The sequence below is a fragment of the Coloeus monedula genome, assembly GCF_965178545.1.
Source record: "Coloeus monedula genome assembly, chromosome: 3".
In the NCBI taxonomy this organism is placed as follows: Eukaryota; Metazoa; Chordata; class Aves; order Passeriformes; family Corvidae; genus Coloeus; species Coloeus monedula.
The window spans coordinates 104,335,281-104,438,866 of NC_138783.1; the positions used below are offsets into that span (position 1 = coordinate 104,335,281).

The following is a 103,586-nucleotide window of genomic DNA, read 5'->3' on the forward strand; positions in this document are numbered from 1 at the left end:
CATTAAACACTCAAACCTGAGTCACAGTATCAAGGAGGTTGGAAAGGACCTCTGATATCATCGAGCCCAACCCATGACCCGGCACCACTGTGTCAGCTGGACCACGGCAGTGAGTGCCATGTCCAGTCTTTCCTTAAACACCTCCAGGTACGGTGACTCCACCAGACCCCTGGGCAGCCCATTTCAGTGCCTAATCGCCCCTTCTGTGAAGAAATTCCTTCTAATGTCCAAAATTCTTCCTAATGTCTAGACTGCACAAGACACGCAGGAAGCCCTGCGCGCATGCCGCACTCCGAGGTTTTGTGAGGAAATTCGATCTTTCCCATATTTAATGACCTTTAATGACATTATGGCTCTGGCGCCCAGCAGGGGGCGCTGCCCAAGGGCGCGCCGCAGCGCAGGCCCGCGCATGCGCGCAGGGCGCGGGGACGCAGGACGCGCGGCGGTCGCGGCCGAGGCGGCGGCGGCTGAAGGAGAGCCGAGGACGGGGACCCTGCGCCAGGCGCTGCCGACTCTTCCCGCTCCATGCGCAAGATGCTGCTGGCCGCGCTCTCCCGGTTGCTGCAGGGCCCAGCGGCCGCCGGCAGGACGGTGAGTACGGCCGGGGAGTGCGGCCGGTGCCGGTGTCTGCGCGGCCGGGGCGCGGGGCTGGCCGGGGGTGGCGCGCGCCCCGCCGTGTGCGGTGTGGGAGGAGCGCGCGGGGCACGGGCGGAGCTCCGGGAACAGCCCGGGACAGAGGGCGGGAACTGCCCGGGAACTTGGCACCGGCGGCAAAAGAGAAAAACTGAAGAAAAATTAAAGAAAAACACCCAAACTTAGGGGGTTTCCCCCCCCCCTCCCCCCGCCCATTCTGCGTGGCGATCCCGAGCGACAGTGAAATGGTCGCCGTGTGCGGGAGTTCGTTTTATAAAGCCGTAATGGCGCAGGGCTTTGATCGATGTCGGGTCAGGTCCCTCAGAGGGATCTGCTCGGCCCGGTTGGAGTTCAGCGTCTGACTGAGCTGCTTGACCTCCCTTTGCTCAGCCAACAGCCCCTTTCCATCTCTGCATGAGTTTTCTTTCAAAGCTTGTTATTTTTTTGTCATTAGTTTGTGTCATTTGTCGTATTTTATCTCTCTTGTGTGAAAAATCGTACTATTACCACTTCATTCTGCTTATTCCACTGTAATGGACTGTGGCCATGAGGAAAAATTAACCCTGCTGAAAAAACCTCTTGGCAAGACCAGAGTTAAAGGTACTTTTGGTAACTGGAAATCAGCTGCCTTTTTGCCATAGAGAGCAGATGTGTTGCTGTACCCCCGTTTCTGAGGCAGCTCTCACCCTGGCGTTCACTGCTTGTGGATGTCTGGATCCATAGGAGCAACACAAGGGAGAACATTTACTGGAAGCTCTTCTTGGGGCTGCATATCTAGGAGTATTTCCTAATTCACAAATAAAATATCTAGATTAAATTTTGCAAATATGGGTGCCTAAAATTCGTCCAGAACTTGGCCTGCTTGGAGATACTGCATTTTCCTGGAATGCCAAACTAGATCTAGTTTGGATATCTCAATGAAGATTTTGGGATCCTCTACTGCTTACCAAATATGTAAATATTTGTCTTGAATTGTTCCTGTGCCTCTGTAGTGAAGGCATAAATTACCAAACTAATAAAAGTAGACTTAAGCCATAAAGCAGTATCCCATATATGCTTTGAGCATTTTCCAGAGTGTATTTCCATGTATGGAAACTACCACTTGTAGTGTTCTGTTCTAGCTGAATAATAATTTGCTGAACTCTCCTCTCCTAATTGTTTGGTACAGCTACTTACTCTTTTTTTCTTCTTTTTTTTTCCTTCCAAATGCTGCTAACCTAGGGAGCCATTAGTGAGGTAAGGCCTCAACCAGTCTTGTCAGGGTTTACTTTTGATAGGTGTACTGCCCATGTATCAGGACTTTTGTTCATACTCCTCAGTGTTGCTTTTATGGCCTATTCAGGGCAGGGGATTTAACCAGGTGGCCTAAAGAGATCCCTCCCAACCCTGGCCATTCCATGATACTGTGAATCCAAACTGTGGATTTATTTCCAGCTCTAGAAGTAAAACAGCTTTTCTTCACCAATAATGCTGATGCATTGTGGTAAATAGTGTAGAAACCTGGTTTAAATTAAAATCTAAATATTTAATATGATAACAGGGCAGGATGAATGGGGGCATTGTTACTAGTAAGTCAGATGTGCAACAGAGGAGGTAACCAGGATGGGTTGAGAATTTTCTCCCAAGCTTCACATGTGTCAGACCTTTTTTGGAGATGGTGGCCTGGACATACTCAAAATTCTGATGGAATGTACCTTCAGCTAAATGTATGAGAATTCCCTGGCTGAAGGAGCTGCTGGAGTTTTGTGTAACTTAATTAGCAGTACAGTCTTGCCACTAAAGATGTAGTGTGTTCCTTATGCTGTGGCCACAGCGCATGCATGGAGACGGGCCCATCCTGTCTGGTGCTGCAGTGGAACTTGCTAAAGTCATCTAAAGTCACCACCATTCATTAGTCAATAGCCTGTGTTCATTCTTTAAGAGGGACCAGCAATGTATTTTTAAACATCCTTCTTATCTCTCCCCTACCATGCCACCCTTTCTGTTCTGTGTTTCATGTATCCTCAGGTACTTTCTGTGTTTCCACATCATTTTTAAGTAGTGGCCATGCTGTTACTGAAATGATGCTCTCTCTCTTCACTGTTATGGCTTTGAATCTCCCTAACTTGCCTTCCTAGCGAAAAGAAAGAGTGAGAGTAGTTCATATTTCAGATATCTGCTGGATTCTTTTTGGTTGATTGGTTTTAGGGGTTTTCTTTGTTCTATCAAGGCAAAATTCCAGTCAGCACAAAGAATCAGCAATCAAAGTCTGCATTGGCTGTCTCTCCTCATATTGTCAGCCTGGTGTGTGAAGGGATAAACAATTATTTTTTGTGGTTTTGACGCTCTTCAGTGTCAAAAGTTTTGAAACTTACTGGATTTATTTTAGATAATCAAGGATATTACAAATTTTAATTCTCTTTTTCTAATCTTAATTTTAAATGCTGGGTTTTAAGAGACTTTAACATTGACATACAGAATAAAAGTTCCCTAGTCTTACGGGATATGCCACTGGTGATTCTAATTCGTAAGTTATTTCAGTTTGGGAGTACTTTTAGGAATTACTTGAAAATTCACATACTTTTACTTGTTAATTACATTTAAGTATTGCTCATGCTTTGATTTTGTCTTTTTTTAAAGGCCTCTCGAGTGATGGTAGCATCACGTAACTATGGAGACTTTGCAAGTGAAGCTACGTTTGAGGTTAAGGTAAAGAAGAACACTTAATACTGGCATTCTGTGTAAGCATTTGTCACAGATCTTAACCTGATGGACTGGTCCCCATATCTCTTTCAGTTAGAAAATATGGTTTGAATTTCCAGAACCAAACCCTCACTATCTGACCTGATTACTAAGTGCAGCTGGAAGTACTGTGTTTGGCAGTGTGTAGTAACGTTACTTGTTTCTTAAGAATGTGAAGTTAGATTTTTTGCAGCTGTGATACTGCAATGCAGCTGTGAGAACAGAGTCAGGAGCTAAAGAACCTTTTCTGTTCTGTTCTGATGTTTCCTTACTGCTTTTAAAACAATTAGGTGTTTGCAGCCTATCCCAAACATGCAGCTGATTGAGATCCGTGTGGGTTTTTGAGGAAAAAATACGGCATCCTTTCAATGTTTGACTTGGTGCTGCTCAGAAAATGTGTGTTACATTCTGTCAGCTTTCCACTGTGGCTGGGTCTTAGGAAGAAGTGATGTTTCTATTGGCAATAGCCTTTGTGCTGGTGTTTCATTCAGGAACTAATGAAAGAAAATCTGAATGAAGTAATTTGGGTTGTTTTCCACCCTCTCAGTTTGTCTGTGCCTGTAATGTACAAAAATTGTTTCACAGATGGAAGGGAAGGAATGTGTCTTTATATGAAAAGTCTTTTTTTGAGTAGATACAAGGTTTAATGTTTGGTCCTGTGTTGATGACAAGACTCAAGAGTTTCTGTTGTTCTGTGAACTTTGAAGCAGAGTGGTCTTGGGTAGTGTGCCCAGGTGTTATATCCAGTTCATGTAGGTGTCAGTGGATTTGCTTTGGAGAGACTTTTGCTTTGATATAAACTGTCGTTAACCTATATAGAAGTATTTTGGCCATTTAATCTGCACTGACAGTAATTTGTTTGGTCTCTTCCACTGAACTTACTGTTTGTTCATTATTATTTTATTTTAAATTTTGTTTATTAATTTATTTATTTAGTATGAGTGCCTAAAATCAGCCCTCCCCCAGTAGGGTCCATGGTTTGGGGAGGGAATTGTGCTGCACACATCTGACTGGCAGCGTGGCTGGTGGAGCAGTGGTTTGTTACTGCTTGTTAGAAGTGGGTGTAGCAGAGGTGAGGGCCAGTTTTAGGGCCAAATCGTACAAACCATTTTACAGAGGAAACTGAATCTTTCTTATCTCTTCAGTAAGCCTCTGTAGTCCTTACCAAGTATTTGCCATGCAACAACCATGGAAGTTGCTTTTTTCTGTATTTTCTGAGGACTTTAGTTCATCTTCTGCTTGTAGGAATAACTAGGCTTTATTTTGTGAGTGGAAATCCGTCTTTATTAAAAGCAAGGGTTTTATTTCCCTGACTTTTGAAAGAGTGCACAAACCTTGCAGTTGTTCTGACCTCTGAATTTAGCTTTTGCTGGCTTTCTTTTTTAAAAGGAGTTACACTGTGAATTTGAAAATGGCAGATAAAAAAAAATTAAGTAATATTCTTAAATAGGATGAATAATTTTCAGGAGATAATGACTTGTTTAACGTTGCAGAAATGTGATCTCCATCGGCTGGAGGAAGGGCCGAGCACCACGGCAGTGTTGACTCGAGAGGAGGGGCTCCACTACTACAAGACCATGCAGACCATCCGGCGCATGGAGCTCAAGTCTGACCAGCTCTACAAGCAGAAGATTATTCGTGGCTTCTGCCACTTATATGATGGTCAGGTAAGAATTTGTGGCCAGGAGGTTTCATATTGTCTTACCTTATTTAATGTAGGGATTTTATTAGAGTGGAGAATGTAAAACGGAGTATCTGTGTACATTGTGAGAGAAGGAAAGGGATGGAGAGGAGGCAGGAGGAGGGACACAAAGACAGGGAAGGGCACAGTGCAGCTGAAGATCAGCTGAATGTGAGGAATGAACCACATTTGAAGGCCTGCATTTTCCTCTTCAGGTTTCACTGATGGTTTTTTTTTCTGTATCTCATGGATCATGTGCCCACTATGAAGCAACAGCCAGGAGAAGAAACTTCGTGAACGTACTGAGACTTGGCTGTCTGACCATTATCCCCTGATGGTTTTGGATTGTGATTGTTGAGATACTTCACTGGGGGTGGGGGGGGGAGGGAAATTCTTCAGATTTTTGCAGATTCTGGTCCCCTCCCATGTGCCTTTGCTGGTCAGTCAGGTTGGAATTTAGAGCCCAAGGCTGTTGTATCTCCAGACCTGTCACCAACCCTTAGGATACATCCTGTATGTGTGCTCTTCCTGTTACCTGCTGGTATTTGTTACATGTCGGATCAGCAGTGTCCACGCTGCTGACTGAGGGAATTGTGTGTTTTTCTTCATGGCTAAGCTTCCTTGTCCTTTGTAACAGGAGGCTTGCTGTGTGGGGATTGAGGCTGCCATAAAGCCCACAGACCATGTGATAACAGCGTACAGAGCCCACGGCTTTACCTACACCCGAGGAGTGCCTGTCCGGGAGATTCTCGCAGAACTCACAGGTTTGTGCTCTGTGGAGTCAGGATTCACTTGCTGCTGTGCTTGTGGCAGAATTCTTTGCTCAAATTCAAGGTGATGTTGATGCACAAAGTACAGTGGGCCTTCAGAAGCACTTTAGTGACATAGCCAAATAAATCAGAGTTTTAATTTTATGATGCAGCCAATTTTACTTAGAAAAATAACAAATAAGGAGTATTTAAGTGCTGGTCCTTCTAAAGCACAAATTCATAAGATTTTTCTTGATACCATATGCTGTATTTGTTGTGCTGCAGCAATTTTGAACTTGCTGATGGTAGGCATTTGATCTCAGTGGGACAGGGCATTACCTTTCCTAGGAGACAAGCCTGGATTTTCAGAATTACACTGGTGAAGTCTTAGGAAAACTGGTAAACATTGCCTATAATAATAAACTGAATGGTTTGGGAAAATTTGACTGTAACAAGAATATTTAATGATAATTGAGACAGAGATTTTGCAGAAAGGAGAGATGGCTGTGCACAATAGGGTTGAGGATGGAGCAGGGAAGAGAAGATCAGCCTGATGAACTCTTATGAGATCTATGAACAGATGCCAGAAGTGAAAAATGAGCGAGGAGCTTGAAGGCCTTTATGAATCACTGGTATAATAAAGACTTGATCTGAGAATCTGCATGCTTGCAATGTTAATATAGGAAAGCATGTTTTGGAGTTAGAGAAGAGGTATTGTAAAGGTTTCGTAAACTAAGAATTGTGTGTCCTAAGAGTGCATATCAATAACGTGCACAAAAGCCCAGAATCTAGTGGATGACTGGTTTGCCAAGTGTCACTGGATACTGGTAAGTCAGAAAGTAAATGCAGAGATTGCCATAACTGAAGCCGACTATTGGCCCTGAAGCTACAAATGAGTGATAATGTGGTGGGGGTTTTTTTCTTTATTTCATTTCATGACACGCATAATTTTCTATAACATGGTGCTTGACTTTTTTGGGGCTCTTTCAATTGGGAATGAGTGACTGCAGTAGAGAGGCTGTTGTTACAGAAAATGACACTTGGGGAAAGTTCCTAGAGAGAAGTGCTGCTAGAGCCCATTCTTGCAAAGAAAGATCTTGACTACAAATGCCAAACTGAAGGACAGCTTGAGTTAAAATGACCAGGAAATGACAGAATTAAAAAACCTTTGAATGAGAAGGAAGCAGAGTCACCCAGAATAAGACCAGTAGATAAGATCCTATAGGAAACAAGCTATAAAAAAGGACTTTTCAGGATGTAGCGGGTTCAGTTCGTAAACCAGGCAGAAACGCCAATTTAGTGTAGTGGTTTGGTTCAAAATATCCATCCATTACTTACTTATTCTCTTTCTGTGAGATAAGAATTAGGAGAAAACAAAGCAGGCACAAAACTTAAAAGAATATAAAAAAGTTTATTAACAGACCTAAAAGAAAGGGGAAAAAGGTCAGACTAAACCCTCAGAACACTTCTCCTCCCCCCACCTTCCTCCCTTCTCCCACTGACCATGTAAAAAGACAACCCTTGAGATTTTCAGTCAGTTTACCACCTCTATAATAATCTTTTCCAGTTCACTTAGGGAGAGGAGTCTCTCTTGCTCATGCTACAGAGACATCTCCACAAGAAGCAGTTCTCTCATGGCTTCAGTGTCACAGCAAGACAGGCGCCCGGGTTGGTTCTCTGCTCACATGTGAGAGTCCCTTCCCTCGACTTACAGCTTTCCCCACAACTGCTTTTGAGGGTTCAATCTTGAGCTACTGGGGTACCATTTTAAGGTTGAGCTGCTCAGAAACAAAGGTTCTCTTCACCTGTCTCTGGGAGCATCTTCATCTCTAGGAATAGAGGCCCTCCCCCTCCTCCTGAGAGCAAGGGTCCTCATCAAATTACAGCTACTGTCATTTGCTTACTCCAGCACAGGTGCTTTTGCTCACAAACACAGTTTGAACGATTCAACCCACCATGCTTTCATGAAATTACAATGAGTACTCTGATATATCATAGTCCATCACCACCATAGCTTTACAACAGAATTTCAACTTCTAAGCTCGAAGCATCTCCTCTTTCTCCTCCCTCAGGGTTTCAGCTCTTCCTTCTTCATTGACTTGGGTGTCTTTATGGCATTGACTCGGGAGAGGATTGATGTCTGCAGGCTTCATCTGTTCTGGAGAAAACTTACAGCACTAAAAGGGTTAATCTCACCCGGGCCTTGCAGCTGGAATTCGCTTATCGCTGTTGGTCACATGAGCTTTGCCGGGCATTGCCTGCACGGAGCAGGGCTGTGGGGGGGCCGACGATGGAACAGGGCCGTGCCACGGCCAAGCAAGGCCCGGCCCAGCCCCACTGGGTCGCCTCCAGGCCCCCCCCACCGCTACCTGTCCAAAAGCTGGAAGGCAAGAGAGCTTTCCCGGGGTTTGTTCATTCTTAAATGTGGATCACAGAGGCGTGTCAAGCTCCTTAAGCAGCTTAAAAAGTTGCCAGTATTCTAACTAGCTAGTTGATAGGTTCTGTCAGGTCATAGAGGAAGCTGTAAGCACCTCTTTGCAAGAGAATCACTTCTGTAGCTATGCTAACCTATGACGATTACATGAGAAATGGGTTTGTGTTCTAGAAAAGTAGAAAGTGTAGCAAAAAGTAACGCTGGTTAATCAGGAGTTCTTAAATACATTCTAAAATACAAGAAATGATTGTATAAAAAGTGGAGAGAGTGTACTAGAGGTAAATTACACTTACTCATAACATTATTTTTCTTAAAATTAGACTTTTTTTTTCTTTGGCCCCATCTGGCAGAATCTGTAACAGTTCCCACAAAACTAAGTCACAAACATAGGAAAGGTATGAGAAATATCAATAATAAAAATGATCTACTATAAATTAAGAAAGAGGAGTACAAATTTCAGAAGGAGACCCACTTCTAAAATAAACACCAAGGCTAATGCAAAGAAACCAACCAGAGAAGCTGTGCTTGTTAGAAATAAAATACAGTCCTCTATGAATAGTAACATGACAGATGAGAATAGGAAATGGAATGGGCTGATGAGAAATTGTGTTCTTAGATGGGCTCATTTAAATAGGGTTTGTTGTAATGCTTCATGGATCACTGGTTGTCTTCAAACTACACCTTGAATAAAGCTGGGCTGGGTCACTTAAGTTTCTACTAGGGTGGAATGGGGAGCTAGTAGTTGTTGGGTTTTTTTCAGTGTCCTGTTGGTAATTTTTACTTGTGATTATTGTCAAAGGGAAGACAAATCTAAATTATTGCAACTAACTTGGAACATTATTACCTTTCTTGCAGAAGCCAAAACTAATAGTATGCTTCTTGCAGATTACGTATATGAGACCGTGTTGTCTGTAAAAAAATTACCATATTTATCTGAAAGTGCTCTTGTATAGTAGGACACTGAAACTTTTGATTGGTTTTAAAATTTCTTCTTAATCTCATCTGTACTTCTGGAATTATGCTTTCATTATTGTTCTCTCTTTTCCCCCCTTATTTCTTTTCTGAGATATTTAACTGTAAGCTTGTATGAGAGGGGCCATCATGTCCTAACTCCACACAGATCTAATGACAAAGACATGGTCTTAATGTTATGACCTTTAGGAACTGAATAAGATGTTTCCATTTGTATAGTATTTTTCCTCCAAAAAAAATAAATTGCTTGTTATTCATGTTTCAGGTCGAAAAGGAGGCTGTGCAAAGGGAAAAGGAGGATCAATGCATATGTATACCAAAAACTTTTATGGTGGCAATGGTATTGTTGGTGCTCAGGTATATACATCTGTTTTAAAGCACAAGCTGAATTTAGCTCATGTCCTGTTGCCAGTGTCTCCTCTCAGTTTTTATGGTGTGAATGTGAACTTGTATGCAGATACCATTGCTCTGTGGCTGTTACGTCTTATTCTGGTATGCTCACCAATTTGTAAACTGTAGCAAAAATGAATCTCATTGAGAATACAGTTAATGTTTATATTTTGACTGTAATACCATTTGTAACAAAGGGAAGTGGGTGGGTTAATAACTTGTTTGTTGGGCAGGTCTCTTAACAGCCTAAATGTCTCCTTAAAGTTCACAGGCTGCCTATCTTCAACTCCTTTAAATGTTGTTCTAAAATGTTGTTTTGTCCTGTACTCTGTGGCAGGTTCCTCTTGGAGCCGGGATTGCACTGGCCTGTAAATACTTTGAGAAAAACGAAGTCTGTCTGGCCTTGTATGGGGATGGTGCAGCCAATCAGGTAAAGGATGGCTGGGGGGAATCGATTTTCCTGCTGTGCTCTGTGAGCTCTGCCTTTACTCCTAGGAATGGGAGAGCACATTTTGCCCTCCCCATGTACCTGCAACCCAGGCAACATTGATGAACTCCATGGAGGTGGCCAGGCAGATTTGGACACTGCCACCTCTTATTTGAGTTGTCTTAGGTGTTTGAGTAGGGATGTGTTCCAAGAACTCTGTAGTCCTCAGACAGGTGATTCAGATGAACATTTAAAGTAATTGCTAGGTGCTCTTTATATATCAGGAATGTAGCACGTGCTTGCAATTTTTTATCATATTTTGCACCAGTGTAAACATCTGTCCTTCCCCACCCCTGTTTTGAACTTGGGCCATGTCAGTGTAGTGGAGGGAAAGCTTATAGGCTCCTTCTGGTCTGGAACACTCTGGATACTCAGGGACTGAGTGAGGCTAATGGTTAATTATGTGAATGGTACACAAGTCTTGGGAGGAGGGGTTTCCACTTACTCTTTACCCTCTTTCCAGTTATGCACAGCTCACCTAAGTGGGACACTGAAGTGTCTGTGCTGTAAGGAGGGCTATGAATGGTGGCAGTGAAGATGACAGTGCTGCTGGATAGGGAGAAATGTGTAAATCAGGTTTCTGAAGACAGAGAAGAGGACAGAGCATTCTGGCAGAGGCACTTACTATTGACATTCCAGCCAGTCTCTTCATGTTATCAGCTGAGACAGTAAGCCAGATAAGCAGTTGGTTGTTTAGAGTGTACCATTGATGGTTCCACACTTCCGAAGCACAGGTCGAGATCTCAGTTCATGGTTTTCCTTAAATTTGACTCAGAGCAACAAGGCTGATGCAGTCACTGCAGTCAAACTTTGCTGTAGCAGCATCCTGTCAGATTAATCAATTGTCAAGTTTTTTACGACTGTTGCTGAAATACTTGAGTGGAAGGTTTTGTGCTACCCTAACACAGATACTGATCCAGGCTTAAAAATTAAGTTCTGTAAACTTCAGTTGTGATGAAACTTAAGTTGCATCTACTAGTTGCAATGAAAGTTACTTTATATAGTGCAGCTTCTTTTATTTCTTTGGAGCAGTAGCAAATGGCTAATTTCAGATCACTTTTAGTATTAAAATTTCTAGACATCTGCAACTGAAGGATTTTTAGTAGAGCCTAATGTTTGAAGGCTGAGCTCCCTGATGAGATGTAACTTAACTCTTTTTCTTTCAGGGCCAGATATTTGAAACATACAACATGGCTGCCTTATGGAAGTTGCCCTGTATTTTTATCTGTGAGAACAATCGGTATGGAATGGGAACATCAGTTGAAAGAGCTGCAGCCAGTACTGACTACTACAAAAGAGGATACTTCATTCCAGGGCTCAGGGTGAGTACAGCTTTTTTTTGAGGGGGAATGTGTGTGCACACACCTACACAGTGCATAGATATGTATCTCTTTTATTTTTACATATATGTACTTGAAGCTGAATTCTATTCCACTTGTGGAAATACTGAGAGTGGAAGTTTGGAGGCTGGCATTTTTTTGCCTTAACATGTCTTTTCTCATTACCAGGTGGATGGCATGGATATTCTCTGTGTCCGAGAAGCAGTAAAGTTTGCAGCTGAGTACTGTAGAGCTGGAAAGGTAAGCCTGTAACTGGCATTCCTTCTCCATGGGTGGAATTCTTAAAAGCTATTGCTGCATAAGTAGTTCCTCAATTTGTTTTAACCAAACACTTAATATATTATTTATACTGGCATTTTTTCCCATTTCTACCATTCTGTTGTGAAGGGTGTTCCGACTGTCAGGCAGTTGTGTTCTTTGTGATTAGTTAGGGGAGGCATCAAGGAAAGTAATAATCATTCTATGTTTACAAGGAACGAAAAGTGAATTAAAAGTTTAGTGAGTCAGTGTTAGTGTTTTTCACCTAAATATAATAACACTAGCTTTGAAGATTTTTAATACTTGAGTAATGAAGGTTCTGTGAGAAACAACAGGTAATTTCAAATACTCTGAATAAGGGTGGAATGACATTGGAAGGGAGGAAAATGTTTAATGCTGCTCAGTAAGAATCTGATAATAAATGCTTACAATATCAGCACATGCTTTCATTTAAAAAGAATTAGGTTTCATTTTACTGAATGAAATTGTATGTGCTAATGTTATATAAATTAAACTGCGAAAAAAACATTAAAATAATTGATCACTGGTGCAATTAACCTCTAGCAAATAGTTGCTGCTGTAGCAAGCTGGTCACTTGTGGTGGTAACACTGCCTGTATTGCTTTCCATTTTAAGGGCCCTCTTGTGATGGAGTTACAGACATATCGTTACCATGGCCACAGTATGAGTGACCCTGGAATAAGGTACTGTCACGTTCATTCTTCTTTCTTTTTTCACTGAAAAGAAGTAAGTATTGATGGTCAGATTCTAAGAGATTAAACTGTGAAATTCAGTGTTGAAATCAGTTGTCAGATGCATTTGAAGGTTTCAGTGAAATCGCTATGAGCAGCCTGGTCACTCATCATCTGTGGCCATGTAACACACTTGGTTTTACTTGCAGAATTAAAAGATGTGGGTTTAGAAAAAGCACAAAATCAGTTAAACTTCTGTGCTCTCTGTTAATGAGTTCTGCTTTCAGTGTGACCTTCTGGTGTGTCCTAATGAAGGTTTGGCTGAAAAGCATCATGCTTCTCTGGGGTTTTTAAAAGAGGATTAAAATCCTGTTAGGTAAAATTACAGGAACACCACTTCCTAAAAATACAAACATCCAGGTGCCAGAGAGACTCAGGCGTTGCATCAAGTGATGAAGCTGAATTTGTCTGCAGGAAGTAAAGGTGTATCCGAGCTCTTCATTGGAAACTTGCAGTGAATTGGAAGCATGTGCAAGTCATGTAGCTCCCTCCCTGGGTGGGATGGGGAAGGAGGAAATACGGGCACTCAGAGTAACTGTCTCAGGCTGGGTTTGCTCCCCTTTCCCTTGAGTCTGGAGCTACTTCTGCTCACTTGGCAGATCTCCGAAGGACTCTGCTTGTTGCTGTGCTATCCTTTGGGTGATGAATGTTCTGTTTTCATTGTATCCCTGACAACTCTTTGGACACACCTTTTTCTAAAAGTGAGCTCTGTCCAGAACCTCACCTCTGCTCCAGGGTTCATGTCTTTGCCTATCTTGTTCCTAGCTATCGTACTAGAGAAGAAATTCAGGAAGTGAGAAGCAAAAGTGATCCCATTACTTTGCTGAAGGACAGAATGGTCAACAACAACCTTGCTAGCGTTGAAGAACTAAAGGTATGGTTTTAGTTGCTTAGGAAGCTCTTGAGCAGTCACACCCTGATGATCTCCAGAAAGCACATTGCAGGCCGTGCTCTGTCTTTAAAGTTCTTAAAAGGATTGCTTTAACATCACTTTTATAGGTGAAGTTTTGTTGCAGACCAACTGCTGAAGTTGTGTTCTGCTGGATAGGCCTTTTGCTTTTGGGTGCTGAGTAAGGCTGGGGATGGCATTTGCTAACAGGTAGAAATCAGAATTACCTGGGCTTTCTTGACTCCCTAGGAAGGGGGTGAGTCTTGGAAAGGGAAGTTACCAATAGTGAACAATCTCAGTGAAGGAGTCAGGAACCCTCTAAGCAAATGTTGTAATGAGTCAACTGTGTAAAAAATAAAAAAAAAGGCACTGACACAGTATTTCACATAACCAGAATAGAAAATACAAAGGCTCAGTGGGGTCATGCTCATCTGTCAGTAAGGTACTGGTACTACCCAAAATACTGTAGTTTAGTAGGGAAGGAGTTTTATAGGTTTTTAATTTTATATTTCTAGTCAGTATTAACTAATTCTGACTGATACCTAATCATAGCATTTAAATTCAAAATTATGATGGTTTTTCTGTCTTCTAATAAGCATCCATTTCTGGCTTAGGAAATTGATGTGGCAGTAAGGAAGGAGATCGAGGAAGCTGCTCAGTTTGCTACCACTGACCCAGAGCCCCCACTGGAAGAACTGGGTCACCACATCTACTTCAATGAGCCACCCTTTGAAGTGCGTGGCCCAAACCAGTGGATAAAGTACAAGTCTGTCAGCTAAAGCCCTTTTTATTGGTGTAACTTATTCTTAAGAATAAGTGAATGCATTTACAGGAACTATAATAAAGAACTCAAGCTTATTTAAAAGCTCTTTCAAAAGAGGAAACTTGTAAGGAAATCCATCTGAGTATGGAATTTCTTAAACATGCTGAATGTTGTTTCAGAAGAAGCTAAGTCAAGAGAAAGTGGTTTATTTAAAGTGCTATATATTTGCTTTACTGACTTTCTTTGAATTGCTGTATGTGTTATGTACAGTGTAAAAAGAAAAAAAAATTAAACTTTACCAACCTTTCTCTAATGGTCTGTTTGCTTTGTTTCGTTGTGAATGCTTTCCCAGAAAACCCACCAAAAATGCCATTTATATGCTCTGGTTTTGCTGCAAAGAAGTCACTAATTGAAAACATCACACCAGGCTTTTCTCAGTAGTTCAGCGAGAGTAGCTTTAATACAAAAAGCTGTATAAATCCATCTACAACAAGGTGACATGCTCTAGCATATCCCCTCCCTGGTCAAACCATCAGCCAGCAGAACTGTAACACATTTTAAGTTCACAGTTTTCACAATGCTGAAGCCAATTCAGGTGGGTTTTTTCTCAGCTAATGTTTTGTATTACAGTGACAGGCATTGTATGCATTAGTCATGTCATAAATAAATGCATTGACACTGACTTAAAAGCTGTTGCTATTCACTGGTCACACAAGCTACGTAACTGTGCAAAACCTGCAAGGCCACTGTACATACCAATATATACATCTAATAATTTAACTGCTGGGAATGTATTTCATTTGCTTATTCCCACTCCGTGTTCTTCCAAAGCGTTGACCTGTGCTGAGGTCCTGCCAGACGTTTGTCGGTGGTTTAAGATTGCATTCCAGATTCTGCAGCGAAGGCCACCCCTGCATGAAGGGAAATGGAGAACAGTTAGGGAAAACTCCCTCGTGTCCATTGCCTTAACGTGAGCAAAACCTAGAAATCCCAAGGCTAGACCAGTTATGACATTACATAGCAAACTGCACTGTTTTATGGTTATAGCTGAAACTTCTTCCAGGTCAGCCAGGGCTTAACAGAGTGATGATAAAGGACTCAATCAATGGGTAGGAAAAATTAGTTCTTTACGCCTGTTTTCCATGTGATTACTTCATCATGAAGCGTGCAGAAATAGGTCTCAACCTTGATAAATGCCAAAACAGATGGCTCAAAGCATCCTCAGTGTAGTTTTATCAGTTAAGATGTGAAAACCATTATCAGAAAATCTGGGATGAAACTGACAGCAGTTGCCTCTGAACTATCACTGACCTATTTGAATAGCCAAACTTTAAAAGGTTTTTAACAAAATATGTTTAATTAAGCTCTTAACAATGAACTTAAAAGTACTTTCTTACCGCAGCTGAAGATACCACAAGTCGTCTTTGGTGATATCATTAAGGACAGCACTTAGTGTATAATCTTCTTCAGCAAACTAAAAGGCAAATTTATTCATAAATAAATATTCATTGATTTCAATCTGCTAATTATGACCAAAATAATGGGGTTTTTTTAAATCCAATTCTATTTTTTACCCTCCTAATGGTATCCAAGTCTGCACCTTGTTGTTTCAGCCAGTTCATGAGCTCAGGGTCTGCATTACCTCTAAAAGTTGCTGGAGACCACTGGGAATCTTTAACAGAAAACAAAGGTTAATACACCTCAAAACCAAGGCAAAAGGGGTTGTTTTCAGGTAATTGAAGCTTAAGCAGTATGGTTTTGCATCCTTTCAACAAACACATGATCCCTTATATTCTTGTGTAACTGCAGTTTCTTAATTCTGCAGTATCTCCTCATACCTTTGGGTTTAAGTTTTAATTGAAGCAAGTGTAGTTCCTGAGTCTTCTCCTCCAGAGATTGTCGTAAGAGGGTCTGATACTCTTTCTCCTTCTGAATGAGGTTTTCCAAAAGGCTTGTAGCATGTAAGAGAGATCAAACACAACCACACTGAGAATAAATCTAACCGAAAAAAATACCATTTTTAATGAGTACCACAGGACAGAGGCATTTGTGAGGTACTGTCATAAGTAACATCTCTAATGGCTTAGAGTTTTCATTTTGGCTGTCAGAGACTCAGGGGTGCCACTTGAAAGCTTTCACCTGCAGAATTTAGTAAATAGCTCATAAATTCTGTTCCTACTGTTTTGCAGCCTCCCTGGGCAGAGTTGCTGCCTTTATACTGTAATTTATTACTGAACAATGTAACACTGATGTTTTACCAGGGGCTTTCTGATCCCGGATTTACATCACATCCATAAAGAAGAATGGGAACTTCAGCTGTTAACACCCTGGCAGCAGCCTACACATGTAACCCATGAGAAACAGGGTAGGACTGCTGAGCTCTTCTGGTGCTCATTTGTGAGCAGCCTGTCCCATAACCACAACAGAGCTGCCCTGGCCTTTCCTTGCAGGAACAGCTTTGAGGCACTGACACTGAGTCAGGAGGCATCCAAGGAGTAGGAAGGAAACTGGCACAGTTGCACAAACCTAATTACTTTACAGTAGAAATCCAATGTGACATTCTGAAATTAAAAGATTAATTACACAGAAACAAAAGCTGTACTGAAGGATGTTCAGTTGCCAGACTGTACTCTACCAGTGTGTTCCAAATCCATTTGTGTTCCTGGAAGACTTCATTACAAGGCAATAGGTGAGCAATACTATGAGTAAGTATGTACCCATCAGTGTAGAAAGCAAGGTCTGAGAGCTTTTCAAAGACTGCCTGAACATACATCCAGAGTCTTTACAGGAGGGTTACCTTAAGGTGTTGTGTTTAAGTCTGCCCAGCTCCTGGCTGAGCTGCTGCTGAGGCTCATGTGACACCACAGAACTGAGGGTGCTGACCCCTGAGGTGATGGCAGCATCCTCAGCCCCATTTTGTTCCGAGGGCTGGAAACTCTCCTCCACTTCATCAGTGTCCTTGTCCCCACCTTCAGTTTCTGATGCTGGCTCAAAGTGAGTGCGAAGCTCTGGTAAAAGGAAAGAGGGGAAGAACAAGATTTTTTTGATAATTCTGTCTTTAGAGGTCATGCAGTTTGTTCATCATTACTGTGGGTGGGGGAGGCTGTTTGCATAATGTGCTTTATTGCAGCACTGAGCAGTGGGGTAGTGAAGCCTTGTGTGACCTGGAGCACAGATTCTCTGGCATTGATTCTAGAATGAGCAGTGCACCAGCAGAGGTAGAGCTGTAGGTCACAGCTGTGGCAGGGACAAATACCATGAGATGAGTAGTAAGACAGTTAATAAAATATTTTAAGGAGAAACTCCTGAAAGCTTGCATTTTTCCTAAATAGTAAAAAATAAAAATAAAAATGGGTGGTTTTCCCTAATGCCCTGGGCCAAAGAGTGTACAAAGCATCCCTCTTCTCCAGGGAGTATTTCTAGCCACAGTTCTCAGAACTTGCTGCAGGTGGCCACCCTTATTACCAAAGAACAGTTTCTATTTCTCTCATAAAAGGTCCTAAAAAAATTGGCCAATTTGGCTTTAAATGCTGTGGCAACTTTGGACTGAAAAGGCTTACTGTCACTAAGACTCTCAGAACATTCCTGTTCTGGAAGGGGGGTTCAGCATTTTAAAGAGTTACAAAACTACTTGCACATTTCCAGCTTAACTCATTCTTAGACAGTTCGTAAACATTTATCTTCCTCCTCCTGGTATTTTTTTCTATTGTCCATCTGTGGGCCAGAATCATCCTCTCCTCATATTAATGCATTCCCTTCTACACATCTGTTCCACAGCTCAATAATTTTTCAGAATGCATAACCAGACCTCTGCAGTGTTACCCACCCTGGATCTCATTGATATGCACAGATTAAATTTTTTTCTTACCAGAAAATCTCCACCTTGGACTGAATTTAATTTGCCTTTTTTTGTCATGGTTCAACCACACTGGGGGTGCAGAACCACTGGTTATCTCCTCATTATGTGCTTTTGTACTGCAAGTACAGCATTAATCCTCCAGAGCAACACTTCTTTCTCTTCAACACTCTGACCCCATGCCTTTGATGAGTGGCACATGGGGTGCAGTTAATGGCATGCTGACAGATTAAACATCTGAACTGTTACATTTGCTACAACTCTTTGATATGTGAAAAACCTTTTTTTTAAAAAAGGATTATTTTCAGCTGCTTTGATTTACCTGGAATAAGAATAGTGACTGCTGCTTGGACTGCACGGCGGATGATGTTATCCATTGCAAACATCCAATGGGGTCTTATTAAGTGATTTCTTAATACTTTGTTCACCTGTAAAAGTAGCAGCAAACACCATTTGCTCACATCTTAAGAAGGAGAATCTTGTTTTCCAATAGCCATAGTAAGCTTTATAAGATAAAAACTGCTTGTAGCACTAAAACCCTCCCACCTTTCAAAGTCTAAACAACAGATTTGATGGTTTTAGGCTACAGCTTTCAAACCATTTCAAACCAGACTGTGACATTCCAACCCTTCTAACAGTACAAAAAGGGAGAGGAATGAGTAACAGTGGGGAAGCTGTGAATCCCGGGGGTGAGCTTTGTCCAGGAGCAACCGGATGTAGTGGAAGGTGTCCCTACCCATGGCAGAGGGGTTGGAAATAGGTGACCTTTAAGGTCTCTTCCAACCTAAACCATTCTGTGATGCTTCGAAGAACTCCTCTGCCCTGCACCAGGAAAGGAACTCACCGCATCCTGGAATCCAAACAGCACCAGGTGAATCTGATTGATGGAAGTGCTGTCGAAGTCCAAATCCATTTTCAACTTGGATATAGTGGAAGCCATCACTCTCTGCTCAGGAGAGTGTATGAAGTCCCTTAAAATCCCAATAATCTGCTTGATGTGGTCCACTGAAAGCTGCAGCTCTTCAGAGCTCTGGAGAAAAGATAGAGAATGTATATCAAACGAATCGCAGAGTCATTAAACATCTATTTAGTAGCATCAATATTCTTAGGGTTACATAGCTTTGCTTATGCGTATTTCACATTGATGCACAGAATCACAGAACTTTTGTTTCTGCAAAGTCTCTAGTTTTTATCTTTTCCTTAAAAAAAAAAAGGAAATTTAAAGAGTAACTTCTATTTTCAAAAAAATACTGCTACTATGGCGGTCACAAAGGGAAGAGGTTCCAGATTATATCTACACATTCCTGCAGTGTACTGCAGAGGGCAGCTCTTCTCCATAAAAACAGCAAAATGAGTTGCTAAGAGATCCACTTTTTTAGATGCTATCCTTTCAATAAGCTGAATCTGGATTTACATCTAATCATGCAGATGTTTGATTTCCTTAGGAAAAAAAAAAGTATGTTTATATATGCATTTATCCCAAGTCAGAAAAAGGCCTAAAATGACACCATGATTCACCAGTGTTCATTCTATGATTTGCAGTCCATAACCCCCACAGTTAAAGCCATCCAAGTGTCTCTAAGAACAACCTGTGTAATTGAAAGGTAAAGGGACTATTACATAAATTATGGAAGAGAGATGATTACAGCACTGCTACAAAACAGCTAGAGACTGAACCTGGACTTGCTGCTACTAAATAATCCTTCATTGCGGAAAATATTTGGAGCTCTGATTATTTCTGAGTCTGAATTTTAATTGTTTGTAAGGCTATCAGCTGTTCTGCAGTTTAAGCTCAGAGCAGAAATTTACCCCAGTTGCTTCCCCAGCCTGAGTTTGGGGTCTGTAGAGCCCTACAGGAGCCCCTACGGTGCAGTTTCCAGGGGAAGGGAGCATGGGGAGCAGCAAACCCCAGGCTGGGCAGAGCTGACCACGGAGCAGCAGGACCTGACAGCTGAGCCACAAGTGTCAGCAGCTGGCTGGGGACACCACACCAGGAGTCAGCTGGCTCCCTGTTATGAGAGCACAGCCAGCTGAAAAACCACAGCTTTAATAAGAATAAATGATGGGATAAGCACATCAGAAGCAGACATTAAGAAGAAAAGGCTGTTACAGGTGTGTGGCAATGTTTGGCTGTGCATTGACTTGCTCCTCTTTACAGTCCCTAAACCTTCACATTCAACCTTCCCCTCTCCAGAAAATCTACTTTAGCTTTTTTTAAGATTCATGTACTGTGATCTTGGCACCTAGTTAACAAGTTTTAATAAAAATTATTAATCAGTTCTCTACTTTTAAAGCAGAACATACTTATTACTATGTGTTGTTCTAGCTCCATAACCTTAAGAGACAAAAGAGAAGACATCAAAACCACCCAACCTACCAACCTCAGCCCCCCACAACCCCACATCAAACGCCCAAAACTCTCCCTCATATAAAACCAAGAGCCCATTAACAGCAGAAGTGTTGATTGCTACCCATTCACACAACAGCGAACAGCTCACACAGTTACAGGTCTCAGAGATTAAAGACAGTCAGAAGGAACAATCCAAGCATCTTCATTTATTTGTTTTCAGACAAGAAATAATACTACTTGGCTCATTATTTTCCTTTGACATGGGAAAAGGCAAGCTGAAGTGAAATTACCTGTGCAAGACACTCCTGCAAATTGGAAGCAACTTTATCCTGTTCTTCCTTAAGGATTTTGTACAGGATTGCTCGGCGTTCACTGTCCTTGCGCAGAAGGAACAGCCCAGAATCCTTATCCTCCACGGAAGGTGAGGCACTCCTGTCCTCCGAGGCCGAGCCCTCATCAGGGACGCTGTGGCCACCACCCGGCACAGGCACAAGAGAGACCTCAGCATTAGCAAGGCACCAGTACAGCCAGAAGGGAGCAAGGACACTTCTGGGCTTAAAAACTCAGTTCAAACTACAGCAGCTCCGATCCTCTGCTGGCTCAAAATCCACACGGCTGATTTTCCCCTGATAAGGAACTGGCATTAATGTCAGTTTTGGGGAGGAAAGCTGAAACTACTAATTTTTTTCTGTATCCACACTGTAACATACTCATTTGAAAGTATTGCTTTGTAGTTTGGGAGAAGCAGAATTGTATTCCTGCTTCCCCTTTCCCCCATTTTGTCATGAGTACATGGAAGGGTCAACTCTTCACTTAACTCCTAAATCCATATCCACTCAATAAGACCACTGACATTTACTCACTGGAGGAAAGAAAGTATCTAAGTGCATGGAAACCTTAAGGGAGAGGAATCATTGCTTATTATTAAATATAGACAATATTTACATTAACTGGTAATCTGTCTATGCAACTTACTGATTAACACACCTGCTTACCTAACCATTACGTGAAAAAATTGCCCTCAGATAAAATAAAATGTGAATTAAATCCACACAATTCCTCAAGCGTGTCAAGTGAGAAGCAAGTATTTTACCTTAGTAAATGAGAAATGGGATGCTTTGTCTGAATCTCTGAAATGGATCTCTTTGGCCTTTCAAAAAACACATCATGCTGCACATCAGAGTCTGGTGAAACAGAGCCGTGCTCACTGCTGCTACTGCCAGCCTGTTCCCCATGGATTGGCAGCGGGAGGGATGTGTTACGATTATAATCTAGGAACAGACATGGTAAAATGTGTGACAGAACTAGGCCAAAAAGGGCAACATGCTTTGAACAGCTGTGATCCTCTTCACTGATATCAAGACCTCATTTTGCAAACTGGCTGAAGGAGAAGTAACCTTGTTGATAAAAAGCAGTAACAGAACTCAAAATCATTGTATGCATAAGCAATAAAAGGTTTAACAAGTTAACTGCTAAACCCAAAGACAGCAGATACTCACAGGAAATGCCATTTTGTTACCCTCTCGCACACATACCCACAATCCCCCTTGGTGCTGGTCCCACAAAGTGGCTCAAATGGATATAAACAGTTTAAAGAGCCTGAATCCAACCAAGAGATTTATTTTCTGCTCCACCACAGCCATCTCTAAGAGAGCACTCTACCACCTGCCCTCCTCACCTCTGTGTTAATGGGCATCAAATTGCCCTCTCCACACCTAAGATATCTGCCTCACTCCCATGTGCTCCTGCCCTCAGCAAGGACTCTCCCTCTCAGCACCGGCCTCAAGGAAATCTCTTGTCCCTTTCCAACTCATCTCGACAGTAAGAAAAATAAATTAAAAATTAAAAAACCCCAGATGTTCAGAGCTTGCTGTAATCCTGATTGCCAGTTTGCAGTATGGCAGGAAAGGTAAAGAAGGTCTCTCAACCCAGGGTGAACATACCCATGGAGCTAAAATATGACAAAAGTTTTTGATGCTTGTCACTACAAATTCTTGGAGTTGAGGAAGAGAGCTAGAAGTTAGAAGCTGTTCAGAAAGCTCTGACACTCCATGACACGACTGATGTCCAAATGGCTGAGGTTAAACAGTCACAGAAATGAAACAATGTATGTCACCTTGTGAAACCTGGCGCAAAGCATCTCAGTAGGACAGAAAATTGAGAGCTGCTGTCCCAAGAGTAAGGGCTGAGATTTGTTCTGGGCTGCCTTTATTACTGGAAAGAAAAAAGGGATAGGGATGGGATGGAAAGAGGGGACAAAGCTGAAGAAATTTGAGGTGAGGGAAACAATAGAGGAAGAAGATGGTGAACTGCTGCAGCTGGGACTGTGGTAAGTGCTGGGCTAGGACCTGCCTTGGGCCACCAAACTCCCCCTGGGGACGGCTGCACAGCCAGCACAGCTGTCCCCAGCTCTGGCATGGAGAAGCACACACTCAGTTGCAGCCAGGTGCCATTCCCTCTCTTCATCCAACGCACAGTTCTCACAGCATTTTCCCACTCTGCTCGTGTCCATGGCCAGCACTAAGCTCACTCCCTGCAGCACCAGAGATCCTCGGGCCACGTGAAGGAGCTCCATAACCTCATCAGTGAGTGGGGGAAGAGAAGGAGGAAGGCAGGAGGAGGGAGGGATGCACCTCCCCTGATGTTTGACAAAGAGCCTGTTGCTCCCGAGGCTGCTAACAAGGCAAGCTCCAGGCTTTCTAACGCCATGCAATTTTTCCAGGAAGACATCCTCAAGAGCGAGCTGAAAGGCCAGAAGAGAGTATGATTGCTGTGGGGCAGAAGGCTACAGCATGCCAACAGCTCCTGAATGCCACCACCTTGGCTGAGCAGGAGGAGCTCTCCTGTTATCCCAGTGTCACTGCAGGGACTGGAGTTCAGTTCTCAGTGCCCCTCAGGACAATGGGTGATGCCCATTTCCTTGATGAAACCAATTCAGCCAGATGGTATAAATTCCCTGCTACTTTTTCCCCTTAGAATTCCATTCTTTCAAAAGTTAGTTGTTGAGAGGCGAAAAGCTCAAATAGGAAGCACTTTAATTTGCATTGGGAGTGTGTGTGTGTGTGCAGACAGGGGAAAGAAGCACAAAGACCACTGGCCTTCCCTGTTTTGAAACAGACAGTTCCTTCATATGATTCATTTGGCAGGTCTATATTAAGGTTCATTATCTTATCACTGAGCAAGTGGCTGATACATTTGGGGGAGAAGGAAGAAGAAACAGGCTATGCAGATAAAACAAAACAACCCACTAGACAGGTACTTCAGCACCTTTGTGCCAAATTTCCATGTTAATCAAGTTTGAAAATGCTGACCCAAACACCTAATAGATGCACATTTTCAGGTGCCAAACACCTACTCCATGAAACCTCTGAAGCCCATATAATTGCGAATCTAAAATGCAGAACTGCTTTGGCAAGTCTTCATCAAATGTCACTTTTCTAATTTTAATTCACTACAAATGAGGCATTTATTTCTGGGGAGAGGAAAAATGGCCTTGTTTCAGCAAGCAAAATACAAAATAAGCAAGGCACTGTATTTTCTGGGAATTATTAAATTTAAATATGTGTAATTACAAATCACAGACATTTTCAATAGCTGAGTTCCTGCTGTTTTCCTGGCACAAATGTCCTTTGTAAAAGAAAGTGCTTAATGATTCCAATCTTTTATATAACAGTTAATGATGATGTTGACTTGGATTTGGCTGATGATTCCTTACCTGAAGGCTTGAATGCAATCTTGCTTTTCTTGCCCTTGTTCACTTGCTTCAGGAAAGAATCTCTTAGCAAATCAGATGCTGTAACACGTTTACTAGGATCAGGTTCAAAACAGAGCAAAATAAAGGCCTTTGTTTCAGCAGACGCTGACTCTGGAATCTCAGGATGAATCTTAAACATCCCAACCTGCAAGTAAAACACAACTACTAATTATTTTTATGAAATAACCGCAAGGAGACCATGGGCCAAAGCTCTTAGAATACGATTGCTCACACTTCTCCTGACTCTTGTGGAACAGGAGAGATACAGATACCACATAAAGCAGTGAGTGACAACAAGGTTCTAATCCTGTTTTATTTCATTGCAAACATGGTGTGAATACCCATGTGACATTACACAAATGTCAAGGTATAGATGTATCTAATCATCTGCTTTCAGGCAATCTTGGGATCTGGGCATTATCAACACCAAGTGCTTCAAACACTCCTTCTCTTACCAGCCACAAGCTATTGCACAGGTTTCTCATCACCCTTGCTCAGAACTGTGTCTCTCAGCTGCTGCCTCCTCCAGCACATTTGTGCCCAAGAACAGCAATAATTTCCTCCTCTAGCACTGGCAGCCTAGGGCTGCACCTGTTCTGCTCCTGCCACTGCCAAATTTCCTTGCACCAATATGCACAGTGACCTTGCCAGACCTTGTCACCAGCCCTGCTCTCAGGCCAGAGGTCTTCTCTAGCCTTTCAGTGTTAGTTAATTGAAAATCACATGATGCCCAAAGGTCGAGTAAGACCCTTGCTAAACCATTCTTTAGGTAATGACTCTTAAGTCACTACTTAAAAGAGTCTCTTTTAAGACTCTGTCTTTAAGTAATGAAAAATGTGCCTCTACAGGTTGCTCCCCAGTCATTTTTCCAGCTCCTCACTGCCTTCTTACTCTCTAATGTCAGTCTGGCAGAACTGTTTGGAAGCCAGAGCTGTATAACCTGTGTGCACTGTATGCACATGTCTGGAGAGATTATGGCTTGTAGTCTCAGCATCTTTACACAAAACACATCCTGGAGAACAAGCACAAAGATAGTGTCCACAAGGGAGACAGTAGCCCAGCAGTTAAACAAGTACCAGCTGCTTTCAAACAATCTCATTACAGAGCTGCATTAACACATTCTGGCACCATTAGGCACTCACAATACTGGTTCAGCTTCAATGCAAGATGAAGCAAAAAATGCTGAGCAGTCCTGCTTTGGTTTGAATGACAGTACAGTAATAAAATGCTAATAGGGCTTTAAGGCCTTCCAAACCATGACTCTAAGCACATTCAAGACTCAGTGTCAAAAACTGGCAGCACTCTGGTGCCAGGTTTCATTCTTATGCACTAAAAAATTTAGGAAAATTCCAAACCAGGACCAGGGAGTTTCAAAGATTGTCTCTGATCTTATTTTAATCCCTGTTGCTCAAGGGGAATAAGTTTTGTCACAATCACCTGCAAATCCTGTGGCAACATAAGTGTATTTTGTCTCCACTGAATGTCATTTGTTTGCGCTCTTTTGACACAGACACAGATGCACACCTTCTATGCTCATAGAATAAATACCATACAATGCACACCCAGCCAGGACCTATCCACTTCTTGGTTTATTATAGACCCTTTTCTCTCCTTGGCCCAATTCTTTGGTCATTTGCAATTTCTAAAGAGACTGCACAGGGAGACTTAGACCTTTCCTCACCTGCCCTATGCACAACAGAGCATTCATGTGTGGAGGTGGGGACCTCAAAAGTTCAATATTCCAAGTTTGCCAGACTTCTTTTTACATGCTCATCCAGCCAGCCTGCTTCAAAACCAGCTTCCAGCTTGCTCACTTTTCATTGCACAGAAAAAGAAAACATGGTTTGTAACCTATGGTGCCTAGCAAGATGCAGCTCCAAACAGGTCCCAGCAGAGCCAAGAAACAGGAAACAAAACCAAATGCCTGGCTGTAGTACATTAACACAGTCTGCAGTAAGAATGCTAAAAAACTTTTCCACATCCTTGAAGAAAAAAAAAGGAAAAAAATGTATTTTAAAAAATGCTAACCTTGAGACTTCAGAGCACAGCTCTGTAGCCTGGAAGTGGTTCTCAGCAGTAGGTAGGACAAGCACGATCCTGCGAGAGCTCACCTTGTGAACCTGCACAGAGCTCATCACGCCCCCAGAACTGAACCAGCACTACCTAAGCATTCAAATAAACTGTGCTGAAAAATAAGATGTGTAATTCACTGAACAGTTCAACTACATGCCAGGTATATAAGATGAAAAGGCATCTGCCAACAGAATTGTATCTGACATTTAGAGTGATGTGGGAAAACATCTCTTTCCATGGCTCCCTCAGGAAAACTTTAGTGAGCCAAACCATGGTCACCCAGACAGCTTCTTTTGAGGTGTGTCACAAGTTGACAGCACCAAGGTGACATATTATACCACTGAAATAACTGCATCAAAACCCATAATCACCCCTTTCTTTGCCTTTTAGCTGTGATGCACGGGACAACTCACAGGCCCAGTATGACATATGGCATTACATATCATGCTGACCTGCAACCCAGATTTCTATACCTATTGATAAAGATGTGATTTTGCCACCATGGTTCTGTTAATGATGATACTTATGCTCACATAGTGGCTTTCAACAAGATACATGAAAAAATTACAACACTGGTAATTTAAAGCAGTTTGCTGGGTTATGGATGGGATATTTTCCCCACTGTAAGAATGAGAATTCTGAACCATAAATGAAAACTTAAGTGCTTTACTAAAGGTCTATTGCAAGCCAGTGGAAGAACTTCCGTCTACTTATTTAACACATCATAGCTGTTACATTCCTGTCAGTTACAGAGCTAGAACAAGTTACTTTTCTTAAACTTTATTATCAAAATGACCTGAAGAATTCTCAACTGTTAATTTGTGCATTTGAAAACAGACACACTAAGAGAAACATAGTAGTAGAGACAATAGCTTACTGAGGAGGTAGGTCTGACCTGAAGGACTTGGAATGCAAAATACAGAGTATTTTACTCCTTTAATACATACTGGAAATCCTGCAAAGCTATTCTCCTACCCTTTTCCATCACATCTTCCTGCATCCATGTTGCAGAGACTGGGCCTTTGAAAGATTTTTCTTTGGGAAGGAAGCTTACAAAAATTACTCCAAGGAACAGAAATATCTTGTTTGTCATTATTGGGGAGACTGTTTACAAGAAGGAAATCATAAACCAAGGAGATGAAAAAAGACAGATAATACTAGTTTTCGTAAGTCTTCACTCATTTTTCAGATTGCTGCTCTGAGTCATGACCTATTTCCAGCATAAAAATAACTGATCACCCCCTAAAGCAATACAGCTTAGAGAAGGGAAGGATCTTCCAGTGAGTTAAAAACACAGATCAGACTATGGCTTTATGCAAAACAACCCATGTAACACAATGTTACTACAAATTAATTTTATAAAATTAAGCCATATTTGAAAATCCATCAACTGTAAAGCAAAAAAAGCTGTATTTACTTTAAACATTGCAGCTTGAGGCTCCCCTAGTTCATGAAATGGAGGTTTGCCTGTTGCCATCTCAATAATGGTACAGCCCAGTGACCAGATGTCAGCTGGAGCACCATATCCTCGTGGTCCTTTATCGATGATTTCTGGAGCCATGTACTGCAAGGTTCCTGGTCAGGACAAAAAGAGCAGTCAAGTGTATAGTCTTCATTCTTATTAAAGAGGATTAACACAACACTCAGCAAGCCAAAAATTGTCAAATGCGACCTGTATAGCCAAAATGCTCAATTTCCCCTATCAGCACTGAAAACTAGACATAAACCTCATGTTTTAACATCTTTTTTATAAACTATCTTTTTGCCTCTCCTTTCTAACACAAGGTGTCAAATTGCTGAACATCTATTCACCACAATCCAATAGCATCCTCAGAAGATAAAATTATATCAACAATTTTTGCAGACACCAACTTTTAAAGATTATGCAGGTAAGAGATGACAAATCTGAGAAGTGACAGATAGTCTTCATCAGAATAATTTTTTGTATTTTATGCCAATAATGAGAACACTAGTGACAGGGAATTTCAAAGACTTAGTTTGAAAAAAAGCTAGTTTTGTAAATATAGGGCAATAAATAAGAGAACCTGTCATAATTTGTCTAGAATTCCAGGATGCCTTGGATGTGCTTGGGATTTCTGACATCCAAGGTTAGCAAAAAAAACCCAAACCCCATAAACCAACCTGTTAGAATTTTAAAAGCTATAAATATTGACCAAATAAGATCCTGTCTGTAGACAATCTGAGTGTAATACTAGTAGTAACACTGATAAAGAACAGCACAGTAAAAAAATTAAATAAAAGATGGTCAATTTGGTATCACTGTTACTGAACCATTCACTAACAGCTAATGAGATCCTTACAGGAAGTCCACACCCCCAGCAGAAACCTCTGTATGTTCAGAGTGTTTTGAACACTACAGTTCTTTCTCCACCTGAATTTCTACCAGCTCTGTTATGACATCTTTAAATTAAATTATTTTTCTTCTAAAGAATGCAATAAAACTACACTGTGGTAGAACTGTGAACTGTCAAGTAATGGACATATGGTGATGATAAAAGGGTATCAAATGTTCATTGAATGTGACTGCTGCAGAATGAAAGTTCAAGCCACAGTTTTGCCCTCAGGCTGTGTGTCTTGAATGGAGGGATATAATGTTTAAACCACCAGAAGTCTGATTCTTCAAACCATGTGATTTTATTACACAATGCCTAAAATCTAGGGTTTATGTACTAAGTTATGGAATAAAAACAAATTGCTAGAGACCTTTTAAAGCCCTCTGGGGTATAGCTACCTGTTTACTGATTTTAAATCCAAAATGATAAATTATGTATTTATTCACATGGCAAATTACATCTCAAAGGTACAAACAGGGCTGAAAACTTGCAAGAGAACAAAGAAGAAGGGCACAAGGAAAGAGTTACCTCCTTTCATTACAGTATGGTGACTTTTCTTAAGATACCTTTTCTCCATATATAATTTCTACTGACAATCAGTTACTAACAAGTCACTAAGGAGTATGTAAAATACAGGCAAAGAGAATGATTTTTCTCTTAGTACCTGCTCCAACCCTAACAGCAATGAGCCATAATAGTGGCTTCCTGTGAAAAATTAAATTTTGGACTACGACTTTTAATAGCCACAAAGTGTCTTTCACCATGACTTTAACTTATACCTTATGGAACCCCTTTTTATACTTAAAAGTTACAGAATATCCTGCAGAAATGAGCAGCATAGTACATCACACCATGTGGTACTGCAACCCTTTTCCATCGAATGCAATTGCATTGTACCAGCCTAACAAATATGGCAAAGACAAACATTGCAGGCAAAACCTGAAAATACCCTTTTCCAGAGAGAAAAGACCTGTACATATCTGAGAATTATCAATCCAGTTGCAAGCAAGATGGCTGATAAGAAAATTATTTATTGAATAATGTGTTCAGAAAAAAATAGTGAACCTCCTTAAGGGAATGCTTCAGAAGGCAGCATTTAGCCAGCTCTGTTCAGACATACTGTCATATGTGTATCTATCTGTTGTGGTTTGTAAAATGAAGAGATTTATTCTTGTAGATCTTCATTTTTAAAACATTTTAATGCTTCATCTGGGACTCCAAATAGGACAAACAATTTTTTTTTCTTCTCTTTAAAGAACTCCTTGCTTAACTTAATTTGATTCTAACTACAGTCTTTATAGCTTTAAAGGAAATAGATTTGCTTAAAATGCCTGCACCTGATGAGATGTTGATCTCATGAGATCCAGATCCAAACATCATATGCTGTATTCAGATCATGATGTAATATGGGGCTAGTTTCCAATTCACAGGCTTTGCCAATAATGAGTAAAAATAACTGAGAAAGGTAAGTTACTTCAGGACCTTAATTTTATTTTCATGGCTTCCTTTGTAAGAAAGCTGGAGGAACTTCAGGCTCACCATCGGATAGGTAAAGGGAAGTCTTGATTTTCACTTAAGTGAAGGTTGTTATCTTCTGTCTTCCACACATGACTGATGGCTTTGTCTGTGTGTCATTTACTTAAACTGCAGGCCCGTAACAGGCTTGTGATATCAGCCGTTGCATAAGGCCATATAACAAGCAAAAACATCATGTTGCCTTCATCTACTGATCACAGAATTGAGAAACTATGTGACCATATATTCATTTTTTAATGTGGAGTGTCCCTTTTTACTCAGTGATTTTTGTTTTCCCTGAATGTTACAACTCTTCACAATGTTGATGTACTGAAAGCTGTTCTGTAACACATCAGCCTAAAATTTTCATGTAAACTGTTCTTGTTACTGTTGTTAGGCAGTTGGTTGGGTTTTATAATTAATACCTCAAAACTGAAAGTGTTCCTAAGTTTTAGTTTGGTTTTCTGCACTTTTAAACATACATCTAGAAAGTCTGCATGTGTAAGTTACTAAAATCAAGACTGTTAAATAAAGAAGTTGCTGCATTCAAGTGTTTCCAGATGTAATTGGAACAAATCAATTGACACTTAATGAACACTTAGAAGAACAACTTTTACCGAAAAAAAGTAAAGTGGAAGAGAGCTACTCTTAAAAAAAAAAAGTAAAGAAAGCTATCAAGCCGACGTTTATGATGATCACACTTCTATTTACTCTTCCCTGAAAACAGAGACCCAGTAGTGTTTTCATCACTAACCCGAAGAGCCTCTTGGCTCAAATGCTAAATCTGTCATGAAAACCCTTATAAACTCTGCTAGATTGATCTCACCTGTAAATGTTTCAGTGCATGGATTGATTCCTGCCAGACGTTTGGAAGTACCAAAATCTGATATTTTAACCACGCCACTGTAGGTATTCACCAAAACGTTGTCCCCCTGTGGTTTGGATAGGAGAGAGAAGGAGGGGAGGGTGTGAGGATGGAGGAGGAGAGAGGGAGGCAGAAAACAGGGAGGGGAGACATATGAATACAGATTCTCAATCTCAATACTCCTTAAAATTTGCATTTATCTTTGTAATACACTGTTCTACAAAGGAATACTCCCGTAGCACCATGAGGAAGAGTTGGTTTATGCTTTCCTTTTGTTTTCAGCTTCCATGAAATCCTATTAAAAATTCTACTTCAGATTAGAGCAAAACTAACTAAAGTAAATAAGATAAAAAGCAAATCAAACAAGACACATTAAAGGAAAAGTTACCTTTATATCTCTGTGTACAATCTGGTTCTCGTGGAGATACTTAAGGCCTTCCAGAATCTGCTTGGTGTAAAATTTAATTGTAGGTTCTTTCATTGGGCCCCACTTAGATCTTAAGAGAGCTGAGAGGCTGCCTACAGGAGTTTAAGAAGAAAGCGTATCAAGATAGTGAAATCCCCAAATTAACATGAAACAGTTAAGTCTGGATGAAGCCTTTGCTCAACTTCATAGCATGGAAGAAAAGCAGTACCTATGATTAAGCCAAATTCTTGCTAGATCACTCAAAACAAATAATTTGCTCCTGCTCTGGACTGGTTATTTCTTACTGCCAGGTGAGGTTCTACTTCCATGACAAGAATAAATGTTCTGACAGGGCTGGATCCACCCCCCTCACTTCACTGTAATAACTGCTGAGACTACAACCAGCGCCCATTTAGCCCTCAATGAACAAGGACCAAAGGTAACACTGTACCATGTTGTACATTGCACTTCATGAACCACAGGTGTGGGCAAAGAGAAGTTGATTTTCTTGAGGCAGGGAGGGTAGAATCAAAACCAGAAAGAGCCTTTTTTTTGCAAACATGGGATTAATGTCTGGCAATATTCAGAGACAGGAAAGAAAGCTCTTGGAAAACACCCTCTGAATGGATGTTCAGAGTAGGAGATCCACACATCCCCAATTCTAATAAACTAATCTTTAAATAACACAAATATTTTAATCATAAGGTGAAATAAAGAACAGTTTCGCTTATTAGGCACAAAATAAATTAAGTACAGTAGGTCTACTTAAGGCCAGAAAAATTCAGCTAAAGAAACTTTCAGTCCACACCAACAGCTTTCTAAAGTGAAGTTTCCTCAAAGAATCTTGCATAATCTGAACAGCTGGTTCCTTTTTATGACTGGCTACAGAGTTTATAATATCTAAATTGGTTCAGTAATATCTTGCCATGAGCAACTAATCACAGCACACTTTACTGTGCATATATGCACAGGAAATAACACCAGCTGACACTGTAAACAAGTGTGGGAAAACAAGTGGAAATGCTGGTACAACCTCATCACATCTGCAGGCATCATGCAGGTCAAAGTGTCTCAGCTTTCAGGTAAGAAGGTCACAAGGATTCAAAAACTAAATCATTTCCCTACATCCCTAAATTCCCTGGATGTATTTAATTACACTTTGAATGTTTGTGTCTTTCTAAGAAAACGGAACTTCCCCCCCACGCCCTTTTTCTTATTTCTGTTTTTATTTTGCAAAATTAAAATCATGCAAAATTTAACTCATTCTGACATATCCTTAACACTGAAGAGTAAATAGCAAAAGGGAGATGGAAACAATGTAGAGAGGTTACAAATAGATTTCACATCCTCTTCTTCCAGCAGAGAAGGCTGGAGGAGTGAAACTAGAAATTATGAGCAAGGGACACATCTCACTTTTATCTCTAATCTACAAAGGAAATAAATAGGCATGCTGTGTATATAGAGGTTAAAAAACAGTACTTAATTGCTCTGTCAGTGTTACTGCTCAAAGAGAAACTTACACTGAAAGCTCCACTCATCATTCAGACACACTTGAGCTCAATGGACTATACAGCTCTAATTCCACTATTTTATAACACATGAGTACTTGAAAACAAATACTTTTAATGAGTTCTCTCTAGGTTTAGAACTATTACAGAAAGGAGAGAGGGCACTGGGACCTATACTCTTCAAATTTACTCTATGAGGAAAATTACTTATACAGTTAACATCCCAACAGAAAAGCCATACAGAGTGCACAAACACATTAAGTACTTATTTAGTGACTTTCAGTAAGTTTGCAGTCCCAAATGCTTTTCCTTTGGCAGACCAAATTCAGCATGATACAAACCTCCTGGCACCTGCTCCATAAAAATCTTAATATATCCATTTTCTGAAACAGATCCAAGATACTGGACAATGTTCCGATGCTTTAAATATTTGTGCAGTGCTATCTCTTCATGAAGAGGCTGAGAATACCTATTTAAAAAAAATCAAACCAAGGACTATTTCATCATGCAGGAAAAGGTTCTAGGCTATGTTTAAATGTTAGTTTGACAACAGAATGGATTTTAGGGATATCAATCCAATTCTCAGCAAACATCTTGTCCATGACCTTCAAAATGCAGAGTGATTCACTGCCTATTCAAAAAAACACAGAGATAGATCTCAGAGCAACTCTGGTGGAGAAAAATGCCCCCCAAGAATTTATGTGCGTGTCTTCTGTATCAATACACAGCACTTTCTTGGACTCCAGAGCTCCTCTCATCCTTTTTACCCTCCCCAAAAGAATACAAATGAGATACAACTTCCACCTAAAACCAAAACTATGTCTTCTTCTAGAATTTAAGATATACATGCAGATTATTAAACTGTAATATTTATGATATATAACATATATTTTCCCCCAAAATATGAAGTCTTTATTCTCAAAAAGGTACTGTTGTATACTAGGAGGAAATAATAATTGAATTTCAGTATATTGGGATTTTATAAACTAACCACACAGAAGCATGTGCTAAGAAGAGCAAAGTTTTCAAAAAAACCTGCATTTTTGTTAACAGTGTGTATATAACAGTGAATTAGGTCTTACCTGCTGTCTCTCTCAGGTATTTCTTTGATGGCTATTCGGACCTGGTTGCTAAGGTCTCTTCCAGCATAAACTATTCCGTAAGTACCTTTCCCTAGAACGACCCTGTCACCATTCTCATCATAATCATATTCATACTGCAAGCAGAAAAGATAAACAAAGCAGCACAGAAATTATCACTAACATTTGACATTACAGAGAGCCTTAACCACAGTTTAGCACAGCAGAGAGGAGTTACTGCAGTGCAGCTGTAGGACGCAGGTTACCCACCAGCCTGGTGCTTTACACAACTTGTAAAATTTCCATCTTACTTGCTTTGTAATACAATCTTCCTTAACTAACTTTGAGAATGATGCATTCATCCAAACAAGGAACACACCACCAAAGCAAATTCAATGAAACAGTACTGTCAAAAGAACCCATTAATGTATCATCTCTGAGAACTGCTGACAGAGCCTTCAGAACATGTAAATATATGGAACATAACCTAAAATTTTGAAACCAATGGTTTAATAAATAGATAAAAGTAATATTCCCATTATAGTGGGTGAACATTGAGACCAAAGACCCTCATTTGAGCTTATCCACAGCAAAATTAATTTCTGACATACTCCCCTCTCATTATGAGCTTTTTCCAAAATGCAAAAAAAAAAAGTTCAACTTGTCAAAGAATTATTAAATACATGAAGTGGTGGTTTCCACTGCTGCTGAAACATGCTGGGTCCTATTTCCAGCTGACTAAATCATTGCTGGTTCACTGACTTCAGTAAAGCTATGCTAATTTACACCACCTCATGGTCCTGTCCCATATAGTGACCTTGTGACAGAGCTCTCCTACTGTAAAGGAGTGAATGATGCTTAATGAAAGTGTACCCCAGACACTATATAAAACCAAATTTCTTATGGAAGTTGGGTTGAACAGCACATCCATGATTCAAATCAGGGAACTGATAAAGGAGGAAAGGAACTGGACCATTTCACAGTCTCAGATATTGTCAGGAGTACACAGACCTCCCCTCATATCTTCCCACATACAAGAGGATGTCCCCTATGGGAAAACTGCAGGGTATTCTCTGTGGCTTCATGTGATTGCCCTATTAAAAAAAAAAAAACAACAAACCTTTTTACAACAGACATAACTACTAACTTTTCTGTCAACCACTTTTTCTGCGTTGTCCAATACAACTCCCTGATACAACCTTGGCATATTTCTTTGAAGTGCCTTCCCAGTCCACATGGCAGCTCTGCTGCTGCAGTGTCCATGTGTCACTGACATTCCCCCTCTTCACCTCAGCAAAGACAGCAAGTTTCATGCTGCTGTACGGAATGTGCTAAAGGAAACCCATCTGTCGTTTATCCTAACAGCATATTCTGCTCAGTGGAACTGAACTGGAGCGAGCACAGCTTTAGCACAGTTTCATTTACTGCATTTCAGCACTTCACAGCTCACAACATAATCTCATTACACAATAGGCATAACTGACCCAAAACGACATATGCAAAACTTGTCAGGTTCTTTGGTAGGAGCACATCCAGCTTTCACACTATCATATGACATAAAACTGTGCAGAAAAAAGACAGCAGTCACATTGCAGAATTTAGGATTGACAGCAGCTCCATCTGCAGCAGACTAGTCCTAAGCCAACCGTTTACCATGAAGAAACCTATGTCCTCCTGTCTCAGTCCCATGATACATGAAAACTGTTGGAATTCAGAGTTCAGTGCTAGTTAGTAGACAGTTTAATAGACTTGTATATACTTGATGCCACTTTATATTTGCCTCTTCTTGTCCCAAGAGCTACAAATACTGAATAAACCACTGCAGGTTGCCAAAAGTCTGAATAAGTGATCCACTGGCTATGAAAGCCAACCATTAGGTAAAAGTAAACAAGTGTTTATATCTGACCTTATGAAAGCCAACCATTAGGTAAAAGTAAACAAGTTTATATCTGACCTTCTGTAGTGCAGAGTGTTCTCTAGAATATGCTATTTGGGGTACAGCAGGTACTCTTAAAGTGATAGGCACTTTTTCATATTAATATACAGAAGGGAATACCCTAAGGCAGAATGAACTGCAACATTCACACTCCTTCAAAATACTTGCTAGCTGTAAAACTAGGCTGCAGTTTATATATAAAATATACAACCCCTTGTGACAACATTCTGATAAGGATTCTGAGTGAAATAAGATTTTCTTCCCCCAGACTTTGCAGCAGGTTATTTTTTCCTCTTCCCCAAATAGAAACAGTTATTTTATCAACAGTAAGAACTGATTTTTCTGTGCTAGTCAAGCCTATCAAGACCATACAAAGCTGCATTTTCCTTGTTGTCAGTTCTTAAATGTAGCATCTCAAGCTTCAGGAAGGCATTAAGTGTCTTCGTTCATTTATACACTAAACTAATTAATTGTCTCCTTCAGAAATCCTGATTTCTGTTTTAGTGTCCCAACCTAAGACAGTAAGTACAAGGTGACAATTGTGAAAACTAGGATGACATAGCTTAAAGATTTAAAATTAGTTTCTGTAGTCACATCTCCATGTGTCATTCATTCATGCAGGATTGTTTCCTGCTACGCATTGTCAAGAGATTTTTTCAGTTCAGTTTTTAAAAGGCTCAAGCCATGGTGAGCTCACATCCTCTGAGAGACTGTTATACAGCTGAACAGACTGTGCTGCATGGAAATTGTACTGCTATTAGCTGATTACATAATTATGTAATACAAAAATCTGCAGCTAGGTAATACCCTGTCTGTACCAAGGCAGAGCCCTGAAGCTGTGTCAAGACCACACATGTATGTATTAAACTGGGCTCAACAGATGTGTGCATTTGTCCTTTTCACTTGAGGAAAGAATTCTGTGGCCAAATAAACAAACTCTAATGCAAAAACTCATCTTTCCCACTATATGCAACTACATTCAACAGTACAGCAGAGAGTTTTATATTTTCTTTTTCCTCCCCTGAAGCCTCAAGTCCTATAAAATGCTCACTACCATGAGGAGCTGCTCTGAATCATCAGCCTAAGAGAATTGCTGGAATGAGACACAATCAGAAAGATGACCAGCTCAACCAAGCCACAGGAAGGTTTTCATGCTCATTAATCAGATTGATTAAATTTGCTTCACCACAAATAAAACTTACAATCTACTTTATATGGTGGCTTTTCATATTTCAAAACAAATAAAAGAAGACTAATAAATACAGGGTATGTATTTAACGCTACAAATGTGGACATTTGCTATGAGTCACTCTGTCTTATGAAGACATGGATTCACCTATCCCAACCTGAGGCTCCATAAAATGTGAATAACCCTTTCCAAGTTGGTTGTTTTTCCTTTTTTCCTCTCTGTACTAATTATAAAGAAAGCCTACAGCTACTGGATTCCTAACATGCATGTTAATGTGATAAGAAAAAAGCACAGTGTATTAACCTGATCCTAAATACCTGCAATATCTCTGGGACAGAAGCCTGTCAAATGAAATTACCTGGAGTAGTAATGGTATCAGGTAACAGCTAGAAAAAATAAAGTACCTTTGTAAATGGCTTTTTCCTAACATTTATTTAATATTTTATCTTTTTTATCCACTTGAGCCAGCTGATATCAGTTGATTCTCATCTCTACATTGTTTGCAAGAAAATACAAACACAGTAACACACTTCATTAAGGATTTATACAGTTTACAGCAGTAACAAGCCCACTTTATAAAAAAAGTGTGTTTTTTCAAATGAATGGAAATCTCATGTACAAATAATTTTGAAAGACTTTAAACTTCATATACAATTAAGGAGTTTAAATGCCATTTATCTTATTACTATACTGATATTGAAGTCTAGGGAAGACTGAGAACAAGTTTCAGAGTTCTTAGATCTTTTATCCTTGACATACCTCCAATGTGTCTCCATCTATTTCTCCTTCTAGTTCCAAAGTGCTGCCAACTGCATCAGACAAAATTTCTTTCACCAAACCACAGAATCTAAAAAAATAAATAAATAGCACAAGATCAAAGAAGCATACCCTTTTGGAAGCAGACTAAACAGATTCTTTGCAAGCTGGGTTTTGCTTTCAAGCTAATAAACTGACTAACATGTTCACAGGTTTCTTTCATTACTAGCTTTCTCCATATTTATCCCGTTTTAAATGATGAAGAACATCAAACACACACTGAAAAGCCTCATTATTTATAAAATTATTTTATTTGCTGTAGCAGAACCCAATAGTTACTTGTTATTGTAGTTGCATAGTAAAATCTTGGTAGATCCAACTCATTTTTTTTTCAGTACCTGTTTCACTGCAAGTGTGATTACTCAGTATTTCAGAAAATCAGATGTGTAGCTTCTTGTCAGGTATTCAGAAAGCCAAAAGTACAAAAGTAGTAATGTGGTTAGAAGAACAGAGTTTTAACTAATTTCTAGATCTCTGGGACAGAGATACTTAAGTACAAGACCATTTTTTTCCGTAGTTCCCTGCCTGAGCCACTCTTTTTTTTTCCCAAATTCTATAAAAAATGGTTAACAATTATTTAAAAACATTAGGAAATATTCATAATCTCATTTCCTACATCTCTTTCATTAAATAACAGAGACACATCCCTGGAATTGACTGCTGTAGTGCACTGAATAAGGCATTAAAAATGTGACCATGTTTCATGACACAAATTGCACTGCCAAATTAAGGCTGAGAAGGTAACATTAGTTTTAGTGTTTCCTACCTTTTATGCAATGCACTCTGCAAAGCTCGTAGTTTTCTTTAACCTGAGTTTATTCCATGTAATACATAGATAGTAATTACTACAAGAAACAGTGAATATACCATTATAATCCAAAACCTAACATGTATTAACAACTCCCTCCTACATCATTCAGAAGGTGTATTTGCAACTACCAGTCACAAGGCAGAATTTGGTCTGTAAAGATTTAGGCTTAAAATTCAGTTAGCCTGCTTACTTTTTAGAGACAACAGATCATCACAAAATATTTGACTACAGGTACAATCAGTAACATGGATCTGTGACACAATGTAAGTTAAAATTTCTTGTTACACTTAGATTCTCTTATTTAAATCAAACTGAACAGACACATAAGGGAACCTGAAACACTGTAGTACCTTACATGACATGGCCAAGATAAAGAAAAATGAGATAATAGTTGTAAGTTATATTAAGCTGGTTACGCCTTTTTCAGACATAATGATTTGTAGATAAACTAATCAGAATCGCACAGGAACTATAATGGGTGCTCTCATCACCTTAAAAATCACTGAGTTTACATTGCTTCTTCATCAAGAAAAAGTAAGTGAAGAAATAAATAATCTGTTTCTCAAGCAAAAATACTGGTTTTCAATCTTTACAAAATTTGGTTTAGGATATAGATGAGGCATGCAACACCCACACAAACTGAACTCACCTACTGCATTGGTTTTCTGTAGAAAAGTATATTTGAAAGTCATCATAGTTGTCATGGACATAAAGAAAACAACACCGTTCATCAAACTTGGAAATGCTGTAAAATTCACATTAGGAAAATATTATTTTGGATATAACTATTAGAAGAAATAGGGCAACGAAGAGGGCCTTTTTAAATTACGAACACTTAAGAAACATATTTCTCATAGTTAATAATATCAGAAGCAATATGCAATTATATATTTTTTCCTTATAACTAGGAGTTTTCAGTTTCTTTATATATTCTATAATCCTATTTCCAATTGGATAAATAAGCTACTGCTTACTTTGGTAAAATACTAGTTTATCTGAAGTATATTGAGGTTGGTTTGTTGTTCACCTCCACTTCCACACAATTCCATCAGACTCCTTGGTATTTGATGACACCTCAATGTAAAGTTAATCGCTTTGACACTAATTTAGCTATCCAGAAAATCTTGCTTTAAAGACTGAAAAGTACTTCAGGTTTTTATAATCCCATTGCTCCTACAATAAAACTGAACTGGGAAATACCAACAGTGTAGCAGATCCTTCCCAGTCTATTCTTTTTATGGCCTTAATACTGATAAACAAGTTTGGGCATGATCAATATTTACTCCAAATTGCAGCAATAACTCTGAAAAGCTGATTATTTATTGCATATTGTGTCTTGCCAGTGCCATATATATCCCATCTAAATGCACTGAAGCCTAAAAGTGAAATGCCATAAAACACAGTATCAATATGAAAATAAATCTAGGAATTAATCTATTATCCCAAACACTTGCACTTCAGTATTTTGCTACATAATGCCAAGTTGTTAGGCTTATTTAGGGGTTTTTTGTGCCTTAAGTTAATAAAATTTCTTAGATTCTTGCCTGATCTGTTTAGTCAAACTCTTCTATTTTCCTTATCCTCTGCTGAGCCAGTTAGTTAAAATAACATGACAGCAGACTGCAGTAAAGTTGCCACAGGTTACATGACCAATTGGTATTGCTTGTTGAAGCATCATTAAGAACTATGTGGAAAATATTCAAAAAAATCCAAATTTTGCCTGAAGAATTTTTTAGAAATATATGAAAATACACTATGCAATTCTTTAGTTTCATTTAGTATAGCAATTTCTAGTCTAACAAGTCAGATGAGCATGTATCTGACATGAGAACTAAGAGACAAAGCAAAGTGATTCTTCCAGGGGCAAATAGGATAGACAAGACAGCGTCTGAGTAACAATACTGCATTATAAACAGTGTCATGTATGGTGTATATAAGATGAGCTGGTTAGCATAAATACAATTTAAGGGTCTTGAGAGAGTGTATGTTCACTGAGACTACAATTTTTTTTTTAAACTAATGCAATTTCAAAAGTATAGAAATTTTAAGTTGTCACATACAAAGCAAACATCTAACTCCACTAAATTTGAAAAAGATTGCCCCTTTGAGCTTTTTAATCCTCAGCAGTGATTAAAAATCAAAGCAAATGAAATTAATTGCTTGCTTCCTTTTGATTAAAGTTATCTTTCTCAAAGATTAATTTCTGCACATTGTGTTGACTGAAGGTAATTAATATGGTACAGTAACATTATGCTGAGTTATGCTCAATCAGTTCCACAGACTTCAGTAATTCACACTGCATTGGAGTAGTAGAATAAAATACCACGTAAAATTCATTTAAACCAAAACCTGTTTTTTTTAAAAAGAACATACTTGAGTTATGGTAGAATCTATGCTCAAATCCACAGTTTTAGGATTTCAACCACCACTCACATTATTCAGAGAAATACTTCTTTGCTGAGCTTATTTGGTCAGGCAAATTATACAAGTTCAGGGGAGACAAACTTGGAATCTAAAACTTCAGGCAATCTGAGTCAAGATCAAAGCCTAGAAGCCCTCTCTTTTCTGAACTACAGAACCCATTAGGTATCTGAATTTATTCTTGTACTTGAATCAGAAGGTTTGTCAAGCACCTAAGTTTATGCAGTCACACAAGTGGCCCCAGACGACACTCATTTACGTGCCTAGAAAGGCCAGATCCACCAGTGTAGTGACTCAGGAGCTCAGAGAGAAGGCAAAAGTCCACCAGGTGTTCCCTGTACTTACAGTTCCTCTGATTCTTAGCCGCAGCCTGCATAATTCAGACAGAGAGGAGATAGGTTTCTTTTTTTTTCCTCTCCTGTCTCTCACCCTTCAGGCAGTAAAGCAGCCAACTTAACATACATACACTACCTTCTAAATGTAGTAATGCATTTTGCAATTGTTAACAACAAATGTGAATACTTTCTATCCTTTCAGTTCTCAGAACAATCCTGTTCTTTCTATATAATATTCTAATCTTGCTTGGTACTAATATTTTGACCCATTTACTTGTGACTAGTGTTTTCATTAATCTAAGCATCACAAAATGGAACTGTCTTAACTATTTAAAGGCTAGTCCTTGAGAAAGAATGCTTTTATGTCCTCAGGAAAAACTACATTTATGCCTCATTTATCATTTCTCTAATAATCCAAGTTTTAGCTAGTAGGTTTTAAAATAAACCCATATCGGAAGCATTTCTGAATTCCAAACAGAACAGATACCACGGCTTCCTTTTCTTAAAGGAAAACAAACTCTTCTCTCACAGAAGGAAGCAAGAAGAGCTAAGGGCTCTTCTTTCCTTCCGCCCTCCGTGTTTTTAAACGTAGAGATGGCAATAACTTCAATGAAACATTTAGAAAAATATACAAAAATCAGTTACAGAATTGAAAACATGGAAGTCTACCAGAGAATATGGACACCCAAAACCCCTCTTAGATCTGAGTGTTCCTATGAGAAATGTACAGCTCTGCCCATGCAAGGAAAGGCAAACTCTTCTGTGACATTTCAAGGCAGGTTGGACAGAACAAGCTTTTGTAACAGGCAATTGAGAGATTTAAGGTAGAATCCAGATTTCCCACTTAAGGAAAATATAAAACATACACAAAAAGACACTGAACTGTTTACTGACATACCAACCTTATTCCCCTAATGGAAGAAGCTGTAAAATTCCATTCATGAATCTGTTTCTGTAAAGAACAAAGAGATACAATCAACCACAGTTTAACCTTGATTTAATATTGAAAACAAAGTCACAGCATGGTAAGCAAAATAAAGCTTTTCCAATATGTCTCTTTTTCTTTCTTTCTTCCCCTCATATTTTTAAATAAAATTGATACATGGGTAAAGAACTTGTACATACATTGCTATTTTATTCACTTGAGAAAAAATGATTATAAATGGCACAGGGTGGAAGCAAAGGCTGCATTTCCTCATGTAAAATTAAACTTGAAGAATAAATTGTGCAGCACAATTTACCAAAGTTATGTTTTGATGCAATACATCTATATTTCACATTAAACATAGAGCAGACTATGCCCTACTCTTATCTAGGCTCAAAGGGAAAGGCAAATTCACTCATCTCCCTAAGAGGTTTTGAGCCAACAGCTTTGGCCCAGGGAATACACTGGAGGGAAAACAGAGGAAGGACTGCCTGTGTCTAGGACTGTGGCCCTCCATAAATCTTATTATAGCTAATAGCTCAATCCTATTTAGCAGTGTCAGATATGCATCAAAATTTTTTTCCATAAAGCAAAGTCGTGTCAGACACATTCACTTGAAACAGTGAAGTAGAACAATGTATGGGAAAAATTGTTCACAGATCCAGGTAATTATGTGGTCTTGCCCTGCTCCAACATGCTTCTTGTCCACAATTTGCCTCTCTACATTCTTAGTCTATTCTCCATCTATGTTGTTCTAATATTAAGAAAGTGTGGCAAAATACATTGCAGATTTCAAGTCTTTCAATGTGAAACTGAAATTATTTCTCACTTTTAAGTGCTAACACTGTCTATAACTGTGAGTAGGCTCCTTTCTTAACCCCCTATGCCTTATCCAATAATCCAAGACACCAAATATTTTAGTTCTTTACACTTATTTATCATAGGCTGCCGTTTTTTCTAGTTTCTAATATTAAAATTGTAAGTTTAAAATGTCTAAAACATTGAATCCAATAGTGGGATTTATCTTTTAATCTTTGACCCGCATCTTAACAAAAATCACAGACTTCTAAAGAGAAATATTATGAGCAGACAAAATTACCCATGCACTTCTAAGAGACATTGTCAAGATAAGTTAAATCTAAATGACATCAAAAACCACTCGAGTTCTAACCACAGTCACTCCTTTTACTTTCTCTGTAAAATGTCAACTTTTGTATCTGCACAAAAGAAATACTGAGGCTTGAGCTCCACAGAAATGCAGCAAATTTTATATTCTTGTAAAGTGTTCCAAAATCTACATGTAAAAAATTACTTTATGCACAATGAATCAGAGTACATTTAAGACATCTGCTGAGAGTTTTACCATTTCAGGGGGAGAGACATGCCACAAAGACAGAGAGCTCTCATCTGCTTCACTGTTGATTGAAACATATGCAGGCTGGTAGACTTTAGTTGGTTCTATCACCAAAACCTGAAGAGAGAGAGCATTTTTCCTTAATAAACCAGCAGCTAATACACTACAGTATCTTCAGATGCTCTGACATAGACAAAAAGTAATTTTGAAGTAAGGCTTAAAAAGTTTTCAAGGGAGACAGGAGGGCAAGACAAGGCAGGAAAAGTCTGTGTTCTTATGAACAACAGAATAGCATTATCACAATTTGGTATAGGAGACTTACAAGGATTTCTTAGAATGCTTTTAAGGTGGTGGGTTAATTTTTTTTATAGCATAAAGATTAAGAGAGTACAGGTGTTTGTTTCATGCAACGAAATAACAGGCAGTTAAGCTTTTAAGTATTGTGTTTAGAGTCTTCCAATTCTTGTAATATCCTATCCAGAAACATAAAACATAAAAAACTTGTTTGGACATAACATCTTACTGGAAATCTCAGTCCATTCGTTGTTTCTTTTGTTGCCTCAAAAATTATATCTAGCCAGAAAATCAATCTTTCTTGTTTAGGAGAATGTTCTATGGTGAGTTTCTTGAAACGCTGAATTAACATCAGATTCTGAACTAATGATTTCAAGTACCTAGAATGTATTGAATTAGTGAGTTAACAGAGAGAAAACAAAATTTGACCAGATTCTAAAAGCACTTAACTGATTTAGACATCCAAAATGAAATGTGTTTTAAAACCTACCATAATGGAAATGGTAGTGTTTCCTTTTACAGATTTCTGGAAAGAATAGCAAGTTTAGACAAAGCCTTAAGTCATAAGCTCACATGGATGTTCATGAACAATAGCTTTTTGCAAATGGATATAGTTACATGACTAGTTACATGGGGATTAGACAGGATATGATGAGCTAGAAGATGGTGGGGGAGGGAAGCAGCAGCTAGCTAAACTCTGAAAACAATGGTTTCACAATCTTTTCACAATTGCTTCACAAGGAATAATTACTAATTTCCAAATTCTTTCTTATAAAATATAAAATTATAATACAAAATTATAAAATATGTGCTTCAATGGGATATAAACCTGACAATGTTGGATAACTTAATTTCTCACCTGCCCCCTTCCTTCCCATAATAAAAGAACAGAATTTAAGGTCAGAGTTGCAAACAATCTAAGATGGAAAAACCAAGTTAAGTTACCCATGTGACTGCATGATTTTTTAAATTCATGTATTTCCCCATAGTTTAGCACTTGAGCTACAGCTTTCTACCACATACCACACTGGAGGTTTCAGTTTAAAAAGCTTCTCTGCTGCTTGTACAGCTTTACCAACATCATTAGCCAGCATGCTCACACTGAAGAACTGTCCCACATCCCAGTAATTGTTCATTTTTTCTAGGCTTCCTTTTCTTCCCAATAAACTGTTTAACCGTACACCTGTAAAATTTCAATTAGAAACCACAATTTTCTATCAGTAAAACACTCTTTTGTGTTTTTTACTGATAAGACTATCAGTAAAAGACTAATTTAAGACTTGATTAAGCATTACTGATGAAAATAAAATGGAGTGAGTTTTCCCCATAAAACAACATTGCACAACACAGAGGCAGGATCTGCATATCACATCCCCAGTACAGTTTAAGAAGTCAGAACTCCTACTACACAGTGCTGAAAAACCTCTTCTGCTTCCTGTCTGGGCTATTTGCCTCCTGATTTTAGTGCAAGATGCACAAATCTGTGTTCTCATTTGCATCCACTGCAAGAGATCCATGGCTAGAGATTCACACAAGTCCACTTCAGAGCAGGGTCAGGGGAATAATTTAAAGCCACCTTTGCATTTGTAAAGTTTAAGGCTCAAATACGCATTTCAGACAAGATCAGATTCCAAATACAATGTTCAACTATCATCTTCCTAGGAAGACCTGCATATCTGTTTCTATTATGGGATTTTTTTGTAAATGTAAAGTGATGTGTTTTAGTTAGCATGTACATGGAAGATGTGACTGACTCTAGGTAGGCAACTAGTAACTGTCCTGGTAGATCCTTTCAGGCAATACTTCTTGTGTATCCCTCAACTCAGTGACAACAGAAACCCTTTGGATCCACCCCTGGCATTCCTCAGGAGAGCTGGGCCACAATGCCTCTTCCTGTCTTTGTGCCCTGTTGGCTCTACAATGGGATAATCTCTGTGGTGCAGTAAAAGCAGTTTATAGATGGTGATGAAGTTGGTCCTTTGTTGTTCTCCCATCTCTGGGGCCCTTTAGATGGGCCAGGTTACCAGAAAGCTCTCCAAGGCAGCCAGAAGGAAAATATCCCTCCAAGATCCCTATGCTTTAGAGTGCCATCCAAGATTCACCACTAAAAATCCTGAACTACCTTTTCTGTCAATGCAACCCGCCACTATTTTGTTTCCTTCATAGAGAGACAGGCAGAAAACTTGTCTGTGGCACTGTGTGTGGATATTTACCTATTTTTCTCAGTTCCATAGAGCTTTCAAACTGTTGTCCTGCAACAAGCAGCAAAACTGCAAGGTTAATTCCAGAATACAGAGTTGGCTGGAGTTCAAATCCTTTGCGATACCTGCAGAGAAGAATCAAGAGTCACAAACTCACATCATTGTTTAGAAGAACTGAAATAGTGCAAAGTCTTGGTAGGTATTTTAAGCTATTGATTTACTGTAAGGATTATATGGCTAGTTGACACCAATGATCCCAAACCCATTGTTTTAAAGCTCCATATTCATTAAGGTAACTGAGACACAGCTGACACAGGCTGAATGCCTGCCACTAGCTGATGGATGAAGAGATCCACCTGGAAGCTTTCAAGTTCACTGCATCCATGTTCTGGGAGGGAAGAGAGGTAGTGGGGGAGAATATTTCACAATTACAGTACAAACCCACAGTGCTAAAGTTACTGTACTCAGAGGTAATTTATACGATTATACAAACATACCTATGTGGCCAGTATGTCAGTGAGAGCCTGCGTGCATATGCATGCCATGCCTTAATGTTTTAAGAAAATTTATGACACAGTTTATCACTATATTTCCTTATACACAGTAGATCATTGCATTTCCTGGGGATCCAGCATGGAAACCATCCTTGCACAGAGGACCAACATAAGTCCATGATCTCACTTGTATTTCATTTTGGCCTTGAGACACATTAATCATATATTTACTCTACAAAGACACCGGTTAATCAACATCCCTCCCAATAATGTGCATGATTCAATTTCCAGAGGATTTTATAAAGAGAAGCAAGGAAATACATATACAAAGATCTGATGCTCAGTAAACCACTTATTCAAACAGGACCCTGAAAAACAGAGGTAAGTAGAACTGATCTAATTATTACAGCCCTGCTTTTCATATCCAGAAGCAAGAAGTCTGAAAATGTTTTTAAACAGATTTTTTTGGTGTTTTTTTTCTGTTACCATTCAATGGAATGATCTCGACTATTGGTATCTTTACAGTCAGAATCAAGAAACATATCCTTGTAGATCCTTCCACATAAGCAAAACATGTCTGGAGCAGGGTGATCACATGTCTGCAGTACTTGAAGCATAACGTGTAGTGCCTTCTCTCTGTCACCTGCATTATTTCTTCTGAAATCAAATACAGAGAATAAAATAAATTAGTTCAGACTTGAAACAGTAACTGCAAAATGGGAGAACAACAGTATCCCTCATCTATCCCACAATCCATCCATCATTACTATACACACATTTGACTTTATTTAGACTGATGCATGATTGTTGGTTGACTGATAAAATCCAAATTTACTCTATCATTGGCCTCTGTGTAGCCCTCATCGGAATGGATGCAAACCCAGAACTCTGTGATAAAAATCTGCCACCTAACTTGATCCCTTCCTGTATACACAGACAGACTGCACATCCTGCAATGACAAAAGAGTGCTTGTTTAGTGTTCATTCCTGACAACACTTAACAGAAATGGCCATTTTCAGCATTCAGTGTGACAGATCATTCAGCTATGTCCAAGATTTGTAATCTTGAATTCAGAGGATCCAGAAACAATACCAGGAAATACTAACTAATTGCAGGAGAAGCCAGGTGAATCCAATCTTACCCAAACGAATGACAGAGCTCAATATGGAGCCTTTGAACTACAATGAGAATAAAAGGGCAAAATTGAACTGTATTTCTTAATTAAAATTCTTCAGATTAGAAAAAGATTTGGAAAATAAACAGCTGTCATACAGCATCTTTTGACAAATATTTAACCATTGTATTAGTAAGAAATCAATGATTAAATAACATTTCCATTCGTTAATATTATTAAACAATCAGAATTTTTGCCTCCATTTACCTTGTTGTTTTTCTAAGTTTAGAATTCAATATTTACTGCAGAAAGTCACCTAGAACAAACAAGAATGTCTATTTGCAAGAGTAATGCAAACACAGCTTAAGAGTTTAATAGCCTCTTCAACACTTTTTTCATCACCAGAGAGATTTAAAATATTTACCAACCCATTTTTAGAACTGTTTACAATTTTCCAATCCCTATCTAGGTGTTCATGAGCAGGCCTACACGGACTATGACTACTTTGTCAGCAATACCAGTAGCAGATAATGGTTTCTGGTAAATTTATTACTTGCATGCCCCAAAAGGATTAATATTTACTGTAAAGTGGCTGTGTTCCTTAGGTAACCGGCTGATGCAATAAAGACCAGTAACAACATATCTGTAGCAAAATTCAGGCTTCTGTGCATGTTAGGTGACAGAAAACATCTAATAAGATTAAACAGATTTGTAGCTGGTTGTGCAGGCTTTATCCTGCCTTTGATGTCACTGGCACAGCATAAACTTTTACAGCAAGCACTTGAATATTTTTAAAGAATTTTTTCTTCAGATTAATTGCTCTGAAATAAATACTGGTTGTCTCTAATGAGCACACAGGGAGAAAGTTAATATCTTCTTTCAGTTTTACACGAAATAAACAGGGGGTAAAAACTGTGGGGGTAAATCCACTGCACAGATCAGCATGGTCTAACCAACAAACCTCTTCTGAACAAACCGGATTCTTTCACTAAGAATACCCAAGTTTCACTGTTGTTAATATTAACACAGAGAAAATTGAATAAACAGAGCTTAGAACAAAAGTGGCCCTAAAATTAAAGTCCAGCAGCTCCCTGGTTTTGTATATTGTGATCACAGAAGCTGGCATGGGTTCTGAGCTCTTCCTGAAAACACAAGAAATGCACAACTAGAACTTAATGCAGAGCACTTCAGCATGGAAACAGAAAATCTAAAAATCACTGCTTTCCCAGACTTGACTCAAGTCTCCCTTATGTGAAAACAGGTTAATTATTAATGTCAATATAAAGAGGTGTTATGTACTGATTGAAAAAAGCATAACTGAAGAAAAAAATACAATGAACAAAGCAAAGCACTGCTTAAAATGGGACACTGTGCAGATTAACATTTCTGGTCATCAAAGGATGAACCTGTATACACCAAATACAACAGTAGGAGAGCATTTCGAAGGACCAAGCCCTAAATAAACACTGTACTAGAGGACTTAAAATGGAAGATATCTCTCTCTTTTAATGGAAAACATATTGTTAAAAAGAATTAAATTCAACAAAATTTAGCACATGACAAGTATAAACTCATCTAACATGATATTATTAAACAAAAACCAGTTTTGGTATCTTTATATTAGACCCTGTTTTTCACTGCAGCAGAGTTCAATGCCCACTGGGGAATATAAAACCAACACACCAATTACAATAATTTACAAATTTTGGAAGTTACCGGCTTCTACATCCCAAAAAGAGAAAGAAAACCAAGAAAAAAACCCAAACAACCTGAAAGATGACATAGGCTACAAGCAAGTTGTCTGAAGTCAGTATGAAAATATACTGTTGGAAAATATGCAGAACCTGTTACGCTTGACCAAGACAGATTTTCATTTCTTATTTCAGACCCCACACTTTGTCAGGTCAGCATGCCTGACAGCTCATAATTTGTTTCAAGGTGCCTTGAAAGAGGTCTGTGATGTTATCAACAGAGTAGAAGAGATTACTTTAAACCCTTAAGGCTTAGCACTGACTTCTATTTTCTTTTAACCAATCTCAACTATATTAGCTTCCTAATGCTCCCCAGCCCCCATTTAAAGCCACACTAGAACAAGTCACAAAAAAAAATGTCATAAAGGACTGCTGGAGGTCAAATAGAATCTCCATCTCAGAGCAGGTCCATCTCCCAGCCATAGACCATGGCAGCCTTGGCTGTGTCTGAAAAGCTGAATCTATTAAACCTCCAAGGATGGAGATGCCACAGCCTTTCTGCATAGGGAAAGCTGAAACACTGTATATGATGATGCACAGGCATGAGAAGGAAGGCAGAAAATGCTCTCTTTATGGATTAACTTGGTGCACCAGGTGAGATTTGCAAAGTGTATCCCCTGAATATGAAGCTTTATAAGCCAGTGCAGAATCCCTATAGGCTGCTACAGAAAGCACCCTACCAGTTCATTTTACTGCTCCTTGGTGGTTACAGGCCATCTTGCACTGAAATACAAATGTCCCTCATGGTATCACACAAACAAGTCAACTTTAGGAATGAAACAGAATTTTGAAATAGGCATTTTTCAGTGGTGCTCTTCAACACACAATCTGTTAAACTCTACACATTTGGGAAAAGATATGTTCTACCTTAAAGAAGTTTGCAGAGACACCCAGTGAAAATATGAGCTACTCTTCATATTTTTTCTGGATTTAGGGGGCACAGTTTTTAGAATCACTAATCACGATCTGAAAATTCTTTCAAAACACAGTTTTAATGGTCAATGAGGTAAGAAAAAAGAGTACTATTACAATTTATTTAGAAATTATACTAAAAAAACCCCACAGGCCTTGGAAAGCATTTCATAAAACTTTTTTCCATACTGGTTTCTTTGTTAACACATTTTAATCCTCTTACTGTAAACCTTACCTTGTGAAAACTTGCACAGAAACCAAACAGAGAAAATCAATCTACATTATCTGAACACAATAGCAGCAGAAGCTGCTACCAGTTAAGAGATCTGCAAGTTACTTACAAAAACTAGGGCAATTATGAAAATATCCTAGTGCTCAATAAAACCCTGCCAAATTCCCCCCAAGCACAATGCTAGGAATTAAAAGGAAATAAAAAAGGAGTAAAACTTAAAAGCAAAAAATCATTCTATCTTTTAAAAATACCTGGCATGCTAATCTTCAGTACTGTGTACAGTTTTAAGCTTTATTTTAAAAAGGAAACTAAACTATTAGGATTAGGGAAAAAAATCAAATTGATGGAATGATCACTGATACATTATCATTTCTGTATGAAGATAAACTAAGGTTTTCCAGACAGAAATGGCTACATAGCAATTCTTTTTCCTAAAACAAAAGTTGTCCTGCAGCCCAGTTTTATAGCCTCTAATCACCTCCTCTAAATTAGTGCCAGTGTTCTGCTGCCAGTTTAGTTTTGCCTGACAGCTTGTATCCTCCAGAAACTGCTGGCTGATTCACTTGCCAATTTGCTAGCTTGCTCACTGCAGTTTTGCCACTTGATTTATCTGTCTGCTGACTCTGCCATGTTTCCTCAATCACAGAAGCAGTCTTCTCACTTCCTGGTGTACACAAGCCTCTTGCATCCGTCTCCCCGAGTTATCCAACTTTCCACTCCTCCTCTACCTCTCTGAATTACTCTGTAGGGCAACAAACTCTTATCTCAGCCTCTCACCTGGAATAATACCTGGAACACACAGTAAAGAAAGAAGTTCTTTATTTTTTTTTCCTTTTCTCTTTGATATCATAGCTCCTCTCTTGCCCTCCAAATCCACCCTCTTGATGGTGAATCCTTCTCTATACTCCAGTCTTTATAAGGAGGCTTAGTCTTAAATATTCCTAAACCAAAAATTCTTCCTGTTTCACAGGCTGGTTTTACCAGCTTTAAAGAATTGGCATGGTTACAGAGCTAGAACTACGCTCAGTGAACCAGGCCTTTGTCCAACAAAGTTAACAGGAAAAGCATGGATTTCACCGGAACGAGAATCAGCTCACTCTGTAGGTAACAACAGGTGGTGTAATCTTTTTTTTTTTTCAGCTTTTTGTTCACATCTTCCCCTGTATGGTTTGTTTCCATCTATCTAGACGGGGAAAACTATATTTCACAAAAAACTCTTGTATTAATGAAAAGTATTTTTTTCAAGGGAATCCAGCTTTGGTTTCCTTTTTATTTCATGTCTTAATGACTCCATAGCAGATGACCTGAACTACTACTAACTGTATAGAAATCTACAGCAAAAACATTTTTAAAAACTCTTAACTATTAAGAAATATGACAACTCATGTTAGAGTTATTGCACTTGCATTCTCATTTAAAACCAGAAACTAATTTCTGAGTGTTGGGCTTTTAGGAGCTCTGCTGGTTTTGGTTTTTTTTTTTTTCTGTTAAAGGAATTTTCCCCATACTTGCTGCTAGGGGGACAAATGGCTGGGTATATAAGAAAAAGAGCTGGCTACGGAGTGGGGATCATCTGGCTACTCTTTTGTTTCATCTGGGTGTGTGGGCAGTCGGTCTCCGGCATTCGGACAGACAGGGAGGCTGCTTTCTTCGGCTGCTTTTCCTTCTGCTGCAGAAGCCCCGGGATCCCAAGCCCGCCTTCCCTGCCCCGCTGGGAGCCGGGCCGTGGCCGCCCTGCCCCGCCGCTGCTTCGAGCCTTCGCTGCGCTGTAGCCGCGCTCGCGCTGCCTGCCCAGACCTCCGGGGGGTTCCCCGCTTGGATACACCTCGTCTGCCACCCGGGATTTGTGCTCGTCCCTGCCGCTCCAGCTGCTGTTCCCGAGGAACTGTTCCCGGACACCGGGATCGGCTGCCCAGGGCTTTGTGAAGCCTTTGTCCCATCCCTTCCCGGGATCCCAGGCCGCCAGTGCCGCGTGCTCCCCGAGCTCGCTCCGGAGCGCCCCCTGCAGCCGCGGGGGAACCATCGCACCTGCCCTGCTCACCGGGAGCCGCCAGCGCCCCTGCCGGCTGCGAGCGGAACTGCACCCGAGGGGAAAGGGCCCGACAGCCGAGAAGGCTGGCACTGGGTTTGGGATTGTTTGCTGGTACTGCCATGGTTATTGCTGTTTGTTTGACTTGTTATACACATATAGATATATAACAGTAAAGAACTGTTATTCCTATTTCCCACATCTTTGCCTAAAAGCCCCTTGATTTCAAAATTATAATAACTCGGAGGGAAGGGGGTTGCATCTGCCATTCCAAGGGAGGCTTCTGCCTTCCTTAGCAGACACCTGTCTTTCAAACCAAGACACTGAGTTAAGACACATTTTACTGAGGATGTAATTTTATTGTAGAACCTTCAATATCTGAAACAGTGAATGAGGAAAACAAGACCCTAAATTAGGCTTTGAAAAGAAGTACATTTGCAAGCCTCCAGACAGATATGACAAAGAAAAAAACTAGCTTTTTCCCCTCCCTCATATACACTTCAGGTACTTCATGAAAACCAGGCATATAAAATGAGGAGGCCCACATGTTTTTTACTAAATTTGAGTAATCACAGAACAGAACATTTTTAATACCCCAGTGTTTATCAATGGGAACAATTTTCTGTAGCCACTATTATTCCCAATTACTAGTGATTTTCTACTTGCACCCTATTACACCCTTCACTTGTTAATTGCCTTCTTTTATTATGGTACAGGAATATGTTGCTTGTTAAAACACAGCATGCTGAGTTAAATAATAGTGACTGCAGCTGTCCTCATCTTTAATATAATGGAAGATAGAAGTGCCCTGGAAATAGAATGAAATATTAACAGTTCTGGCCTCATGCCAGGACTGGGTTTGGTTTTAAGTCTACTCTGCTTTGAACAGAATCTGGCATACTCTTGGGCTTCTTTGCAATCTCCCAGAACTTGGTAACTCCAGCCCTGGTAAATAAGACCAATTAGAAAATTGTCCTTACACAGTGCCTGCCTCCCAGGCAAGGTGTACCCATGGACTGAAACAAACAATCTGGAACATCAACATCTGGAACACCAGCCCTCAATTGCACAGCATCTTCACACCACAGCTGTGAATACAAATATTGAAAATATTCATGTTGCACATTTGGACTGAACTTATACCTAAAGAGGTTTAAATTAAGATACAACCAGCTAGGAGGCAACAGTGTCTTAAACCAGCCTGTGTCTGTGCAGAAGACAGCACTCTGCTCTGTTCCTGTGTTACAGCCAAATTACTTAGCTTAAGACACTGGAAAAGCAACAGCCTTTTTCTCCCTAGGACTTCTAAACAAGCACCTGGGAGAGTGATATATTCAGATTGCCCAGGCTTGGAAACAAGCATAAGCCTGTCATTGCAAACACTCATTGTTAGCTTCTGATAATAGACATTAGAGATAACAAATCCAAGATGCTCTCAATTCAGCTCTGAAACGGCAACCAGAGAGGAAGACAGCAATCTAGGAGAGGGGCTGTACTTAAACACCTGCCATATGAATCAGGGTTCCAGAAGTCAGCATGGAAGTGTCTGCCTGCCCTACATATGACAGGAAGTGCCTTAGTACCTGTCTGCACAGCACCCACCAGCCAGGCCCAGGCTTGCTTTGCTCATGATCCAAGCCAGGTCAGACCCAGGCTGGCTCCGAGGCAGAGGACATGCAGCTAGGCTGGAATGCTGCAGTGTCTAAAGTAAAACACTCCTGGCCCCTTGCCTTAGCATTACTTGTTTACCTGGTCCTACACACAACTGTACTTCACACTGGGCTTGTGTCCACCTGCAGAACCAGCAGAGCCCTGAGGTGCCCAGAAACAACCCTGCAGCCCTTCTGCCACAGCACTGGCTCTGCAGCAGTAGAATAACTGACCTGACAATGGAAGTGAGATTAATGGCCAAGAGAATTCAGTTAGAGAGTCCAAGAGGAAATAAACTAATTACTCTCTCTGGATCACAGTTCTAGTATACTTTTAAATGAAATTAAGCACATATTAATATTCTTCAGGGTCAGATATTCTTACAGCTGCTAATTCTGTTCTGCATACGATGTATTTTTTTCCTGGCGGGCTCAATCAGCTGTACTGAGCAACATTAATAGTGTTCTGTATCCTGAAATTAATAGACTATGAAGTGAAAACATAGTTCTTTATTTTTAAAGACAGGTTCTGATAGAACTCACTAAAAATAATTTGGTTTTAAAACAGACTAAATTAGGGATTTAAAAAATTCATGGAAGTAAGATGCTAAATGAAACATTTTAGGGGTCATTTTGAACTAAGTGTACTTGCTCAAAAAATATTTAAGTCTCAGCTTTTGAGTTTTGTCCACCATTTTGTTTGAAGAAGGCAAAAACACCTGTAGAAGCTACATTCTGCATCCTTACCAATGAAAAAACAGCCATTTATTTCGGAAAAAACTTTTCTATAGAAATGTCTAAATTGTTCCCAGAAGAAAACAAGGAGAGTCATGCTGGTTTGGGCTAATAATCAATTTAATGAAAGCTGTTGACAGGGAGAGCATGTGCATGAGCAATTAATTTTATCTTGTCTTACCAGGGTGCTATTGGCATTGTCAAAACAGAAGATTTAATGGCATGGGTTTCACATGCTGCTCAAAATACAAAGAATTTGAAGACCAAGAGAGTAAAGGAGCTTGCCAATTTTGTTATGTACATCTAAATGAAAAAGTTTTAAAACTGATTATGTGAAGACATTACCTAAGGACAAGGCATGATCCTAGCATTATTCTTACCAGCAAATTTAAACATTTGGAGTCAAATTCCTGAAATATTTTTTTAAAATTCTGAAAAATAAGGCTAAATCCATATGCAGTAATTTTCTGAGCAATAGTTTAGTGTTTACTCTTATGTCTGATGAAACTGCCAGATAGGACCAGATTTATTACCATTTTCCATAAAATGACATAGGAACTGGTTTTCTAGATCTATTATTAAGTTCTTATTCCCTTTGATTTATGCCATCCTGATGTTGTCCAATGCTAATTTTAAGTTAGCTTGCAGGTCACAATCTTTAATAGTATGTGGATTGCATGTGGCCAGTTACTTTTATTATTACATGTGATTTCATTTGCATAGGATCTATTTTCTCTGACATAATCTTAATGTAATTTCTTTAGAAATTGAGTAATTACTATACATAGGTACTACAAAAATCTGTACCTAACTAGGAGAGTTCAATAATACTTCAGTGTTTCCTAAAGTAGTGATGTCCCTGTAGGTCCCGATGACCTTGCAGTCCTTCAAGGAAACTCTACCATGAATGTGTATTCATGGATCAAGCAGGGCTTGTTACCTATTACTTTAATAAATCACTCATAACTCTATCACACTAAACTTTTCAAGTAATTCAGAATAATCAGTGAGTCAGAATAAACAATCTCTGACTGACCAAGAACCCCTTGGTATCACTGGAGTCTTTTGCAGTTAGTCAGGTGGCCTTTGGAACAGATCCACTCTCTCCTGATTGTTGACAAAGCGATGGTTGTAGGAAAACAACAATTTCAAAGGTTACAAACTGTCCTGGCGCACAGTAAGTATGGGATTAAGGAGAGATGACTGTGATGAATAGTAATGTGTGCAGAAAGGGAAGGGAATTTGATATTATCTGCACTATAAATTTATATATATAAACCAATATGGAACAGCAATAAAATGAAAGAACTTCAATCAACCATCCTTACCGATTCAATGCAAAAGCATAATGAAATTTAATGTTGTGTTGATCAGCCAGATCACAGGTAGGAAGCATTTCTAGTGTTTCTACCAGCTTCACCATAGCATCATAATCCTGGGACAAAATGATATAAAGATAAAAACGATTGAAGTAGAATAAACTAAAAGCAGAAGAAAGCATCACTGAACTAAAATGTATCACGATCACTAGACAGGTTCTCAGGTGACTGTTCCTAAAAGAGTCAGAGAAACATCCACGAGGGGTACATAGGAATAAACAGGGATTTTGTCTATCCATGTCAGTGCTTGCCTCTTCCTCACCACAATGCCTAAACTACTGAATCCCTGTAGACAGTTTGATCAATTACACTCCCAGCACCAGAAGAAGAGGTGATGAGTCTGGCTCTTTCAGGCCTTATTAAGGTCTTCTGACAAATGACACCTCACCAGGTCACCATGGACTTGAGCAGAGCTGCCTCTGAAGTACATCAGCCACTTGTACATTCATTTTGATTTCTCATGGGTAACCCACATCTACAGGGTTGAAGAGGCCAATTTACTGACAGCTCAAAAGGCCTCACATTACTTCATCTCATGTTACTCATGTTTTGAGATGAGTACATTTCTCGAGGGACACCTTTCACGATCACCGGAGCAGATGTTGGATGAATAAAGTTGAAGTGCTGCAGGAAAATATGCATTTCATAATGGAAAGTTGGGTAATGAAGGATGATGTGGTCACCCATTGCTCTCACAACCCATTTATACACAAGAAATAACCAACTTAGCTCCTGATGGGAAAAAAGTTCTATAGAATGGTTGAACTTATATTTGAAAATGGATGTTAAACACACAGACTGTCAATTTGGAAAGACAGCACACAGGCTGTGTTTTAGCAAAAGCAGAACTTACTTTAAAAAATAAAACAAAGAAAAAAGGTGCAGTTATATTTTAAAATAAAATTAATGTTTCATTGAATTATAGTTCTCAATTTGGGCATCTCTAGCCAATACAATGGTCATAACAAATACATTTTCTTCATTTCTAAACATATCTAACTTTATGGGGGGAGGGATGAAAAGTAGGGGAGGGCATGGCAAGCATCTTGACTCAGTGGGGATTTTCACCTTTTTTCTTTTTAAGAAAGTTAAAAATTACTAAAAACAAAGGGAGAGACCTCGGGAAGTCACCTAATCTGTGTCTCTTGTTCACAGGCAAAAGGAGGAAGAGTCTCTATCCCCTTACACTGCCCAACAGACAAGTCAAACTCTTAAACAATGTAACAATTGTACCCATTTTGTGTTAGCTTTGAATCACTGCTTAACAAACAATGAAGTACAGGAGAACAAACAAGAGCCAAAATTGCATAGTAAAATAACCCACCTTAGTCTTTAAGCACATACCTGAATATCTCTGTAAGAAAGAAGCAGGTTTATGACAATGTCAGAAGTCAGCACTTCAGTATTATCCATACGAAGCTTAATCCTGGCCAGCTCCTTTGCCAGTTCATCTCCTTGGTACTTCTCTCTAGCCTTTCTAATGTCATTTAGCAGTGTTTCTTTATAATAGGCACTAAAGAAATAAAAGATAAACATAGGGGAAGAAGACTGTTAGATATTTCTTATGAAACATGGCTATATTTCTAATAAAAAGTACCATTTCTTCAGAGTGAGGTAAACATCAAATGTTTCCATATTTTTCAATAACTACTTAGAAATATTCCACCCTGCCCCACCTCAGACTGTAGGGCTATGGATCAATATGTTTATTATCAGGATCGTGAGGCAGTTTTACCAACATAAGAAAACTGGAGGATTTCTTTACCCCATTAGTGACCCTGACAGATGTGGTACTTTGTATCATAAAGAAGACAGCATCTGGGATAATAAAATCACACAGAGAAGAAACACCAGCATAATGTAAAGAGGAGGTATATTACTTTATCATGAAAGTTGGAAGGAGACTTTAAAACACAGAAACTAAAACAAAAACAAGCCAACAAAAGCTGATTTAGTTGCAATCTCTTTGATGAACATAATACATAATGTGGGCAGGATCTATGTAAAAGCCTCCAATAAGTGCATCTTATTTACACTAACATCGGTGCACAATCCAACATCAGCACTTTTGTAAATTGAAAAATAATATCTATATTGCCAGTATGACAAGTTTGAATGGCCTGAACCAGCTACCTAGGGATAAATTTATCCTGGAGAAGGTTATGGAGTCTGTAGTTTGAGAGTCAGCAGGTGTCACCTGACAATACTGCATACAATCCCTTTCTTCTTTACAAATGAGTCTTTCAAAGTATTAAGCCTTGCTTAGTATAAGTCCTACACATAGCAAAGAAAATTAAGTTGTCTGTCTCATTCACATTATCATCAAAGCAGCAAGGTCACAGTAAGCACCACTGGCAAGCACAGCCCCATACAGTGCAAGCACAGAAATGAGGCTGAGAAGCAGGCGTGGACTGTAAGGGGGAATCAAGACCACCCAATACCCCTAAAGACCTCCAACCCTTTTCCAGAAAGATCTACAAGAACAGACTGCATTTAACTAATCTGCATAGAAAGTGAGAAACTGATCTCCAGGGTGGGGAAAACTTATCTATAAAAAGGTACCCCAAAAAATTCCAGGGTGCTTGCTCTGCATATGCATCCCAGGACCATGGAAACCCCAGCTGGATTGACACTGGAGCCAGGATGGATGATCTCTCTTTCTTTCCTCCTCTTTGACCCTTTTTAATTCATCTCTCTCTTTCTCTCTTCCCTTTCACCCTAGCCCTTTACTCAAAACCCTCTGCTGTGCCTTATACTAGGTGGTCAGGGACTAAAACACCAATTTCCACGCCAAGTGTGCAGTTTACTAATAAACCTTTGCAAACTTTTGCAGACCCTTTGACTTTTGTCATTCCTTTCAACTGTGAGCATCTAGGAATCCCTTCCCCTTCAGGGTAAGATGTCACAGCAGGGTCATCCATGGGATTGCAAGGATGGGACCACAAAATAGAAGTAGTTTTTTAGGCAAGCTTTCCACTTGGGTGGGATGGCAATGGGGAAACAAAGAAATCTGAGGGCCCTCAGTGCAACCTCATGCTACAGATACTAGAAAAATTAAAAACCAGCAGCTTGGTCTGAGTGTTTTGCAGAAATATACACAAAACAGGACTAGATGCAGAGTACAGCATGAGCAACTGAAAAAGACAGACCTCCTTCTCCAGCCCCAATTCCCAAAACTCCAACAGTCCCTTGCAGAAATGGCTAAGCAGTGTCATGTTTTTATTTATATCAGAATATTTTAAAATAAAATCAAACCATGAAAATTAGAATTGATTGCCTACTGCTGTTTTGGGGTTTTTTTGGTGGCTTTTTTTTTTTTTTGATGACAGAAAAGGACAGTGTTTGGCTTTGAGCTCTATGAAGAATCTATGAGGTTAGCTCCCATTACAACCTTATGCACTGTAATTTAAACTTAAGCACTTTATCTTACCCACGGACTGCCTTTGCTTTCTGGAAAGTATCTATAAATCATATTCTAGCATAACATGGTTAGTTAGCTGCAACAGCTGCAGGACAGGAATACAAAAAGCAGTAGAGTTAGCAGCTTCTTTTAACACTATAATAAGTGCAGTTAAAAATAAAAAATCAAAAATCAATGCTACTAGAAATTCTGCATCTCCTTTTTTCATTATATCAAAAAGAGACTATCAAAGGCTCTGGAACTGTATCTGTTGTAACATTACCATGATGTAACATGGACATCCTTGAGAAGGCTGAGAAACTTGTCCACCAGTGGGACACAAAGTGGCCCCAGGATATTGTCCCAGCTGGGCTGCATGTACTCAGAGGCTCTTCGTTGGGCATCACTTTCACAGCAAAAGTAGTCAGCACAAGGTGTGACAATGTATGGAATAAAATAATAATTGCCACTTGAAGCCTAAAATTAAAACAAGCACAGTTTAGAAAACAAATGAAAGTGTAAATATACTTGTGTATACACAGAATCTTTTGCTGACAGAAAAAACACCTGGAGTAGTGTATGAAGTTTTAGTGCACTGTTTAACACAAGATTTGCAAGCATTAAATTCAAGGAAATTTGTGTGGAAGAGTTACAAATATTACCAAAGCTGATGAATAAGGCTCCAGGTCTATTAAGTGACAATACAACAAAACTGTTCAATTTTTCCTTTTAATGTAATGCACAGACCCTAGTAGGGTCTGACAGTTACCAGCTAGTGTTCTGTTCACAGATTTTTGGGGTCAGAGATGTACTTGCATCCTCTAGGCTCACCCTGTGCTTTGAAAGATATGATGCAGAGCTTCACACAATGAGAGAAATATAGAAACACAGACACTGGAAGGACTTTATAGAGATGTTTAATCCAGAGAAGCCTACAAAACATCTCCTGCATGCTACCATCAAAAATTTAACCAACCAAACCTCAAAACTTTGAAATGTTTTGTAATAGATGTAGGAACTTGTAACACAAAACTTTAGAAGCAAAACCCAAAAAACCTTAATATGCCACATAAAATGTGTGAATACAGTCAAGGTGCTGAAATGGGTGAGGACACAAGAAATGCCCTTCAGAGCCCAAAATCAGCAAGTACAGAGTTTTCAGCTCCTGAGCAAGGCCCCAGAAACCACACCTCTATGATGTTTTCCACAGCTGGGAAAAGCAGCTGCATCCCATTCTAGCTATGACAATTCTCTGGTGAACTTTATATTTGAGAGTAAGTAGATGGGAACACTGAGGCATAGATCAATATGATATATCTGCCATGATCAACTACCACTGCGCTGGAGATATTGTGGCACTGAACATCTACAGCAAAATCATACCTTTCATTGTTTCATCTAAGCATGCAGAAAAGCCATAGCCATTTATGGTCACCTTGAACAATGGGAGAATGCTGAGATAATGAAAAGAATGGATATGAAGATGGCACATTTTTGAATGAATTAATAAACTAGACAGGAGAAGCAGATTGTTCACAGGAATTTAAAAATGTAGGGCATGCAGCTACTAAAACTACAGATAAAAATTCTGTATCAGTACATTGTGTTGCTGATCTGAGTTTGTGAGGATTAAGAATTTAAAACCATTTCTAAAGGATAAAGACCAAGTCACATTCCTTCCTTCCCAACCCTAAATTACATTATCCCTGTTATAACAATATAATTATCTGCCGGATTGTGATCTTGACTTCCCAATAAAAAAGTCAGAAAAACTGCAACCCAAGCCACCAATATGTCAGCACAATTTTGTCTCAGCTTTATTCAAATAAACAGTAAGTTCACTGCAGTACAAAAGCTGCTTGTGTATAAACTCTATTCTTGAACCTGTAACAGCAAAGTAGCTCTTCCTGCAATGAAAAAAACCCATCCAATTTGAAAGGGTGATATGTCTTGAGATGCAAAGAGATGCAGTTATCTACTGAAAAAGTGATGAAATTTTCAGAAAAAATTAAAATGCACGTGTGAAACACTCTATTAATCTTATCCTCAAGCACTGTATTCTTATCCAGCCAACGCATCATCTACTTGACTTTGAGTTTGTTTCCTTTTGCATAGTGAAATCTATGCAACTAAACCCTCCTGTCTTCTAGCTTCTTCTGTCCAATATTTACATATAATAAACTATAAAAACCTTTCATATAGACTGTGCGGCCTAAAAAAGGCTTTCTTATCTTCATTATGTAAAAAAACCAGTCCACCTATTTTTCTTATGCTAACAAGAATTAGAGATGGCTGAAAGTATCACCTTTGCTTCTTCTGATCTTCTATTCAGGATGCTGGTCTCTGATACCAAAAGCTAATAATTTTGAAAATTACTGTCTTGTGATACAACAACTATTGCCTTTTTAACATCATGAATAAATGGCTTAGGTATATATGAAGTAACGTATACAGCAACTCTACCTGCATAAAATCTATAAATTATGACTTATTTAATTGTAGTAGAATAATAACTTCATAGCTTATCAAGACTGCATGATGAGTTGGTTAATTTCAGAATTAGAAGCTAAGGTTTATTAATTGTCTGGTTTCAGGAAATTTTAAGTTAAAAATTACAGCCAGGCAGACTAAAAAACCTTCAAGACTCTGAATACTCATCTGCCAGCCAATAATGTATGTCAGCGCTGAAACTTTTGTATTTAAGCACAACATTTTAAAATCTACCACAAGACAAGCCACAAGTTTAAGAACATAAAAAATACCGCAGAAGATATTTGCAAGTAAGTTGAAAGAGGTACCTGTTCTTCAAGTGAAATGATTACAGGAATTAAGCAGAAAGCCACGCCTTTGCTGAGAGGTTGAAAGAGTGAGGTCCACATAGGCCATTTTTAGGCCCTGGGCAAGCCAGGACAAATGTAGAGTGATTTTTGTCTTAAAATACCTTCAAAATATTTTTTTAATGCAGCTAAAAATAAACTGTTGATCTTAACATAAACAGGTTTTTTTATTGTACTGCTAAAGTTATTCTGGTGCAACTGTCACTTGGTGACAGAGATGCTACGCTCGAATTAAAGGTGGGTTTTTCCCAAATAAATAACGTTGAGTCAAAATCTCTTCATTTTCAGAGAGGGAATTATGCCTGCCTAGCTAATAGTAAAATTATTTTACTTGAGCCCTGCTATTAACTTTGCCACTCATTCAAGTATCAGGAGTGCTTACCCCACCTTACTAAGCAGTTAGAAGGAAAACACAGAAGGTAACAGAAAATGAACTGCATTCATTCCAAGAATGAATAAGCTCCTGAATTTTCAGGGAGCTTAACTCACTGCTGTCTTAAGTATTAGGGTTTTCACTGCTGTTTTCTGTGACATCACATTCCTATCCATCTTGCCATACAGGCATGTACTGGATTTGCATGGCCAGGTTTTGGTAGTGGGAGGGCCTGGGGGGTGGCTTCTGTGAGAAGCTGCTGGAAACTTCCTCCATGTCCAGCAAAGCCAATGGCAGCCAGCTCCAAGAGAGACGTGCTGCTGGCCAAGGCTGGGCCAGTTAGAAATGATGGTAACTCCTCTGTGACAACAGATTTGAGAAGAACGAAAAAAGTTATTGCATAGATGTAAGTGCGGTCAGAGAAGAGTGGGCTGAGAATATATGAGGAACAACTCTGCAGACACCAAGGTCAGTGCAGAAGGAGGGGCAGGAGGTGCTCCAGATGCTGGAGCTGAGATTCCCCTGCAGCCTGTGGTAAAGACCATGGTGAGGCAGCTGTGCCCCTGCAGCCCATGGGGATCCACAGGGATGCAGAGATCCACCTGCAGCCCATGGAGGAGTCCCACACTGAACAGGTGGATGCCTGAGAGGAGGCACACCCCATTTCAATCCTGTGCTGGTGCAGGCTCCTGGCAGGGACCTGCAGACCTGTAGAGAGTGGAGTCCAGACTGGAGCAGGCTTCCAGGTAGCACTTGTGACCCCATGAGGGACTCACACTGGAGCAGGCTGCACCTGAAGGACTGCACCCCAGGGAAGAGTGACCCACGTTGCAGCAGTCTGTGGAGAACTGTTGCTTATGGGATGGACTCACATTGGTGAAGCTCATGGAGAATTTGTGGAAGGGACCCCACGCTGGAGCACGGGAATGACTCCTCTCCCTGAACAGTGGGAGAAACAATGTGTGATGAACTGACCATAACCCCCATTCCCTGTCTCTCTGCACTGCTGGGATACGAGGTCTAGCTTGAAAGGAGAGAGGGTGGGGGAAAGGTGTTTTTAATGTTTTATTTTACTTCATATTATCCTGCTCTGATTTTGTTACTAATAAATTCACTTATTATCTCTAATTCAAGCCTGGTTTGACCATGACAGTTTTTGGTGAGTGATCCCTTCCAGTCCTTACCTCATGAACCCTTTGTTATATTTTCTCTCCCCTGTCTGGCAGCAGAGGGGCGTGAGAAAGTGGCTCTGGTGGGTGCCTGGAATCCAGCCAGGGTCAAACCACTACAGTGGCTAAGATATTATAAACTTCCAAAAAATACTTCCTCTTCTAAAGTTGAATAAATGCAGTATTTTTATGTAAAGACTGTGAAGGGAATTATCAGAAGACAAACGCTTTCTATGCCCAGGATCTAGCTTGCAAGGAACAATAACTCGAATCACCTTGAAGGAGAGACCCTACCAAGCACTATTCTTAAATCATCCTTACACATTTTTACATGTCTAGAAACACAGTGAAAGAATGGCATATCTATTCAACAGAAAGTAGATTTAAAGTGATACATACTTTGCCTATTAAATTACCACTGTGGTATTCAGGAGGTACTTGAACACGAAGAAAAGTTTTGAGGTTGGCAACCTACTCCAAGTTGAAATAAAACAACAAAGAGGAAAACACCACCACAAAACACCGTAAGAATCAAAAAGACAGACATGACACATGAATAAAGAAATAATTAAAGAAAGAAACAACAGAAAATGAGTACAGATATTTACAGCAAGACAATATTTAAAAGGCCAAGAAAACAATTCAATACTTTGGCATTTCTCTTATCTATCTTATCTTTTGGATTTCTCTTATCTATTTACACGATTTATATGTCTATACATCTCCTTGTGTCATCATTAAGATGTTTTCAGGTCTTACTTTTATGAACCTGTCAGATTCATTATCTGGTTAGTTAACTATAATCCATTGCTTGAGATGGTAATATTTCCATACAAAGTAACTTTCATACATAAATTCTAAAAGCCTTAGTTTTCATTATCTAAAGTAACAGTAGCATATTTCATCATTAAAAGCATTAAAAGTAATTTACTCAGTTACCCATTGCCTTTGTACTATTTTCCACCCAAAAGGAAAAAATTATTGAATTTAATATGTTCCTACTTTTTCTTTCTGTGCCCTTTTACAATTTCTTTTTACACTTCTGCTACCTCAGGCCTTTTTAGAAATATATCATTAAAAGACTGTATCATATAAACTTTTATACATTGTAAAAATAATCAGAAAATAAAAAATAGAAAGCTACTCTGCAATAATACTTCTTTGGATTATTAAATTCAAATAATGTAATCATACTTCAGAGTTTTGGCTCTCATTTCAATCCACTGGGGACATTTAACTGGAGAATGAGAGTCCAAGTGCCAAATTCTTTCCATTTAGTTTTCTTAATTAACTTCATGGCCTTGAAACAGTATATACAGTCTAATTTATACTGCTACTGAAACTCTGAAGAAACTTTCTTCCAATTACAATAAAAATTGATTTTTCAACATAAAAATTCCTTGTGGCGAGGATAAATTGCAATCCAGTTCCCTTCAGATCAAGGAGAATTTTTGCTAATGACTCCTCCATAGCCCAGACATTATTCACTGCTTACTATAAGAACTGCTACAGCATTTCATGAAAAATAACCATTTAAATCTCTAAAAATTCTTGATCAGGCCCAAAGGCCTAAGAATACTATGATAAACCTTTTAGTTTAATAGCCAGCCTACCTTCCTTTACATACCTTCCCTGAATGCAATTAACAGGGTTATTCAAATTTCTTCAGGCATATTGTAAACTAAAGAAAAACTAACTAGTCTTTCTCCTTATGTTCTGTACTTGGTATAATAATTTTTCCACAGTGGAAAAATCTAGTTTATATTTTCAATGCCCCATTCAAACAAATTGAATGGATCAAAGTGTGCATCTCAAACTATGTGCAACCAATCCTAGAGCTATTGCCCAAAGCACTGTATATTTTGCTTCCCGACTCCAGCAGTTTTCTAAAGCCCCTTGTGCACTCTTCACTCAATCTTGAACTTTTTTTATTCATAATTTCTTAAGATCCTGTAGCAGGAGACAAAATTTCCTTCCTAAAAAAATATAAAATATCAAGGATGGCAAAAAAAAGTTGAATCAAAATAGAACAACTTTCCAATGGACTTTGTCTATTACACTGGTTTGGGGAAAGACTACTTTTTAAAGCATTTTTTGCTGTTGAAAATCCTTGAAATTTCATTTTTCCAGTAAACCAATGTTTATCTGATATCTAAAGAAACTCCAAATCTCAAGCATTTTCCATAGATAGTTTTTTTTCCCTTCTGCCTTTCAGTCCATTTTTCCATAATGGCACATGAAATAACCTGTTATGCAAGATGGCATATTTGCCATTTATTGTATTGATAATATTTTGACAGAAACTAGGAAGCCATGCAATCTTTATTAAAACTAACAGAAAAGTCCTCAAAGCTCAGAGGAGCTCTACAGAAGGAAATCTAACTGATGGGACACAGAATCTTGACCTTGAATTTCATGCCAGGGCAATTCTTCCTTGGGAACTGAACTCCCACAGCCAATAATTCTTTCCTTTCACATCCAAGTATGCAATAAATTATCAATACAGAATTTTAACTGCTTGTTTGGGGAAATCAAGTAGAACTGAATCACATTCCTCCATCTTATCTGTGAAAACTGCATTCCTAGATGGTGGAAGGAAGGAAGGAAGTTCTCCTACTCACACTCTTTTTTCAGACAGTAAGCTATTAAATCTCTCAGACTCACACCACTGCATCTTGCTGCTATATAATTTTCACTGTTAGATCAGCTATACTCAGGCCAACTCTCAGTTGAATTGCTGACTATTTTCTCTGCATTGTTTTCAGCTTCATGTCCAGTTTCCTTGCTCTTGCCTCCTTCCCAATGCTGAATTAGAATAATGTTTTCTCTACAAGGAAGATCTCCATTCTCTTCAAGGCTTTCTTGTGATTCGCAAAGCAAATCACCCTGATAGCATACTAGACATTCACCTTCTCTTCAACTTTAACATGGCTCCACATCTGTTCTATGCTAAGATTTTTCTGCACCTTTGTAGATGATGTGAGATTTGTAGGATAAATAGGAAAGGTGAGGGCAAGGGAAACCTCAGAGAAAGCTCTAAGTTACAGCAGTCAGCACAGAAAGTTTCACTCTTGATGCTGGAACAAAGGTGTGCTGAGCCTGGCAACAATCTCAGTCTCTCCCCTTTCCTTGCACACCCTGCAAATGCATGGACACAGGGCTTGTAAAACATGGAGAGGGCTTGTAAAACCTCTCCAGAAATGATATTCCTGTGGCTACTGCCAGGCTGGAGGAAGGCTTAGGAGACAACTATCCTCTTTACACCATGCCTCCAGCCCCTGATGAAAAGTGTATTTAAGCTCTGCTATTCCACAGTCACAGCAGAGGCATACTCACACTTTTCACTCAGGAAAAGTGAAAGGAAAACACAGAGCTCTACTACAGGGGTATTAAATACTGCATTTAATATTCAGCAATTAAACTGAAATGGTTATCTAACTATATATTTGACTGGACACAATAAATTAATACTAATTATGTACCTACTTAACAAGCACAGCAACCCTGATTAGCCGTTAACTTCAAACAAGACATTGCCCATATGATTGCAAAATCTTTAACCAAACAATGAAGCAGTGGCACCATACTGGGTCAGTGGTATACTGCAAACCTCTCAGGACAACTCACTGGATTTGAAAGCAGGGGAAGATAATTGTCTATTTGAAGTTGACTTTGACTTAAAAACCCATAGTTTTAACCTATGAACTATTTAGCTTGCTCATGAGTTTGTTCTAATTTCTGACTAAAAAATACTGATAAAAGAATGAAATACGGGAGCACATTTATCCATTTATCTAATAAAAGAAAGCATGAACAACTTCAAATAATACAAAGAGGTCAAGAGTCTGTACTTGGTATTTAAAATCACTCATTCTTTACCTCACTGTATTTTACTCACAATTTTTTTCTTAATTTAAGCACTTGAAAAAAGTAGGTTAGACAATCCCTCCTTTTTAAAGAAGGAATCGGGATCCTTGCTTAGGGATGTCTCTCTGCCCCTTCTGCTAGCCACAAGGTGTTTACAGGTCCACTACCAGACCCTGCTGTAGAAATGATGACACTAGAACCAAAGGCATGAAGCCAAGTCAAGGCAGGTTTAGGCTGGATATCAGGAAAAGGTTTTTCACCCAGAGCATGGTTGAGCAATGGAACAGGCTCCCCAGGGCAATGGTCACAGCAGCAGCCTAACGGAGTTCAAGAAGTGTTTGGACAATGCTCTCAGGCACATGGTGTGACTCTTGTGCAGGGCCAGGAGTTGGACTCAATCCTGATGGGTCCCTTCCAACTCAGCATATTCTATGATTCAACCCTTCCTTCTCTTCAGTGTGAAGGGAAATACCTCCCTTTCTGGAGAAAGAATCTACCAAAAGAAAAGACTGTAGGCTGCTAATCTGATTGCAGCAGACTGAACGTGCCACCCTCCCCTTTGCCTTTTACTCCATTTCTGGTATTACCACCAAATGGCTTGTTCACAATTCTCCCTCTGGCTCTGGATGGGAAAACACATGCTCCTAAAATAATGGTCATCCACCAGTTAATAGATAGTAGTATTCACAACAAAATCTGCCACATTCTGAGTCCCCCTTCACAGAGCCACAGACCAGTAAATGCAGTTCCCACTGTACAGGTTACAGGTTGCACTGATTCAAAGATCCCTGAGACAGCCAGGAAGGATGACCTGCATTTACATGTGCTAAACCTGATCTATCTTTAGCCTATGTGCAGCATGGTGGCCAAGTCAAAACAGCAGCTCAAAATAAACCACTGTTACTAACACATTTTTTCTTCTAGTTCTCTTTAAAATTACTATCAAACTCTAAGACCACTTTATTATTTTAACCCTGCTTAATACTGTTTGGAAGAAAATAAAAGTATATAGTGAATGAGAGGAAACAGAAAGGATAAATGGAAGTTTAAAAGTTTTGTAAATTCAGTTGTCCTCAAAATAACAGTGTGGAGGATTTAACGAAAGTAACCACTGACATGATGTGAACTATGGCAAAATATACAACTACATAAGATATTGTGGTGTATTTCAAAAAGTCTTAAATAACTCCTACATTTTATCTTGTTTCAAACTTATTTGTTTGGTTTTACTTGCATTAATTGTAAGAATATTTTTACTTTGGGAAATAAGCTTCTGCATTTCTAAGTAAATCTGTGAATTTGTAAGGAAGAGGGCAGGTATACAGAAGCCCAAGCTGTTTGAGACACAAAAGTAAACCCCATTAAGGCATCACAAACATCTACATTTGCACGAATAGGTGATAGTGGTAGAGGGAAAAAGAGACTTTGAATTTCTGAGTTTATATTTTGATGTGTCAACCTACAAATAAAACTTATATCTACCAGCACTTTTCTACAACTTAGAAAGGAATTTGTAACAAAAAGTAACTTTAAAATCTAGCTTTACTTTGGAGTGTCAACAAGCTTTCCAAAAGTTTGAATTATAGATAGGTAAAACAACTTCCTTCAATCATGCAGAGCATATATATGCTTGGCAGCTTTGTTATTAGAGTTGCTGCAAATGCAGCATCTTCATTTTGCGTTTTAAAATGAATGTGGATTTAATACTCACTGTGTTTTTCTGAGATACCATATCCTGTGGGGGGAAAAAGATAATAGAAATGTTTATTTGTTTTCACTGGGAATTAGTCTTTCCAATAAAAATCACTGCTATACATATATATATATATATATATATATACACACACACACACACACAGATGTGCTCTTCACAGCATAATCCAGATTTCCTGACACAGTAAATTCCCAGTAAAGCAGTAAAGGGACAGAACAACATCAAGAAGAATCTTAATAGTTCAGGTTAGGGAAAATGTAACAATTCAGTGAATAAACCTACTTAAAGAAATGCTCAGAAAATACAGTTTTACTTGCCAGTAACTGGAGTTTCTCAGACTGGGCACACCCAGTCACACTCTGAGCATTTGTGAGACAAAAGCATTCAAAGCTGGAGGGTTTTTCTCTCTGAAAGAGTATCCTTCAGATACCTAAGGCCCTTTCCTATCCAGATGGGCACAGACCAACACATTCCTTCTACAACCTAATTCTTCTCACCTCAAAATCTAATGAGAGATACTGAAACAATGAAGCAGATGATAAACTAATGGGCATATAAACCAGACCTCAGAGACTTCCAGCTGCTGGTAAGCAACCTTCTCTTCTCTTTGGTGATGGATTACAAGTTCAATGAACACTGCTTGGTCAAACTAAAGAAATCTCCAGGTAAACCACACTACAAATATTAGACATAGACTTGTTTCTAATCAAGGTTGTCAATAAAACTTAATTAAACGTGCTCTGACAACCTGAGATGATTCTGCTTGAGTAACTTTGTATCTGACAGCCTGAAATCCACTTGGACAACCACTGCACAGAAGTGATCATGCTCAAGCACCCATTTCCTCAACAACAGGCAAAAATATCAGGGGGCATTTAAGAGGTTTGGCTCTATAAATATGACTCTCTTTAAAGCCAGATTACATATTCTTTTATATCCTCAGAACTAGGTTGCTTTGAAAGAACGTTGGTGAAACTGAAGAGACAACTCTTGGGACAACTTCAGGATGGATCCTAAGGGATAAACTGTATAAAGTCAGGTTGCCAGAACTTCACAGATATTCAGCAGAAGTAACAGCAGACATCAATACTGCCCTTAAAACACTTAGGCTGTGCACCACTCTTAAGAGTGTGCACAGTAACCTAGGTCCAAGTAAAGTAATACATTTCTGAAGGGAAGTGGAAAAACCCTGACCAAATTACTCACATACTTCAAAATAAAGAAACATCAGTAGAGGGCCAAAAATACATGAAAAAGGTATGAAAACAGAATTTTTAATTAGCTAAAACTCCTTAAGCCCAATAAAATTTTTCATAACAAAAGTGATGGAAGGCTTAAACATCTGAAATATTACATATCTGAAAATTAATGTCTACATAGCTAAGCAAGTTTCTCCAACAGAGCTTTATCTACTGCAGTTAAAGATCTTTCTCAATACGGAGAAATTAACTCTTCTGAAACTATCCAGCACCTACGATGTGAAATGTGTTTGCTGAAATACCCCAAGAACAGTCCCTGCCTACCTTCTGAAGTATTCCTAAGAAAGGTGTATTAGCATATTTCAATGCTACCCAACACTGAACTGGGGCTTGATTGCTGAAGAGATACTATGGACAAGAGGAGGACTGAACCCTGTCTCAGTGCCCAGCTTAAACCATTTGATACAGAGGATCTCTCCTAGCTGGTTCAGCAACTTAAATCAAGTCCTGTGATCCCATCTAAGATATGCTATGGGCCTATTTAGGCCAAGGAGGTTATACAAACAACTGAGACATGAGTAAGGTATCAGTACCACTGACAGAGTTCCTAGAAGAAGAAAGGTGAAGGCAGATAATAGTTTTTCTAGCCTTAAGTGACCTAGTCACATTCTGGTGTTCCCCAGTCCATAGACCTGAGCTTTACATCATTAGGAGAAAAGGCTTAAAACTGACAGTGCAAAGACTTGCAAGTTCTGGCAACAATCAATCTGAACATCCAACCACAGATGGATGTAATCCTGGAGATCCTTCAACACTCCAGTTATGGAGCAGGGGCTTGCGTATGTGCTTGGCACAAAGTGCAGAAATCAAAGCCATCCTCATTGGGCAGCAACAAATAGAAGACAACCAGCCTTCCCAGATTTGGGCACATCCTTGGGAGAACCAAGTTGATCAGAACATCTGAGTGACAGCATAAAGAGATAAAAATGTGCTAATAAAAAATAAAAACGAAGTATTTCATTGCAGTCTGGTATATTACCAGTAGTGGATGAGAAGTTGTATAGGCATATATCCAGATGATAAACTAATGGGCATATAAACCAGACCTCAGAGACTTCCAGCTGCTGGTAAGCAACCTTCTCTTCTCTTTGGTGATGGATTACATGTTTAAAGATCCACCCTGATCAGGTGGAGGAAAGGACATGCCAGTAATATCTTAGCGTGTATCCATACGGATAATCTCATTGAGCAAAGAATGTGACAGACTCCAGCTTTGAGTTCCTGGGACTCCAGGCCACATGGAATGTGAAGGTGTATGTGGACTACCACATGAAGAATGGAAGTATGGGTTATAGACACATGAGAGTAAAACCAATGACACTGAGAGCAGAGAAGAGGAATGAGAAGCTGTGACAGAACAGAGCTTTTCTGAGGAAAAAGTAGACTTAATATCCTTACAGGATCAAGGGAGGTTGGAGAACTCCAAAAAGGATTTTGGGACACTGATGGTGTGAAAAAAAGCAAAGTAGAAGGGGCAATAGTTATAGTATTATCCTACTATAAAAATGAACAACAGCCCTATAGAAAGATTTGGTGAGGATGTCTTTTCCTATCTTCAAACAGCAATAAAAAGGAGATTCTTGCAGTCTTAGGTACTCAGCACCTAGGGAATAAATACAAACCTCATCTGACAGAAGGGCTTCAATAGGAGTAGGCTGCAATACAGTCCTTGTTCAAGTGTCCTTATGATACAAGCCATAACTTTTTCTTACATGTACTCCAATTAAAAGATGGAAAGAAAGGAAAAAATTGGACCTGCACTCTCAATTCTAACCACCTGAAGCAGAATCAGTACCACACTACGTATCTTTTCTTACAAAAAAAGCATTTCTAAATTCTATTATTACTATTTTTCGTAATAGTCGCTTTTTCTTAGCAGGATTTTTTTCTGTAGCTATTCAGGAAATTACAACATCAAATTCAAATTTCAGAAAAACACAAACATCTGTAGGATCAAGTATTTAAAGATATTTCTGAAATGAAGCAGACTGTGAAGTGAGAACCTTACTTTGAGAGACTGAGCAGTGTCAGCATCAGTGTCATGGTAAAGAATAACATTATTGGCCATGTCAAAGCTTTCACGCACGCCAAGGTGGTAGAACAGTGATGGTTGCTTGGAAATATCACTCATGTCCACAACTGCAACATCTGAAATGAGAGAAGTGGAAAAGAAAAGAAAAGGCTAAAAAAATAGTAATCTTAAACCGAATTTTATTCTTACACGGGATTTAAAACAAATCCTGAAATTACACACACATACTGGACAAACAAAATCAACATTTTCAAATAAGGATCATTTTCTCATGAGAGAAGTAAATTTCACCCTTCATATAAAAGGTAAGAGCCACTCATGAAATTATCACAGTGTTACAGTAACTGGGAGACCGAGTTTACCAATCCTGCTTGAGCTTCTGAAATCACAGCGTCACGAATGCCTCGGGTAAAAAAGAAATTCTGCACTTGCTCCCTGAGGCCTGAGAGCATGAATATCCATAGGACAGAAGCTTCAAATATTCAGGATGGAACCACTAAAAATAATAATGTAAATTAGAAAAAAAGGGAAAACTGAGAGACCAAGTTTATTTTAAGAGGCTGAGGGTTGAAGAATGGGAAATTCCTGAAAATTAGAAAAAGAAATGACTGTGGAAGTTGTTTCTTAAAAGCTACAGGCATGATGTTGAAGATGGGGGGCACAACAATGAGGGAATTCAATCACAAGTAGCCAGAGCAAGGCTTCCACTGCTCTTGGTTAGTGTTCCAGTCAGAAATGGAAGTCAGAAATGAAAGTAAAAACATTTACATCTGTGCAAGATGAGCTATACAGACAGCTAAAGAGAAATACCCCGTATTATGCAGAATAGCTGAGATACAGGCAAAAGATTCTGAGCACCATTTTGTTCTCATATAGCCTAAACACCATTGCAGGAAGAAGGGGTAACTGGAGAAGAGGACATTTAATGCTGAGGTTTTATTTCTTAATTCTTATATCCTATATACTCCTAAGAAAATTTTGCTTTAAAGCTTTTTAAAGGTCTATATCTATATGTCTGTCTGCTTTCACCACTATGGGATAAATGGATGGATTGAAATCCGCAGTATTCATAAGAATAAAGCCTTGGCATTGAAACCACAGGGGGGTCTGAGGTACAAAACTGATTCCAAACACTCAGTGTAGATGGGCAGTAAATCCTACATCTCTGAAGGGGTAACAGACAGTGCCTGTACATATAGGGAAAGACAGAAGGGTGAGTTACTAGTAAACAAGAAATCTAAAAGCAGGTCTGATGGCTCAGATCCAAATGCAGCAGCCAGTTAACCTTGGTATCACTAAGGTTACACATCACAAGAATCAATACTCCATATTTAGTATGCAGTTTCTTAGAAAAACCTGCAATGAATATAAGCTCCTGTACAATTCCATCAGGCTATTCCGACACACCACACAGAGGTCAGCCAGTCCCTCTGATCACTATGAGACTCCTGTTAAAGCACAAGGAGCATTTTGAGTCTGAAGACCTGCCTTTAGACCAAGCCTCTTTTGTTCAAGAGCAAAAACAAACAAACAAAACCCCCCAAACCTCAAAATATCCCAAACCCCAACAAAACACACAAAAAAATCCAAATGCACCTCCCTCTCCCACCAAAGATACAAAACCCCAGCACAAAGTCATGGCATAAGAAAATCCACTTATTCATGCGGAACTCAAATCCTGCACCATCTACTGACGATCTTTCCAGTTCCACTGTTTAGCCAGCTGTCTGCAGCATGGATAACATTCTTAGTGTATTGCACACTGTAGTGTCACGTAAACCGAGAGAGCTTGAAGAAATAAACCCCAGCCCATAAACACAACTGAATCTACATTTCCCCAATATGGCAAAATCCCTTTGGAAAGCATAAATTATCTGTAGAACATATTTAAGAGAAACTAACAAGCAGACTGAGAATCAAATACCATCTAGGGAAAAAAAATTAGGAGCTTGGATGGTTTTTAGTGCTTGTAGAAGAGTGTTTTTGGGTAATCAGAGTACTGTGAAATCAAAATCAGTATCCTGGTAAGAGAATTCAGATAATGCATTCTTATAGTGTACAGATATTGCATTTTACAACACCACACAAGCAATGGTTTGTAACAGACTTCATTGAAACAAGGCTAACACAGCTCATTTCCACATCTAGTCTACAACTGAAATTTGTCTTCTGTTGATTGCTGCTCCACAGCAATGTAAGTGGTATCAAAAACACATGAAATGGACATAAGAACAGAAGTAACCACCTCCATAACAAAGGATAATTATTCTTCCCTTAGATATTAATTCACACTGCTAAAAAGAATTATGACAACAGGTTTTTCTTGCTTATTCACACCTCACAAACACAGGTGTGAATTAAATTAAATAGAAATAAAACAAAATTAAGAGCAGCAGAGATGAAGATGTATCACAAAGATATGCATGCAAGTGAAAAAAGGCCCCAGAAACTGAGTGGATTCAGTTTGAGCAAAGGAATCAAGAAATGACAGAGAAGTGAATGATAGTGGACAGAAGCAGAGCATCCAAAGTGCTCCTGGCTGTGGGCTAGAGCAGAGATGAGAAGCTGCATTCCTATGGAGCTCTCCAAGCCCTCCTCCAGGAGGAACAGCAGCAGGCTTGGAGCAGGGAGGAAAAAGATCTACTTACAAAGTAGCTTTATTGATGTACTAAAGAAATGCAGCACAAGTACATTGGGCCCATGAAATGAATGCAAATTTGGGTGGAGAAGATATGACCAACAGTAAACTCTTCTTAAAGCAGTAGATCCCTGAGATGCACCCAGTGCATGGGGCACTGAGAGTGCAGTGCTCACTGACACTGATGGCTGGGTCTAAGCACACTCCCCAGATTTACTGTTTTCAGAACTACTGTACATCTCTTTTCTTGGAGTAAGGCAGTTTTGTGAGTCATGTAATGAACAAAGCTAATATGTGACACCACAAATACTTCAGTTTCAATTATCCTATATTTTTCTCATGATTTACACTAGAATTCTTCATTTACAGTTCTTTAAAAAAAAGACGTGGGGCCCCGCACTTCAACCATGCATTTAGTATGGCTGATAAGAGAGAGATAAGAATTTCCTTAAACTTCCAGAGACACATTAAAAGAAATAACTTCAACACTAGTATGTGCTTTGCAAATCTTGATTTATGAATAGAAACATAAGTCAATCAGAGTTCATTCTCAACTCCCATCCTCCATAACAAAAGAGCCCGGTCAGCCAAATGTACTTCTGAACTTCCCTTGCCAAATTTAGGTTCAACTTCCATTACAGACAGGGGTGAAGCAAAAGCCGATGCCAACTTTTATCAAAGCTTATTACTCATGAAAAATTTTAAGTGATAATGAAATATTTCACACAGGTCTAAATGACCAATGGAGAGGGTTTCCTATGTACAGAAGGAAAGAGAGCAGGGGAAGGTACAGCCCCTCTGGAAATAAAGAAGGCTTCCAAGTGAAAATCTGTACAATGCATCCACGAGACAGGGTGGAGGGGTGGGGATGTGCTTAATGTTGCATATGACCAACTTTGAATGATTCTGGAACAGAACATTTAAACTCATTGCTTCTTTTCTGCAGTAGCAACTCGTGTTCAAAAGCATACCCATAAAAACATGTCCTCCCTCATTTCTTCTTAAGCATAACAGATATTTTCAACTCTTTTTGTTCTCTAGTAGCTGCCTATTAAAACTTTCATCCTGAAAATAGTTCATTTTTGTCATGAACCCAAAAACTGATCTCAGTTTATTATATGGTTGCAGTTAATTTGTATAGGCTTTTGTTTCCATTGTAAAATGATTACAGTATGTGTATATTTGTAGTGCATTAGGGTAATTCAGCACTATTGCTTATACAATCTTGATTAGGTCTCTGCATTGTTGCAGCAGATGGCACATAATTCATTTCTTATGCTACAGTTTACATATTTTAACACCAGTGTGTCTTACGAGAGCAGACAGAGAAGAGACAAATAACTGCGACAACTGAAATGAAGATTAGGAATCATTAACTGTGGTAAAACAGGAGACTATGAAACTAATAAATAATTCAACATGAAAAACATTATTACATGGGTTAAAACCAGAGGGCTTACTTTTCTCTCTGAAATGCACCTGAAGACATCATATAATTTAATGATCTAAGTAAATCATCAGTCTTCATAAGGCTTTTATTATGATTTACGGCATTTTTAGCAAAACCAAAAGGACAATTTTGGCATCAGGTTTTGGGATCTGTAAGTTAAAAAGTAATAAACAGGAGAAAATGAAGAAATAGACTGAAATATGCTGATAGTTATATAGAATCTAGGAGGCATGACAGAAGGAAAAGGTCAAAAAGCACTCTGTACTGCTTTCAATTTCTCATCTAAGGCTCACCTCCATCCAGTCTTATCCATATGCAGAGCAAGAACCTTACTCCAGTATTTTGGATTCATTATTTTTCAGCATTTGGAACCTTTCTATACATAACAGATTTCAAAAACACTCCCAAACTTAACATGATAATAGCAACTTTATTGGAGGAAAATGCAGAACTCAGCCCATTACTATTCACTAGCATCCTGCAAATTATGAACCTTTGGATTAGTATTGCTTCAGTTGATTGGATATTTGCATCATAGTTAGTAAGTAAAATAATATGTAATTCCTTGAAAACCACTGAAAACTGTCAAATTCTTCAGAAGAACAACAATACTCCTAAAGAAAAAGAAACAAATAATCCTTAATTCAGGATACATATTCATTTTGATTTCTGCACAGTTCTTTAAAGGAGACAATACCAAAGTTTTTACAGGGAAACAATTATGGTAACTTGGTTTATTTGAAAACCAGGAACCCTTTGCAGCTTTCACTTAAGCTAAAACAAAAGGCACCACTCTCAACTTTAATATACCCCATACTCACAGAAACTGGGAAGCTCAAGGTAGTAAAGCACATTTGTAGCAACTACCAACAGAACTGTTGAGGTGATTTTTCAGCACAGTTTGTTATACCAGCAAACTGTTGGTGCCTTCCATTAGATCCTAGGCATAAGCCAATGTTAGTGTAAAAATACTGTCAGCAGTTGTGATGATATTATGGCTTTCATAATGAATCAAGTTTCATTTAAATCTTACTGCTTTATCATCACAGTATCCTGTTAAAATCTCCTTACTTTTATTAGGAAAAATATTGTTCCAATCACAATCTAAAGACCGAACTAAACCCAGATATTGCCTTAGAAGCTGAAAGGCCCAGGAGACAAAGACGCAGCTCTTTTTTTAAATTTAGGAATTTCTGGTATTTCAATTCAGCCTTTTCAAGTTTGCAATATTATAGCATGAACTTTGCTAACATCATTGGTTTGCTATAGGGCCAGAATTGGTAATAAAAATAAAAACCAACTCATCAGTAATGATTTATCCTGCAATATAGACTTGTATATGCTATAATCACATAAAAGAGCATTTTAAAAACAACTTCATCTATTTGCTTATATAAGCTTATCTTTTTGTAGATTAGAAACAAGTGCTGCAATTCTGTATAAATTACGAAAATTACCTGTAATAGTTCAGAAACTGCTTACAAAGCACCTTAAAGAAGGAAGATTGTTTTTATAAGCTGCAATCAACTTTTGCAAGAGAGTCCTGGAGTGGCTGGAGCCTTGACTACAAATTCCAGCCTACTGCCTACTTCAGAAAAGGAAACACAGGCATGCACACTGGATGTCTGAAACTTTTTGATGCCCAGAGGGCACTTCCTCTGGAAAGGGTGTTTAGTTCACAGGCAAAAGGAAGTGACTCAAAGGACATGAAAAATAAGAATTAAATTAGGTATGCATCCTCACATTAGTGTGGGGAAAAAAGATTTCTTTCTGTTCACATATAGTAAGCACTGAAAAAAAAGTGACATTATCAGGTTTTATTAATGACACCAAACACAAACTGAAGAAAGAAGAAAACTTTAATACGGGCTAAATATTTTTTAATTCACTATTTTTAAATTATTGTTATCTTGAGAAGATAACGGGGAGAATTCCAATTCTAATATATTATCCATACACATGGACTGACTATAAAATGAAGCAAAATCTAAACTTAGCTATATCTTGCTTTTGGCAGCTCTAATGGATTTAAGTGTTTTAGGAATTCTGAAAACTTGGGCATCAAGTGGCAAAAATTCTGAAAGGTGCTTTTCCATGGTTTGTCTGTCTGCTCAGGAAAAGGACTGTTGTAAAGTGACAATTTCAGACATCTGCCACAGGTTTTATATTATGAAGTGATTTACTGAAGAGAAAGGCCACCACGCCCCAAAATGTCTCACTTCTCCTCTAACCAAGCAAAATGGAAGGCAACCACATAATGACTAACAATTATAAAAGCCAGCATTCTTAGAACCACAAATACTGGGGTGGGGGGGGAGAGAAGTCAGAAGTTTCTTTTGCATTCCTCCTTTCTGTGTGTCAAATCTTGCTCTGGAAACCAGTTGCACATGCTTCCCCATGAAACCACTCTGCTCAGTGAATGTGGTGTGTGCTGAAGATAAACCATGTATTAGCTGAGCAGCAGCAGCATTCTTGACTAAGGAAAGTTTGCTCTTAGGTAACTTTCCTGAAAGGACCAGGCAAATCCTGAGCTCTGCTATTAGGAAACCAAAAAACTCTTAATTTTTCAGATGAGCCTTTTGACCACCCAGAAGCATCACTAACCATAGCAATTCAAATGATTGTTGTGCTCCACTTAACACACAGCACATTAACACTGGCAACGTCCCACCTCCAGAGACAGTTCTGGAACAGCTGTGTTAAGCAAAGTGGGCCAGCTGGACTTTGTATGGAAAGCAGACACATCCACATAAAGGAGGAGGAAGAGGAGGAGGAGGAACAGCTGACACCCAAATGTGTTTCTAACCATAGCATTTGGGTGATGTTAGAAAGTTCATGTGGCCCAGCAAGGCAGCTCCTCCTTCCTATGCACATGGAAAGTTTAGAGCACTCAAACTCCATCCTCTCAGCTCCCAGGGCAAAAGGCTGAAGTCATGAATGTTTTAAACTATCAGAATGGTTAAAATTTACCAAGCAAAGTTGTACTGCTTACAGTCTGGATTGCAGCCTGAAAGTAGAGGTAAGAAATCTGGAAAACTTATTTTTCATGTATCACAAAAGTGCCTTATACAGCTTCCAGTGAAAGCCCTGGGAGAACCCCCAGTGGCCTGAAAAGGTACGGGAATGAGCACTTTTTGGACAGCCATCCCACAGGTGATGAAATGTGAAGTGCAAAGAAGCAGACAACGGAATAATCCAGTGTATCAAAAACAGAGGCACATGTAGCTGGAGTGAAACCAGTGATGAATGCAACCAGCACAGCACCATGTACACAGAGCCTGACAGCATTTTAATGCAGGTAAGGAATATAAAACTCATATTTATTTTAAATATTCAGTTGAGTCATAACCAGAGACAAACTTCTTGTTCATGAGATCAGTTCTCACCTGTAACATTTTGTCCTTTTGATATCAAATACTAGCTTTGGCAACTTTTGGAAATTTTAGTCTTAGGCTATCTCAGCAATGTATGACATTATAACATTCACTGGCAATTCCTATCCAGCAAAACTGACCATCAAATGATACTGTGAAAATCAGCCAACCATCCAAAACAACAGAACAGACAAGACTGAGGGGCCAATGCTCATCTCTGGCTTTTGTAATCCTGTACAAAACACCTACTTCATACAAGCAACTCCACAATAAGGTTACAGTCAGACCCAAACATTAGAGCCAGTGATCATGTTAGTGCTGTGGTGTTACTTTACAGATACTGCATCTTTCATCTGTCCGCTGATACATGGAACACACACTAAAAATAGAAATAGAACATATTTTTCATGCTTCAGTGGCATTTATTGCAACTTGGGAAAAAACAGTATCTAAAACTACTCATTTTTCTAAACCTCAGCAAAGTATTTGTGCCATAATTATAATTAATACATATTCCTTAATATATAAATACCGGTTCCAAAAATTACATCACCTAAGAAACTGCACTTTAGTTAAAAGGAACAGAACAAATTACAGCAGGTGAGAAACACTGACAGTTCTAGAAGTTGATCTGTAAATTGAGTGCTCATTTATTTTTATGATTTGGGGTTTTCTTATTCATTAGATACATCATCTGAAGCTTTTCAACTCTTTGCCCTGAAATTGCATATTAGGAACTATTTTGTTAAATGGAAGCAAGGACTCTTCCAAAAACCTTTGCTAGAAAAAGCTTTAAGAAACATTTTAGATGCTTCTTAAATACAATTAAATTCACAGTGAAACTAAGTTTCAAACAAGGCAAGACACTACATTAAAATAACAGGCAATTCTACTGATCCAGAAAAGCAAAACTTGTGCCAAGAGCATGCCTATGCTTATTATTTTTTTAACTGATCTTCAGGGAGAGTTTTCAAACTCTGCCAAATCAGAATACAACCAATACCCACAAGAACTGGCGTGGGAAGAAAAGTAATGCAGTTAATGTCATATATAGGGCATCCAAGCTCAGAATGTGTTTTTAATGCTTTTGCACACGTATGAAGAAGAAAAATATTGTATGATTGGAAACACCTGAAGATAACCTCTCTCAGAAGATAGCATAATTTGTGAATTTTTTGGTTTGCTCTTTTTTTTTTTACCATTGGCAGTTTAGAGAAAGAAGGAAACAAAGAACTAATCCTCAAAGAGCTCTTCTTGAAATATTGAATTGCAGAAGTTAAGAAATACATAATCCACTGTAAACAGTGCTTGCCTAGGCTTAGACGTTGCTTAACATTTTCCATGACAAACCTTTGCTTTCAGTCCTTTTTAACTTTGCCAGTCTTTGCTTCAGGTTGTTGGGGTTTGTTTGTTTCCTTTTTCTTTTGAAGAGATTTAATTAGAACCAACTCAAGTCATTCTGAGACTTTATCAGAGAACTTATTTTTCTGGCCACTGTTAAACATCCCCTCCTGCCAAATTAAGAAGACTTACTGCTTTCAAGCACCAAATCAGAAATTTGTCAGATGGGTAAGGCTGTCTGGAAGTAACTCCCCTTAGCCTCATGAAATTCTGCTCATTCCAAAGAGAAGTTATAAGCAGTGAATTGGTCAGAGTCACAAGGGAGATGTTTGGTCTCACATGAGCCTGTCATCACTGCCTTCATTGTCAACACAGAGAGAGGAAAAGCACTTTTAGAGCCCCATTCCTCTGATCTGTCAGAAACCAACTTCAGGAAAACTTCAGCCCAGAAGCGCCTGTTTCTCTCCACTACCTATGAGGGGAGTCCAAGGAACTGCAGACACCCACATGGAAAGTGTTCTGTGCTCCGACGCCCCTTGCACAGAGCCTCAGAGCTCTGCTTTAAAGAATTTCATTAACCATTAAGGCATTTCAGTCAAGAATGATATTGTTTCACCAGATGTTTCCCTGGACACGTTCCCACCAGCTAAACCACAAAACGGCCAAAGCAGAAGGACTATAGATCTTTCTCATCAGTACTTAACTCACATTCTCTCTACCTGTGAAAAAGGACGAATTGCCACAATGCAAACCCTCACCTAAGATTTCCAGGGATCTCTCTGAAGCACCCAACTCTTGAGTTTTCCATAAATTGGGAGTTCATTTGTGAGTCCCAATTTACAATGTTGTTTGTTTTGGCACTCAGTATTCTACAACTGTGGGGATGACTGTTCTTCAAGAGGTGCTTTTGCATGTACTGGCTCATCCCAGGGTCTTTTCTCCTACTCATAAAACCTCACTGTTTAATTACACTGAAGCACTGAATATACCTCCTGGCCTACGAATGAAGTTTATACAAGTTAAATTTTCAGCAAAAATACCTTCAAGCCAAATATAAGCATTACATTTCCCTGCAAGACAAAGGCATTCATACAAAAGCTAGTAACAGACTTTACCTTCTATTTTATTTTATTTTTTTCCTTTCATACCATAGCTTGTGAGGTCCTGGGAACAACACAGCCTCAAGCCTGAGGGAGTTAACTCACAGTAGTGTGAGAGCTTAAAGTAAAAAAAAGAATGTCTACACACACTGTCTCTGGAAACTCACACAGCACACACTCCTTTATGCAGCCTCCCTTCCTTGTGGAAGGATTGTAAAAGTTTACCCATGCTGGGACCACAGTCACAGATCTTTAGTTACCAGCCACAATCATATGAGATGGACCCTGCCAAGATCTCCACACTGGTAATAAATGAATTATAAAAGTTGTCACATGCACAAGAGATCAATATAATTTATGACATTTCATTGCAAATTACACTGTTCAAACTCCCAGGTTAGGAACTGAGAGATACCATCACATGGCTCTTAGCATTTTCAGCATTTTCATAGTTCAGGCAGATGAATGCTTATGGCTGCCTGCAACTCCTACCTCTTTCATGTGATCCACTGTCTCTGAGTCTCTCTCTCACCATCCTGTTCTCCCATTACTCCTCAACCTATATTTAACTTGGCAATTTCTGGCTATCTCAGTGCTAGCACAGTAGCAAGAGGCTCTGTCACTGTAGCTAATCAGTCCTGTGAGAGGTATCAGCTACCAGCTTCACACTAACCTCCTGGAAAAGTACTTTAAGAAACTGTTAAACTTTACAACAATTGAAAGAAATAAAGGTTAAAAATTTAATTTCATGAAAACTCACGTTTTACATACTGTATAACGAAAGACATTTGCATCTGTAACTAAAAAATCCAATTCTGTAAGTAGTAAAAAAGACTCTAGGCTGAGATAGTACATACCTCTTACAATCATCCACACTGTACTATAATCATTTTTCATGAGTGCTAAAACGAAGTACTTACATTTACAATTACTGGTTTTTAAACCTTATAAACATGCACCCATCAGAAGTAAAATAGGAAAAAAAGACAAATTAAAGCAATTTGCTATTGCAGGTTGGCATCAACCATTTGACCATGTACAGTGTAAAAATCAAAAACTATTAATCACCTCAAGCTGCGAGATAAACAACCCTTCCTTTATACATACTGTGAAATACTATCACTAGAGTGATAGATAGCTAGGTGGTGATACTGGCTACCTAACTGCTGTTAAAATACACTAAAGAATCTTAACATTCTAATAAACTTTTTTAAACACAGCTGTGCTGGTTTTGGCCGAGATAAAGTCAATTTTCTTTTCCCTTTTTTTTCATTGCAATTTTAAACCCTATGGTCTGGTCCAAAGGGAGCAGGGGTGCAGACTTCAGTAGATATATGTTTACATGGTTGCAACCACGATTTGAGTTGCATGTCATAGGCATTTCTACAGCAGAAACCACTGGGGGAGAAGCCTTACAAGAAGCAGTGCAAGTGCAGCAGTGACCCAACCTGAGCTGGCCTTGGTGCCAAACAATTCACACAACATAAGCAGCTTTTGCCTTACATTAAACTGTCCTTTTTTCAACCCATGAGTTGTTTTACTTTTCCAATTATCTCTCCAACCCTGCTGGTGAGGGAGTGAGTGACTGTGCGGTGTTCATCTGCCTGCTGGGATTACCCCACAATAACAGCTCACAACAGATAAGTGACTGTGGGGTGTGTGGGGAACAGCAGTTCCCATCAGCCTCAGTGGCTGCTGAAGTTGAGCAGTGACACCGTGACAGAGGCTGACAACATTGCAGGAATAAAAAGGGCATTATCATGGCTTAAGCAGCTGAATGCTTGCTTGCAAAACTGAATTCCGTATCTGCTTCTTCCTACCCGACAGCTGCTGTGTGACACTAGCCTAGTCACATAAACTGGAACTTCAGAGATGGACTTGTTGACCATGCAGTTAAGATTCTGAGTTCCAGAAAGAAAAAAAAATACCCCACTGAAACAGAAACAGTGACTTTGAAAAACAGAGGCCTCATTTTAAAGGTACTTTGTAACAAACCCAATGCCTTCAGAGAGAAGAAAATTCCTAATATTTTACCTAAGTGATTCACTTCTATCATCCTACTGTACCTTGGTATGAGTTAGAACTTGAATAGTCTCTTGATTCAGCATCTGTAGTCTTCCACCTGCAAAACAGCTAAGCATCTACAGAATAATACTATGCCTGATTTATACCTCAAAAAGACAGGTATTTCCATTTTTGATTCAACCTTTATACTGAAATGAATAGTAAAGAAGCAGCATTTTAAACTTCTCAGAGAGTATTTAAAGAATCCACATTCGTCTCCTTTTTTTTGTTCACAGATGTTAGACAAATGAAGATTCCAGAAGTTGCTCATTTTTTGCTTTAAATCTATGTATCCAGAACACTAAAAAAGTACTTACCAGTCACAGATGATCTGAGAAGGACACCTGTTCAATAATTTTTCTCTGTTTATATACTCTCAGTATATTAAAAATGTTTATATAGATGCTAGACAGACATAATGAGTTACTGTCCCACATCATACATTCTTTTCACTATGCTGAGTCATTAAGGATAACACTATTTCCTAAATTTTTTCTGCAAGCCAAAGAACCTACTGATTCTACAGGACATTTTTCTGCCCTGTTTAGTATCAGAGAAGAAAAGAAACAGCAGAGTAAATTAAAACTAGGCAGTTCACGCTTGCCTGCTGCACTAGCAGTGTGCCAAGGCTCACATGAGACCATTTCCACTGCAGTGCACTAGAGTGGAGCCAGCCAGTTGAAAGCATACAGGAAAAACACCCCAAGCCTGAACCTAATTTGAACCTTGCCTGTAATTGGAGGGGGGGTGGGCGCATGGAATGAGAAAGGTGAACTTTATTTAACTTTTCCTGCACCTCTGCACTTCCTACACTGGGTCATCAAAGGCAATCAAAGGGAATGAAGTATAGGGAAAAAAAAGGTTACATGACTAGATAACCTGCCCTAAGTGAAATTAAAGACAGTATGAAATTCAACAAGGAAGGTCGTCCCTTTCTCCCCAGCTGCAGTCAAATCAATTTTTAGGCCAAGGAGGTTAGATAAGCTTCAACCTTTTAGACATTTATCCAAATGAAACCATTTGAGAGTCACCCATCATTAAATGTTGAATACCTTGGCTGGGGAACATAAAAAACCTGCTAAATCTGCACATCTCCCACAGGTCACACAGCGGCCAACAACATATATTAAAAAAAAAATTAGAAAAGTAAAAGTATGCTGATCTTTATCTTCTTCTCAAAGAAAGATGAGACATGAGAAAAGGAATCAAAATAGATGGAACTAAAATAGAAAGAAAAAATATTTCAGAACACTAAAGCTCATAAGTCTGGGTTAAACTAAGACCTTTATTCTTTTCTTTATGAATTTAAAATATAGCATATAAAAAAGTGAGATTTTCTTAGCCTGAATCTCTTCTTTTTTCCCAAATGTGTTTTTTATAAACAAGTATCAAGAGACATCTCCATCATTAGCACTGGTGTTTTATATGTACCAAACTGAGGTATCCCACCTCATAAATATATTATAGATTGCCTCTTCATGTTGGTGGACTCCCATACTGTCATTTAGGGCCCACATAGAGCACAGTCAGTTATGCACAGAAAAAAATGTTAATTGAGGAGAGGCAGTGTTATCAAAGTGCAAATGCAAATAAAGTTTACATAAAGCCAGGGCATCCTCTTTGAGCCAAGAGACTTGCACTCATACATAGATACGGAGTCCTTGATACACTATTCCGGATGGTGGGCAGATGTGGATTCACTCTGCTATTTTTATCTTTCCTGTAAACAGTACAAGCTTTATGTGCCAGTCTAAAAGACTGCATGTGCAACTGAAAAAATCCTTATGTACCACTCAAAGCTGCAATTTTAAAAATGGGCAGCTTCCATTAAAAAATGAAAGAAATCTATTTCAAGACACTACGTAGAGATCAAAAAAATCTAGAATTTTAGTAGAAGCTGATCTTTCTAAAGTCATAGCCACTTAATCTTTAACTATCCTATAAATACAGCACACTTCCAGCATGTAGACAGAAAATATTAAGCACGAACACAGACTGTTTGTTATCACAGTGGAACCATTCCCTAAGATCACTATAGAGTCAGAGGAACATTAGTCCTTCCAAACGGTGATTCAGACACAATCAATCATATGAAATTGTGATTTTACAACAAACCCCTAAACATGGTCTCCAGCATTTAGCAGAATGCTTCACCTCAAAAACACAGAACTGTTTAGGTTGGAAGGCACCTTAAAGATCATCTAGTTTCAACCCCTTTGACATGGGCAGAGACACCTTCCACTAGTCCAGCTTGCTCAAGGTCCCATCTAACTTGCCCTGAACACTTGCAGGGATGGGGCACCCACAACTTCTCTGGGCAGTCTGTGCCAGTGTCTTGCCATCCTCACAGTAAAGATTTTTTTTCCTAATATCAAATCTAAATCTGCCCTCTTTTAGTTTAAAGCCATTCCCTCTTGTCCTACTGCTACAGGCCTTTGTAAAAGGTCCCTCTCCAGCTCTCTCATTGCCCCCTTTAGGTACTGCAAGGTGCTATAAGGTCACCCCAGAGTCTTCTCTTCTCCAGGCTAAACGACCCCAACCCTTTCAGCCTGTCTTTATGGGAGAGGTGCTCCAGCCCTCTGATCATCCTCATGGCCTCCTCTGGACTTGCTCCAACACATCCACATCCCTTCTATGTTGGGCCCCCAGAGCTGCAGGTTGGGTCTCATTATAGCAGAGGGAGAGAATCCCCTTTCTCTCCCTGCTGGCCATGCGGCTTTGGATGCAGCCCAGGTGCAGTTGGCTCTCTGGGGTGCTGGGCCATGTCAAGTTTCTCATCTGCCAACACCCCCAGGCTAATCTGTACCTTGTCATGGTAAGACTATGCAAGAAAGTTTAGATTTAAGATGCTAAATTCTGAATGTTCATCTACAAAATTGTCCAAAATACAAAAAACTTGTGGAAATTAACTTGTTATTCTTCTCAGAATTTGTATTATACCATGGTAGAGGCACTACTGAAAAATGAGGAAGCTGAAGAGGCATTAAAGGGTAAAACAAAATAACAAAAAATAATCCATCATTCTTTTTCACTTGATTACAAGCCAGAAAGTCAAGGCAGTTTCTGGTTTCCCCTAAACAATATGAAGACTTACCTAGTCTTGTTATTTTACTAAGCAAAAAGCTAAGTTTATCAGTTCCAAAATTTAATTATCATGAAAACAAGAAATCCATCTTAACCATTTTCAGACTTCATTCTGATTTGGATACTTTCTCCAGCTGACAACAACCCATAACTTGTCAGTTATCTTAAGCACCATAAACAACAGTAGTGAAAACAAGCACAGTGCCTGGCTTTGCACTTGGTGATCATGTCCTCTTCTCAAACTGCGTTTAAAAAGACTGAAGCATGCCAAACACCCATTGGCAAAGAAAATATCTGAAACAAGTATCTCAGCTCCACAGCAGGCAGAGCTGATGCTGATAAAATCTGACAGTTACTGTGTGAACAAGGATTGTGCACACAGAAACTCTGCTAAGTAAGGCAGCCCACTACCAAACAGTAACACCATGGTAAACATTAGCTTTTCTCCTATAAATTTTTATTATCTACTAAGATTAGCGCAACAGAGATTACTGGTCTAGCACTGTTAGAAAGCAACACACAGCCAGAATACAGCCTTGTACTGTTTTCATTTACCAGCTCCCAACTCCGGTTTCACACTGTCACTCTCCAAGCAAAGGCAAAACTAACAACTAACGTCTCCCTCAACACACAAAGTAGCAGAAAGAAATTTCTTTCTTCAGGTTCTGTGAGTGAAAGGCAGCAACAGTAGAGTTAATGCAGCTAGTCTTCACCTGACTGAATTATTATGGGCAGATATTTTTCTGCAATAGAAAAAACCTGCAGCTTTTCTGTGACTAAGGCAAAGACACTTGATTCAGCACAATTTCTTGTGGCTGATGTACCTACTAAATAGTTGTAAAAAAATTTAAAGGGAAGGAGGGAAAAAGGACAGCAATCAAGTGGCAAGTAATTCACTACCCCAAGTTTAAAAAAGTAACTTCCCTGTTATTTTCCCCACAATCAGTTTCACAGAATCTACCATTGGCTTTGACTTGCCTGGAGGCAGCAAAGTACCACAATTCATGGAAAGCACTGCTGGCACCAGTATGAAACCAAAGAACTTTAGAGAAAGTTTATTGTCATGCTGATTTACATGGAAGTTTGTTTGTTTGTTTTCCAGAACTAATGCATTTTTAGCATACACTTCAAAAGCTTTAGAAATCATGTAATAAACACTTTGCAAATTGTTGAGAGGCCCATGACCACTAGTGGTTGAGCTACAGTTCTGTGCATGAGGGCATGTTTTCCTGAACAGAAAACAACCCCCACAAAACGCAGAGAATCCAGACATTTCCCTCCATAACATGATACAAAATGAAACAAAAAAGATTATACTGAAACAGGGTTAAAAAAGCACTTAGAGATTATTCTCCTTGTGTTTTGCTTTAAAGAGATACTGAAGACTTTTAAAATGTAATTTAAGCATAAAAGCAGTATATACTAGAATAGACACAACTATATGTGCCCAGGTTCTGCTATGATAAACTGGAGTACTTCCCTTACTGCTGGATTTAGCTGTACCATCCCACATCAGCAGAAGGCTAGGGATGTAGTCCTAACAGTGTCATTACTGTTTCATCACATTTCAGATTTCTGCCTGCCACCAGAGCCTGCTCCAGTTAAAGAAAGATTATGCTAACCAAGGCTGGGATCATGTACCTTCAATGTAATAAAAGCTGGGGTACAAGTTTTAAGGTTGTGAATCCTATCGGGCTTTGCACTCCAAGACATAACAGCTATTGAACTACTGACTTAGACAAAACTTTAAATGCTCAGAAGCATTACCAAAGAATATCTGAGAAGTTTTAATTCTACCACCTTGAACACCACAGCAGAATCATTGACCTCGTCAGGCTGACCCTATGAAGGACAAAAAAAGCATGAGTGGTTTCCCATGACACAGCAATCCAGTACTTGTGTCAGAATTTATGTCTCCTCCTTGCAGACTACAGCAATACAACTTTTTTTTCCTGACACGTTCCTATAACCAGCCCAACCTCACAGGAAAAGGTGAGAGTATCTGCAGCACTTCTGAAAGAAGACAGGTAGAGTGAAATTATACTGTGAGACACATTTGACCCATTGGCTGCCCATTGAATCCCCCTGACCTCAGCCGAGACTGGAGCTACGCTGTTTATATCCAGCCTGTGCCAGGGCACAGGATAAAGCAACAGCTGCGAGCCCTCTCTTGGCTCAGCCTCAGGCACCCATCTTGCTGTTCAAAGGTAGCCTGAGGCTAAAGCAATTCACATCCCTCCTGAAGTGCATGGCAAACAGAGCCTACCCTGTTAAGAGATTTCACCTGCAAGCGGCAAACCACACTGAGGCCCTCCTAAGGAAGACCCTAAACCTATCTCGACTGCCAAATTTCAGCCACATAACACCCCTGCAGCTGCTCCTCCATATGCATGGCAGCAGCAGCATGCCCTGAGTATCTCCAGGTTTGCAGCCAGAGTTTGAATTTGAGGCTTGTGATGCTGACTCAACAAAGATATTGCACGCATCCTCCAAACACAGCTCCACACACCCTCTCCCTTTCTGCAGTCCCTGATCGCAATGAGGCTTTCCTAGGATTAGAACACCAGGTGAGTATTGCAGGAGGAACTGTCTGAATGCATAATTAATGCACTTCAGAGATGGGGGAGTCAAGATATTCAGGACTGACTTTGGTGCACACTGGCCCGCATAAGGGTATAAAATGCTGGCAGAGACAGGGCCAATAGATTGCCAGTGTTTCAAGCAGCTTCCAGGTGGAGCCCCCTCCCAGCACGGAAGCCTGCAGCATATGTCCAGCCTACAGATGGGAAACACTGACTTTTTGACAGGTGAGTAAAAAACACTAAGATCCAGTCACATGTGGAGATAAAATCCTAAAGCAGCCACATAGGTGCCTTGTTGCTTTGGAATTGTGAATTCTCTGAGGCCAAAGACCATTAACCTGCACTTTTCTAGCCAAACCTGCTTATATTATAAGCCTTTAGACATAAACTGTTGACCAAATCTGAGACTAAGTGGACCTAGCGACACCTAAATTTCTCTGAGTTTAGAAAGCAAGGGGGTCTCACTGAAGTTCATAACTGGAGAGACCATGACCCTATTGCACTATTATCTGTTTTAGATAGAGTTATTTACATGCTGCATTACAGCAGTATTTAGACACTGAATTAGCAATAAATCAAATAATAATCATGCACATAATCACTGTATCCTACTTCTTGTTCCTGGCCAAGAGCCTTCTCTTTACTACTCTGACACAAGTCCATCTTGAGGAAACCAAAACATCTCGAGTTCTCAATTAGGTTTTGCACAAGTCCTTACACATCAGAAGAGCTTTACCTCAAGGCAAACCAGGAACATTAGTTACTTTTTAACTAGTAAGTATGTGCAAGTGTAATTTAACAATTAAAAAAGCAATGTATGATTACACTGATAAAATAAGAGCATGACTGCAGAACATAATATGAGCTACCACATATCTGCCATAATTTGTCTATTTTATGGGAGGATGGAAATTAAAGCAGTGTAATTAACCCACATAAGCAAACACTTCCTTCATTTTTCTTTGACCTAATTTTGTGACTTCAGGTCTAAGAGAAACAATTCTTAAACCTATGAAGAATATGCTACACATAGCACAGCAAGACTGAACAAGCATGCAATCACTGCAAAGGAGATGAGCAGCTGGGAGCCACTGAGAGTCAACTCGAAATGCAAAAAGGCAGAACCAGAGATCTGCTTACCAACATCTCACAGTCAAATGGCAGAGCAGATTCTTTCAGAGCAACTTAGGAACTGTATGAAAAATATGTTCACATATAATTCTTTAAAAAAAAAGTGACCTTTAGAATTAGTGGACTGGTATGCATAGCCAGCACAGTTCTTTCCTCCTATCAGAGGAAAAAAACTACATCAGAACAACATTCACTGATAGAAAGAATTCCAGAAAATGCTGCAAGTTTTATTTTTAAAAAAACAATTAAACAATATTAAAAACAAACAAACAAACCCCCCAAAAGCCCAAACAACCAAAACACACTTTAACTGCAGTGTTTTCAAGGGCTGTGTGACAATAATTGGTCTTCAAAACTCAGGCAGTTCAATAGATGCAGTTGTTCCTCTCTTCAGAATAATCCTAAATGTTCAAATTTTCGAAGTCATTTGTAATGGTTGTAATGGGTGTAAAAGCTTCTAAGTCTATTTAGTGAGATTCAATAAGACTTAAAATCACACAATGAAAAGTATTACTTGCAGAGTAATAGCAGAAACACAATTTATATTGTATTCAGAGAGATGATTCCTTGTTAGCTGATTCAACAGCTAAGAATCATCTGACATGCTTCTGGCTACAAAACCCAGTCACACAGTCAAATTCTGAGGAGCCTTCTCAAATTTAGTATTTAAGTTCAGGAGGAAAGAAAGACAAGAAAAGAAAATGGACATCTGTAGGCTGGGTTGTTATATGGTTTTGTTGGGGTTTTCTCATGCAAGGAAGTTTCATGCACAGGAAACCTGGGAAAAAAAAGAACTGCACTCTTTTTCCTTTATCCAGAAGTCATGGCACAGAAATGAGTCACTTCACATAGACAGTACATACACCTATTCATAATCTCACCGTGGAACAATGGAAGAAGCCCAAATTTGCGTGGCTAGTATCAGATTTTTAGAGATGCAAACCGCTTCGTTCAAAGCTTCAAAAAAAAGGTAGGACTTATACTGGGTTTGGATTGTTGGTATGTCCTTCCACATGACCCATCACAGCTAAAAATAGATCTTCCAAAAGGAGAAGTAATAAAACAGAGTCTCTCTCCATTAGAGAGAGGTTCTCCGTTTCTTCTTTTTGTTATTAGTATCTTTCTCTGAATACAGTCCTGATCTTGCATTTGGTCTACGGCAATACACCAAAGAAAATTCTACCTATTTATGGTTATTTATTTGCAGGTTCCTAAGCCCGTTCAGCTGACATTAAAGGAGCTACTTCACAGAACATATGCAAGTTGAACCGAAGTGAAGCCTTTCAGGTTACACACAGAAAATGCAAAAGGGTTGACACAAAGCCATTTATCACAGCTGACAGTCTTGGGATATGTTGACTACAATGGAGAGAACAAGGGGTAATGAGTTTAAACTGAAAGAGGACAGGTTTAAGTTAGATGTCACGAAAAAATTCTTTTCTTGGAGGGCGGTGAGGCACTGGAATAGGTTCCAGAGAAGCTGTGGATACTCCACCCCAGAAGGGTCAGAGCCAGGCTGCATGGGGCCTTGAGCAATCTGATCTAGTGAACGGCATCCCTGCACAAGGCAGGGCGAGGTGGAACAAGATGATCTTTAAGGTCCCTCCATCCCTAACCTTTCCATTATTCTGATTATGAAAATAATGGTCTCCACTGTTAAACAAAAACATGCAAATCTCTGAATACAAATAAGCATTTCTGAAAGAAATGTCGGAAATTGACCCCAGCTAATATCATAAAAGCAAAATACGCCTCTTGAATGCATCACATGTCACAGCACCTGAGATGTATTATAACACAAAACCAAAGCCTACAGAGGGTGAAAGCAAGGACAGATAGCCTGGGAGGAACACAGAGAAATTGTCCGAGCAGCCACCAGGGATCAGGTTAGGAAAGCTAAAGCGCTGATAGAATTAAATCTGGCCAGCGACATCATGGGCAACAAGAAAAGTTTTTAGAGGTACGTTGGTGATAAAAGGAAGATAGGGAAATATGATGTGTCTCCAGAAGGAAACAGGACACATGGTTAGCCAGGATATGGGAAACACTGAGGTACTCAGTAACTTTTTTGCCTTGGTCTTCACTGGCAGATGCTCCAGCCACACCACCAGAGTCACAGAAGGAAAAGACAGGGACTGGGAGAATGAAGAACTGCCCATTGTGGAACAGGAGGTTTGAAACCATCTAAGGAAGCTGAAAGTGCATGAATCACAGAATCAATTAATTAGGTTAGAAAAGACCTCAGAGATCATCGATCCAACTGTGTCCTGTACTTCACCAAAAGCAGTGTGGCCAGCAGGTTGAGGGAGGGGATTCTCTCCCTCTATTCTGCTTTTGTGAGACCCCACCTGGCGTGCTGCATCCAGCTTTGGGGTTTCCAGCATAAGAAGGGTGGGGACCTCTTTGAGAGGTTCAAGAGGAGGACTATGAAGATGATCAGAGGGCTGGAGCACCTCTCCCAGGAAGACAGGGTGAGAGGGCTGGGGCTGTTTGGCCTGAAGAAGAGTAGGCTCCAGGGAGACCTTATAGCACCTTGCAGTACCTAAAGGGGCTATGAGAGAGCTGGAGAGGGACCTTTTACAAAGGCCTGTAGTGATAGGGCAAGGGGGAATGACTTTAAGATGAAAGAGGGCTGATTTAGATTACTGTGAGGGTAGTAAGGCACTGAAACAGGTTACGCAGAGAGGTTGTAGATACCCCATCGCTGGAAGTGTTCAAAGCCAGTCTGGACAGCAGACAACCTGGTTTAGTGGAAGGTGTCTCTGCCCATGTCAGAGGGATTGAAACTGGATGATCTTTAATGTCCCTTCCAACCTAAACTGTTTTATGATAGTGACATATAGACTTGATTGTATCAGGCTTGTTACTGTCATTTAAAACTGGCCTCACACACTTCGATATAAAAGGACTACAATACGGGTATATCACAGGGTTTTGTTATCAGAATATTTGGTTTGATGTCACAATGCAGAGCTTTGCTGGAGACACCTGAAGTCGCTCTAGATGTGCAGTACCACACAGAGAAAAAAGATCAGGTCCCAAAAGCTCTGCTGTTGCACTAAAGCAACACAATACCCAGCCCAGCCTCTCATCCACCACCTTCCTGTTCTGAAGATGGTTGGTTTACTTCTCTTCATATTTTTGTATTCTGTATATATATATATCTCTTGAGATTTAAAGCAAATACACCCCTAGCCACTGAGTAAGCTGCATGGGAAAAGAAAGGAAAGATTTTAAGTATTCCTCAGAAAAACAGCAAACCCTGCCTGCTGAAGCAAGCATCAGAGCGCTAACCCTTAACTCCACCACTGCTCACTGTCACACCCAGAGGCAAAGATCAACTGCAGCAGGAAGGTCTGATGGAGCTTAAGAAGTTATTGCCCTCAACTGTCATTCCTGTCAGAGACTGCACTCCCTGCAGCAGAGTCAGCAAGGGAAGCTGTGACTCCAGCTAAGCTACACCGGTACCACACTGTATATTATCCTAAACCAGTGACAAGTGTTTACTGCACCTGATACACTCAGCCTTCGGGCTGAAGAAGTTGAAGCACCCCTGCCAATTCTGAAGTGGGGACACTGGCCTTCTGAGGGCAGAGGGTTTCAGGGAAAGCAGCTGGGAACAGGCAACAACGATTCTCCCAGTGGGTGCCAGAGCCTGAAAATTAGGATCCAGCAAATATATTTCCTCCTTCCCCTTTCACAGTGAAACATGAAGAAAAAGAGTTTCAGGGACAAGAAATTAGGGTTATGTTAAGAGTGGTTCAACTACAGTACAGAAGTAAGCAGGACCCGTGTTTCAGTCTCTGGGCTCGCTCCCAAGTCTTAGCTCTGGATGACGACAGGTCTGCAGAGAGCATGCATTTTGGGGCTACCTTATAACACAGGATATTGGTTATAGAAGTTCATACATAGCAAGACAGCAGAAACAGACTTCAAAATATTCCCCCTATACTCACAAATTATCTGACAGTTTCCTGGATTGTCAGAGGGATACTAATTAATCTCAGGTCAACATTTAGCTTTATTTCTCGGTACACCGGTCTCTCTCTAGGTTGTCTTCCTTTCAGCTGATTTTCATCCTGCTGACTGTAGTAACTTCTAAATGCCGTGGTCAAATGGTCAAAGAAATATTCCAAGCCTCAAAACAGACTACTGAACATACCTCATGAGGGAAAAATATAATCAGCTACAGAGACAGGATTTCATAAACCAAAATGGGAACATCCAAAATCTGTATAACTGTACTTTGTACACTCCTTCACTTATTGCTGTAGCAATACCCTATTGTCTGGCACTTGAAGCATTAAGATTTGATAAAGTTTTGAGTAGACAAGGAAAAAAAACCTACATTTTTTCTATCTAACATCACCTTAACAGAGGTACGGATCAGACATTTGACTTTGACAGGATGTTTGCTTTCTTAGTACATTCAGAACAGGAACATCCTTTGCAGCTATAAATCACTCTACCTGTAACACCACTATAGCTAAGTCACACTCACCTTTTCACTGTGTCTCTCAAGCTGTTTCTGAATGCACTGCAGTGCCTACAGTCTGATTTTCTCCATGCGATAATTCTGAAGAAACTTTAAATTCTCAGTTAGCTCCTAGGCTCACTGTTCATAGGGAAAATTGCTTTTATTCTCTGCAAAAACACTTCACACTAATGGCCTGTACCCGGTTTTATTCCAAAAATATTACCTTTCTTTCTTCTCACAGATACAGTCAAGCATCCTTGTTGCTCCTCTACTAGGCAGATATCATTGCCCATTTTTGAAAACCATAAATTACTTTGCTGACAGCTTGTTTCTAGCACACAATGAGAAAAGAAATCTTTCTTTTATCAAGCTCTTACCTCACAAGTTTTAAGTTTGCTCTCACAAGTGCTGTAGTTCCCCTTCAGCACAGCAAAACCTTAGAAAGCTGAGTGATTTCTTAAGGTCAGGGTCATCCCTGCATTACCTGCAGGTCTGCAATACCTAAACTAAAGGTGTAAGTCATGCTTCCATTCATGCTAAGATTTCAAATGATGGGAAGGCAGTAATGGCTACAATCAAGGAGAAACACACATATACTCTGATTATGGAATATAAGTGGGTTTTCAGCACTTTTCCCAGTGTTCTACTGAAAAATCATCCACCAGAAAACCTGTCTGAATACAGGAAAGAGGTTTCTGTGGATCTTTTTCATTGCACTCTGTCCTTAAAGTTTGCTGATTTTGTCACAAAATGTACTTATATATTCATACCAAGTACGGTAGATAAACTTGCTTTGGAGGGGGTTGTCTAATGGCTGAGTAAACGACTACAATTTCAGACACAGTCAGAGAAAAAGGCTAATGGATAACATTTTTAACAAAGAGCCACAGATACTACTCACAATGAGATGGTCTTTGCTGCTCAGTCATTAAGCATTAGTAGATGGTTAAGGTTCCACTAGCAAACCAAGAGATGGCAACAGGCAAGCATCTCTTAGAAATCCCCCACTCATTACAAAGCAAGAGGAACTGCTTTTCAAGGCTCTGCCCCCCAGCTACAGAAAGTAAATATACACTGTAAGAGATATCGTCAGTATGGGAAACACCTGCTCAGTATCTTACCCAGGCAGCAATAAAACTTCTTCAGATTTTTTTCTTTTTAAAGTAAACACATGGGAACTTCCTGACACAAAGTTCATCATGAGCCATAGGAGCGTTCATATTAAAACTTATTCTTAACGATGTTCTTCTTAAGAACTAAATAGATGCCAGCAATCCCAGGCATACATAATCCAAACTAAAATGTTGTCTCCCTGGCTGATCTCAAATCGTTGCTACTGGAAAGAAATCCACAAAAAGACTATTTTTAACAGTCTCTGGAACAATTCCTGATTATGGACTATTCAATTAGTTTTTAATTGACAAAACCTGGATATAAGAGTGTTGAAGGTGTATCCAGTAAAAAGAAATTTTACTATTACAAAATAGTATTAAATAATGAATTAAATAGTGATAAAATGATCTTGGTCTGACAAGATTACTTGAATGCAAAAATCTGCAAAGTTAGGGCACATTCCCAGAGAAGAGGCACTCACTTCAGAATGCAGCAATTTAAGAAAACCTTTTAAATAGCTGTCTCAGCTTCTCAGTACACTGCACTGCAGGTGTGTGTCTAATACATTAATAGCGCTATTAGTAGAAACGGAGAAATAATTTTGCTTTGGTAGGTACCTTATTATGCTTACCTTCAGAAGGGCTATAAAAGAAATTGCTAGTTTGTGTAGCAAGGCACACAAAGAATATATTACATATTTGTCAACCTTGCTAGCAGAGATATAACAAAAACACCGACTGAGAAAAAAACAATGACAAAAAAGGATGTGAGGTTTCTCAATATTTGGGAGACTTATTGGGATGAAATGGACGCATAATCATATGAGAATTTAAAATAAGACTAAAGTTTTAAGAAACATTCTTCAACACATCTCATGAGCAAAACAAAGTTCTTATGAAAGATGAACATCAACACGGACTTAAAGAGTACTTTCCATCTTTGGAGTCTGTGAATTCCCGGCATTTCCTAATGCTGGCTCATACAGATAGGAGAAACATGTATGTCTGCATGCCAGCAACAGGTCCATACTCACCTTGATTCGTTTATAATACCTATTAGCTCAGAGGCTTCCTCTGTGTGCTCAAAAAGCTCACAGCTCTCTGCCATAGTGCTCAACCTGCCAGGCATTTTTGAGTGAAGGGACAGTAGCTTTTTTTTGAACCATCAGACACCTGGTAACAGCTGGAACCTGAACAGGGTGGGCAATACCCACAAGTCTTCCTCGGGGCCCTTGTTCAGAGCAATACTGGATCACTTCGTTCACATACAAGCCAATTTCACAGTCTGGAGTGAGAGTGGGTGAACATGAAGCCTCTAGCCAAGCCAGATCAGAGGCTGGCAAGCCACCCCAGGAGGAGCTCTACTACGCCTTAGGGCTCTTGGTACTGTAGGACCCACAGTTCTGCTGGGGCAACGCACCGTGGTGACTCAAGCAGCTTCTGTAAGAGCCTGAACTTTTTTCCCAAACCTTCTCCTCCTCAGTGTGCTGGACACATTACACCAGGATCCCTTCGCACCCATTTCCCTGTTCCCACACCTCTCGCCAAGAGCCCCGCTCCCCCTCTCGGGCACCGCCCTCACTGAGCGCTCCGCACTCCTGCCGGCAGTGTCCCTGCACGACCCGGGAGGGCGGCGCGGGGCAGGTCAAGCCTGAGCCCCCGCCCCGCGTCCCGCCTCAGCCCAGCCCGCTCACCCGCGTCGTAGAAGGTGTCCAGCACCGCAGTCTCGCCGAAGTCCAGCTCGCCGAAGTTGACGGTGCTTAGCTGGGCTCCCTCGGCCTCGCAGGCCCGCAGCAGGCACTGCCGCGCCCCGGCCTCGGGGCTCCGCGCCCCGGTGCCCGCCTTGGGCGGGTCGTTCAGCACGTACACGGCCCGCAGGCAGCGCGGCCGCGGGGCTGCCGAGCCCAACTCCGCCGCCTCGGCCTCTGCCGGGCCCCCGGCCGCCAGCTCCGGCTCCGCGCCGGGGGGTGCCGGCTCCGCGGCCGCGCTGCCGCCCGCGGGGCTGTCCATAGCGGCGTCGAGGGACGAGGGGAGCGGGGTGCTGCCGGCAGGTGCTCAGGCGGGGCCGCGTCCCATCGCGAACAGCTGGGCAAACTCCGGGTGAGGCGGCTCCCTCCCTCCCTCCTCCTGCCCGCGCTTCTCCCCGCGGCCGGGCGGGCACGGAGACGGGACGGGACGGGACGAGGCGAGGCGAGGCGAGGCCAGTTGAAGGCGGCCGGCGCGGAATAGGGCTCAGCTCAGCTGGGCACCGCCCTCCCCGAACGAGACAGCCCGGGCAGCCCAGCGCGGAGCCCGGCTCCACCCCGCCGTGCCTTCCCGGGACAATGCGCCCGCTCCCGTCGGCGGCACTGAGAGCGAGCGGCGCCGTCGGGCCGATCGCGCCTCGTTTATCATTTGCCCTGCCCGCCCCTCGCCGGCAGCAGCGCCCCCGCGCACCGCCCGCGGCTCCGCTGCCCGTGGAGCGAAGGCAGCTGCTGCCCGCTTGTCTTCCCTCTGCTCCATCGCAGCTTCTCCCCTACTGAGCCCCCTGTCCCAGTTGTTTACACGACTTTGACCACAGATAGACTGTGTCAGAAGTTTGGGTAATAGTTCATCCTTAAATTCCTTCTCTTAATAATCTCCCACGATCATGACAAAATCAGCTTCTAGTAGCTCTGTGTCAATTCCTGGCTTCTTTATAAGACCAAAATTAATTTTGATTTTCTAACACATTTTTCTTACTAGCTACCCTGGTGATGGCAGCTTGGGGTTTGGCACTGCTACTGGTCCAGGCACTGGTGCATGTGGCAAGAGAAATGAAGGGCTGGCTCTGCCTGGATAATTTTGTATCTCAGCCTTGTACCCCAGCTGTCAAAAGGACACCACACCAATACGGAGACCACAACCAGCCGGCAATCAAGGGAACAGCGGAAAAGCGCAGTCCTCCTGTAAATTTGTGTTTGAAGTAGTAAACCTATCTTTTTCATTTTATTTTCCACTCGTGGTGACAGATGGGGTTTTAAACAAAGTGTCTTCACCTTTTGCTGCAGTGTGAAGAATATGTGGCTACCAGAGACAATGATTTTACCCCATGCTGTAATCAGAGAAACAGAGAACTCTTAAGGTTGGAAAAGACCTCTAAGGTCATTGAGTCCAACTGTTAACCCAGCACCACCATGTTCACCACTAACCATATCCCCAAGTGCCACACCCACACCTGAACACCTCCAGGGGTGGTGACGCAACCCCTGCCCTGGGCAGCCTATTACAATGCCTCACCATCATTTCAATGAAGTAATACAACAAAAGCAACAATCAAAGGCTTACAGCATGGTATTTTCCTCTCTAGGTGTCTGGCTGTTTGGGATTAAAATAAATTTATTTAGAGAATATGAGAAATGCATAGGCTTAATTGTAACTTGCTCACAACTTAGCACAAATAGGGCCTGCATGAAACACTATAGGTGGGCTTGAAAGGAGCTCCCTTTGTCAGCATAGCTGGCTCAGCAGGGGAGGAAACAGAGAAAGAGCAGATACTTTCAAATAAGGGCTGAGACCTTGGTACCCAGTAATGCAAAAGAGGTCCCAGGGCTGCACCAAGTCAGAAGATATGAGCAGTTAATGGCCTGTCCATGTGAACATGGATAAAGAATCCAATGAGGTGTTGGATGATCCCAGACCATAAATTTCCAGTGGATCAAGAGGTGCATGTGGGGGCACTTGTGAAGATCTTGTGCACGAACTGTGAGGGTATAGAAGCCCAGGGATTTCTTTATTCGGAGTTCCTGTCCAGGGTCACACAGCTCAAGCTAGAATAAACCAAGTCTGCCTCAAACCCAGTATCTGATCTCTGCAACACCAGGGTTTAGTAATAAGAATTGCAGTAGCCAGTATTTTTAAGAAACACTCCAAGATGAGGATACCATAGTGCTGTGCAGTATTCATGTTTGCTTAGTGGCTCATAAGGATTTTAGAGAGAACGTGGATAAATAATTTAACAGGCAAACCTATTTCTCATTTTGGAAAGTTTGGGGCAAATAAACCTTGGTCTGCAGCTTGGGGGTGTGTTTGTGCTTTTTTGACAGAAGCACTAGAATATGCGACTTCGGAGGAATGACGTGGCCACCAGAGATCTTCCCCATTCCTGGCAGCTTTCCTCTTTAAGCAAGAGTAAGCTATTGTGTGACATAGCAAGCCTATTAGCCTTGATCCAGTAATGCACCAATTACCTGACTTACTAGGAGAAAAATCGAAGTCTGCATTTAGAAGGTAGTCAGTGTGCATATTGAGCCTTCCATCAATAAAAAGCACTAGCACATAAGTTTATGATCCTCCCCAGTACCAATCCTACTTTGTACTTTTTGAATTATAAGAAAGTTTGGTTGAACAGCTGTTTTTAAAAAGTGAAAAGTACAGTGCTGTCAAAATTAAGGGATTATTTGCACAGGAAAGCTTTTCTCTTATTCAAAAACATTCTCAGGCTTTCAGCAAGTAACATGCAAAACACCAAATTGCAATTTAATGTGTTTAGAACAATATATGCATGGTGTGGTGCTTTCTGTAATCTTGAAAATTGTTTTAGTGTCAATTTTCAACAAATAGGCTGGGATTGCTTAGTGGGATGCCATTGAGACTGAGTAAGTAAGTCTTTTATGCCTTCCAGAGATTATAAAAATTTAGGTTGTTGTCTTCAGGTTTCGTTTTGCAGTTTTTATCATTTGTTACTGTTTAAAATTACTTGTTAAATAATTTTCACTTGGTCTTGAAACAGAGTGATAGTCTTTTAGTAGATGTTTTACATGATGATAAATTAGAAAAGGATATTTTCACCTTTTCTGAATTTTATTTATTTGTCTTTCAAACAGTATCCTCAGACACTTTCTCTAACAATCTATCATTGATTTTCAGTAGTTTACCCTGGTGCAACTTGTTCAGAGTTTGTATGCTTTCTTTGAAGCTAGAAACAAAGAGCATTTTTAAATGAAGAAGCTTCATTTTATAGGCGGTGACTGTGTCTTCAGAAACTGTGGTTCAGTGCTGGTATGCCTGACATTTCCACTGAGCAACAGTATCTGCAGATCTTGCAAGTCACCTGAGTGAGAATAAATAGGAGATTGAGACTTTGGGGTATTTGAACTGTTTCTTTGCAAACCAAAAAGTGTTACATGTAGAAGAAAAAAAGGTGAGTCATTTTTCAAGACTTTCTGCCTTTACGTAGAACCCAGCCTAACAAAACCAAGCACAATTCGTGAAGTCAACATTTACTCTTGTACAGAACTGTAAAGATGATGACACAAATTCCTCATTCAGCACTCTGCACCTGTCAAATCCACTTAGTGCAGACTATTAATTACCACTTCTGCAAAGAAAATAGATGTCCTTGAAACCACCTTTTTTTTTTTTTTTCATTTTGTAAATCCCTGAGCAGAATAACTAGGCTAATGGGAAGTGAGTCCTTCCTTTTTTTCCCAGGGCCAAAATCATTCAGTTCAAACTGTAAAAGTATATAAATTTCAAACTGTAAATTTATATGTTTGACTCCACAGGCAGATGTGCTACCTTTTCCCCTAGTGCATATACAGCTAGAGCTTCCTTTTTTTAAAAAAGAAAACACAGACTAGGACTGGTGTCATAAAGGTCAGTCTGCAATTTCATTGCTCTCTGACATTTTCACCTATGAAGAGGCTCCTCCCATTTCATGCAGAGTCAGGGAAAGCCAAGTTCTCTTGGCTCAGGTAAGTAGTAAGTAAACCAGAAGACATCCAGGTCCATAGGGAACCTGCAGTTTTGAGCTGTTCCGCCGAAGTGCAAATTCACCTGGCCATGTCCTGGCAGTATTTCCTGAAGGATACCCACCAGCACAGTGTCCAGGGCACCCATCACACCTGGTACAGAGGTACCTAGAAGTCCATCCACAGGGACTTGGCACTGACCACCTCAGTTATGGGCACATCCTTAGCCACAGCCACATCTCCCGTGCCCTTGTGTCCCAGGCAGAGAGCCACAGCTCAGGCAAGCAGCAGCATCCTGGATAATCTTCCCCAAGGAGCTCCATCAGGATGACAGCTGCCTTGCATGAACATGCATCCAAAAAGCCTGAATTCTGTACCCTAGATGTGAAATTTTTTCTGTATTGTGAATATCAGACATTAGGGAAAATATTTGGATGTCCAGATTGTTTTCTGGCAAGCCACTGT

General features: G+C 39.8%; 2 protein-coding genes across 5 annotated transcripts; one reads left to right on the top strand and one right to left on the bottom strand.

Moving 5' to 3' along the window:
* The first annotated feature begins 405 nt into the window (after window positions 1-405).
* On the top strand, window positions 406-14,376 carry PDHA1 (pyruvate dehydrogenase E1 subunit alpha 1). Of its 2 annotated transcripts, XM_082278506.1 has the most exons (12): window positions 406-591; window positions 1,855-1,869; window positions 3,253-3,321; window positions 4,848-5,021; window positions 5,673-5,799; window positions 9,456-9,547; window positions 9,918-10,010; window positions 11,234-11,389; window positions 11,576-11,647; window positions 12,301-12,368; window positions 13,182-13,290; window positions 13,920-14,376. In XM_082278506.1, exons 1-12 carry the CDS (start codon window positions 526-528, stop codon window positions 14,082-14,084), a joined length of 1,206 nt encoding a protein of 401 aa, XP_082134632.1. In that variant the 5' UTR covers window positions 406-525; the 3' UTR covers window positions 14,085-14,376. The 2 variants fall into 2 exon arrangements, with proteins under 2 accessions (XP_082134632.1, XP_082134633.1); XM_082278507.1 differs by lacking the exon at window positions 1,855-1,869.
* A 108-nt stretch (window positions 14,377-14,484) lies between these two features.
* On the bottom strand, window positions 14,485-99,712 carry MAP3K15 (mitogen-activated protein kinase kinase kinase 15). 3 transcript variants are annotated; one of them, XM_082278502.1, is made up of 30 exons: window positions 99,105-99,712; window positions 73,034-73,173; window positions 69,764-69,787; window positions 64,585-64,656; window positions 60,090-60,283; window positions 57,751-57,919; window positions 56,356-56,462; window positions 47,091-47,261; window positions 46,123-46,235; window positions 44,933-45,092; window positions 44,139-44,289; window positions 43,625-43,732; window positions 42,239-42,288; window positions 39,230-39,325; window positions 37,713-37,800; window positions 33,832-33,965; window positions 33,091-33,218; window positions 31,224-31,354; window positions 30,797-30,902; window positions 27,519-27,676; window positions 23,990-24,173; window positions 21,368-21,545; window positions 20,565-20,739; window positions 18,769-18,954; window positions 18,247-18,352; window positions 16,866-17,076; window positions 15,907-16,019; window positions 15,643-15,740; window positions 15,466-15,542; window positions 14,485-14,979 (listed from the first exon to the last, which is right to left on the bottom strand). In XM_082278502.1, the coding sequence occupies exons 1-30, from the start codon at window positions 99,418-99,420 to the stop codon at window positions 14,865-14,867; spliced, it is 4,059 nt and encodes a 1,352-aa protein (XP_082134628.1). In that variant the 5' UTR covers window positions 99,421-99,712; the 3' UTR covers window positions 14,485-14,864. The 3 variants fall into 3 exon arrangements, with proteins under 3 accessions (XP_082134628.1, XP_082134629.1, XP_082134630.1); XM_082278504.1 differs by lacking the exon at window positions 99,105-99,712 and adding an exon at window positions 92,703-92,770 and having other exon boundaries at window positions 14,486-14,979; XM_082278503.1 differs by lacking the exon at window positions 64,585-64,656.
* Window positions 99,713-103,586: the final 3,874 nt, after the last annotated feature.

Bases quoted from the DNA above. Each gene is read 5' to 3' on its own strand.
- PDHA1 (XM_082278506.1), top strand. From the start codon at position 526: ATGCGCAAGATGCTGCTGGCCGCGCTCTCCCGGTTGCTGCAGGGCCCA. The intron at 3,322-4,847 runs GTAAAGAAGAAC...TTAACGTTGCAG, and splicing joins AAGCTACGTTTGAGGTTAAG to AAATGTGATCTCCATCGGCT. The intron at 11,648-12,300 runs GTAAGCCTGTAA...TTCCATTTTAAG, and splicing joins AGTACTGTAGAGCTGGAAAG to GGCCCTCTTGTGATGGAGTT.
- MAP3K15 (XM_082278502.1), bottom strand. From the start codon at position 99,420: ATGGACAGCCCCGCGGGCGGCAGCGCGGCCGCGGAGCCGGCACCCCCC. The intron at 37,801-39,229 runs GTGAGTTCAGTT...TTATTTTTTTAG, and splicing joins ACAGAAAACCAATGCAGTAG to ATTCTGTGGTTTGGTGAAAG. The intron at 18,353-18,768 runs GTGAGTTCCTTT...CTACTTTTACAG, and splicing joins TGTTTGGATTCCAGGATGCG to GTGAACAAAGTATTAAGAAA.